The sequence below is a fragment of the Trachemys scripta genome, chromosome 10, assembly GCF_013100865.1.
Source record: "Trachemys scripta elegans isolate TJP31775 chromosome 10, CAS_Tse_1.0, whole genome shotgun sequence".
NCBI lineage: Eukaryota > Metazoa > Chordata > Testudines > Emydidae > Trachemys > Trachemys scripta.
The window spans coordinates 69,852,187-69,977,362 of record NC_048307.1 but is presented as its reverse complement, the minus strand read 5'-3'; the positions used below and the strand labels follow the sequence as shown (position 1 = coordinate 69,977,362).

The 125,176-nt window shown below is 43.0% G+C and overlaps 3 protein-coding genes across 7 annotated transcripts in view; 2 read left to right on the top strand and 1 right to left on the bottom strand.

Moving 5' to 3' along the window:
- The window catches only part of ZFAND6 (zinc finger AN1-type containing 6), a 57,184-nt gene extending 54,560 nt beyond the window's left edge, over positions 1 to 2,624 (top strand). For all 5 annotated transcript variants that reach the window (XM_034783948.1, XM_034783945.1, XM_034783950.1 and 2 more), the window contains 2 exons: positions 889 to 1,002; positions 1,676 to 2,624. In XM_034783948.1, coding sequence (XP_034639839.1) covers positions 889 to 1,002; positions 1,676 to 1,824 — 263 coding nt within the window. In that variant the 3' untranslated portion in view covers positions 1,825 to 2,624. The remainder of the gene's footprint in view (positions 1 to 888; positions 1,003 to 1,675) is intronic.
- A 3,873-nt stretch (positions 2,625 to 6,497) lies between these two features.
- On the top strand, positions 6,498 to 37,547 carry FAH (fumarylacetoacetate hydrolase). Its single transcript, XM_034783935.1, has 14 exons — positions 6,498 to 6,698; positions 10,282 to 10,392; positions 12,009 to 12,130; positions 13,842 to 13,891; positions 15,651 to 15,741; positions 16,256 to 16,353; positions 16,504 to 16,556; positions 17,572 to 17,671; positions 18,787 to 18,917; positions 19,706 to 19,781; positions 21,068 to 21,114; positions 24,203 to 24,304; positions 26,196 to 26,313; positions 37,268 to 37,547. Exons 1-14 carry the CDS (start codon positions 6,618 to 6,620, stop codon positions 37,345 to 37,347), a joined length of 1,260 nt encoding a protein of 419 aa, XP_034639826.1. The 5' UTR covers positions 6,498 to 6,617; the 3' UTR covers positions 37,348 to 37,547.
- A 15,435-nt stretch (positions 37,548 to 52,982) lies between these two features.
- CTXND1 (cortexin domain containing 1) lies at positions 52,983 to 83,555 on the bottom strand. The gene is made up of 5 exons (XM_034782746.1): positions 83,454 to 83,555; positions 68,588 to 68,762; positions 63,426 to 63,513; positions 57,356 to 57,432; positions 52,983 to 56,498 (listed from the first exon to the last, which is right to left on the bottom strand). The coding sequence occupies exon 5, from the start codon at positions 56,442 to 56,444 to the stop codon at positions 56,265 to 56,267; it is 180 nt and encodes a 59-aa protein (XP_034638637.1). The 5' UTR covers positions 56,445 to 56,498; positions 57,356 to 57,432; positions 63,426 to 63,513; positions 68,588 to 68,762; positions 83,454 to 83,555; the 3' UTR covers positions 52,983 to 56,264.
- Positions 83,556 to 125,176: the final 41,621 nt, after the last annotated feature.

Sequence of the window (125,176 nt, the reverse complement as noted above, 5' to 3'; positions counted from 1 at the left end):
GAGCGCTACCGGCTTCACGGTTTGCCAAGCAGCCCCCAGACCTCCAGACCCTGCGCCCCTAGCCAGGCGCTTCCCCAGCTCAGCTGGAGCCCGGGAGGGGAAGTGCCCGGCCAGCGGCGCAGGGTCTGGAGGTTTGGGGGCTGCCTGGCAAACTGTGAAGCCAGTAGCGCTCGGGCAGCTGTGTCGCGTGGCTGGGGGGGAGGAGGAGGGGGAATGTGGGGCGCTCAGGGGAGGGGGCGGAGTTGGGGCCGGGGCGGGGCCAGGGCCCCGTGGAGTGTCCTCTTTTTAAAAACCTTTAATATGGTAACCCTAGCATTGCGGAAGGGAGAAGTGCTTTGTTGAACTCTGGTAAATTATCTGTTCTTCTCACTTGACTTGAATCAGCTTTGAAAACTGCTAATTGTAACAATTTTATGGAACTGTTAAACCTTACACTTGCATCTTGCCAAACTTGGTAACTTCAGGCCCATTTTTAAATCTTGGTTTTTGAGATTTACAAGGAACAGTGTGTGTGTGTGTGTGTGTGTGTGTGTGTATTTAAACCTTGGTCTTTCTTTATCTTACTAGTCCTTATGTTGGTATGTTATAAATTGTATATAAAACATTCAGCACTGTCAACTGACTTCTCTCTTGGATGACTCAGATTGGATAATTAAATTTAGAAAAAGGGAGCTCAAGTGCACTTGTTGTGTGATGCAGAAATACTGCTAAAGCAGAGTTCCACCCACGATTAGATTGTAGATTATGGAAGGAAAAATTGATTACAACAAGGTTACAAGTCCCAGAGCTTGAATTTACAAAATAGGCTTCAAATTTCTCTTGTGGCTCAAACAAATCTCTTGCAATTTTTTCCACTCTTTTTTCAGTGTTTTATCTCTTTTATATTAGCTTTAGTGTCAGAGAGTGCAGAGTCTACATCTGAAGAACAAGACAAGTCACTTGACAAACCAAAACAGAAAAAGAATCGCTGTTTCATGTGCCGGAAGAAGGTGGGACTTACTGGTAAGAAATACTTCATTTTCTTTCTTAATCCAAGACTAAGTTATGCAATTAATATCAAAGGACCAAATTCTGCCTTCAGATTCATGTGTGGGTTAGTCTGTTGACTTCAATGTATTTGAAGTAAAACTTGGCCCTACGGTGTTTTCAACCAGTAGCTCTTATTAAAGAGGACTTTTCATATGTCCTTGTGTTTAACTGTTTCATTTATTAAGCAAAATGATCTTCATTACAAATGCTTCTGTTTGGGAGCTCTTATATAATGGCCTGGGGAGTTAAGGTAAATGTAATAGTCTGCTCATTAATCAGCCCTCATAATGAAGCGGCGTGATTCAGTTTTAAGTATTTGAAAATCACTTGAGTCATTCCACTGTGTGGTGACTGAAAAAATGTCTGCAGCAAGTCTTGAGGGAATGTATTTTTGTAGTGCTGTATAGTGATGCATAGTTGAAGTGAGGGCTCTTTATTATAATCACTACAACAAAGATTCATAACTTTGTTGCTTTATATGACAGCAATTTTGGCAGCAGAAACTGGCTTTGGCTGACTGACGCTGGTGATTGAGATTAGTTGGTACCAAATGTGAATGTAGTATTTAGGATATTAAAAAAGCCAAACCTGTAGAATTAAATTGTCTTTAATGTCTGTCTTAATAGGTCAATATTTCTGTTTACAGGGTTTGAATGCCGGTGTGGAAACGTTTACTGTGGTGTGCACCGTTATTCAGATGTACACAGTTGTTCTTACAATTACAAAGCTGATGCTGCTGAGAAAATCAGGAAAGAAAATCCTGTAGTTGTTGGGGAAAAGATTCAGAAGATCTGAACTGCTACTTCTGCTGGAATATAAAATCCCCTGACCATCTGCAGATTAAATTGACTTGAGCTTTTTCCTTAGTCATCAGGAATGTAGAGCAGTGTATCTTGCCTAGACCTTTTAATCATGCATGTCATCAGAAGAATAGATTTTTTTGTTTGTTTTTGTTTTGAAAATGACTCTGAACATTTATTTTCATTGCAGTTTTCTGTGGCTGAAGACTTAAGTAAACTTTACAAGTATTATCCTTTAAGATCATTTTAATTTTAGTTGAGTGCAGAGGGCTTTTATAACAAACATGGAGAAAACATGGGAGGGCTGTGCTTTTCCAGTACAAAACATGCATGCATTAACGTTGCAGTTTATTTTCTTGTTGTATATAGCTTTTCTCTGCAGCACGATTTCTTTTTTGGTAATGCCTCATGGCACAACTAGTTATCAGTAACTGAATGTATTTTAATCATTATAGCTGCTTCTGGTTTTCATTAACGAGACAGGTTAAACATGTTAGCATATTAGCTTGTTTGCACCCACTACCTATTTATGTATGAATCATTTGTAATGAGAGAGTGTGTGCTGAGATTATAAGTTTGTGTGGGGTTTTTTTTTTTTTTAAATAGATTTTGTTTTCGTGTGTGTGTGGGGGCGGGGTAGGCTAGTATGCACCTCATTGCTGACTGAAGGTTTCACTGGGATTACATTCATGAGTCTGTATGTACACAAATATGAAGAATGATCTGAAGTAACTGTGCTGTATTTATGTTTATCCACGTCTTAACTTTGATTAAATAAAATTTTAAAAAAATGGGGGTATTTTGTGTTGATCACTGGTATCTGTCACACTGATTGCTTTTCAGCCCTTGATTTTGATTTGGACCTCTTGTCTCTGGTTTCTCCAGGTACAGTGCATTCGGATATCCTTGTAGATCTGAATAGCAATTAAGTCAACTTTTATCTGAATTTATTTTACCTACTGTTACAAGTAACACCCACCTATTGAAAGACTGGAGGGAATAAAGTCATTGTCGTCATTCTTAACTTGTGTGTTTGAAAACACTTTGTATATAGTCAGTGCTTTTTTTTTTTTCTCCACACATGTCTTTTGTACAGCAGCAAGACATAAAAATGCACTTTAAAATAGGCAAATGTGATCATAAAAGTGACAGGGAACTCTGGGGCAAGTGAGGCACATGAAATTGTTTTTCATCTACCTTCTTGAAATTGACTGGATAAAAGGTTCCAACATTGCAGTTGGTGGGAGCCACTTCTGGCTTGGAGAACCAGGCAGTCACAGGATGATGGCTCCTCCTGATTTCAGTCTGCTAAATTGTGAATACATATATTGTCATTTTTCCATGTAAACAATTGCTCTAGCTGTTGTTAATTTGTGATGATTTAACCTAAGTTAGGGGATTTTGGTCTGTGCAGTTCTGATTGGGAGAGCTGGCCCTTGAAACAACTTCTCCATTAAGATGTGATCTACACTATACAAAGGTTAGAAAACCCTTAGGCAGTGTTTCAAATTTAGTGTCCATTTTCAGACCTGGTGGCTTGTGAATCAACTTCTCTGACTCGGGGTATGTCTCCACTAGCAACGTTAAAGCGCTGCCCGTGTCTGTGTAGTCACGGCACCACCCCCACGAGGGGAGTAGCTCCCAGTACTGGTGCACTGTCTACACTGCCACTTTACAGTGCTGAAATTTGCTGCGCTCAGGGGGGTGTTTTTTTCATTCACAAGCGAGAAAGTTGCAGCACTGTAAAGTGGCAGTGTAGACAAGGCTGTCTTGCAGTTGTTCTGTGACTCATAGCTGCCTTTCTTGTCAAGTCCTGGATAGTCACTCTGCCGACAGATGTTCACACCCACCTAATCACCAATGTCCATTTAAAGGCTATGTGCTATAACTATAAGAAAGTGTGACAGTTTTTGTAACTGCACATGTAAGCTCACCCTGCATTGGATTCTTTACAAAACTTACAAATACGCAGAAGTAGGACTCAAATTCCGCTCTGGATCTGATCCTCAGTTTAAATTTCTCTTGGTGACTCTTACTTCCGATTAAACAGCTTTCATATATTGTGGAACAAATGAGATTTTGTGTGCAGTTGCTCAGCCATTCAGGATTTTGACTTTATTTTAAAATAATGTTAATTTTCTTTAATCAATGCTGAATGCATCCTTTAAAATTCTGAACCCTGCAGGAAAAGTGGTTACTGACAATTACCAGATAAGTACCATACATTGCACTGCAAAAAGGGTCTTACTACATCAGGTGGCATGCGAGGTAATCCACAACGTCAGATGATGGAGAAAACCATTTTGTCCCTGCAGGAACATATCATGGAGGTTTTAACTTTGAAAATCAGATGTGGACTTTGAACCATGCACTCCTAAGCATTCCTTGGCTGTGGAACATAGGGAAAGGGCATGAATCAAGGTCTTGCAAATCAAGATATTTCAGTGGTCCCCCAGTCTTTTTGGGTTAAAGAAGATCCTCATTTATGATGTTTGTGAACAGTGCATCCAAGTGTCATGCAATGGCATAGCATGGTAGTCACATCTCCCTTGAGTCTTGTATTTTTCCTTGTCTTTTATGTTTTCCACAGGTTTTGCTTACCATTTTTACCCTCCCCCACTACCCTTTCACCCAGTTCCCTTCTTCTTTTCTAGATCTTCCTTCTCAAGTTTTTGACCCCTCTCCCTTATCTTCTTCCTCCCCCGCACTGTCAGTCCCTCCCTTCATTCCTCTTTTTATTTCTTTCCCCACAGCTTCCTTTCTCTTCCTTCATCTCTACTGTATATTTAACACAGCGACCCATTGGTGTGTTTGTGCTGCTGCAGGACTGACCAGAGAACAGGCACAATATGCATAAAGAGAAGCTGGTTGGCTTAAAAGGAACTGCTGCTTCTCTGCTCCATGGAGGAGGGAGGAGCAGGAGTAAGGCTGACATCCCTGACTGAGGAGGAGGGAAACAAGTGCAGGGAAAGCACTTGCCTTTGGAGTTCCCATGCTCCCTTTGCTACCTGGTTCTGCACTTATGACATGCAGCAGGAACAATTGTGCCCCCTACCTCACATATTGGGAACCACCACCCTCAAGCAGGAGGAAACTAGAACTTAAAATACTATCCAAAATCAGATGGGGATATTGACCAAGATTTAGAGTCCACCTTATCCAATTCCTCCTCTGTGCAAATCTATTTTGAACCAATGAAATAAGTATGCAATCTGGCTGTTGAGGGCATGGTGTCATCGTCTTCCAAGCTTGTATAAAATTCCTCTAGGAGTTAAGTGTATTGTATACAGTGAATAGACTTTGGACAACGTCCTTCACAATTTATTATTAATGCACTAAAATAGAAATAGCACACGACACTGGAGCTTGATTTGACTGTTGCTGCGCTTAATGACAGCGCTATGACATTGATGCTTCACATCCTAGTAGATGGTCTGCCTGATGCTAGCGGATGAGCATTTACTTCCCTTTATACCAGTGCATCTGTTGCATCATTAAATGTGATGCTATAAGAAATCCTAATTCTGGAGAGGTGTTAAGTGTGTTTCAATGAAACACATTCTCAAAACTTAATGCTTTAACTATAACTTTTGTTTTGGCGTAGATAAAATCAAATCCGCTGTGGAAATGTTTAGCAATATATGCTGGCTACCATAATAATGTAGGTATTCAAATGTCACAGTATACTGTGAGACTACTGCCGTTAAACATAGTATATAACTGCTTGAAAGCTAGTTTTTCCATGCAACGAACATTCCTAAAATTACATGGGCCAAGGCCTCAGCTGATGTAAACTAGCATAGCACCATTGAAGTCCATGAAGCTATGCCAGTTTAAAGTAGTTGAGAGTCTGGTTTTACGATTGCTACATTAAAGAGCAGAGCAAATCAGAATAAATCCAAGCAAATCTTTGTTCCTTTAACTAGTCTCATCCCCCACCAAAATCAATTTAGGATAATCAGCTTTGTGGTTTGATAACCAGGAGTCTTCATTCAAAAGGAATCTTCTCCCCCATCCGTTCTTTTTACTTCTTTTAAAAAGTCCTGCTTTTACATTCAGCCTTGTGTCCACATGTAGAACAGTGGTATTGGGTTTTTAATGTTGGGTCTAGGTTTTTCCCAAAAGGACCTAGGAGGGTTGGGAAGGATATGGGACAGAGGGAGGTTGTGTTTTCTGTCCTTTGCCACTGTTGGCAGATATTCACACCTCAGCAGCTGGAGTTTTATGGAAGGAATCAGCCAAATGGGGATCTTTTGGAACTTCTAAACTGCACAAATTCTAAATGAAAACTGTCTGCTCTCCCCATGGTATCTGAGCAGATAGCTGAGCTGCCCCTTTTGTGTCTAGGTTCTTGTAGGGTCATTTGATACTATCACTTTTATAGCCAAGTGCCCCCAACTTGGGAAATAAATGTATGGCTCCTGGCCCAGCAGGCACATATCTATAGATTCTCCCAGTAATCAAGGGTTCAGGAAGGGGGAACAGTCTTCCCCTCAGTAACCGTACAATATACTCCTCTCACAGAGGCTCTAGCCAGAAACAGTTAATGGTGCAGAGGCCCCTGCTGCTGAGTCATGCAGAACTCTGGTATTAATTAACCATCTAGCTCACAAGCACGAGCCGGGCTGAAGGGAGTGGGCTGGAGAGCAGCTTCTGGTTGGCTTGAGGCTGAAGAAAAGGGTGGGCCCAACAGATCCACGTTGTCTAATGCAACATGTGGAGGCTCTCTTGGCGTGGTTGTAGCCGAGCTGGGAGTGTGTTTGCACCACAGCTTGCCCTGAGCTCAAAATGTCTTTCATCCAGATAGAAGAGAACTCAAATTTCCCTCTTCAGAACCTTCCCTATGGGGTTTTCTCTACCGAGGAGAAGGTGAGTTATCTGCTGCTTTGTCTTTGTGTTGCAGAGTGCTGCTGCTGTGGGTGAATCTTTGCTCTGAAGTTCAGAGGCTATGAATGAGGAGGAGGTTTTTTGGTTGTTTGTTTGTTTTCCCAAATGCTGTGTGATGATCCCCAGATGCCAGGGACAGCTTGCCAGGCTGGGAATCTTAGGGGTTAGCAGATTGCACTTGAAAGCTTCAGTGTATATACAGTCTTTTCTTAATTTGATGATGACCTGAGGGCTATTTCTTTAAAGAACGTTAATATTTTCTATAAGTACTTTATATGTATGTAATATGGACTTAATATATTTTCTGCTTTTGAGTATAAAAGTCTATATTTCCTCATGTCTCTCTGTATGCTATAACGTTTTCACTTTTCTTTACCAGCACCATTTTTATTATCTCCTTTATGGCTGAATTTAACCCCTCCTTCCTCTTCCCTCTCAAAGCCCCATTTTAACTTTTATCCTATATACTACTAATCTTAGTTGTATTGTGGAATGTTCATTGTAAGCAATATGAATTGATGTATCTGAAAGCTAAATTTGATAAAAGAAATCTATGTAAAATATAATTAGGCTTTGACAGTAGATATTGAGAGACAGTTAAAGGTTTATAACCATTAAAACACAAATTGTCAATATCAGATGTCAATATACACCGTCAATATCCTTAAATAAAATTTTAATAAGCTCTCAAGCAGCATTTTTCTTACTTTGCATGTCAGTAAATTTCGACTATTATTGATGAAATATTTTTGTCACTTCCTGTATATACAGTGGAATTGATGTTTACCAACATTTACTGATTAAAAATCTAATCCTTCCAAGCTAAATATCTTTTCAAGAGAGGTTTGTTTTAAACATGATAGTGGTCTACAGGGCCACAATTATAATCCTATAAATTAAGGGTTTAACCTTCATTTTTTCCCTAATTAGGATTGGGAGTCAGGAGATTTGGGTTCTGTTCCTAACTCTGCAATTGACTAGCTGAGTGACTTTGGGCAAGTCAAGTCTCTTCTGTATCTTCTATATTAGTGGTTTTCAACCCGTGATCCATGAACTCCTAAAATTTCCAAAGGGGTCCACACATCCATTTGAAATTTTGTAGTGGTCTGCAAATGACTCAAGGCTGAAAACTATTATTCTATATATTTAATGTTCCATTCAATGCATATGTGCAGGGACCACACGGTGGGACTTACATTTTCTGAGACACGGTTGGTGAGGTCTTATCTTTTATTGAACCACCTTCTGTTGATGAAAGAGAAGTTTTCACGCTTACACGGAGCTTTTCTTCAGGTCTGAAGAAGTTGACCTGAAGAAGCTATGACCTCACCCACCCTTGTCTCTCTCATATCCTGGGTCCAACACAGCTACAACAACACTTATATTTTCTGGCCATACAAGAGAAACATGACACACGTTTTGAAAGAAGCCTAATTTGGGTTAATCTATGGGAACTGGGTCCCTAACAGCTGGTCTACACTGGGAGGGGGGGAGGGGGATCGATCTAAGATACGTCGACTTCAGCTACACTATTCTTGTAGCTGAAGTTGCATATCTTAGATCGACTTAGGATCACTTACTTCACGTCTTTGCGGCGCGGGATCGACAGCCGCCACTCCCCCGTCGACTTTGCTTCCGCCTCTCGCCGAGCTGGAGTTCAATCAGGGATCGATTGATCGCATCTACACTACACACGATAAATCGATCCCCGATAGATCGATCGCTACCCGCCGATCCGGTGGGTAGTGTAGACGTACCCCTAGACTCCTTTTGAAAATCACCACATACCTCCAATTTACTGTTCAATGCTACTGTTTGCAACAGATTACATTCACGTGCACATTTAGCCATGAAACACTGGCCCCACACAAACACACATCGTAAAAGAGAGAGCTGGCAAGCAGATACCTCTGGAAACAGAGAAGCTGGAGGATTATCAATGGTTAATGGACATTGCAGAGCCATCATAATGGTTCTCAGTTAGGCAAAAACAATGCTAGAAACTATCAGTAGTAGTTTAAAAATGAATTCCAGCATAGAAGAGCCTTGACACTAATTATCTGGTGTTTTGCAAAGATAAACGCTGGATGATGAAACCAAGGGCATTTCTACACTGCAATAAAACACTTGTAGCTGGCCCTTGTTAGCTGATTTGGGCTCAAGCTGAGTTTGGGTTCTGGGACCTCATGAGTGGGAAAGGTCCCAGAGCCCAGGCTTCAGCCCGACCCAGCTAACATGAGTCAGCTTAACCCTACGTTGCAAATTTATAGCCCCACAGCCCGAGCCAGTTAACATGGGCTAGCCATGGGTGTTTTACTGCAGTGCTGACGTGCCCTTAATCTGTTTCCAGATGCGTGTTTGTGTGTTACTGCCTAGTGCACTTTTTCCTTCCCTAGTAACTAATCTTTATTGTTCAAATGTCTCAAATTTTTTAAAAAATGATTAAGATGATTTTATATCTTTTGGAAATTAATGTCCTATCACAATATTATAATAATCGCTCAGTTAAAATAGCTAATTTTATTTAGGGCTACAGGTTACAAATTAACTTGTCCAGCCCTGAGATTTTTCTGGCAGGAATGCTTGCTGAATAAACATCTAGGATTATTTTCGTGCAAATCAGATTTGGGGTCTTGTTCAAAGAAGAGAGGCTAAAAGCAGTTGTTTTTTAATCTGTACTGGTTTTATTCTATTTTCAGTGAGACAAAATTGAATATCTGTACTTTTGTTTGGGATGAAACTGGTTACTGTGGTTATATTTCATTTAAATTCACTACCAGTTGGAACTTGTGTTTGTAATGCCAAAGCCTCTTTATGATTTCAGCACAGCTGTGGTAGGGAGGATGTGGTCTGTGCCACTGCAAAGGTAGCAGTGCAAGTTCTGAACAGAGTTTGTGTAGGTCCTGTAAAAACTGTCACAGATGAGCAGGTTTTTTGCTTTTGTTTGTTTTTATTTTCATTTCTTTACACATGGAGGGAACCTTCCACACCAGCCTTTCCTCTTTCTCGTGTGGAAGGATAGATCAGTGATAAGAGTACTAGCCTTGGTTAACTCAGATTCAGTCCCCTGATTCAGTCACAAGCTTCCTTTGTGACCTTGGGCAATCACTTAGCTTCTGTCTGCCTCATCTGTAAAATGGGGATAATAGCACTTCTCTACCTCATGGGGGTGAGGGGATAAACCCACAAAGATTGTGAGGCCCTCTGATACTATAGGGATTGGGGGGCAGGGGGGCATATGAGTACCATGGATAGACAGGCAGGGGGGAAGGGCAATATTTTCCCCTTACCCCACCCCTGGAAGGTTGGGGTGGAAGGATGTCCTTCCACCCTCAAAATCTGTGAGGAATTTACCAAAAAAATAGTGCAGCTTCCCCTGCCTTCCTCCTAGATTTTAAAATCAGCAGCTTTTGTCCGTTAATTATAACTATGGTAAGGTAGGCACCGATGTAGCTCCTCAACTCCTGCCCCACTTAAACTCCTTGTACTTCATTGGTTTTTTCCCCAGAACCCTCATAAGAGCATTATTGGCCACAGGTATAAACATTTTTTTTTCCCATTGTAGCCTAGGCACAGAATTGGGGTGGCAATTGGAGACCAGGTATTGGATCTGAGTGCTATTAAACATCTGTTCAGTGGACCAGCCCTTTCCAAGCATCAGGATGTCTTTGACCAGGTATTTATCATGCAGTTTGACAATGTCCATCTCCACAATGTTTTAAATGGAATGTCATATGAAATTTTAGTGACCCAGGCTCAGATCAAGAGCATTGTGGTAGCTTACATGGAGTTCCTGAGTTCCTGGTTTGCCTCTTTTTTTTAAGAAAGGAGGGAGGGAAGAGGGATTGGGACTGATTCACCATTGTGGTGATGGTGGTTTATGTCAGTGTAACTGCTGAATGGAATTACTGGCTTAAAACTGGAGTGTAACAGTGCTGGGTTGGCACTGTGTGCGCATTGCTGCCCAGATGATTCTGCAGCAATCCACAGAAGCAGTGTTAGATGGTCTAACTATGGCCCCAATTCAGCAAAGCACAGGCAGGCCTCTTCTTCCTGTGCAGAAGTGGCAGGTGTAGGGGGAGCGCGCACTTTGCTGAATTGGAACCTACATCGCTTAGGAATGGAGCCACTCACAAAGAGCACCCGCAATTAAAATTTAGAAAGTAGTAAAATAAATGAGCTCTCCTAAAGGTTTCTTTCATCTGATTAAGAAGTGCACTATGGAGTGAAATTAACCTAGTTCAGAGGGCCAGTACCAAGGTTTATACACCACTCCAGTTCCACTTAAACCCCTACATTTCTGGCATCTTCATGAGGAGGAATCTCCAAAAGGAAACAACTTGGATTAAGTGGGATTTAAGTGGTACATAGACCTTGCGGGCTCTCTGCATGGGTGTAAATATAATTTATATCTCCGAACACATCTAGTCTTGTCATTGCAAGCTTCCATGGTATTTGAAGATGTAGGTGGATGATGATTTTAATTATTATTATTAGATTTATTAATTTATTTGGTTTGCAAGAGCACCTAGGTGCCTCTCTCACAGACCAGGACCCTATAGTGATAAGTGCTGTAGAAAATCATAGTCCCTTCCCCAAAGAGATTGCAATCTAAGTATGAGACAACAGATGTATACTGACTGACAAGTGGGGGAGCACAAAGAAACAATGAGACCATAGTAATGATCGTGATAGGCAGGGTCTCTGTGCACGCAGCTGCCTGTTACTTCAGGAATTTTCCTCCAGGGTAGATTGGCAGAGGCCCTGGAGGTTTTTCGCCTTCCTCCGCAGCATGGGGCAGAGGTCGCTTGCTGGAGGATTCTCAGCAACTTGAAGTCTTTAAATCATGATTTGGGGACTTCAACAGCTGAGTCAAGGGAGAGAATTCTTCCAGGAGTGGGTGGGTCAGCTTTTGTGGCCCGCATCATGCGGGAGGTCAGACTAGATGATCATAATGGTCCCTTCTGACCTTAGAGTCTATGAGTCTGATTAGTACACCTCTACCTTGATATAAGGCTGTCCTCGGGAGCCAAAAAATATTACTGTGTTATAGGTGAAACCATGTTGTATTGAACTTGCTTTGATCCACCGGAGTGTGCAGCCCTGCCACCTGGGAGCACTGCTTTACCGCATTATATCTGAATTCGTGTTATATTGGGTGGCGTTATATAGGGGTAGTGGTGTAATTTAATCTCAGTACTGGTAACGTAGGAGATACCCCACATGTACAGCAAATGGAGCTGAGAAAACAAATGTTCTCTCACACATCTCTACCTTTATACTGTGTTTTAGCCAGCCCTTAATGACTTCATGGGGTTGGGCCATGAAGCTTGGAAGGAAGCTAGAATGTTTCTCCAAAAGCTACTGTCAGCCTGTGAGCCAACACTGAGAGACAACTCTGAGCTACGGAAAAGGTGAGGCATTCAGGAGCTGGAAGTGACTCAAGATCAACACTCGTGATTCCTCATCACATGTACAAAGCACTTTTGGCTCTTCAGCCTTCTCAGGGTCCTGGAGGAGATATTCCCGGAGAGTTGGAGGAGAGGAGCAGAGTGGTTGCTATTATTGTTGAGGCTTGGGAGCTATTGCACACTACTGTTAGAAGCTGCTGGAGTGTAAACAGAAGCAATCAGTGCATCACCTAAAGAGGTGTTCTAGCCTCGCTGGCAGAGCGTCCCGTTCCCTGGAGAAGGGTAGTTGAATGTCACTGCAGTTCCAGTCTTCTCTCCCTCCCTTGATGCTTCATTTAACAGTGGCCTTGTGTAAATATTTAACATAGCTCTGGAGAGATGGATCTGTTGTTGTGTAGCTCTCAAGGCCTTTTGTAAACTTAGAAGGCACAATACAGTATCAACCTGAGGTAAACTTTCACGCGGGTTCCTTGCTGTAATGAAATCGGAGCTGGCCGCATATATAGATATCAGTATAGTCCCATGCTGGGCCGACGTTAGGGAAAATGGTTCCCTGGGCAAACGCAGGGGCAGCTCCCTGTACAGTGACCCCTCCCCCCACAGCTGGGGAGTGATGGGGGCAGGAAGCGGGGGAGGAGGGCATGCAGAGCTTCATGTAGCTAGGGGAGGTTCCTAGTGGTGGGTCTGACTCTCAGCCCTGGGAATGGCCAGTGCAGGGGAGGAGGAAGTCCTGTCCCTCTCCACCCTGCCAGGACTAGCAAGTGGAGCCTGGTGCACCATAGAGCTCCCGGCCAGGGTGCCCCCAACCCTTCCCCTCCCCAGCTCCGGGCCCAGCTCTTGGGACTTAAAGGAGCCTTGGGCTAGCTTGCAGGGGGTGCGGTGGGAAGAGGGCGGTCGCCCATGTGTGAGGCCAGCCCCGGTCCCATAAATCCCACGCATGCAGCATGAAAGTCAGGGTATGTCTACACTGCAATAAAACACCTGCCACTGGCCAATGTCAGCTGACTCGAGATGGGGGAAGGGGGGGGGCGGTGCTATAAAATTGCAGTGTAGATCCTCCAGATCCCAGAGCTTGGGCACCAGCCTGAGCCCAAACATCGACACTATAATTCGATAGCCCCACAGCCTGAGCCCCGCGAACCTGAGTCAGCTGTGGGTGTTTTATTGCAGTGTAGACGTACCCCCAGAGTCCTGAAAGGTTTAGCACTTGTGAGGTCCGAAAACAAGAGGGTCTTAACACGTGTACTAAGGAGAGACCTTTTGAGCTTTACAGCTGTCAGTAGTATAAAGGCTGTTTGTAGGCCTCCTGCAGGAGGGCAACTGAGTCTAAAACAATTGCGATCACACCTTCCATCCAGTAGAGGGCAGTGAGGACACATACATACTCACCTGCCAGTGCATCCCAATGGATGCATTTCCTCCCATGTAGAAAAAGAGTGAGATCTCCCACTCATGCAGCCCTTCCTGTGCTCTATTGTACATTTCCTCACAGGAGCTTGTAGAATCAGTTAACCACTTCAGTGCAATAGCTGCTTGTACCCTCTGTGCACTTACTTTATACACCACGAGCTAGCACAGAATTGCAGCCAGGCAAGATTTTTTCAGAGCAGATGCCAGAACGTAGTTAGTGCAAAAAGAGACTGAACTTCCTCTAAGCCAGCCCAGGGTGACACCAGCTTTTTTGAGAGTTGTAATCTTTGTTTTGTATTTTTAGAGCATTTGTACCTCGGGCCTCTACTATAATGCACCTTCCAGCTAAAATCGGTAAGTCTCCTGAACTGATATCTACACGATTTGCTTGTATCCACTGAGACTCCCACATGCCCCAAATGTTCTAGATGGTCAGATTGTGGCTGTGATAAGGAATGGGTGTAAAGTAGATATTACAGATGATTAATTGCAGGCGCCATCTCTGATGTCACAGATAAAACATGTGTGCGCCATATTTTAACATAGATGTAAGGCCTCCGGAAGCAACTTTTACTAACTTAATCAAATCAAGGTTCCCTGGTGCCACATAATCCCTGAAGTCAGAACTATGTCTCCATAGGCCCATATGACCCCACTGGCTCAAAGCCCTTTTCTTTAGGCAGATGATTATCTTGACTGCAGAACACTGTGTCATGTAACTACAAATAACTTAAGGCTCAGTTGTGCCATTTAGATCCTCCCTACCAGAGCAGTGCCACGCTTGCCCTAAGAGTGAGCACTGGGCTGAATTTTGCATTGAGTTTGCAAGATGACTCCTGGAGGTCCTGGGTTTATGGAGGCTGGGTGCCATGGGACTTGTAGCTCTCATTAGATTAAATTTATTAAGTCTGACAATTCTGGAAAGCATCAGAGCAACCATTTCCTCCTATTTCTATAAGGTTGTCTGTCACTATGGTATGTGAGCACATATTATGACCTTCAGGTGAAGAAAGAGTCAAGACGTACATACGTGTGTGTGTGTGTTGTGTGTATGAGGGACTGCTTTTAACTGGGCTGATAAATACAAACCAAGGAAAGGGGAGAGAGTGAAATCAGCCTTGTTTCTAACCTGTGACCAGTTGAATTTCAAAAACTGTCTCTGCCACCGTGGCCTGCAAGTTCTTCTGCAGTACTACCAAGCGCAAACATTCAAACAGGTCAGGCACCAGCAATCATGAGTTAAAAAATAAATAAAATATTGGTCAGTTCTTTTTATTCGCCTTCTAGGTTTTGAGCCTTTATGGTACATGTGGGTCAAATTTTAAGCCTTTCTCTGCAACTATAAGGGGAAGCCTTTTTTCTTTAAATGAAAGCTGTGAGTCTCACATAATCACCTGATTCCAGGAGCTGGGGCTATAACAAAATAGAACGAGGCGTGTGATAAAATCACACGAATTGGCAACACTGTTTCTGTCAGTAACTTTGGAACTGGTGCTAGACTGGGGACCTGAAGCCATGTGTGGGCTCATCAAGTAAGGGTGGAGCCAGGAAGGGGAGGAAAGCTTCTTATAATCTTTGGTATTTGTCATTCCCACTTCATACATTTTGAGTTCCATCAGGGCCACCAAGGTAATTGAAGTGTGAGTCAAACCATTTCTCAAAAAGGGCACCAGGGGGCAGTAGATGCCCTGTTTACAAAATCCTTTCCTTTGTTAGCAGTACTGCATTCTCAATAGCATCAGCAAAATGAAAATGACAATAGAAAATGGTTAAACTGTACAAAGCATGTGGTTTGTTCATATATTTGTAGCTAATGGCTTGAAATGGTGTTTTTTCTTGCTGCTCTTCACTGCAAGTTTAAAAAAAAAATAAACAGTTTTGTAGTGTGTAACTTTTTTACCCTCCACATGCCGTTGGCAGCAGTCCCCTTTTATAGACTATCTGCATGATTACTACAGTCTTGTGACGGCATGTTTCCAAACTCCTCTACTTCTCTTTCCCTTTCTCCATCCTTTTCAGGGCAACAGAATGTGGAAAGTTTATGCTCCTTTGTTCTACCAGATAATGGTCTTTCATACAGTCGATCTATATTTTGTGCTTTTCTCTTTCCCAGGAGACTACACTGACTTCTATTCTTCAAGGGAACATGCTACAAATGTTGGGATCATGTTCAGAGGGAAAGAGAATGCTTTGATGCCTAACTGGTTCGTAGTTCAGTTATCTGTTTTCTCACATGTCGTGTTTTACACATTTTGCAAAGGCCTCTATAACCTTACAGGAAAATAAGTCCCTAGGGACAGATTTCTAGTTTAGTGTACATATAGCTCTGCTATGGAGCTATGACGATGTATACCAGCTGAGGATCTGTCCCCCAGTGTCTGAAAAGCCACATCTCCATTCTCCACTATGTCTGAGCTGTGTTTAGTTGTAGCAGAAAGGAGTGACTGTGAGGAGTCAGTTGCAGCTCCCTGATTCAGAGACAGTTTCATCTGAGACCTGGTTCTTCTCATATAGCAAGAAATCAATGATTGCGTGTCAGTAAATAAATCTGGATGCCTAAAAAGGTGGCACCATTCAGAGGAAAAATGTATTCAAAAGTGGTTAGATAACAGGGGAAACTTAGTAACTTACTGTAAAGTGCTTGGAGCTTCCACGGTACATGGTTCTGGTGATTGTAATACAGCATTTAACACACAATCAATGCTTTGTTTTAACAAGGTTGCACTTACCCGTTGGTTACCATGGCCGTGCATCTTCAGTTGTGGTGTCTGGGACACCAATTCAAAGACCAGTGGGGCAGATGCGACCTGACGATGGTGAGTTCCTGGTCATGCCATTGAAATGCACTGTTCTCCTTAGCGAGCAGCATGGCATTGGAATATGTTTGGCTGCCTCTTGTCTTTTCTAGCTTCATTGCTTGTTTATTTTAGCTTCATAATGCACCTTTCTGTCTGTTTAATTCACAGCTAAACCTCCAGTGTTTGGTGCTTGCAAACTTTTGGACATTGAGTTAGAAATGGTAGGATGTATTTATTGTATTACAACTTTCCCTTTAATAAAAGAGAGTAAAAAGCTCTCTATGAAAACATAACATGATATCGGTTATATACATTCTTCTAGAACCTCCCTCTGGGCGGTATATTGCCTGCTGTAGAACTTGCTTCAAAGGGGAGAATTCAATGCCTAAGAGTTGCATGGGAAAAAGAGCCAATTTTAGGCTAACTTCTCTCCAGTATCATTCCAGTTCAAGGGGTATGAAAGACAGTGGCTGCATGATGGGGACTGGTAGGGAGGGTGCATTTTAGTGAGACTCTTTTAGGAAATATATTCATTTTCTATGAGCCCATGGCATTGGCCTGCTAAACCCAGGGTTGTGAGTTCAATCCTTAAGGGGGCCATTTTGGGATCTGGAGCAAAAATCTGTCTGGGGATTGGTCCTGCGTTGAGCCGGGGGTTGGACTAGATGACCTCCTGAGGTCCCTTCCAGCCCTGACATTCTATGATTCATGCCCCTTAGCCAGTCTCTAAGCTGATAACCTAATCAGCTGTAGCTGCAAAGGTCTAAGCGGAGGTGGCAGAGGGATGTAGAGAAGGGAAGATTCCTTGGTTAGGCAAACCGGAAGCAGAGTTTGCTGCATAAGATTCTGTTACAGGAACTTAAAACCTCTGCACAGGGAGACTTGATCATATTTCTTAATGGACAAACTATAGCTCTGCGCATGTGGGAGCTGCAGTTTAAATGAGAGTCCCTTTTGGCAAATTCAGGCCCTGAGTTTAATGACTGACTCTTATCAGCTCACTGCTATTCGGGTGGTTTAACCCTGCTCTCTCCCATGGGGAAAGGAAAAAGCTATAACTCTTGTTTCATCTGCACAAGGAGATTCCAGTTAAAGTTAAGGCGGAAAGCAAATAAAATCGCATTCTACCCTATCTGTCTTGTCTTAGCACTATCTACGGGGGATTTGTCTTGGTGTAAACAAAGGTTTTATTTTCAAAACTTTGACTTGGTTAAAGCATTTTCTTCTCCATTTCAGGCGTTCTTTGTAGGCCCCGGAAACAAGTTGGGGGAGCCTATCCCAATCAACAAGGCTCATGAGCACATTTTTGGAATGGTCCTTATGAATGACTGGAGTGGTAATAAGTGTTACTCTGATTCCCTGGGGGGAATGCTTTTTGCTGTTACATGATATTCAAAATATTGACAGATATTGTATTTGTTTTAAATGATAGAAGTCTAAACTACTCAGGACACTGACGGGTTGAGGGTAGTGGGAGTGGAATACAGTCTACAACTTTCAGGCATTGGTTCAAATCCAGCTCAGGTCAGTAGTGACTAAGAGCTACTGCTAATGGAGGTCATCTAGCTATCTATGTGAAATGAGCTGATTTTAGGTCTAATTCCTGCTTATCAGGGACATGACATAAAACATCGCCACAGCTGGCGCTCTCAGCAGAGGGTAGCTGTATATTAGAGGGAAAAGAGTTAGCAATTACAACATATTCCCTAGTGTAGACACAGGTGAACACTTTTTAGCTCAATTTAGCTAATCAAGGTGGACCTTAAGATTGATTTCAACTAGTTAAATGGAAGTAAAAGAGTCATAGATTCTAGGACTGGAAGGGACCTCGAGAGGTCATTCAGTCCAGTACCCTGCCCTCATGGCAGGACCAAATACTGTGTAGACCATCCCTGATAGACATTTATCTAACCTACTCTTAAATATCTCCAGAGATGGGGATTCCACAACCTCCCTAGGCAATTTATTCCAGTGTTTAACCACCCTGACAGTTAGGAACTTTTTCCTAATGTCCAACCTAAACCTCCCTTGCTGCAGTTTAAGCCCATTGCTTCTTGTTCTATCCTTAGAGGCTAAGGTGAACAAGTTTTCTCCCTCCTCATGACACCCTTTTAGATACCTGTTAACCCGTGTCTAGGCTAGGGAAAAATATTGGCTGGGTTGGAGTTAGCTAACGTGTTAACTAAACCTGAACTAACATTGGCCTCTCTTTCTAAGCTAGACCTACCCAGAGGATTTTGAACTGTGCTTTTGAGCCCTTCAGATGACTGTTTTATATCATGGTTGAGCTATCCTGGGCAAGCGGGTGGTATTTCATTGCTTGTTCAGTGGATGGTGGTGGCTATTGGTGTGCAGAGCTCTTCATCTGTCTCTCTATCATTGGCCTGGAGTCCATGTGACTCTCTGAAAATTTCATTATATTGCGTTGATTTTCCTTTTTTTTTTTTTCAGCTCGAGACATTCAGAAGTGGGAATATGTTCCACTGGGTCCGTTTCTGGGCAAGAGCTTTGGCACAACCATCTCTCCTTGGGTTGTTACTATGGAAGCTCTCATGCCATTTGTGTTGCCAAACCCCGTCCAGGTTAGCAAGAGAACGGCTGGGTTGCTAGAAATGATTTGATTGAAAATAGAATGGGGGTCTCTAGGTTCTGAGAACAGAAACGCTTGGTTGTACCAGTACCTTTCTACTGATTTCAAGGCTTGATCCTGCCTCCAAGATGTGGGATGACATCCTGGCCCCATTGAAACCAATGGGAAAATGCCCATTGACTTCAGCCAGGCCAGATTTTCAGTCATGGTACATACAGCTGCATAGCTTTGAAAACCCAAGTGCTTACAATAAATGGTAGGGATGATGGACTCTAGCTAAATGTTCTGATCAAGAGTCAAACCTGCCCATAGTTTGAGGGTATTTGATTCTATGGTATGTAGCCATTTAATTAGACTTAATACAGTGAAGAGAGTTTACAAGTTGCTCTTCTCTGTGTGAACTAAACAGCTCAGGTCTGAAACTGCAAGCCTTGAGTACACACGGTGTGCCAAATCAGGACAAAGGTGCACTAAAATTCTATTTGGTTGGGTTTAACAACCATGTGAAAAATCAAGAGGACTTTTGGAGGCCAAGAGGAAAAAATGCATTTGATTAAATGAATATCTTGGTAGTGGCATAAACATTTGTGACATAATTATGTATGTGAAACAGTAGCTTAGGCAATTATTCATGAAGGCAAGGGGACTGGAAAAATGCATGCCCTGAGAAAGGGACACATGGTACTCAGCAGAGCCTCGTGAAGAGAGCTGTTACAAAATGTCCCGTCTTTTCTCTTTCCTTTTGGCCTTCAGGCTGTAATGCCTGTTGTATGCTTTTAGGTTCCCAAGCCACTGCCATACCTCTGTGATGAAGAGCCCTATGCTTTTGACATAAATCTCTTTGTCGCTATCAAAGGTACAGTAAATGATTTGTGGAGTTACAGTGATGTAGAATCTGCCATATGTTTCAGACATTTGTTCCATCAATTCTGCGATCCTGATTTCTGCGTAGGGCAATACTTGCTGAGTAAGAGGAAGGTAAAAAAGCTCATAATGTGCCTACTCGCTAGTGCAGGCCTGTGCTATGGAAAACAGTCCTCTTGCGGTGGCTGCATATGATCATTTTACAATCTAAAGAATTATTGTAGATTTTTTTTTTTTTTTTTTTTTTTTTAATGTTCTGATAGCTCTTAGACACCCAAGCGGGCTCAGCGCGCCACTGTGCTGGCGTTCTGTGGAAACAGAGTAAAAGACACAGTCCCAACTCCAATGACTTTGCAGTCTAATTTAAAACAAGATGTGGCAAGTGGGTGGTAACGAATAATCAGAAGGAACAGACAGAGGGAAGACCAGGGAAAGAGTACTAAGAATGTGTGCTTTACTAGAGGTGAAAGATGACTGACTTCATTGGGACTTGTAGAGGAAGGAATGTCCTGAAATGAGTATAGGGATCAGAACATGGCCCTCTGATGCTGTGCTTAATGTGTGGGACTATCATTAAGTCCTGCTGTTGAATGTGTGTCAGTAGAAGAGGAGCTCAGCACCCTAACACCCAGTTAGGCCAGCAAGGGGGTGCAGGAGATTGTGTATCTTTCAATCCCCAACACATCCCCTTCACAGCTGCAGTTCATGGCCTCTTGGGATGATGCAGCAAAAGATTGATACAGTGAATCAAAGAGAGAACTGGGTTGGACCAATGGTTAAGACACTACCCTGTGTCACTGTAAAATGGGAATGATATTCTACTGATGGGGTCCGTATGAGGACTTTACCTTCAACATGATTCTAGCTTAAGTATCATGCAAATGAAAATAGCAAAGGAGATTTTCCTTTTAATAATACTATGTATTTCTGTAGATCCTGCCATTAGTAAGAAATAAGCCTCGCAACTCCCCTATAAATAGGGAAATAATATCTCCATTTTATGGTGAGGGAAGCAGAGGTACAAGAGATCAAGTGGCTTAGTCATAGGGGAAGTCTGTGGCAGAGCAGGGGATAGAAACCAGATTTTGACTTGTATTTGGAATTGTACTTCCTCCCCTTGCAGCCCTTCATACCAGGACAGAGCATGTCATTGCTTATTTTCTCCTGAGCCTGACAATGGTAACGGAAGCCTCTGTCCAGCCATAAGATGAAAATGCCATAGACGTCTTCACCTAGTGCAATTTTCCCATTGTTTGCTTTTTCCCCCCCTTCCTTTAGGAGAAGGAATGAGCAACCCAGCCACGATATGCAAATCAAACTTTAAGGTAAGAGTATGGTTTGATTTCATTCATTTCAAATGATGCTGGCACACTGGGTCCCATACTCAGTTTGTGAAAATCAGCATACACTGATTTACACTAGCTGAGAATCAGGCCTGTTATGAGAGGAAAGCTGGTGATGACTGTTGTCTCAACTGATTTACAAACACCTGAGAGCTTCAGCTCTGAACAGAGACTGGCTTTTCCTGCAACTAGGGCTTAGCACCAACAAAGTTCTACATGTGCTAGAAGAGTTTTGCTGGAGATGGTGTGAGGGCAGAGTGGGAAAGCTGGGGGAAGGTGGATGGATGAAAACATCCCAATTCCACCTGATAGGTGTTTGCCTCCAGAATCACTGCTGTTACACAGAGGTGACTGCAGCATTTGCCCCAGTCCAAGTATGTTGGAGGACACCATTAAAATAAATGTGTACACGCCAGCTGAAGGACTTCATAGTGTTTTGTGTCCACTCTGGATTTTAGTTCCTGGCTTCTAAGCCAAAGAGTTTAAACAATTGCAAGACAAATTCTAGGCAGCTATTTTTTATAGCCAGTGTTTAACATTGGGCCTAAGCCTTGAGTTTTACTAAACTCCACTGGGTACCGAACCCGGAAGGGTGGGGGGAAAGTGGGCTCAATATAAATTAGGGCAGCCTAGTTCCTTAAGTATCCTAGGATGAATTTCCTCGGGCCCTGCCAACGTGAACACATCTAATATATCTAAATATTTTTTTAACCTGTTCTCTCTCTCTCTCTCTCTTTTCTCTTTTGCTCCTCCCCCTTGTTAATATTAATAGTGTTCAGCATCTGGTCACAATGTTTTTAGTGAAGCCGGAAGTAAAATAGACATTAAACACTTTGATTTCATTTATTATTAGCTCTTCATTCCTGCTAAGTAGTGGATTTACACTTTCCTTCATCTTTTTCTTGCTCCTAATGTATTTATAGAACCTGTTTTTATTGCCATTTATGTCCCTTGCTAGCTGTAACTCATTTTATGCCTTAGCCTTTACATTCTTGTGATATCCTTCCGTACTCAGTTTTAGCAATTTGTCCATCTTTCCACTTTTTGTAGGATTCTTTTTTGATTTTAGGTCATTAAAAGATCCTCATGTGGCCATATTGGTTTCTTGCTATTCTTCCTATATTTCTTTCGCATAGTTTGCTGTTCTGCCTTTAATATTGTCCCTCTGAGAAACTGCCACCTCTCCTGAACTCCTTTTTACCCTTAGGTTTTCTTCCCATCAGTGCTTTACCTACAAGTTATCTGAGTTGGCTAAAGTCTGCTTTTTTTTAAAAAAAAAAAGCCCATTGTCCTTATTCTGCGGTTCTCACTCCTTCTTTCCTTAGAATCATTAAATCTATCTTTTCATGATTACTTTCACCCAAATTGTCTCCCACTTTCAGATTCACAACCAATTTCTCCCTGTCAGAATTAAGTCTAAAATGGTTGCCTCCCTGGTTACTTCCTCCGCCTTCTGAAACAAGAAGCTGTCCTCAGTACATTCCAAGAATTTGAGATTTTATATTTTGCCATATTACGTTTCCATCAGATGTCTGGATAGTTAGTCTCCCATTGCTATCAGGTCTTGTGTTTTGGATATTTCTGTTGTTTGTTCCAGAAATGCCTCATCCACCTCCTCCTGATTGGGTGATCTATAGTAGACCCCTGACATGACATTACCCCTGGATTTTCCCCTTTCATCTTCACCCAGAGTCTTTGATCTGCCTCTCATCTCTTTCTGGACTTTGAAACAAGTGTGTATATTCTTGGTGTATAAAGCAACCCCTCCTCCTGTTCTTTTCCGTGCCTGTCCTTCCTGAACAAACTGTTCCCCCTCTATACCAATATTCCAGTCATGAGATTTATCCCACCAAGTCTGTTATGCTAATTAAGTCATAATTTCGCTTGGGTACTAAGCCTTCCAGTTCTTCCTGTGTGTTTCCCAAACTCCTTTCATTTGTGCATAGACATCTAAGATGTTGAGCAGATTTCCCCATTGTTTTCCCCCCTGTGTCCCTATTGTAATTTTCCATGCCCCGCCCCCAACATCTAGCCGCCTTAAGTTTTGTCTACACTGCAGTAAAAGACCTGTGGCTGGCCCGGGTCAGCTGACTTGGGCTGCGGGGCTATAAAATTGCAATGTAGACATTTGGGCTCAGGCTGGAGCCTGGGCTCAGAGACCCTGTGCGGGGGTGTGGTCACAGAGCCTGGGCTCCACCCCAAGACTGAACATCTGCATATAATTGTATAGCCCAAGTCAGCTGATCGGACCAACCGCAGGTCGTTTATTGCACGTAGAAGTACCCTTAAGGTCAACATCTGGAATTCTGTTAAGGTCAATTTTTATATATACTTCCCTGTGGGCTTTTCTCATCCGTCTCCTTTGAACTTCATTTAAAACCCTCCTCACTAGGTTAGCGAGTCAGTGTCCAAAGAGGCTCTTCCCCTTGAAAGTCATATTAGTAACATGACTGATGATGTCTGTGCTGTACTGCCAGGTACCTGCACTTCTGATGTCTCGCTACCCCCTTAACAATTATTAGGACTGGTTGACTTGTTACATTGCACAGAAATATCTGACTCTGGTAGCCACAAATTGCCATTAACCCCAACATTAATGCCACGCCTTCAGGTGCTAAAATCCTTCTACACAGGATTCCATTGACCTCTGTTTATTCCCGCCGAAGGGCCAAATACTCATAGAGAGAGGGCCTGATTGAAAGTCCGTTATGTCATTGGAAAGGGTCCAATTGATTCCACTCAGCTTTGGACCAGACCAGTTGCCTACAGAGCTGGGATATTAATATGCTGTAACCCTGCTTTCACAACATACAATAGTTGCTTCTCATCTCTTCAAACATAAACTATTTGTATTCAAGCCATACATCTGGAGACCAGTCAATGAGCCAGAGGATCAATTTAAAGTAATTACAAATGTTCCATTTAGGCTGCTGAAGGCTCCTGATTAGATAAGGATGTCGTTCTTGTGGGCTAATGTTTAACAGTATGATCCAGAAAGAATGAAATGCATTTTGTACAGACTAGTGACATCTGTGAGTTATGTTTGTCCTTCACTTCCCCCTTTTTCCAGTACATGTACTGGACCATGAAACAGCAGCTGGCTCATCACTCCATCAATGGATGCAACCTCAGACCTGGAGATCTCCTGGCATCTGGAACAATCAGTGGACCTGTAAGCATTTAACTAACAGCTGTCACTAATAACGAAGTACTCAGCAATTAGAAACTGATCAGATGTGACCCTGGCCTTAAATCCACTTTGTTTTACTATGGACATCTTTGTAGTTCTTCCTCAGTCTTTTTGGCATACATATTTTTTTAAGCCTTCCTACTGTCAGTATCCATAAAAGCCAGTTGTGGTATTTTAGAGGCAACAATATTCATGCACAAAAGTAGCCTAATCCTGCTGTGTGAGTTACAGGTACTGTCTCATTGTTAAAACAAACCCCACAGCAAGAGTATGTTGAGATCGATGGAGGACAACCTCTAGAGCAGTGGTTTTCAAACTGCAGGAATGGAAGGCACCAGGCCATTAAAAGTCCCATTGGCGGTACTGCCCAGCTAAGGCAAGGCTAGTCCCTACCTGTTCCATCACCGCACTGTGCCCCAGAAGCAGCCAGCAGCAGGTCTGGCTCCTAGGCGGGAGGGCCACGGGGCTCCGCGCTGCCCCTGCCCCAAGCACCGGTCTAGGAGCCAGACTTGCTACTGGCTGCTTCCGGGGCACAGTGCGGTCCGTGTGCCAGGACAGGCGGGAAGCCTGCTTCTGCACCCCGGCTGCACCGCTAACCGGGAACCACTGGAAGTAAGCCCATACCCTAGCCCTGAGCCCCCCCAAACCCAGAGCCCCCTCCTGCACCCCAAACCCCTCATCCCTGGCCCCATCCCAGAGCCTGCACACCCAGCCCAGAGCCCTGACCCCCTCCCACACCCCAACCGCCTGCCCCAGTCCAGAGCCCCCTCCTGGCCCCACCCCACAGTCCTCACCCCCACACATTAATCCTTTGCCCCAGCCCTGAGCCCCTCCCACACCCCAAACCCCTCATCCACAGCTCCATTGGGTCACAGGCATCAACAATTTTCTTAAACTGGCTCGCCAGAAAAAAAGTTTGAAAACCACTGCTCTAGATAATATAAGTGTTACTGTTATTCAAAGTGTTAACACTTCCAAGTCTCTCAATTCCGTATGACCCTAATTTCATAGTCCATTATTTTAATTTATACTGCGCTGGTGTAGCACTGTACTTAGAAAATGCAAACCCCACTTTCTCCAATGTATTTTTTGGGATTCACGGAGCTCTGTCTCCTGACCAGCACATTGCTGGACATTGTTCAGTGGTGGACCGAGGTGTGATGTGTTGTTTTTCTTTCCTCTTGCTGAAATAGAAAATAAGGACAGGTTAAGATTTTATACCCTGGTGTCCAATAGCCTGTAAAGTCATTGGGAGACTTTCCACTGGGAAACGTCAGTGGGGGTTGGATCTTGCTCCTAGTCACCTAGTGCATTGCCATCTGTCCTTCTATAAGGCTCCAGTAGCGTGTCAGCGTAATAAAGCACATACACCAACCTGCTAGGGTACACATGTACAAGTGAAGTGCTTTTTCTTCTCTCTAGCACATCATGCTGCAGATTTACATTAAAATCGTTTAAACATTTAACAACATATAGCATTCCTCTCCACAATGAAATGTGACTAGGACTCTGAAATGTAGCAACAGACAGATACTTGAGAGGCAGAAATAGTGCCCTAGATTTGTCTCCATACTTCCTTGAACAGGATCCAATTTTTCCGTATAGTGCCCACTACTAAAGATAATGATACCAAAGAGAAGATTGCTTTAGGCAGTTGTGGCCTCCAGCAAGTAAGGAGTTAAAAACCAAAGACAGGCGAGTAAGCTAGCACATCAATGAACCCGATCAATGACTGTTACTGGCAAGGTTCCATTGCACAGAATCCAACAATATATTTGTTTTCTCACTCCCAGCAGCAGGGGGGTCGGGGGTTAATTGTAGTACAGACATTTGGAATGACTTTACAATTCTGTTTCTAACTTATGCTTTGAAGGATCCAGAGAACTTTGGCTCCATGCTGGAGATGTCATGGAAGGGAACAAAAGTAATTGACCTTGGGAATGGACATTCTCGTAAATTTCTGCAGGATGGGGATGAAGTCATTATAACAGGTAACAACCAAATGATTATGGGTGTGTTCTCTTGGTACTGTGAGCTGGCTTAGTACCACGGTGTGTGGCCTGTAGTTGTTTTATATACGGGAACTCCTCACTTAGTCGTCCTAGTTAACGTTGTTTGGATGTTAAGTTGCTGATCAATTAGGGAACATGCTCGTTTAAAGTTGTGAAATGCTCCCTTCTAACGTCCTTTGGCAGCCGCCTTTTTGTCCACTGCTTGCAGGAAGAGCAGCCCGTTGCAGCTAGCTGGTGGATGGTTGGAACCAGGGTGGACCAGCAGCCCCCCCCATCAGCTCCTCCTATCAGCTCCCCACTCCCCTAAGTTCCCTGTGCAGCAGCTGTCCCTCCCCCTACTGCCATGTGCTGCTCCTGCCCTCTGCCTTGGAGCGGCTCCCAGAGACTCCTGCTTGCTGTATGGGGGAAGGGGGGAAAAGGGGGGCTAATGTCAGGGTGTCTCCCCCTCCCCCTTGCTCCTGTACCCCACTTACCCCATCTTCCATAGAGCAGGGGGGACACATGAGGGAGGGAGGGAGGGAGGGAGCTTCTAGGCAGTAGCTGCTGTCTCAGGTCTCAGCAAGTTGATTTAATTAACAGGGCAGTGTACTTAAGCCTGGGGTCAGCTACTTAAAGGGGAAATGCGCATTTTTTCTCTCTCACACACAGGGTGTGCGTCTCTGTCCGCCCTCCCTCCTTTCCTGCTGCTTTGTAGTGTTGTGAGAGTTAACCGTTGAGGGCTCAGTCAATTGTTAGTTCATTTAGCAGTAAGGCATTCCCTGGGAAATATCCCACCCTCTGACTCTTCCACCTCAACCAAGCTTCACAATCATCATCACTGTGTAGCAGTATTAAATTGTTTAAAACTTATACTGTGTGTGTGTGTGTGTGTGTGTGTAGATAGATATAGATATAGTCTGGTGAAAAACATTTCTCTGGAACCTAACCCCCTCATTTACATTAATTCTTATGGGGAAATTGGATTCACTTAACATAGTTTCGCTTAAAGTTGCATTTTTCAGGACCATAACTACAACGTTAAGTGAGGAGTTACTGTATAGCATTTCTAGTGGGAGTCAGGCTTCCTGTAAATTCCTAGCTGCACATGACCCCCTCCTGGTTCCTGGGAGGTAAAGGCAGGGGGATAAACTGTCCCCTGCTATATCTGCTTTATAGGTCTGTTTTGTTGTGTTAGCCTTTCAGTTACTGGGCTAAAGTAAAACTATCTCCTCATTGCTCCCAGAATAAGTAGTGGATTCTTGCAGCTCAGTTTGTAAGTGTCTGTCTATTTTTGGGTATTATACAGTGCCTGTTACCGCAGTATTGAAGCATATGGGTTCCCCGTTTCCCAGGTTCCTTTTGAGCATGATGCCAGGGTTCTGGTGTTCTGCTACTCTTCCCCCCCCCCCTCCCACCATGCCACCCCCCATTATAGCCTTTATATCAAACAAAGTTGCCAGCTATTTTTGAATGTACTGAAAATGTACCAGTGTACCAGAGCAGGAATGGTGATGCTTTTTACTAGCTTACCTTTCCCTTTAGTACATGCACACACACGCACCTAACTGTAGTCATATATAGTTTGCAACGCACAAAAATACTTTGGGGGCTAGTAGTTTGTTTTGATTTGGGGGTTTTCCAAACTACAAATAACACGTGATACGTTGTTACTCCTCTTTTGACACTTCCCTCTCCACAGAGATGTGTGATAGTGTTGTTCCTTTAGGTAGCATAAAAGATATTATAGAAAGCAAAGGAGTTTTTTTTTCATCATGACACTAAGGACTGGGATTTTGAAAGGAGCCTTAAAGAGTTAGGTGTGGTGGTGTCATTTAGATGGAATGTATGGACCCAAAGAGTCAAAGGTGTTAACATGCCCCTGACATGGTTTAACATTAAACAATTTCAAACAAGGGTTGGTATACCGAGACTTCAGCCTGCTTAGTACCATGGCAAACACCATTAAAAGTCCTTTTAACCTTTTATTAAAGATACAGAACAAGAAGGGGGAAATAGTTTAAGTATTTGGAATGTAAAGTATTAAGTACGGTTTTCATTTTAACAGCATCTCTTGTTCCATTTCCCCTTGAGCTGTAGAGTCTTTAGACAGAAACCCCCACTTGGTTAACAGTCTCTTAGGTGGTATTGAAGATTGTAATGATTGTCCTTTTTGGGGAAAAGAAAAAAATTGTTGAAATGAGTTGGTGCTGCTGTTGAAGAAGTTTGGTCCCGATTCCTAGAAAGCAAAACAAGACACACGCGCACACACAGCTTCTGTCTCTGGTGTTGATTCTCCCTTGCAACCTTGCTGCTGGAAAACCCAGGCACAGCACACAGTCATATCAGCCACTCCGAGTCCTGGCAAACTCATACCAGCATCAGGATGTTTTAGAGCATTGCTTTTATCTGCTTCTCTGGTCACAAGCTTACCGCGGTGTTGCAAAATATGCAATCCTGGCTGGCTAAGCCAGACTTCTCATAGACAGAAGGCAAAAGGAGAAGGATAGGAAAGAGAAGAAATAAGGTGGGGAAGGAAAAATACAGTGTGAATGTGAGAGAGAGACCGTCTCTACATACCTTGTGGTGTTCGGGATTTAGCTGAAACCAGTGGAGGTAGTGTCATCTCTGGCTCCCTCTCTTGGTTTGATCTAGTTGGGACATTTCTTGTGATCAGGACAATGAAGACCCAGTAATGTTACAGTGGATCCCAGGAGATAATGAGGGTGGCAGCCCTGATGGTGAAGCTCACTCCTTTCCCTTCTTTCAATCAGCAATTGTTCCATTTCATTTCCTCTCTACCAATTTTCCTCAAACACTTTTATTTTAAGGAGCCCTTAGGAGGAACGATGGGCAGAGTTGTTCACTCCTTCATTATTTTATCAGCCAATGGGCTAATTTTGGATCCACCAATTTTGGTTCATTTATTTCCAGTCTCCCACTGTTCTGGTTTACCAGATACGATCTTAATACAGTCTTTGAATTTTGTTGTAGGTTATTGTAACATTTTGTGAACTTTCACTCACTTTTCACGGTTAAGCTCAGATTTAGGGTAAATTGGTCGGCCCAATTATCACAACAGGTGCCAACTGAATTTCAATAGGATTTGAGTGCCTGCCTCCCTTAGGCTCCTCTGAAACTCCCAGCCAAAGCCTGCATGCACTTGAGCCATTTGTCCAGGCTGCAGGAGTCAAACCCAGAATCCTAGATCTAAACCGTTTTGAATATGGGAGAGGGGGTTCCAATTCAAATTCCTGCATCCAAACCCAACTCCTGTTTTTTAGTTCAAGGTCAGATTCAGAACCAGAAATTACTTTTTTCCTCCTGCTTCTGATATGGGGTAAAGCCATTCTTGTGAGATTTTTTTGGCCTAAGTTTGCAGACATCTCCTCAGTTCCTCTGCTGGCCATTTTAGAGAACTATTTGTGAAATGTTTCACATCAACAAATCTCACTAGCCAGAAACTAACCATGTTCTGAACAGCTTCTTCGATTCCTTGCCCACAACAGTTCTTACACATATATTAAGTGGAGTAGCCCACAGGATTTGAACAGACAATGAAGCTGCCAAAGTGATAGGAAGAATTTAATTAACGTGACTTGAACAAGAGAAAACAATTGTGACTAAGTCATGGAAGCTGGTACATATGTCTGGTGAGAGGAACATTGTTTGGGATTGGGAAACTTGCAAGGACTATCATAGAGGGGAAATACCTACAACACAGAGGCAAAACTAGGGTGCCTTACCCAGCTGGGTGTATCTGCAATTAAGGAATGAGCACAAGAAAATAATTCTAGCCAAGTGAAGGAGCATCAATGCAAGGTCTGAGTATGAAGCTAAGCAAACACTGCAGGGCACTTCAAAGAGAGCACTGAAATAAATGAGGTGGCAAAATCCAGCACACGGTGGTGCGTGCACATCAGTACAGCCCATTACCCCCTTCGAAAGCATCAATAAGATTAACAGCTCTGACCTCACAAGAGCGGGCCCTGTAATAGATCCCCTGAACTGAGAACGGGAATTGAAGATGTGTTACTGAAACTGACAACAGCTGCAATAAATGAGCTGAGATCTCCAGAGGGGTAATGGTGACAGTATGATGGACAAGAAGGCAATGAAGATTTCCATGCAGAGATGGACATGGAGCCTCACCATGTATTCACTTCTCTATGGGTTTGTTGGGAGAGCACATACATGACGGTGTAGAGGCTGTGGAATTTACTGTTGCACTGGGGTGACCTCTGCACGCAATTGGTGTAGTTAGATGAGGTGAATGGGCCCACCAGTGTGAATGAAGTGCAGATCCTATAGTAGTTACATTTCAGAACTGCCTCTTGCTTTTTAAATCACTGTTGCAGCTGCCCCCACTACCACTCCCCACCACCCGCTAATAGGCAGACTCCACTTGTCTGGAGTTACCATATGTCCTGGTTTTCCAGAACATTGCCTCCTTTTTTTGAGCCTCCGTCCTCTGTCCTGGCAGATTTTTCAAATAACAGGAAATGTCCTGGATTTTTGCAGAGCAGATACTGTAGCTCAGAAAGAGCCCCAGTTGGTCCGCTTCCTGATTGGTCCCTCCTCTGCATCTGCAGCTGATTGGTCCATTCTCCTGCAGCCACATCTGCCTTACTCCCAGCCCTGGGTAGGGGAGCAGGAGGCCCGGACTGATGGCTGTTGCTGCGTCCTGCTCTTGCGCCAACCTGCCATGCCTCCATGGCAGGGAGCGACACTGGCCCCCACCTCCAGTGAGTACCCCTGCTGCAGGTACCACCTCCAGCACCCCCAACTGTACTCCCCTTTCAGCCCCCCCGTGGCCCCCCCCCCCACACACACCTCTGTGTCCTCTTCTGGGGAACCTAAAATATGATGATCCTACACTTGTCTCCTCTTTCTGCAGGCCAGAGCTGAGCTAGCAATACATCACTCAAGGCACTGTCTGCTTCTAAGTAGAATGTGGAACAAAGGGGAGCATTTCCCCGTATCTTCCATCTCGATATGCACTGTGCATTTTCTGATGTAAAACAGCTACCACTTAATGAGATTATTCTTTATTGACACAGATTCTGCCACCTAGGACAGGTCAGCTAGATCATAAAAGTTGAAATTTCAGTGCGTGGACACTCAATCCACACTTAGGCACCGGAGTTAGTAGCCTAATTTTCAGATACTGAGAATCTCCGCTTGGTGCTCAAGTTCCCTAAAGGAATAAAAAGCACAGGCTGGATGGGTCTGGAGGGGTAATGTCTTCCTCACAGGATGCCAAGGCTGTCTGTATTGCTGTTTGTAAACTGCCTTGAGATCCTTGGATGAAAGCTGGTATAGAACTATTGGATTTTAATGAAATGTGTTAATAGATCATTGCAAATGGAGCTGGTCAAAAATTTGCTGTCAGTGGTTTTTTTGGGCGGGTTTTGGGCTACAAAACGTGTTTTTTTACAGAAAAAGATCTGTTTTTGTCAAGTTTTCATTTAAAAAAAAATAAAATACCACTCCACCCCTGCCTCCTCCCCCAAGTTAGGAAAATATTCAATGGAAACATTGTTCAACATTTTTGGCAGGAAAGGAAATTATTTCCCAACCAATGTAGTTTCCACCAATTTTGATAGAAGCCTTTTGGACACTCAATTGTAGCACTAACTGATGCTCTGAGAGCTTTAGGTTAAAAACTAAACCTCACAGGGGTTTTGATGCCTTGTGGAAGGTCACACAATACATCCGGAGCTAAGCTGTGAACAGAGCCCCAGCGTCCTGAATGTGTGTGACATACTCTAGCCCAGGTATTGGCAACCTTTGGCACACGGCCCATTAGGGTAAGCCCCTGGCGGGCCGGGCCGCTTTGTTTACCTGGCGTGTCCGCAGGTTTGGCCGATTGCAGCTCCCACTGGCCGTGGTTTGCCCTCCCAGGCCAATGGGGTCTGCAGGAAGGGCAGCCAGCACGTCCCTTGGCCCACGCCGCTTCCCTTGGCCCGTGATCTCTTTGGTGCTTAATAAGAACTTACCTTTTAGACGGCTGTTTTAAATCTCGAACATTGTTTATCAGCAGGATGTTTAAAATAATATAACATAACACTAACACAATGCAGAACATTGCATGTGCATTTAGCCAAGTTAGTGATGATAACACTCTGCTATTTTGAAATAAACAATGTTCCACAGCTACTATGGATAAAAAAAAATTTAAAGCCCAACTGATGATGTATGTAAAAGGACTGGCTCCTGAGCTTGTTTGGGATGCGCTCATATTTAGTGACTTATGGTAAGTTGAACCAAAGCCTTTACGGCACAGGTTAGAGTGTAGGCCTATTACAGCCTGTCCCAAGGCAGGACTAAGGAGTGTCTTGGCAAGTGTCCAGCCAGTGATTTATAGCCTCCTTTGTTTCAAATTTCCACTTGAATTAACCCCTCCCCCCTCCTCCTTGAGCTATTTCAGAGAAACCTAACATAAATAAACCAAGAGTAATGTATTGTTCCTAAGAAATGTTTCTCATGGGAGCCAGTATTACGAGATTTCTTTCGCTAAACTGCACTGTGGCACATTTTGAAATGTAGCGGTAGTTCCTTGACTCTTTCCTTAGGGCCCATGGTATTGGCTGACTGGTGCACAGAGCCTGCTCCGTTAAATGTGCTGCACCTTGTTACTGCTTTGAATTATATTGGACCGCAAGGAGAGCACATTGTGCTAAAAATCACCAGCAATGAAGCCTAACAAAGATTAATGGAAACTTGGTTGACTCCTCAAAGCGCTGTGACTGACTTAAGTCGTGTTTACTAGTGATGAGCCAACAGGCTGGTATTCGAATGTCATTCATATTTACACCTCCTGAGAAGTTAGCTCCTGGTCAGAGCAGCTAGTGGAGAGCCCAGAGAGAGAGAGAGAAGGGAGAAGACCAGCTCACTCTAAGTTGCTTTACTTTTGGGGGTTGAGGATGAGGGTGCCAGGAGCTTTTTACTGACACCCCCCCCACCACACACACACATACACACACACACACACAGACAGACCCAGCTGAGAGGGAAAAGGGCTCAGGGACTACATACACACCCAGTCTGCTGGGTTTGGTGGGAGAAGGGGCACTGCAAAGATCTTCTTCTTAGGACAAGGGTGAGGGTATCAATACGATGAGAACTTTCCCTCCTCCACCCTAGTGTGCCTGTAGGATGGGGACAGGGCTGGAGTTCATCTCCAGAGAAGGGGCAGGCTGGACCAGCTGGCCCTGCAGATAACTAGGTATATGTGTGCACTTGTAGCTGTGAGCTACTGGTGAGACTAGAAAAGAGCAAATATTTTGGGGGCATAGAGCACGTAGAGTCATGAGGTTCAGCAAATGGAACATTGCGTTTTCCTATCCTCGTTAAGGTTTCCTTGTGTATATTCGCCTGCTGCGTGAAATCTGAATTGGTTTCCAACCCCAAGAGTAAAGGTGTTAATTGTTAGTGCTTAGCAGGCCCTTCTGAATAACTCTGTTCAATATTCTGTAGAGGCCAACTCATTTAACCTCACTGACAGTCGTTGCAATAAGTCAGTTATTCCTGAGCAGGAATTTGGCCAGAGTGTGCATTTTCTTTTCCAAAGTCAGGGTTTCTTGGAGGTTTTTTGGCATGTAGGTGGCCGGTGTGATACTGTTCTCATTAAATATTATATCCAAGTGTCACTCCAATCTTAGCTAGTCAAAGATGGCTTTCTCCCTTTTAGTATCTATTCCTCTCTTTAGCCCTTGGCTACTTGAGTTTCAGACCTGATCACTTCTCTGCACTAAGTTTTTCAACATTTGGTCCTTGGAAAGAGACAATTTCCCTAGACCTCTTTGTTACCGCACAACCTGAGTTCTCGTAAGAAGTGAAATCTGCTCTCTCAAGGAAAACTCCACTGCTTTATCAGCATTACAAAGAATCTCTGGAATGAACAGAGCATAGATGCAGTCATTCTGTGATATGATTCAGAGACAACCCCTGAGTGTGAGTGGACTGAAGAGGGAATGAGACATTCTATTTCTTTAGGACTTGTTTCTCTGAAAAGCACTCCTTAGTCAAGTCAAGAGCTGAAAAATCTCCTTTAAGGTCCTATTGAAGCCTCTAATGTCAGGAAAGGGAGTGCAGGTACTGAATCTGCTTAAGTGAATAGTCACCTTCCATGTCGCCAACTGAATGATTTCAGTGCCTTGTAAAAAACAGCAATAACCCACTATACTTTGGAAGCAATCAACTAAGAGGACAGTCTCCACTACATATATAATTAGGAAGTAGGGACAATGTTGCTATGAATCACTGCAGTGGTATGCTGCAAAGCCTTTTTTTTCAGACATCATGAATGTGAGTCTCACTCCTTGGTTCAGTCTGTTTATGCTGCGTAAAAGGGCCAGAGCACAATAAAGGGGCCCTAAATACCCCATATTCAGCTGGGGGAGGATTTCCCTGATGCAGGCACTATGGCTGACAGCCAGAAGGCTGCCCTCGGATGATGTAGGGGAATGACTGGAGCAGAAGGGGCTGCAGCCTCTAGGATAGCCCAGGGAAGCTACAGAAACAGACCTGCAAAGGGGCCTCTCCAGTCCCCAGAGCAGCCCAAGATGCACAAACTGGAGAAATGGTCTGAAGTAAATAAGATGACATTCAATAAGGACAAATGCAAAGTACTTCACTTAGGAAGGAACAATCAGTTGTGCACATACAAAATGGGAAATGACTGCGTAGGAAGGAGTACTGCAGAAAGGGATCTGGGGGTCATAGTGGACCACAAGCTAAATGAGTCAACAGTGTAACACTGTTGCAAAAAAAAAAAAGCAAACATCCTTCTGGGACATCTTAAGAAGAGTGTTGTAAGCAAGACACAAGAAATAATTCTTCCGTTCTACTCTGTGCTGATTAGGCCTCAACCAGAGTGTTGTGTCCAGTTTGGGCACCACATTTCAGGAAGTATGTGGACAAATTGGAGAGAGTCCAGAGAATAGCGGGAAAAATGATTAAAGGTCTAGAAAACATGACCTATGAGGAAAGATTGAAAAAATTGGGTTTGTTTAGTCTGGAAAAGAGAAGACTGAGAGGGGACATAAGTTTTCAAGTACATAAAAGGTTGTTACAAGGAGGAGGGAGAAGAATTCTTCTTCTTAACCTCTGAGGATAGGACAAGAAACAATGGGCTTAAATTGCAGCAAGGGAGGTTTAGGTTGGACATTAAGAAAAACTTCCTGTCAGGGTAGTTAAGCACTGGAATAAATTGCCTAGGGAAGTTGTGCAATCTCCATCATTGGGGATTTTTAAGAGCAGGTTGGACAAACATCTGTCAGGCATGGTTTAGATAATATCTAGTCCTGCCACAAGTACAGGGGACTGGACTAGATGACCCCTCTCGGTCCCTTCCAGTCCTATGATTCTGTGAAGATTGGGAGAGCACAAAGGTGGCTTTTCCCATTGTCCCTCTGGGCTGCGAGTTCTGTGAGCCTAGCTCAAGGGAGAGTGGCCACATGACTAAACAACATTTGAACTACACAGGCTGGTTGATAGGTGTAGCAGCTGGTGAGTTGTAGCCTGTAGCTGCATTCCCACTGCATTGCTAGCTTAAATGTCAGCAGCACTCAAGCTTCAATCTACTCCCCATCACCCCAATGGACCAGCTAGTTCTCATTTTAAAGTATCACTTTACCTAGGCTAGACACACCAATTTGTGTGTAGACAGGAGTCAGGTTAGGGGTAACATTGAGTTATACCTTGAGCTAACACTGCAGTAAAGACAAGCCCTCAGTAAGAAGATACAAATTATCTGTATAACATTAACTCTTTCTCTGTTGATAGAAATTCAGGGACAGATGAATCACTGGAACTACTGTACCATTAATTACATGCAGGGAAGAATGTATCTTTCATCATTTTTGGAGAATCCATCTTTTGACAATGAAATTGCTCCTTAAAATAAACTGTTCACAGGACACGTTATATCTCTGTTGTCGTTCCCTTCACTAAACATTATCAGCTGAGGTCTACAGTAATTCTGTCTGTTGCTTCATCTCAGAATAACATTTTCAGATATGCCTGAAGTATACGGGATGAAACGCCTTCAGCTGAGTTTCCTTTCCTGCTCTCTGGAAGCTGAACTAATGGATTGCTCTTTCTGAATACATACAGTACGTGACAGAATGAACCAGTACTGAGGGGGGACTTGCAGCACCCACATACCTCAGGATTGTGGAATTAAAAAAAAAAAAAAAAAAAGTAGGATAGTAGGTCAGAATCAGGGGTAGCCGTGTTAGTCTGGATCAGTAAAAAGCAACAAAGAGTCCTGTGGCACCTTATAGACTAACAGATGTATTGGAGCATAAGCTTTCATGGGTGAATACCCACTTTGTCAGATGCAAGAATGTCAAGGTCAGAATGTCAACTCTCACAGCTTGCATGAATATTGAGGGGTCAAATCATTCCGTAGTTACAGATGTAATCAATGACCGGTAACATTGGCAGTAGTCATAGACTTTCATTTTCTGTTTATATAATTGAGCATAGCCGGACATCTTGGGCCAGATCTTCAGCTGGTGTCAATGGAGCTGTGCCAATACAGTTTAATGGATCTATTAGTTTTGGTTTTTTAATTGTAGCTGCCCCATTGATGGTCTGGAAAGATGAGGATTCTCCTAAGGCTGCTCTAAGCTATGCCAAGACCAGGCTGGCATAGAACCAGGACCCACAAATATTGCCTTACAGCCCCCTCCCCACAGTGGTATCCAGTGTGTATTGGCCTGATCAAAAGCCCCTCAATGTCAATGGGAAACTTTGGGTCAATGGGGTGTGGATCACCCCGACTGAGCACAGCTAAGAAGCTAGGCCTACATCAGTGTATTTACATTCATTTCATTCCCTTTCATGTTGGTACTGCACCTTGCACTATTTTTATTTCATTTTATTTTTTACTACTTGTAAAAATCCGCTAGGTGCCCCTCTGGTGACTCTCTTCCTCTCCCCATTCCAGGTCACTGCCAGGGAAATGGGTACCGCGTGGGGTTTGGCCAATGTTCAGGAAAAGTGCTTCCAGCCATCTCTGCTCCATGATTACCTGCACGAGGTGCCTTTCCAGGAAGGGAAGAAGCCTCGCCACGTTCCTGATGTAACTGTTCTCTGACGTAACGAAATTAAAATCCGTGTGCGTGCGTGCACGCATTCAGTTTTCAAATCAGTATTTTTGATAGAAATGGTTGGAATTTCCCGAGTATTTTAACTGTTATCAATAAATATCTTAATGATGGAGTTGCCTTCGGTGTCGTCCTCGTCTTCTTACGACTGTAATACTGTCCTGGTTAAGCCCCCATAGATGTACGTAGAGTCCTTATACGCAGTCCATTAGTAGTGGGCATTCTGAGCTGGGCAACCTGATTTTCTCCAAGTACCTTGATGCATGTAAACACCAATGAGTCAGAGGAGGGGCTTTGCATGGTACAAGACAGGAGTAGATGGATTACATTAGCAAAGAAAATGTAGCCTGAACATTTTGAACCATGAATGGGGCGGGGGAGGGTTCTTGTAGAATAACCTTCTGTGGGAAGTGGGGGACTCCTTATTGTTGAGACACTTAAAAGCACTCCAGCAAGCAAGGAGAATAAGGGAATCTTTGCATCAGTCTTCACCACAGAGAATAATTGGGAGATACCTGCCCCAGAGTTACTCTTTTGCAGGCAATACAGGGGAGACAGTACTAGGGACCGAGGTGTTGCCTAGATTGATAGCTTGAATGCCAAAGAGTCACCGGGATGGGATGGTTAACCCAGGAACTCTGAAAGAATTTAAGAATTAAGTGGATAAACTGCTGGTAGAAATACAGGGAGAGATTCTCCCCACCTCCATGCCTTATACACTGCTCTGGCACTGAATAGGGGCTGTACAGGTGCCCCAGGAGAGAATCCCTCTGGTGCAGGAGTGCAGAGTACCCTTTACTAGCCCTGGTGTAGGAGGTGAGCTGGGAGCAGTAGGGTACATATCCATACTGCCAGGGACACTGGGCTGCAGAGCAGTTCACAAGCAGCCTTCCTGAGGCTGCCATAAATGAAAACTGCCCGCAGGGCTGCTCTAATTTATGTTGGGGGCTGCTCCCAAAATCCAGACATAAAAGCGATCTTTGCCCTACTACCTTGGGCTGCACATCCCAGAAGCTCAGCGCAGAATCAGACCCACCTGATTTACCATTTAAATCAGCCGTTCTAGCAAAGACCTAGAGCTCAGCCAGTGTCATACTGATTATTTTTTTAATTGCTAAGATTGATTCTAGGAATTACAGACCAATAAGCTTTGCTTCAGTAGCAGGTAAATTAGCTGAAAAACAATTAAACTAGATTTAAAATCCCTAACTGAAGTCTGATATAATATGGCAATGAACCAGCCCAGCTTCTGTACTAGAAAAATATGCCTCTCTAGGCTGCTGGAATTCTTTATGGGAGTCAGAAGTAGATATAACTTTTCAAACTTTTCAAACCCCCTTCGTTCAAGTCCCTGGCATGAGGCTCTTCGGGAATCTAAGGCGTGATTGGGATGAGAGGTTTGTCCTGGGTAAGAAACTGGTTCAGGGGGAGAACAGATCTGTAATAAATGGTCTGTTTTCAGTAGAGGAGGTTTATAGCTGGGTGCCCTGAAAGTACACTATAGATATATTCTAGATCTGGGAAAGGTCAACAGTGAGGTGACAAAATTTGCATGTGACACTTGTGTCCCTGTCCTTTCTGCGGGACATGATCTGATAGATCAGGTAAAGCCAGAGCTAACTAAGTGACTAGACTCTGTAGTAACGTACACTGTGTTGCTGCAGATTTGAGGAAGTGGAGTTTGTCCGAGACCTCCTGCTCCTATTTCCTCTCCAGCCTTGTAGAGGGCTTCCAAAGGGTAAAGAAGAAGGAGAGAATGACATGCAAAGAGCAATCTCCAGCCACAGCAGAGTCCATCCACAGCAGGGATCCAGGGGTGCAGATCACGCTCTGCTGGAAGTAGGAGGGTCTTAGACAATTGTCAGGACATCAAAAGTTAATGCCTCAATTCCTGTGGAAAAGCCCACAGACTCATTAATGCCCACAAGCGGGGAAGGTCTCCGTTTTAGTCTCATGCTGTTACTCAAGAAAGGTTCCCTTTTACCACAAGTGTCTCCTATCAGCTCAGCCTGTGCTCAGAACTGTGTTCCAGTTTTCTCGAGTGTAGGGGTAATACCAACAGTGAACATAAGAACAACCATACTGGGTCAGACCAATGGTCCATCTAGCTCACATCCTATCTTCCGCCAGTGGCCAGTGCCAGATGCGTCAGAGGGAATTAACAGAACTGGACGATTTCGAGTGATCTATCCCCTGTCATCCAGTCCCAGCTTCTGGTAGTCAGAGATTTAAGGACACCCAGAGCATGTAGTTGCATCCCTGGCCATCTTGGCTAATAGCTGTTGGTGGACTTATTCTGTATGACCGTATCTAACTCTTTTTTTAAAAAGTTATATTTTTGGGCCTTCACAACATCCCCTGGCAACAAGTTCCACAGGTTGACCGTGTATTGGGTGAAGTACTCCCTTTTGTTTGTTTTAAACCTGCTGCCTATTAATTTCATTGAGTTGACCCCTGGTTCTTGTGTTATGCAAAGGGGTTGATAACACTTCCCTGTTCACTTTCTCAATTGTCCTTTGTGCTTTAAGACAGCAAAGTACATCCAGAAAACACCCACCATCTCATCTACATTGTGCTTAGGAATGTTGTCCCTGTTATCCTGCTCTGCAGGGTTCTCCGAACAATGGCTCATCTTACCCCAGCAGCTGCAATGGTGAGAAGCTGATGAAGGGCTCCATCCTGTATGGTGTGGAGTGCTCCTGTGAGATGCCCAGGTTCAGACTGAAATCTGAGTTTGATGCTGGAAATACTGACAGGATGTACCTGCACAACAGGTGCGACCTCCTGTTTTCTTTTGTTTGGGCTGTGGTTGTCGCCACACCCCACTGAGAAGCGACTCTTCTCCCCATTGCCCAGCCTGAATAACTCAGTGGGTCACCAAGGAACTTTGCAGCAGGTGGCTGAGGAGCTGCTCTGAAGAGGTGACACCTAGCCCAACTCCACTCCCAACCTCCTATGCCCGTGGTGCGCTCCTGGAAGCTCAGTGCCTGAACAGAGGAAATTGCTCACAGTGCTTCCTTAGGGACACCTAGCAACCTGCTCTCCTTGATAATCACCATCAACAAACACAGGATCCAGTATTACCAATTCAGATATTCTTGGTTAACCTCTCCCGCTAGTACTTATGTGTACCCCATCGGACAGCTGAGTGCCTTGCAGTCATTACAGAATTATCCTCCCAACCCCCCCTGGGCTGAGGAACATAGAGCGAATGACTGGCTCAAGGTCACGCAGGGAGTTGGTGCAGAGTGGGGAATAGCACACAGATCTCCTGAGCTCCGGTCCCGTGCCTCAACACACGACTTCCTCTCTATTCTAGTGCTAGCCTCCATCTCTTCTGCAGTCCCTTGCAATTAGTTCTTTATCAAGTATGGCTGAAATCCTGTCCCCGCTAAGTCAATGGAGCCAGGATTTCACCCTATAATGTTAAACATTGCTTAAGAGGTGGGGAATGTTTCATTGGCCTAAGAGCATTACTGTTGTATGGACACCATGATGCTATGGTCTCACTGGAGACAAAAAGGAGGAGTTTCTTGTATGCTGAAGAAAAGGTCTTTTCTGAAAAGGCAGGGTAAAATCTGTATTGACAACAGCTGCTGACGGCCAACCAGCATGGCACGTTGTTATTAATGGGCTCTGATCTTGATGTACACATACTAATTACTTTTTTCATTCGGGTAGTAGCATAGCTGCAGTGGTCTCAGAAGACAGATGTGTTTATTGGAAACCTATAAATCTTTTGTGTTGTGTTCTTATTTCTTGCCGAACTAAAGGCAGCCACCATTCCCAGGAGCTGAACTTCTTTTTAAAAGAGAAATCTCATCTGTGCAGTTGTCCCCAGCATGACAAATGGAAAGTGCGCTTTCTGCTTAAATAGTGAGAGAGAGAGAGCTGTGGGAAAGGTTAAGTGACAGTCAGTGCATGGAGGCTGGTGTTTTAATGTTTTAAACTGCTCCATTCTGTTGGTATAAGCCCTCAAGACCTGAACGCTCCCTAAAGTTTGAGAGGTTCTGTGAATGGAACATATGTAGGATCCAGGTCAACATGCCAGTGTCCTGCTCCTAGCATAGCCCTTATGGAAAACCAGCAGTACTGTCATGTATGACTTCTCCACTGGAGGGAGGAGGATGGCTTCAGATGTACAGGGTGAAATCCTTGTCCCATTGATGTCAAAGACAAAACTCCCACTGATTTCACTGGGGACAGGATTTCACCCACTATATAGAAGAACATTTTTAAAAATGCATCCACTATTCAGGCTTGCATCCAGTGCCATCTGAGCAAGGCTCCATTGGCCACATGGGGCCAGATTCTGATCTCATCTTCACAAGTGTAAAAATGGAGTAACATCCATGTAAATAAGATCCGAATCTGGCCCATAGAGTGCAGATTTCAAACACAGGCAAGAGAAAGTACTTGGCATCTCTGACAGCTCAGTGACATCATCTTCTCAATACACAGTGGAGGGCAAAAAACAAGATGCTGTTAAGTATTACTAAGAGAGAGAGGGTTTGTTTCTGTCAAGAGCTGTTTTACTGCACGCCCACAGGTTCGTATTATTGCTAGGAGAGCCTGGTCCAGTGGGAAAGAGACTAAGGAATCCTGGACTGCCCAGTGACCTGCTGTCACCTTGGACAATTTACTTCACCACTCTGCTCCTCCTCCCACCCTTTGTCTGTCTTGTCTGTATAGATGGTAAATCTCTTACGATGCATGCGTGCAAGTCCTAGCACAGTGGAGCCCTGATTTTGGTTGGGGTTTACAGGTGCTACTAGTACAACTAAATACAAATAGTTTAAAAATCACTAGAGACATTTTTAAATGAAAGGAATACTGCATAACACAAAAGGGTTAGAATGCCATGGTATACATCGATGGCACTTGCTGGTCTTGCCTGTGTCCAGTTTTGCTTTACTCATCTCATAAAGCAGTGTTTCCCAAACTTGGGATGCCGCTTGTGCAGGGAAAGCCCCTGGCGGGCCGGGCCACTTTGTTTACTGGCCGTGTCCGCAGATCCGGCTGATCGTGGCTCTCACTGGCCGCGGTTCGCTGCTCCAGGCCAATGGGAGCTGCTGGAAGCGGCAGCCAGTATGTCCCTCGGCCCGCACCGCTTCTAGCAGCTCCCATTGGCCTGGAGCAGCGAACCGCGGCCAGTGGGAGCCGCGATCGGCCGGACCTGCGGACGGGGCAGGTAAACAAACCGGCCCGGCCCGCCAGGGGCTTTCCCTACACAAACGGCGTCCCAAGTTTGGGAAACACTGTCATAAAGCAATGGTTCTGAACTGGGGGTACGCAGAGGTCGTGTAGATAGTTGCCTAGTTTTACAACAGGCTACCTAAAAAGCACTAGCGAAGTCAGTACAAACTAAAATTGCATACAGACAATAACTTGTTTCTACTGCTCCATATACTATACACTGAAATGTAAGTACAGTGTTTATATTCTAATTTATTTATTTTATAATTATACGGTAAAAATGAGAAATTAAGCCACTTTCCAGTAATAGTGTGGCTGTGACACTTCTGTAGTTTTATGTCTGGTTTTGTAAGCAAGTAGATTTTAAGTGAGGTGAAACTTGGGGGTACACAAGACACATCAGCCTCCTGAAAAGGGCACAGTCCTCTGGAAAGGTTGAGAGCCACTGTCATAAAGCCTATAGCAACAACAGAAAAGGTGCCCAAAGCTACAGTGTTTGGGCTGTAAAAACAGCAGGAGATTGTTTAAGCCACAAGACAAAGTTACAAAAGAGCGGTACCCAAGGCATCTGTCAAATATAATGGAGATCCCCGGGGCAAAAGAGAGTTTCAGCTCATGCACCAGTGTGTAAACTTATACAAACAATGATTAGAAGGTTTGATTTCCAAAGTTCTATCCCCCACTCCAGTGGCTCAATGGTTTGACCCTCCCTACCAAAGGATTTCCCTTTACCTGCAAAAGCTTTCCCTGGAATTAGATTCCTTAAACATTAAAGGGGGCTCACCAAAGCACAGTCTTCTACTCTCATGGGTCCCTTAGCCTAACCCAACAGAAGTCTATTTCTCCAGGCTTTGCTCAGATCCCCAGCTTACAGGAGAAAACAGACACAATAATAAAAATAAAATCAAAATGGAGCTCCCACATCCTCTTCTCTCCAGCAGCTCCACTCTTGTGGGCTTGCAAACTATTGAGCACAGAAAGGAATTATAACTCCAAGGGGAGGAAATGCTCCCTGAGAATCCTTTATCTTTTCCTGGATCCCCAAAAGCCCAGAAATGTGTCCTTATTCTCTGGCAAAATACCTGTTCTTATTTATTAGGTGTAAGAGGCGAGGGACAAGAGAGAGAGAAAATGCTTTGTGGACCAGTGAGGAAAAGATGTAAAGGAAACATGCATCAGCAAGGTAAATCCTCAGTCTTAATTCCTACCCTGAGCTGCTTTATGCTTCACAGTCAGGCTTTTAGAACTTGATGAGGTCTATGCTTCCAGGCCATGGATGCTCGTGGTTGTCAAGATCATGACAGAACTCTGATGTGCGTATTGTCACTTCATACAATTAAAGGTCTGAGAGGTTAAATATGGATTTCTGCTGAATCCATGAGCACAGAAGCATGTAAATCATTGCTGAACTCTGGAGAAATAAGTTAGATTTGCTTTCTTTGTTTGCTTATATATGGCCATGGTCTCTCTTTCCAGGGCTCACCCTGCAAACACCTCCATAAAACGTATGCACGTAGCTCATAATTCCTTAATTAGCCGAGCCCGCAATGTCTGGTCATAAAATGGTTTTCAATAATTGTTCAGAGCAGAATTAGTGACCTCATTAAATGGAACTTCAGGAGAAATTTACATTGACCCTGGCTTTCAATTCCAAGCCAGAAGTATATATGTTACTTTAGCCTAATTGTTCTGTTTAGGATGTTAGCTGCATTGCTGCTTGGTGGGAAGGGAGAATATATTTTGTAGTTTCACCAAGAAATACATAATGGTTTAAAGTTAACTTAAGAGTGCTCGTGCTGGGCTCTGGGCTGCCCTACCATTACTTTAAATGACAGATTGGATATAATCCATGCATACCACTCAGCTGCTCCTCCTTTCGAGGGACATCACTCATTTTAGTCTGAGTTCAACACAGTTTTGGTTTCCTGTCTACTTTTAATGCTGAGATGTAATTACATCAGAAACAAAGAACTATGAAGGTACCACTCTAGGAAGAGTTACTTAGGTGAAAAAAATGAGCCTCTCCACATTTTAAGTTTCCTGCCTGGTTCATTTTTTATCCATCTCATAGCCAATAAATGTAACTTCCCCCTTTAACAAAAACTGGAGTTCTTCAAATCCCAATAACCCACAATACCTTAGTGCTACTCCCTGCCTATCTGGTCCCAAGCCTTCCTGGAAGGCCCCAAACCAGACTGACAGCTTGGGGAAATGGACTGCTCTGGTAATCTACAGAAGAGACGGTTCTCCTCCCCCATTATTTTAGCTTAAATCTTACATAACTGATGTTAGTTTAGGAATATGTGTGTGAACATGCTTTCTCAAACGCCTCTGTACATATCCAAGTAGCACCATGCAATTAATTGATGAATAAGCTCTCTGGATATACCCAGCCACAAGCTGATGCTTATTGATTAAAATAGAGCTGCATTTTGCCATTCTGATGTTGCCTAAGATCACATGGCTTCCTTAGAAAGGAGATGATGATGAAGTACGCTGTCATGACTTGTTCCATTCCAACTGTCCCCAGTCAACCAGATTCTCGATTTTCAGTTGTCAGCACATTTTGGGAATGGAAATGCAGTCCTCTTCCTTCTATTTCTGCCTCTGTCATGCACTTCATAGTAATTGATTTGCTGTATAAGTAAAATGCCTTGCCAAAAACAAACAATATGAGCTAGTCCTCTAGTATATTATGTGAACTCAGATCCTGATTTCAGTGGGAGCTGGGCTCCTAAATCCCTTTGAGGACCTGGCCATGCTGTTTATAGGAGAAACACATTCACGGCTGCTGGTGGTGCTCAGCTGATGGTGTCAGGAGCTGTAGCAGAGCAGAGGAGCAAAATCTAGAGGGAGCAGAGAGAAGTAGTTGGGAGCATGGCTTCAAAATGGAGCTAGCGAGATCAGAGACGTTCATGTGATGCTGGCAGACCAGGTGCCAGCTCATACCAAGGCCCTCACCAAACACTCACAAATGTGTAGCTGGAAACCAGTCTTGCTTAGCTGTGTGTTATAGGGTTGCCTGCCCTCCAGGATTGTCCTGGAATCTCCAGGAATAATTAATTATGTCATGAGATGAAACCTCCAGGAATACATCCAACCAAAATTGGCAACCCTAGAATGTTAGCATTATCAAAATGGCTATTAGATGTTAAATTGATAAGAATGTCTTTAGTGTTTAGACCAGGGGTCGGCAACCTTTCAGAAGTGGTGTGCCGAGTCTTCATTTATTCACTCTAATTTAAGGTTTCGCGTGCCAGTAATACATTTTAACGTTTTTAGGTCTCTCTCTATAAGTCTATAAACTATTGTTGTATGTAAAGTAAACAAGTTTTTTTAAATGTTTAAGAAGCTTCATTTAAAATTAAATTAAAATGCAGATCTTAGTTTAGTGCAGTGGTTCTTAACCTGGGGTGCATGCACCCCCTGGGGAAGGGCCGGTGCAAGGATATTTTGGGCCCTAGGCAAAACTTCCACCTCCTCCCCCAGCCCTTGCACATCGGTTCATTGAGGGGCAAATCCCAACGAGCCTTTATAGACCCCAGGGGCCAGCCTGCCCAGGGGCTGCTCCCCAGACCAGGTTGTCCCCTCCCCGCCCCCTGAACTCCCCTGAAGGGTGCACAGCGCCCCCGCGAGTCCTCCCCTCCCCACCCCGGTGGCCCCCACCCCGAGTCCACTCACTGGCTTTGCCGGGCTTGGGCCGCTGCAGCAGCTCGGCAGGGAGAAGCCACCTTCCGGAGGCACCGGAGAGCCAGAGCGTTCCGCTTGCGGCGGCAGCAAGCCATAGCCATGGAGGAGCCAGCGCGGTGCAGGGGGGCAGCAGCACTGCAAAGGCGGCGACGCCGCTAGCGGGGAGCAGCCACGCCCCCCCTTGCCCCTCCTGCCCAGGCTGCGGCCCGGCGATCCCCCCCAGGGGCTCCTGCAGGCTGCAGCGGATGCATGCGGGTGCCAGCCCCCATGCGCCCCCTGGCTCCCCCCTCACCTAGGGTTATCATATTTCAACAATCAAAAGAGAGGATGGGGGGGAGAACCCCCCCATCCACTCCCTCCCACTTCCCACCCCCTGACTGCCCCCCTCAGAACCCCCAACCCCCCCTGCTCCTTGTCCCCTGACTGCCCCCTCCTGAGAACCCCCCACCCTAACTGCCCCCCAAGGACCCTACCCCCTACCTGTCCCCTGACTGCCCCGACCCTTATTCACACCCCCACCCCCAGACTCCCCTAGGACTCCCACGCCACATCTAACCATTCCCCGCCCTCTGACAGAGTGCTGGGGCAGCGGGAGGGGGGAGCTCCAGGAGGGGGAGCGGCAGCAGCGGCTCAGACTCCCGGGAGCCACAGAACCTGAGCGCAGTGAGTGGGGAGCCAGGGGGCGTGCCTGCCACTGGTCTGGGGTCCTGGCTGCCGGCCCCGCTCAGTCTCCTGCTGGCCTGGGGTTCCGTTCACTCAGCCGGCAGCGGGCCGAGCGGGGCCGGCGGCCGGGACCCTGGCCAGGCAAAGTCGGCTCACATGCTACCTTTGGCACGCGTGCCGTATGTTGCCGACCCCTGGTTTAGACTTTATGAAATGCTTGTAAGATGTTGCCTGTGTTGATCTCACTTTTAACCACTATAGCCCATGATATAATGTTATAGTTTGAGTGTTTGCACTGTAAACCTCTGTAATTGTGTAACTCACCAAACAGGGCAAGAAACATTAATTAAGGTAAAGTGCTCATCCTGCATACAGGATGGCCAGATGAGGAACTGTGTAGCATCAAAGGTCAGATGCCCTGCTGATTGCATTCCTAACTCCCTCCAGGAAGGAGAGATCTATGTGTGAACTCATTGTGACAGGGTCCCCCTGAGGTGCCACCTGGAACTGGGGTACCACTGAGCCTCTGACCCACCAGCCTGGGCTCCCACTCACATTGTGCTGCTGTGAAAAGCTGCAGACACGCTCCCGGTCTTACATTTCCACCAGCATACACGCAGGTAGGGACACACCCAGCTGCAGGTACATGCAGGTGCTCTTGCCAGCTACTACATGTGAACCAACAATAGAGAGGCTACAGCCAAAATAACCCCAAGATTTCCAGCCTAGGACTCCAGAGCGGTACCATCCTGCTCTGGTCCAAACCCCAACCAGTATGAATTTATTATCCAGTTCTCTTCCCCCTCAATGTGGAGAGGAATATGCAGCAGCCTCTCAGAGCTAAGATTCCCACGCACTTCACTCCAAACTCACTGGTTTAGATTAAAACATAAAATAAATTTATTAACTACAAAAGACAGATTTTAAGTGATAGCAAACAGATCAAAGCAGATTACCTAACAAATAAACAAAAATGCAAGCTAAGCTTAATATACTAGATAGGGTAAGAATCTGCTATTCATATCCAGACTGATGGTACAGGCAGACTTGTAGATTCTTAAGGCACAAGCTACATTTGCTTTGCAGCTTGGAATCCCCAGGTCTTTCATTCACAGGCACGAGATCCCTTTAGCCTGGGTCCAGCACTTCCCCCAGTTCAGTCTTTGTTCCTCAGGTGTTTCCAGGCATCTTCTTCTGTGGGGAGTGAAGAACAACAGATAATGTCACTCCCTGCCTTATATAGCTTTAGCATATGGCAGGAACCCTTTGTTTCAAAATTTGGTTCCCAGACCGGTTTGTGGAAAAATACTGACATCCCATGATGGAGTCCAGAATCAGGTGGCCTGGTCACATGTCCTTGTAGAGTCATAGCAGCCATTATTTACAGGCTGTCTGGAATGTTCACAGGAAGATTAAGTTCTTCCAGGATCCGTTGTCTTTGCTGATGGGCTGTCAGCACTGTCTGGCTTCTTCATTGTTGTACTAGTTGTGGGGTCACCCAGAGTAAGCACAAGTGAAATACAGCTACATAGTCAATATTCCTAACTTTAGATACAAAAATGATACCTGAATACAAATAGGATAATCATATTCAGAAAATCACAACTTGTCCAATGACACTTCACATAACCTGTCTTGCATAAAATACATCATAAGTGTGCTATCATCATATCATATATAATAATATCACTATGAAGAATATGGGGTGCAGTGTCACACTCATCCCATCAGTTTGGACTCTGGGGTGGAAGGGATAATAACCCCAGACAAGGAGAAACTGGATCTCTCTTTCTGGCTGTTTGGACTCTCACAGGGCTGGAGCTATGTAACAGAAGCAGAGATCCCCAGGGTCAACCTGGGTTAGCCCCAAAAGACATTGAGTGCTGACAGATTGCTACAACTCTGTCACCTTTCGGAACCATAGACTATAACTCATGTGTGGATATATGTTTGTCTGCTGTAACCTGTAAATAACACCTTTCGGAACCATAGACTATAACTCATGTGTGGATATATGTTTGTCTGCTGTAACCTGTAAATAACTCTCTTTACTTTATCCTAGTTAATAAATCCTTAGTTAGTTTACTATAGGATTGGCTACCAGCATTGTCTGTGGGGTGAAATGTGAGGTTCAAATTGACCTGGGGTAAGTGACTGGTCTCTTGGGTCTGGAAGCAACCTGAACCTGTTATGTTCTTTGGTGTAATACAGCAACCAACTATCACTAAATCCAGCTTGACTGGGTGGCAAGATAGACTGGAATGCCCAAGAGGACTGTGTGTAACTCCATCATAAGACTGTTACAGTGACCCAGGAGTTCACATTTGTTACATCTAATTATAGAACATACCACCAGTTTGGGGTGTTTGCCCTGCTGTTTTGACAGTCTGCCCTGAGGTCGGCACTCACAGTTGTGAACCACTCCAGACTGAGTGACAGAAAAATAGGATTGATTTAAATTCCAAAGTGTATGTGACCAGGATCTCCATACCAGAGAGAACTCTCCAGAAATCAGCTGAAATAGGGTTTTTTGTATAGGTAGCCAGCTTGATTTTGATTCAATGCATTGCTAAATCAGGAGTGAATTGAATTCAAGTCCGAGAAATTATGCCAGTGTAAAACTGGTGTAGGTGATGTCAGAATTGGGCCTAGCGCCTCCAAGGAAGCAGGACAGAGCTGTGAAAAGGTGTGTGAGGTTTAATCGATGTGTGATCAGCTCGAGCGCAAAGCTGTAGGGGCAGCCAGTCCTTCCGGGCCTAAGCCCCGCCAGTCACGTCACATCCATGTAGCGTGGCTGATGTATTGCAGGGTGCAGTAACAGCCTCTGCCACTGGAGGGCGCCTGGTGGAGCGGCTCCTGCTGCTGGAAGCTGTGCTACAACTGATTGATGACATGGACGGCAGGCATCAGAGGGAGGTGGCTCAGAGCCAGGAATACAGGCTTCTGTGGAGCTATTTCAGTTCTGCTCCACAAAGGCAAAGTAGAGGGTTACCTAGGACTGGAAGGGACCTCCTGGGCCATTGACTCCAGTCCCCTGCTATCGCAGGCAACCCCATCAGATAATCCTGCTCATAAACTTATCTGTCTCTTAAAACTAAAGCTAGGGCTGTCTTGCATGATCACTGGTGCCCTCTACCCCTCTTGCAGCCCCACCATTTTTAATGGGCATCAGAGGCCACTAAACAGATTAAATACGTTGTCCTGGCTCTGCAGCGCTTGCAAAGTCCATTTACCATGTTCATGTTAAAAGTCAGACCGATGTGAGATGCAACTGGACAGCTCCTCTCCTCCCCTTGCATTTATGTCATATGTAATACAGGTAGCCAGATGCTTCGATGCCACCTGCTTCATCTCCCTTTGTCAGGACGATAGAGACTCCAACCTACGCAGGCCACTAATGTGCACAAATCAAGATTCTCTTATGGCATCCGGGTAGCCAGAACGTAAGCACATATAGTTTCTCACCAAGGCTTGCAACTCCTGCGCTAGCCTTGCTCGTTGGCCTTAAGCAGTGGGGGACCGAGTTACCCTCTCAGACCCCCAGTGAATCAGCAGGAATGACATTTCTGGCTGTGCTGCTGTTGCAGTTTTCTAGCTGGCATCATGCACATCCCTCTGTTTCTTTCAGGACAATCTGTAAGCTAGCATTGGACGTGGTCTCGGTTCTGTAAATTCAGGGTTAATTACTTCTCTCATAAATGCAGTTAGAGTGACTCAGGTTGTTCACTCTATAGCGCTGAGCTAAAGATCAGAGCTTGAGCCTTCTAGGTGAACTCGGAGGATTCAAGCCTGTTTGTTGCTAGTATATGGTTATAAATCTTACTGTTTTTTCTCTTTAAGAGTCTTTGTTGCAAACTCAGCCACATATTTCCCACTCCAATTCCCTGCAGATTCACTGCTGGTATAAGCAAATATAATTCCATTGACTCTTTCGGAATAGGGTTCATTTACAATAGGAAAGAATTTAGCCGTTTGTCACCAAGCTGCAAGAAAGTACTTTCCAAGGGTTTCCTCTCCTGGGTGAAAATACCATGAAATCCTGTTATTGGGCAGGTCGCATGCAGCACATACCGGCTCAAACCGATGTGTTTCAGTGGATTTTAAACATGTATCAATATTTTTCCTCCCCAAATGTTCCTTGTTTTCAAATGTTACTCATTACAAATTCAGTCCAAAGTAAACAATTGCAGGAGCTTAGGCATCTATACCATAGTCCTGCAGAATAATCGTTAGAACAGGCTACATTACATAGTGCCCTGCGAGCCAAGGGTTAACCTCAGCACCCCTCTTACACAGTTGACCAGGGAAGGGACATCAGACTGGCTGCCTGGCAAAGGTTGGCCTCCAAACTTAGAGGTCATAGGACCTCTTGGGACAGAATTAGCTCCCTCATGATTTCCAGAGAGGGTTTACAGGGAACAGCGAGTGGCCAGTCCCCTGCTCTAACTCCAATCCCCCCTCTCCCCCCCACAGCTCCTTGTGTGTGAACCCCTGTACTGTCTAGGGAAAGGGGGATGGTACTAATTACTCCCACCCCAGCACAGGGAGGAGGAGCAGCTCTGCCTACAGCTGCGGCCTTCCATGTCCCTTTATGCAGGAACACTCCAGCCCATACTTATGAACACTTAGAGCCCATTATCTGTGAGATCTCCTCTACGTATCTGGTGAACAGACCATCTGGAAGTGGTTGTATAAAATGATGATCGTACCCCATCACTGCTGTTGTTTGAGAAAGACAGGTAGGCTTAGAAACGCCAGAGGTTCCACAGCTCACAAACATATTGTTTTATTCAATTGCTCTTGCACGTTGAAACGTTAAAGGCCCACCATTGGAATAGGTTCCCTGATCTTCTCCCCTTGTTAAGCCTGTGAAGCCAGACCATCGTGCAAACATTAATTTTTTTTTTTACCAAAGCTTTCAGGACTTCACACATTCTCGGTGGGACCATTTCAGAGGCAAGGATTTGTAGCTGCCCGTTATGTGTTGTGAAGCTTCTGTTTCTTTTACAGTTATTAAAGAGCAGACAGATTTACTCAGGGAATTCTAGAAGTCCTGCCGCCGTAATCCTGCTAGTGTAAAACAAAGTGGTCATAGCTGCAGGTTTTATTGGTGCCAAATTGATTTTGCTAAATGAAACTAGGGGAACAAAAAAGAATCTCTTTGTACCATGAAATTATTTTAGATGATGCATTAACTGAGTTGCACCTGCCTAGAATCCTTGTCCACATACCTCCCCCCTTATGCAATAGAGTTAAAATTGCAAAGGATCAAGGTACAAAGGGCCAGATCTTCAAAGATGGGTGCAGCAGTTGCACCAGGACAAGCACGTGCATGCAACTGGCCACTTGTTAGTGCAGACAAGGTGCTTACATGGGCGAGCTACATGCACAAAGGTGGATTTTGCAGGGGCAGCGAGAACAACTGTGCCCCAGTTCACCCCAGCTTTGAAAATCTGGCCCACAAAATACCATGTCCCTTGGAAATTGCCCCCATAATTCTACCATGGGGACACCTCTCTTTGGGCTAGATTGTCACAGCCCTTACTCACAAGTACAGGGGTTACAGGGGAATTAGTTCCCTCTGATTCCCCTAGCTTGGCCCTGCTCAGATTGTGACTCCAGAATGGTGAGGAGAGCACTGGCTACTTGTCTGACACACTGGGCTGTGAGCAAGCTGGAAGAGAAGGATGTAGACAACTGCGGGGACAGTGGGAGGGGCTCCCATTTGCCAGACATAGTAGCTGTGGGAAGTGAAGTTGCTCCATGAAAGGCGTGAAGTAACCTACTCTTCTCTTGGACCAAAGAGGCAGGGAATTGTGACTCAGTCTCTGGTCTACTTGCCACCTCTTACTCAGGGTAGAGGATAAAGTTAGAATCTAGTCCTTTATAGCCCAATGAACAATTCAGACAGTAGAGACCAGCAGAATTGATTGTGAAGACCAGAAGAGAACCAGAACTGCCTTATTTTTAAAAAACAACAAAAACAAGTTCTGTGTTGAGGCCATTTATTGTATTAGATAAACACATTCACTACAAGATGAGTAGGTTTTCTGATTGTAAGTAGAGAATAATTATTTAAAATACAATGAAGTAGCCGAGGCACTTGTTACATGCAGTTTAAATTGTTATCTATGCTCAACGCTGCAGCTGTTTCTAACACAAAACTTCCATTGACTTCAGGGAAGTTCCATGATGTTGGGATTGCAGGATCAGGATTATGTGTGCAATAGAGTAATGGGTGCTGATTAAAGGACAGGAGAGAAATTGCCAAGTGGACACTCAGAAAGCAAGAAATATGGAGTGTTTTTGCTTTTGGCACAGAAGTTAACATTGCCTTTTACTGATAGCCCCAAAGAAACCTGGGGGGTTATGCGAGTGAGGTGGCAGCAGACTGGGATGCAGAAATCAGGTCTTGTTTGCATGGTCAATGAAGAAATGAAATAGCCATGTGTAGATATGAACTTCAAATGGAAAGGTCTTAGATGACTGGGTAGATGCTTATGGAAATCCTAAGGAGCGTGAGGAATTCTCCTTTTACCAACAGAAGGATGAATCAAGAGAGGTTACAGCTGAAACAGAAATGCATTATTAGTAGAAAATAAAAATATCCATTGGTAGCTTCCCTTGTATTGAATTCCCAAACAGCAACTCTAAGGTGGTTACGTGTTTTGCTGGATTGGGGTCCTATTGATGACCCTACAGTAAGCCGAAGTGTCATGGGTGCAGATAAACATTCACTACTGTGTTCACGCTGAAAATGGCTATCACAAGCCTCATTTGCACTGTCGATTGGCCGAGCAGTTATGCGCGCAGATAACTCGCGAACAAAAAAGTGACTCTTGCCAATCCTGGGACTGATTCTGTTCCCCTTACTCCTGTTGGACTCTGCAAGTAATCCCAGTAAACTCAATGTAAGATACTATTCAACGTGACTACAGCTGACGAAATTGAGCCACCCAGTCAGGGAGCAGAAACAATACCATGTGACCTAGGCAATAATTCATATAGTGTAAAGAGATACTCATAGTGCCCTAGCCAGGAACAAAATAGACGACCATTTGTTTGCACACACTATGTTGAATAACGTTCCCATTGTAAAAATCCACAACCAGTTTGAGGATAACTGGCCAACAGAAACAAGAGCTAACTTGTCAGCTAAATTACTGGCAATGGGTAATTCAACCAGGTCAGGTAGCTGGGCAGAGAGCTGCACTATCCAGGTAGGTCCTAGCATTTATAGTAAACTCCTTTCTCCCAAACGAACACCAGAAATGAACTGAGGGTGAAATTCATCTCTGTGCAGAAGTTCTGCACAATGCTCTCCACACCTCTTAGAGCCAGATTTGGATGCCCTTAATCATGTGGAATAGCATCTTACTCCACAAAGAATCCCTCTGAAACCAATGGGATGATTAATGGAGCAAGGTGCTAACAACCAGGAGTAAGAACAGCAGAATCTGGTCCTTAAGGCAGGGGCTAAATGGTGCAGAGCACCTTATGGGGTTCCTCTGAAATGGGGGGAATTTAACCTACCCTATAATGAGTCTCCACCACTGCCTTTATTCCAACTTCACAATACTTTGTATCTCTATGTAGTGCTTCTTATTTACGGCTCTCCAAGTGCTTTGCTGATCTTGATTAAGCTTCAGAGCACAGTGGGAGGCAGGCAAATATTACTGTGGCTCAGTTTACAGAGGAGTAAAGTGAGGCATAGAGAAATGAAGCAATTTGTCTAGTCATGTAACACATCTGCGACAGAGCTGAGACTAGAAACCAAGGAACCTTGATTCCTAATTCCTTGCTCCAACCATTGGATATCCCCTTCCTATACAATGCACCCTACCACAACCTTATCAGGGAAAGGCATCTAGCAGCATGGTAACGGAGTTGGAAATATAGGGGGCAAATAGCTAAATACCCCCCTCTGTGTGTGGGTAGCTGGATACCTCCAAGTTTGGTGGAAACTGGTTCCTCACGGATGCACCCATGACAGCTCTAGTTGAAACCTAGCATCTGCAGCATGACTCTTGTAGGGTAAACGCCTTATTACTCCAGCAGTTCCTTGGACTTCCTTGAGCAAAACCTGTCGTCACTTCAGGAAGGCAGCTGTGGGTGAATTTTTGCAACAGAGACAGGATTGAAAGTCTTCAGGGAATAAAGAACCTGGGATTTATTTTTCAGAGGGAATTCCTTTCCCTCCAAACCTCAAAGCTGCACAATATAGTCTGGATGCTCTTTGAATCCCTTTCTCCTCCTTATCTGCAATAATTAGTGAATGGTTAAGGGGGGAAATTGGGAAGATATTTATATTACAATGTTGTGAAAAGTCCTTCTATTAAAGGTACTTAATTTCGCCACAGCAGAATGCATGTTATAAGTTGTTGCTAAATACTCTTCTTTCTTACTGACCATTAGAAAAATATAACCCCATCTTATCTAGAGTAGCTAGTTCTGAGTTACGTCTCTTCTTCTCTTGCCTTTTCCTTTAATCTTGTGCAACCCAGATGGGTAGGAGCAAGGCTGACTCTTAACTGTAAATAAAAGAGGGGAGCAATTGTACATCTGCTCATTTGAAAATCATCACAAGTTTTGTGTATTTCATAATCCTGACCCTTGGAAGTACATTTCCAAAATACTGCAGGGGAAAGCGTGTGCCTAGAACTCAGTTAGCCAAGAATAAGTTTGTGCACACCTCTCTACTCCACCATATGTGCCTTTTTAGTACTTACATTCACTGCCATCCCAGGGGCAGAAATTCCCAGGAGACTTTGCACACCAATAAGGTGTGGCATTTTTCATAGCCTTAGACGTTGCACACCTATAAGGTGTGGCATTTTCATAGCCTTAAGAACCACACAAAAATAACTGACAAACATATTGTAAGCAACCTGTTGTCAAAGAAAGATCAAATGCCCTTATTGCTTTTCCAAGTACTGATAGCTATCCATCCCCTTATTTATTGGAAACAATATAGACAATATTCCTTAAGGAAAAAGAATGCCAGGTTGAGGTTTATATTAGAAGCTTTAAGGGAGCCTTATTGCCTAGAAAGCTTTTGTGCTATTCAAGTTACAATCATAATTTCTCTTGTTAATATGTGAAGGTTATAACAGAAATAGGCTGTACCATCAGATAGGGACACCATGATGTCTACAACCTGCTATGCAAGAAAATTTAACCAATATGCTGTATTTGCACCCCTCTGTATCTCGGTTTAATATACATTCACCTTCTCTGAATGAAAAGGCCTTCCAGGTTGTGCTGTGAAAGCTTCCCGCAGTGTCCCTTTCAGTCATCCAGGTGCTGCTCCTCCCACGTGGAAGTTGGGATGGCACTGTAAGGGTCCATGATGACTTTTGCACAGCGAATAATCATCACAATCAAGAAAAGGCAAAGGAAGACGAAACATGCTAACGTTAGTCCTTTGTCCACATCAACATACACAGGCTCTGGTGTTGGTGCCTCCATTGTTTGTGTCTCTCCTCATCCGGGTTTGTGCTTACTGCTACCATCATCGTCCACCTGCAAAACAACCATGCTATCAAACAGCAGGACCATTGAGATGCATCACGAAGCATGGGGAAAATAGTATTTTGTTGTCAACGGCAAAACTCCCATTGACTTCAATGGGCAGGATTGCAACCTGGTGGGTAAGCGAGGCTGGAAATGTTATGGGACAGCAGGCAAAGAGGGAGATAGAACCCAGGTCTGGCTCTTCTGTGGCGATGCCCATGTTTGTTAATTTAGCTCATTACTGTTTGTTCCTGAGAGGCTAGTAAAGAGGGGCTGTTTTTATTGTTTTACAAGGAAAACAGTGTTAAAGGGGCACCATCAACTTGAAATCTAATCCATTGTTTGCTGTTAAAAAAATAAAAATCCAATTGCCACACCTGCCCCTACAGCCTCCTGTTTTTAAAATAGTTTATTCTTCACTGTTACTCTGTAAAAGACCCAGACAACTGTTAGGGAAACCGTCTATAGTCACAGTGCTATAGTCACACTCGCGCAAAGCAAACAAAGGGAAAAATAGTAAAAAACAAACATTTTTTCCTATACATTTCTCTTTCCGCTGCAGCAATTTTAGGAGTTACTGGCAGTGATGGCAGTAGTGCCAGTTCATACTTTCCAGGGGGGCAGTGTGACTTTTAAACTCAAGGTGCATCACCAGCCACGCTGCTCAGAACGGTGTGATTAGTGCAGGGTTGACGCACTCTCTCATCTAAGAGACTCTCCGCCCCCATTAGCTACATTTGTGAGGAAAGTGGGCTTGAGCACAGAACAGTGTTTGCTGGGCAGTTTCTGTAGCCTGCAAATTCTTTAGCTCTTAACACAATTGATTTATATTGGGTCCCTAAAGGAGGGAAACTGACTCGACTTACAGAATGAGCGGTGGGAGAGATTTCCCTTGACATCCACCCTTGGTCAGGCTGGTGGGTGAAGGAGGTGAGGGCCTCTGCTGGAAAAGAACAAGAACACTGAGTCATTCTTTAAACATCTTCTGCAACTTCAGAGCTAGTCATCGATTAGCCATAAACAGTTCCTTATTGTTCAATAACATTCAAACACACTTCTACTGGGGGAAAGAAATTGGGGCTAGAATAAGCGACATCAAAGGGGGGGGGTTGGGTGGGAACCAGGCACTAATGCAGTGAAGTATGCCTACAAACAGGCCCTGCTTACATTCAAAAGTTTTACCGCCGAAAGTTCTGCCAGAATACTCCTGCCAACACAGCTATTCACATTTGGCTGCTGTTAAAAAAGAAAGTACAAGGTGCTTTGGATGCAAGGTGCAGGTCAGTGTAGGTGTATTCAAAGCAGTCCTCCATATTGTCCGTTGGCTCTGAATGAAAGGGACATGGTTGCCTGGGGCTCTTCGTACTGACAGCCTCTTTGTAGCAATTGTTGTCAGACGCTACCGGTGTGGTGCTCTGCTCTGTTTAATGTTGATATCAATTGGCTGCGTGCGTGTGTTTCCTCTGTGTGCTGCCCCAGCTCTGCACAGAGAGCTGACACAGCAGACCCCGAGAGAACCCCCAATGACCACAGACTCTAGTAAGGTACGAAGGCACGTTGCCCAGGTTTATTGTCGAAGAGAAACACAGTCTCCAGCTCCCCGGCAAACGAAGTCCAAGGTGCTGCTAAGGTGCGGCTAGCCAGTACTTATGTGCTCCCTGACAATGGACTCAGCTCAGTCAGTGGCGTGACTTTCCACTGCCCCCTAGGCTGGACCAAGACACCGCCCCAGGGATGTATTCTTATACACAGGTACAACCAAGTTACACATCATTCCTGATGTATTGAGGTGCAACCCCTCTACATAACAAGGTACAACCCCTCTACGTAGCAAGGTGCCACCTCTCACCTTGTACATGTTGGTTCAAACAAAACAACTCTATCTATCATATTACCCTTTTGGCCCTGTCATTGGGATGGGTCAGCTTGTTCCTTGTTATCTGTGTGGAGTGTACAAGTATGTGAATGTTCTGATATCTGGTGTCCAGTACCTTTTAGGTATGTCTCTTTTTGCAGCATCAGCCCTTTCCTTGCCAGCTTCTGTGAGCAGGGCCTGCCTCTGGCTCACAGCTTAACTTTGCTTTATGTTAGCAAAGTCTTGACCATTACTTTAGTTCAGGCCTTAGGCCTCATACTGGGCCCCTGATAAGGGTTTATGTTTCAGGGCTTCATCTTACTACAGCAATGATCCCCTAAGAGGTCTGTACAGAGTGGTGGGGAAGGTTTCTCCTACCTGGCAGGAGAACTCCTGGCAGGTTTCTCCTACCGACCCCTTAACTAGGCTGTTCTGCCTTGAAATGTCTGAGCAAAGATCACATTCTCCTTGCGTGAAAAGTTCAGTGAAATTGTCCCAGAGGGCCAGAAAGCTGTGCGGGCACAGCTAAACGGGCACCTCCACAAGTGGCAGAAGGCCCCTATGACCAGAGGTGAAAGTAAGCCGGTACGCCGTACGCTCAAGAGCCGGTATGCAGCTACCGCCCCAGACCCTTTAAATCATCTCTGGAGCCCTGCTGGTGTGGCTTCAGCGGCTATTTAAAGGATCCAGGGCTGCGGCAGCTGCTACCATCCCAGCCCTTAAAATAGCTGCTGGAGACCCACCACCGCCTCCCCAGGGCTCTGGCAGCAGGGCTCCAGGGACTATTTAAAGAATCCGGGGCCCCACCCGCTACCGCCCCAGGCCCTTTAAATCATCCCCGGAGTCTGCCAGAGCCCTGGGGTAGTGGCGGCGGGGCTCCGGTGTGATTTAAAGGGCCAGGGGCTCGGCCACTGCTACCGCCCCAGGCCCTTTAACTTGCCACCAGAGCCCCGCCACCGCCACCTCAGGGCTCCGGCAGCAGGGCTCCAGAGATGATTTAAAGGGCCCGGGGTAGTAGTGACAGCTGGAGCCCTGGGCCCTTTAAATCATTGCCTGAGCCCTTGGCTGCTGCTGCTACTCTGGGGCTCCGGCAGCGTGGCTCGGGTGGCCATTTAAAGGGCTCGGGGCTTCCACTGCCGCTACCCTCTGGGACCCTTTAAATGGGCACCCAAGCCCTGCTGCTGGATCCCTGGGGTAGCAGCGGCGGCGGGGCTCTGGCGGTGATTTAAAGGGCCAGGGGCTCCCAGCTGTGGCTACTGCAGCGGAGCCCCGGGCCCTTTAAAGCTCCACCAGAGGTCGGGGCCCCGTCCGATGGTGATTTAAAGGGTCCAGGGCTCCGCTGCGGTAGCCCTTTAAATCACCCCCGGGGTTCCCAGCCGCCTCTGCAGCTGGTAGCTCCAGGGGTGATTTAAAGGGCCCGGGGCTCCCAGCTGCTGCTACCACAGTCCCAGCCCCGGGCCCTTTAAATCCTGATTTAAAGCGCCCGGGGATTTAAAGGCCCCGCCTCTTCTGGTAGAGGACACGCCTCTTCTGGTTGAGGCCCCTCCCCCTCCTAAGGACTCTGGAGTACCGGTAAGTCCTTTAAGTTACTTTCACCCCTGCCTATGACTGCCAGCTAGCAATGTGAGCCAGTCCAAGCCAGCTCCCCACCAGTTAACCATACATTATTTCTACCACTTTCCTGCATCTAATCACAGCCTGCAGGTAATGTGTTCTGGACTTGAAAACCTGCACCCAATCAGTTTACAAAGCATTTTCTTCAAAATCATGTCATTTGAATTGTCACTTATTGGTTTGCATGTAGCTTACAATCAATGCAAGTGAGTTTTTTTTCTATTGCAGTGCATATGATTTGGTTACCGGCAAGCATTGCCTGCAGAAGTATGTACTTTGAATGGCAGCAAAAGTACTGGCAAAAGTATGTCTTTTTCCTGTTTTCTGTCAGTTTTCCTTGTTACTTCCAGTTCATGCTCTTAAAATAAACCAGCTACTTGAAAACAGAAATCCTTTGTTCCCTGCAGAGTCCACTGCCACTTTGAGAGAGGGAGAGGAAAAAGGGAGGAGATTGAAGTTTTAAGAGCTCTGAAGAACGTATGTTGTGCATTACTGGGGGGGCAGTAAATTACACCTACCTTATGCCCCTTTCCCAGTGTTGAGTTCTCTCTTTGGGTTCAGCTGGGTCTCCAAGAGCCACTGGTTCTTGGTTGGGCCTGCATATTCCACATCCCTCTCCTCATTCCGCTTCTCCTCAGCCTGCAGGTCCAGGGTGCAATCCCGATTCAGTGTGGCATTGAACCCCTTATAATAGTGGCAGCTGTTGGGAGCAGTGCTAGACTTTCTGTTGTCCTCCTTTGCTCCTGGTAAACCTGCTACAGCTTCTTCCCCTTTGCCCAGCGTTGGTTCTTGTCCATGTTGTAACCCAGCTTCTGCATCTTCTTTGCAATATCAAGAGCTAGATCTTTGTTCCTGTAGGAATTCCACAGCTGTGCCTTCACAGCGCTTTCCCACGACAGGCCAAGGAACGCTAGCACCTCTTTGCTGGACCGGGCAGCAGCACGCGATTCAGCTGGAGCCATGCTTGTACAGCTGTGATTGTAAAGATGGCAGGCGGGTAAAGAGGTATTTCCAGAACATGCTTTACAGGGTGGGAAGATTTCAGTCACTGTGACCCCACGGCAGCAGAGTTAAAAACTTTGACCAGAGAGGTCATTGCTGCAGGGACTGTTGCATTGTGGGTTTGTTGCTGGAGGACTGTATCTGTCCGTACAGGTACTTCTGCGTCCACACAGGCATCCTGCCAGTAGAATCATACCGTCTGAAGACTGGTTTAATTTTGCCAGCAAAAGTTCAGGCATTTGTTCACAGGACTCAGATCTGAGTGTGGATGCAGGCAAGCCTGTGGCGATAGCAGTAACATTTTACTGGTAAAACTTTCTAATGTAGACCAAGCCACAGTGAAATGTTCTGAGATATGGAGCCTTATCACCTTCATGCTCCAGAAATCTGGAGTAGGACAGTAGTTCCAGAGCTGTGCTATTCAGACTTTCCAAGGCCGTATTAGTGGTGATAGACCAGTGTTTCCCAAACTTGGGACGCCGCTTATGTAGGGAAAGCCCCTGGCGGGCCGGGCTGGTTTGTTTACCTGCTGCAACCGCTGCTAGAGCTGCTGGAAGTGGCAGTCAGTATGTCCCTTGGCCTGCGCCGCTTCCAGCAACTCCCATTGGCCTGGAGCAGCGAACCGTGGCCAGTGGGAGCCGTGATCGGCCGGACCTGTGGACGCAGCAAGTAAACAAACCGGCCTGGCCCGCCACAGGCTTTCCCTACACAAGCGGCATCCCAAGTTTGGAAAACATTGTGATAGAAGATAGCTGAGCCTGGCTCTGCTCTTGAGCTAACATCCAAAGGCATCAGAATCGAGAGCAATTGAATTGGGACTAAGGGCCCAATTCGGAAAAGCATTTAAGCTCAAGTTGACAACCCTTTGACTTCAAGCAGGTAAAGTTAAGAGCTGTCCTGAATGGGGAAGCTGTCTGGAATCGGAGGTTTAAGTGAACAGCTAGCTTGGGCTTGATTTTTCTCTCCAATATTATCATCCTGTTACAGATTCCCATATACGGATTCTCAGCTAGTGCTGGTGGAAAATTATCAATTGAAACTGTTTTTTTGACAGAAAATTGTTTTTTTACTAAATGAAACTTCTCATAAAAAGTATAAAGATTACACAGAAAATGTTGATCTTTTATAAAAGACACATTCTATCGAAAAGGGTGCAGTAGTGTGTATGAAAGGAGTAATTGACAAGACAGGACCATTACATAGCTGCTGTACAAGGACAGTTGACTGATTTCTTCATCTAGTAGCACACAGTAAATACCCCTTCTGAACACCATGCCCAGGGATTTAGCTAAGATATTGCTGCCATAATCATAATTGTGATGGTCACCATAATCAGAGAGGAAGTGACCCAAATGGGGCCAATGAAAGTAAACAGCTGAAGGATCCAGATACAACAGGACCCTCCCCCCCTCACCCGTGCCCCCGCCCTTACATAAAAACACTCTTTGCGTCTGAACAGAACAGAAGGGTTAACTCAGCAGCATGAAATAAAATGTACATTGGAGTTGATGAGTACAGTTGCAAATACTGGCAGGTTTAAGACCAGGGCATGAAATACTCAATGATACTGATGTTGTCAAGTGCTGATGAGAAAGATTTGCGCCATGGTTCTCAAGTATGAAACACTGCTAAATATTCATGTGATCAAGACTAAACAGTACAAGTAGCATATACAATTTTTTTTTTTAAATGGAGATATCCTATCTCCTAGAGCTGGAAGGGACCTTGAAAGGTCATGAAGTCCAGCTCTCTGCCTTCACTAGCAGGACCAAGTACTGATTTTGCCCCAGATCCTTAAGTGGCCCCCTCAAGGATTGAGCTCACAACCCTGGGTTTAGCAGGCCAACGTGCAAACCACTGAGCTATCCCTTCCCCACAAGTATTGCTAGTTATTGAGTAACTAGCACACAGGCCAGTATCATTCACTTCCCTAATGGCTGGATTATCACCGCCTATTTTTGGTGTATTATTATATCTGGTATTGTGACAAGACAACCATCCATTTCTACAGGAAGATCTACGACACAATGCAGTGCTAGCACTGGAGATCTAAGGCTTGTACTCCAGGAGGTATGGGGGAAATGAGAAAATTATTTTAGGATTTGGAGGGGTTGAGGATTAAGGAGCACATTATGCTCGTATTCCACATGGGATATGTCCCTAAGACCTGATGCAAGTTTAGCAATAAGCTAAACAAAGTGTCTATTTTAGGACATGGCAAAATTCAGATGAAGTTAAGGGATGAGCAGAAGTAATTCAAATATCCTGCCGAGATGAAAAGACAAACTGCAATGATATCGAAGGACAGGATATATTTTCATGCAGCACTTCAGTATAATGGACAGTGATAGTTATGGTAAGAATTGCTATTAAGGTGGAAATTTGGACGTGCAATATATACTACAGCTCACGATTTTGAACCAGAGTCTTCAGTTGTTGCTATGCTTAAAAAAGAGGTTACTCACAGACTTGGTTGCACGCTTTAAATATAGCCCCCGATTTACATTCTCAGTGTTGCTGGGATGGGGTGGGGGTGTTCACTCCGCACTTCACCTGAAAGGGTTAAAATAGGTTAATTAGCCCCTTCCCAGCTAATAAGCTGCAGCCGTAGGAGAATTAGGCTGGCTAGGCGAGCCCTAATAGAAGATGAAGTTCAGATGAGCCAGTGTAGACTGGACTGCTACAAAGCCAGTAAGGGGCTGCAGGGGATGTGTTCTGTAGTCACTCCCTAGGTGAGCATATGGCCCTGGCAAGAACCCGAGTGGGGTGAATTAGCCACAGGGAGCTAGAGGAGAAGAGTAGGAAAGAACATAAGGAAATAACAACAGAGTCTGGGAATGTGCAGACTGTGGCCCCTGAAGAGAGGGTCCCTGTGTTGGAACCCAGAGTAGTGGGCAGGCCTGGGTCCTCCTATCTGCCATGGAGGAAAGTGGCAATAGTCTTCAGCTATAGGATAACCTAGAAAGGTAACTGCACAGTTGATTCAGAGATCCTTTGGTACCCTGGATGGGGTGGGGTGGGGGGAAAGACACATAATGACCTGGCAGGAGCACTAAGCCATGGAGAGAGAGCAGCTGAGTTATCAAGAGGGAGCACCCTGTTGCAGACAGAGGTTGCAGGGCTTGTGAATGAGCAGCAGAAGAGGGTATCAGACCTGGAAGGAGCTAATTCCCCAGAGCAGCCATGAGGCAGTGCCCTGGTGGTAAGTGAATCCTGTTGCAGTTGCCAGTCCTCACAATGTTATCACCAGTCTCATGATATTTGGAGGTTTGTGTGTGGGTGGGGTGGGGGGTTGTGTTTAATACACCAGCCCTTGGAATCCTCTGTCAGAAATCCAGCTTCCCTTTTATTTAAAAAAAAAAAAAAAAACTCCTAGCCCTCAGAGTTGCAGAGAAAAGCTTGAAACTGTGACCTGAATGCATCCTAAAGGTACAAAAACCAGAAGGCAAACTAAGAAAAAAAAATGTTTTGGGGTTTTTTAGTCTCCTGCTGTTAGGCCCCATAACTCATGAGACTGGCAGGACTAATTTTTAGTGATTTCTGTGCATTGGCAATACCGTTGCAGGATCAGGGCCTTAATAAGCTCATTTGTTCTACCATCTCTCACTTGCCTGTCTTGTATGGCTGACCTGGTACTGATGAACACTCGAGTCCATAAAATCAGTCTTGTCTCCTACTGTTCCTTAGCAGGAAACTAAGCTTTATATGACTGTTTGATGTTTTTTATTTCTCTGATCTCAGTTAATAGATTCTTATTCTATAATACAAACCTGGAAAAAGCAAAGTCTCATGACCAATGTATTTCACTGACTCCACGGTTCAAAGCATTCTGCAGATAGTTAATTGAAATCCTAAAAATTATACGAATGTTCAGTTCTTTTAATTCAGTTCCCTTGGTTGAGCTGTGTGCTGATGGAGACATCAGATTATCCTTGCTGCTATTGGTATCCTGCTGCTGCCACTGCTTTTTCATATTTGAATCAGACGGCCAATTTATAATACACCCTAACGGCCATCTTCTGTATCATAGCCTGGTGGGGAGGAGAGAGCAGTGGCATCAGCCCTTCCATTAATCCCAATTCAGCAAAGCACTTCAGCCCATGTTCAAATACTGTTCTGAATTGGGGCTTAATAACCATTGCAGGGATCAGTCAAGGAGTCTATTGTTGCAGATCCTGTATATGTACAGGATTAACTGAGACTTTAGTGAACTAAACATGTTTTCTGGGTTCTTCATGTGGGTCAACTCATGTCCAAAGTGAAACACCCCATAATCATGTTGTAGTAAAATGGCAGAAGTGTAATTAAACTCACGGTGAGCTTCCTTGGAACTGCGTTTGATGCCAATCCAAAGACTATGGCTAGTGTATTAATCCAGGAGAGGTTTCAGAGTAACAGCCGTGTTAGTCTGTATCCGCAAAAAGAAGAACAGGAGTACTTGTGGCACCTTAGAGACTAACAAATTTATTAGAGCATAAGCTTTCGTGGACTGAAGTGGGCTGTAGTCCACGAAAGCTTATGCTCTAATAAATTTGTTAATCCAGGAGAGGAGGTCTTGGCTTGCTTAGGGTAGACTTCACAGGCTGTGCTCTCAATTATAGCAGCAAAACGGATCTGCGTGTGAGCTATGCCAGGAAGAAAAGAACCGAACAAAACTTAATAAAAAAAGGCAAATGAAAACTCAGCAGTCTCCTAATTCATGAACATCAGAGTATCTTAAAAACTGGAAGATAAGCGAACAACTAGAGGGAATAGATCAACTTCAAAGTGTTTGGTATACAAATGTAAACACCAGAGTGTAGGATACAATTAACCTAGCGTAAAATTAATCACTTCTAAACAGCTGGATTTTTAAAGATTAACTACACTGTAGTGTAGAGAGCCTTGATTGAGGGCTTCAGTGATGAATGGGACTTGGTGTGGGCTCATTGCACTGGGGTGACTTTAAACCCCAGAGAATATAACTCTCCAGTTTCAAAACAGAACACGCCGTAGGCTGGGAGTAACAGTTAATGCGATTTGGGAATTCAGAAATGTACGAACTTGGATTGGTTCAAATTTGGGGCCAGTCATGGTTTTGTGCACTTGAGACAATCTGCTTCTTGCTTTCCCTCTGCTCCAGGGGGAAGATCCTTGTACCAGCCCTATATATGATAGACTACTTTCCCCAGCGCATAGGTCTGTGGGGAGAATGTCCCAACCGCTACATGCATGGAAAGGGATGTAGCAGCCCCATGGAGGCTGTTTTCTTTTCTCTACACTGTTCCCTGTGCTGGCTACCCATACTGCAGGTGATACAGGGATACCTTATGGGCCCCAGTCTGGCCCTCTGAAATCTGTCAGGCAAACTCACTGATATTGAGACTAGTCCTTTCCACTCTCTGTGGACAGTATACAAATTGAACCAGTGTTAGACAATCAGATTGGCTCTAATTTAGTGATACAGCCAATCGTCTAACAGTGTGCATGGGTGGGGGGGGGTCAGTAAAACAGTCTGCACTTCTATGATACACTAGCCTTTAAATTGCAGTAAATGACTATCCATAGTCATTGTCTGACTGTTTAATAATGGGTATGTATTTATTTCTTCAGATTAGCTGAAAACACCGAACAAATGAAAGGGAAATCTGGAGAACAAATGACTTCCTTTGGAATCAAATTCCATGAATTCCAATGGAACTCCTCACCCCATACAAAAAGACCTGCCCTCAAACCTGAGGATAGATGAGATTTGCAGACAGGTCCCCAGCTTTGACTGTGCCAAGGCCCTGGCTGTTATGCCAGGGGTTGGAGAGAGCAGCCCTGAATGGGGAGGGCATAGCTCTTGCCTATTGCAGCCTGGGCCTGGGAAGGTGATGGTGGCTTCAGGCTGCAAGTTCTGTGCAGTACCTTTTCAAGGTGCAACACTAAGCAATTGTCATGCTGCTGCGTCAGGCAAAATAAGGAGTCACAGAAATCATCTGGTCAAATGAAATTGTTGTCAAAGGGTATGGCAGTAGGAGCAAGATGTCGGGAGCAATGCTGACTTACACCAGGTGAGAATCTGGCCAAAACTACTTAGTTTTGCCTTTATTTTCATTGAAGGCAAGATATTCCCTGGCTTGCTCTTCCTTCGAGGACTGCCACAATTGAGATGGCATTTTTTGCATACTGACCTAATGCCTTCCAGTCAAACACACAGAGGAAACAGTATTAATGAAATTTCTCTATCAGCATTTAAACAGCCTCACCCCCACAGTGCGGCGAGAGTTGCATCCGGACGATGCTCATTCTCATCCAGGCAAGAAAAATTAATCATTCAAAATAAGCACTGCTTGAGGCCTAATAAAGTTGATATGGTAACGACCTACCCCAATAAGAATGCATTACAGGTGGATTGCATAAACATTAACAGTGCCTACTGTGGTTAATTAGTGTTTTCATATAAATCTAAACTTGAATTCCCATCTTGTTGGCAGCTGGAAGCACTGCGTGTGTGAGATTTATCAACTCCCAATGAGCTATTATGGGTTTCTTTCAGCTGTTTTATTTTTATTCTTAATTTCTTTCATTTATTAAATGACTCTTAAATAGCAGCAAGGAAGAAAATCTTCCATTTTCATCTGGCTGCCTGCTGGGCTTGCCTCACCCTCACGTCAAGTGAGGTGTATATAGAATTCTTCCTAGCTCTGCCTCCGTTTTCTTCTAGACTCTGCTCGCTGCTGAGAGCTGGCTGGCGAGTCTGCTGTGAGAGCAATTTGGGTGGATAATTTTCCATGTTGGCTAGGCTCAGGGAGATATCTGGACTGTGGCGTAGCCAGAACAGATGCTTGGGGCTGTAGCTGTATCTTTCCGGGCAGTCACCAAGCACATAAAACACCTATATTCTAATGAAGGAAGGAGAAGGGATGGGTGACAGGAGTCAAGCAAAAGACAAAGGTTGAGACTAGATACAAGGTCAGTTTATCTTCTCTCTCTCTCTCTACTGCTCTTACTCTGGTGTGTAGCTTTACTGACTCCAGTGGAGTTACTCTGAATACATGCTGGCCTCAGTGAGGGGAATAAGACCCACAGTATATTAACCTAAGATTCTATATTTACATGACTGGTAACCATATGTGAGTCTCCCTGTCTTTCTTGGAGAGCTTTTGGAGCCCTTAATTTGGCTTCATCCAAAACAGATCTACCAGAACATCCAAGAGTGTATGAAAACACTTGTACTTCAGAATGGCTTGTTTCTGGTTTTTGATGAAGATTAAGGGCCGTTCTTAATTTTATCCAAGATGGTTTGCTCAGCCCTCAGCTGGAAATGGGCTGTGTCACTTACACAGACTTTTGATGAGAAGTAACTCTGCTTAACGGAATGCCCAATTACATGCAAATCAAATTCAGGCCTGGGGAAAGACCCATTTTGCAACAATCCCGAAGCAACAGAAGCAATCTGCCCTAGTGTGTGCATGCACATCCCCTAAGCTCCCCGGTGTCATTAGGAATTTGTCCGATGGACTAACTAGCCTTTGTACACAGAGCTCCTTTCCTGTTTAACAGAAAATTTTCTCCCATTTCTCGTAATAAAATATAGGCAGCATACAGGGAGGGGAGGACAGAGAAACCACATTGGATTCCATAAATAACATTGCATCCATACCTTCCAGATGTGAGGCTTTCAGTCATATGTTAGCATTCCAGTAATGTAGGTCTAAGTCCCAGTTGTGACTGTACCTAAAGTTTCATTGGTGCTCAATGGCTTTACCTGCATACAGATGCTAATCAGATTCACTTCCACACAGACCTGGAAGCAGTTCTATTGTCACCTAGGTCACCTGCAAAAAAAAAAATCTCCTTTGCACATGCACAGTGAATGTTACCGATTTCCATTAAACTGCAGAGCCTGTAGCAAGAGACTGAGGGGACATTCGGTCTGGATCCCCCTGATTTAGAGGAGAAACTCAATTTTTATTCATATCCAACTTTTCCCCAAAAGAACATCCCTGGTACAAAAATGGGGATTTTATTTAAATCCAAAATTCTTGATGTATTGTTTACAAAAATACATCTCATCCATAGTGAAAGATAATTAAGTTATGAGTTAACTGGGTCTCTGAAATCTTCCCCGTTTCCTCAGCTGGCTTCTAGAGCTGTCTGGAAATCTTGGGGTGGGGGGGGGGTGTTTTTGTTTTTTCTTTTCAACAAAACATTTTTCATTGGAAAACACCAGTTTGTTGAAAATGAATTTCTTTGCAAAAAAGGGTCAGTTTCCATACATTTGGGCTCCATTTTTTAAAAAGAAGTTTGAAATTGTTCATGTTTCATTTCAATGTTTTCTCTAAACAAAAAATTCCAGTTCTCTGGTTTGAAATAACTGTTTCAAAATTGAAGCCAATTACAGTCAAAATAGGATGTCAAATTTTTTTAAAAAACCATTTTGATCTGAATAGATTTTTTTTTTTTCAGACTTTTTCTTTTTCTTTTGTGAAAATTGAGGTTTTTGACTTTGTCCCAGTTCAGGAAATGTTTTTTTTTTTTTTTCCCCCCCCATCTCTACTAATTTTCCCCCTCAAGGATCCCATGATATCAACCAAAGAGGATTAGATACAGCTTCTCCAGAGTGCATCAATGCCACCGTCCACTCAAAGGGGTTTCTCATATGTATCACAATTTGCTCCTGTGGCTAGGAACTCAGTGTGTTGCCTCCTTTAATGCTTCTAACCTCTACGGGGCCATAGAATTAGAGGCTGGACTTAACACTCAAATTCAGATTCTCAGATGATGCTAAACCACAGGGCCAGTCCTGACCCTGAACTTTTTAAGTAACTAATCTCATCAGCTAATATAAAAGTTGATCAAATAGTTCATCTCTTTTCCCAGTTTTGTCCCCAGATGCACATCAAATGAATTGAACACTGATTTAAACTTCAGATCTATAAAATAGGAGTCTGGACACTTAATCATACCATAATATTCCTAATAAGTCAACTTTATAATCAGAAATAGAAAGTATTTAATGAAAGTGAAATACTGTGGTTGGATCCAGACAGATTAACTTTTCTGTGTCTAGAAAGTAGGGCTGTTAAACAATTAAAAAAAGTGATTAATCATGCAATTAATTGCACTGTTAAACAATAATACAATATAATTTAAATATTTTTGGATGTTTTCTATGTTTTCAAATACTGTATATTGGTTTCAATTAAACACAGAATACAAAGTGTACAGTGCTCACTTTATTTGATTTCAAGTATTTGCACTGTAAAAAAACAAAAGAAATAATTTTAAATTCACCTAATACAAGTACTGTAGTGCAATATCTTTATCATGAAAGTTGAACTTACAAATGTAGAATTGTGTACAAAAAAACCCTGCATTCAAAAATAAAACAATGTAAAACTTTAGAGCCTACAAGTTCACTCAGTCCTACTTCTTGTTCAGCCAATCAAGTTTGTTTACATTTGCTGAAGATAATGCTGCCTGCTTCTTGTTTACGTCACCTGAAAGTGAAAACAAGCACTTGCATGGAACTGTTGTAGCTGGTGTTGCAAGATATTTATGTGCCAGATGCATTAAAGATTCATATGTCCCTTTATGCTTCAACCACCATTCCAGTCCATGCTGATTACGGGTTCTGATTGATAATGATCTAAAGCAGTGCAGGCCGACGCATGTTCGTTTTCACCATCTGAGTCAGTTGCCACCAGTAGAAGGTAGACTTTCTTTTTTGGTGGTTTAGGTTCTGTAGTTTCCTCATCAGAGTGTTGCTCTTCTAAGACTTCTCAGATTTTGGAAGGCACTTCAGATTCTTAAATCTTGCGTCGAGTGCTGTAGCTATCTTTAGAAATATTACATCTGTACCTTCTTTGCATTTTGTCAAATTTGCAGTGAGTGTTCTTAAAACGTACAACAATATGTGCTGGGTCACCATCAGAGACTGCTATAACATTAAATATATGGCAGAATGCAGGTAAAACAGAGCAGGAGACATAGAATTCTCCCGCCCAGGGAGTTCAGTCACAAATGTTATTAACACTTTTTTTTTTTTTTTTAATGAGCGTTATCAGCATGGAAGTTTGTCCTCTGGAACGATAGTCAAAGTATGAAGAGGCATATGAATCTTTAGCACATCTGGCACGCAAATATCTTGCGACACCAGCTACAACAGTGCCATGGAAATGCCTGGTCTCATTTTCAGGTGACATTGTAATTAAGTGGGCAGCATTATCTCCCATAAATATAAACAAACTTGTTTCTCTTCGCGATTGGCTGAACAAGAAGTAGGACTGAGTGGACTTGTAGGCTCTAAAGTTTTACATTGTTTTGTTTTTGAGTGCAGTTATGTAACACAAAACTACATTTGTAAGTTGCATTTTCATGATCAAGAGATTGCACTAAAGTACCTATATGGGGTGAATTAAAAAATACTTTCTTTTATCATTTTTACAGTGCAAATATTTGTAATAAAAAATGAGTGAGCACTGTACACTTTGTTTTCTATGTTGTAATTGAAAGATATATTTGAAATTGTAGAAAACCTCCAAAAATATGTAATAAATTTCAATTGGTATTGTTTTCCAGTGCAATTAATCGTGATTAATTTTTTGAGTTGAGTTAACTGCGATTAATCGACAGCCCCACTAGAAAGCAATTCTTTAATCGCTGACTCCGTTTAAAAAAACCTAATTTTCCTTTTATCCTTAAAATTCTTTCAGGAGGAAATCAATACTCTATTTTAGTAGCACAAACACCCTGTGATCCTGATTACTGTTATCTACCTGTAGCATAAAGTAAGGTGTTGTGTTTTTTTTTTTTTAATCTTATACTTAATTTTTCATCCATTGCTCCAGTCAGAACTAATTCATACACTGGTACTTCAAAAGGCTTAAGATCAGTTTGAGTAAACTAACTCATGAAAATTTATCTGCTTTTGAAATCATTTGTATATGAACAAAAGATAAATGTTCCTCAGTATATTTGTTTTAATAAATCTATGTAATAAATTACTAGCTGTTGATAGTTCCTTTGAGGATTAAAGAGATCATTTGTGGTTGCCCAAAAAATTGATGAACACACAAATCAATCTGGAGAAAGCATTTAAGGCTTGTATTGTACCAATGTGTTTCTCTGACTTTTAATGAGCAACTTGGGTCACATAATAATCTTTATTTGGAAGATGATTCAAGATAATATTTTAAAAATAATTTGGTTGTTGCAATTTAGTGAGTACCCTCCTTCCTCCCTTAAATGGATCAAATAGCTGATCCTTTTTCATTCACTTATGAAGCACTTGACACTATTAGCTAAATGCTTAGCCCAAAAACAGAACAAAGATTCCAGGACTTACTGGTAATTACATTAGATCTCAAACTACTCAAATGTTGCTGAGTTTGGAAGATCTATTGATTAGAGCTAAAGAGCTGATTGCTGGAATCTCAAACTCTGGAGAACAAGCCTCTCCCATCTTCCAAGCTTTCTTTCACTGCTAGATAATTCCTGGTGAAACTTCTGCTTCATGGTGAGCCTGAAAATGTCTAAAGCCTCACCAAGTAAAGCAAAAGAATAATGAAAATCATGGTTCAACAGTAATGTATGGCGTGGGATATGAGCACTCATGATTTACCCTCTTCCCCCACAAAAGACAATTTGGAAGGTATGTTGGTAAGGGGGGGGCGGGAGGTTGTAATGTGCATTTAGAGGGACAAAGACAGAGCAAACAGAGACTGAGTTTCAAAAAAATTTTTCTCAGGGTGCCCTACACTTATAAGGGAGCCCTAAATATTCCAATTTTTCAACTTAATTCCCTTAACATCACTGTCCTTCCAGCTGAGGAGGGCTGGCATGGAATTGTTAGATTGTCCTGAAGTGGCCAAAGGGCTCATTGATGAACAATGCTAGACACACCAGTCCCTCCCAGCCCAAGGAAGAAAAGACTAGTCTCCTGCATAGGTCAGACTGGGGGACCGTGCAGTGTATCTCTTTCCAGCATGAATGTGACAAGGTGTTTCTGCAGTGATATTGGCTATTTCTGGTGGCTTTTTTTTTTGTTAATGTTAATATGTGTAGGGCTTAACTCCTGTGTGTTTTGTAAAGGGCTTTGAGATCCTCTTGTGTGGCGCTATCAAAATGTAAAATCATAGAAATGATGCCTAGAGATTAGATGGATTTGAATAGCTATCCTCTAATGATGTCTAGACAACCCTTAATGCAGAATACATACGGTATTTTCAGGAAAGGAAGGCTGATAACCCTCAATGTACACTTAGCTTTTAAACATATTGAGTGGCAATATAGAAAGTCCTAGAGAAATAAATGGATTTGGCCTTTAAACCAAGGCTTGTAAATGCTATGTGGCTATTATGTGAACCCGAGCAGGTGTCTGCCAATGAGGCTGAAAACCACTGCTCCATGCTATTTAAACTTTACAGAATGAGGCAAGTATTGGTTGTCCTCATTTTGTGACGTTTTACCAATTAATCAGTGTTAGGAGAACTGTAAGCAGAACTATGTGGAAATTTCTCACTGCAGGCAAAGCTGTAAAAGGAGAAGGAAAAAAAAAAGCAAGATGTGTTTTCCTCTCACGCTTCAAATATTTTTACAGAAATGCAAGGTATGTTTTCTAGGCAGAGCACTCTTTTTCTTCCTGTGAAAAATCTGTCTGGGTGGATGAAAGCCCAAATTCTGACACACAGTGCATTTCTCACAGGAGGCAAATGTGTTGTATTTTTACATAAATGTAGCTTTTTAAGGAAGTATATGTATATAATGCTCTTAATCTGGAACAAAGCTGCAAGGATTTCACAGTGCAAAGTCACTATGGCTTTGTGGTGGCTGACCATCTAAGATACATAAGCATTAATACCATACTATATTTCAATACAGGCATGCTTGAGAATCAGGGCAATACTATACATTTAATCAATGTAAACTATATGCCACCCAGAACCAGTATCTAAGCACTGTGCAAAAATTCCAGTACAAAATAGCCAAGAAGCCCAGCTACACAGACAAGTGCTACAAACTTGGCACAAGGGCCAAACATCAGGCAAAACAATCTATTAGTCAAAGGTATAAATACTCCACTGGTTTAAAGAATGAGAAAGGGGGCATTGCAGAGTAGAAACAGAAGCAAGGGTCCCCCAAAATGGCTTGCAATGGGCTATCTGATCTAAATGGCTATTTTAGGAAGGTAGTAGAGAGCAGATATATTGCATCATGCAAACCCCCCTAGAGAATCGTCTAGCTGTTCTTTGTCCCCCTCTTCTATTGGGTGGTCATCTCTTAGCTGTTTGTTAGCTAAGTCTGATGGTGCTTTGGCAGTGGGAGACATAAGAATTTCATTACTAGTTCTTGTCTGGTATCTGTTCAGGCAAACACACTTTAAGTTGCCATGATAATGACTATGGTCTGAGATGCTCTGTTTCAGACATGCAGTCGGGGGACCTGCCCAAGTGCTCAGCACCACAGAAGATTGGGCCACCTCATTTCCAGACATCCCGTCTATACAGTTCCATACAGACTGCTGCACAAAAGCATCCTGTTGATGAGGATCCAGTTGGTATCTGGATAAACCATATTTTCAACCGTCTCCCAGTGGGATGGATTGCGTTCTCCTTCAGAGAGAAGCCAGATGACTTTGACAGGCTTTGGTCCATTTGTAGTAAAAGGGAAATGCATCGCATTTACTTGACGGTGCTGACTGGGGTGAAGGAACCTGATAAGTATTTGAGAATAAATGATCCCTGTGACTCTGCAGGTGTGTAACACATCAGATTGTAAATATTCTGTCTTGCATGTTAAGAAAGATCTGGTGAAAGACTGTATGAGCTAATGGTTAGAGTAGAGGGCTGAGTCAAGAAGGGTCCTGGGTTTGTGTAGACTTGTGATCTTTTTTTCTTTCAACAGCTACATTCCTAACCTTTTGGTCTGTTTCCCATCTGTTAAATCTGTACGTTTAAAGCCATGCTGTACTAAATAGCAATGTTCCTAGCCACACAATCTCCAAAAGGAAATCTCGGGCTAGTCAGGATACCCAAAACCACCATCTCTCCCCCACAAAACCAAACCACAAACCCAGCTCCATGGCGCAATGTCAGAAAGAGTAATAAAGGAGTGAGGGCCAAGCTTTTGGAAAGGCAAGTGTTTTTGTGTTTTTTTTTTGTTTGTTTGTTTTTTTTTAAAGGAAGCATGTAATGCTGCCACAACTGCAGTAATTTACAGTAATGACAACTACCTGTCTTACTGGGTCACTTTCTAAAGTGTTTGGAGATTTACTGATGAAAAGCACTATGTAAAAGCACCTGGCTGTGTGCAGTGTCACACTGTGCAAGGTAGGCATGCAGGTCTGCAGTCACAAATACATAGTGTGAAATGAGCTTTGATGCCATAGATTTGTATTGGATGCCTGTGCTTATGTATAAGGACCAGAAAAAAAACTTCAGCTCAATCTCTGAAATCTTCCACTGTGACTGATTTAAAATGTGGCATGAGTTTAAAAGGAAAGCTATGGGTACAACTCCCTGGAGCAACATCATTTTTCCATGTTAGCCCTTTAGGTAATGACAACATGGGCATGGGAGAAGGCAGCCTTGGGAGTGAAAGAACAGGGTTAGGAGACAGAGGATCTGGATTCTATTACCAGCTCTGCCACAAATTTCCTGTGTAACCTTGGACCAGTACTTTCATCTCTGTCTGCCTCCATTTTCCCAGCTATAAGATGGGATGCTGCTGCTATTAATCTAGTCACACAGAGACTGTTTTGATTAATGTGCGATTTCTCACCCTCCCCAAAAAATTGATGAACAGTGTTAAAGTGCAAGATCACATTACTATGCCAAAAAGAATAGAAGCCAAATTCTCTCTCTCTCATTCATATATAATATAAAGTGATTATACTATAGCAATGGTTTTCAGCCTGTGGTATGTGGACTCTTGAAGGTCTGCAGGATATACCTAAGATTCCCAAAGGGAAGTTGAAAACCACTGTACTATAGCATTGCAAAGGCTAATCTGGTGGCATTGTACTACTATTCTAGGACGTGCTGCTGCCTTTCAGAGGACACTGACTATGTCTTGTATCTAGTCAACTGATGGAGAGCAATCAAGAATTTCCTATGAAAACTGCCTAAGCAATAAAACATTGCTTTGTGCCACCAGAGCAAGGGCTAAGATCTGGCCCTCAGTCAATTCTTTGATTGCTTTCTGTAGGGACAGATTCAGCACCTTGCAGATTCCCCAGGCATTAAGGAATCTACGATTGGCATTGAGCCACCATATTGACTTATGCACCACTCCCCCTTCCTGCCCCTGGTGTGTGGGGCATAGCTTGGGAGAAAGGAGGAATGGCTGGGACATCTCTCCAAGATCCTTGGCTGCTAAAACAGCCTGGGGTGTGTGTGTGTGTGTGGCAAGTTGGAGTGAAGACAAGCAGCCTCAAACTGCTCTAATAGCTGCCAGCCCATTCCCTGGCATTTGTGCTGGGTGGGATGGGCACAAAGAAGGGTTAACACCACTCCGCTCTGCACCAATGGCAACAGGGCCTGGACTCTTGTCCACACTTGCAAGTTGTTTTCTTGCTGCTGAGGTACTCTGTGAACATGTACAGATATTCCATCATCTCATATGAGGATTATGCTGTAAGCACCTTGATTCTATATAAAATGTGCAGTTAGAACTACTGTTTAAGACTACTGAAAGGAGCTTTGATTCCAGACCTGTTTCAGACTGTCAGATTTTTTCTTTGTTACTTCAGCAGACTATTGAAAATGTGGTGCTTGATTAAAAAGATTAATTGTGTAATTACATTCTGTCTTCAAGTAGATTAGTAGCTTGTCAATGCACCATTGGGAATCAAAACTGTCAGAACACTGTTCATGTTCAGTTTGTAAAAAGGTTTGTTTTGGCACAACATCTAACAGTTCTAAACAGAGCATAGACAATAGCTGATTGATAGTGCATCATCTTGGCTAATAGTCTTTCACGTAAATAATGCACAGGGAGCAAAGGGCTCTCCACCTGAATGAGCATTGACATGTCTTATGTACAAAAAGCCCTTTACTTCTGGGGGAAAACCCCACTGATTGTCTGTCTAGATAAGGTCCAGCCCAAACTGTGAGTTTCACTTTAGTTGCCTTATTAGTCTGGTTTCCTTTGTGTTAGGATCATAGAATTAGAATAAAAAATTCAGTTTGGAGAAAAGTGTAAATTTTTAACAGCACAAGTAATTAACAATTGGAACAACTTTCCAAAGATTGGGAGAGAAAATCTGCCACTGGCAACTTTTAAATCAAGATTGGATCTTTTTTTCTAAGATTTGCTCTAGTTCAAACAGGAATTAATTCAGGAATGTCCCATGGCCTGTGTTATACCAGAGGTCAGACCAGATGACTGCAGTAGTCCCTTCTGGCCTTAGAATCTATGAATATAAAACCAATGGACTGAGTGACAAAGAAGTTCTTCAAATGTATCCAATCAATAGCTATCCCAGCTAGACTCCTGTAAGCCTTTCACTATGAATTATTTTTGTATTACAGTTTAAAAATAGGATTGGGTCATTTTACAAAATGTGTGGGTTTTTTTAAGTCTGTTAAAATGTCTTTTGCCTTAGTTTTAATTAATTTGATGCACTAATACGGGGCCTCCAGAACCTAATGATCTGCCTAAAGGAAAACCCAGAAGTCCTTGAGTAACCAACTGTACCAATTTAAAAGGCAACAATTCAAAAAAAAAAAAAAAAAAAAAAAGGGGGGGGGGGGGGGGGGTTTCTGGCTATAGCCCAGTCCCTACAGGGTAAGCATGTACAGTATTGTGCATTTAAAAGCTGGCGGTCTTACATTTCCCTTTCCCTGCCCCTTCATCAGTGATAAAACTTCATAAACCCTTTTGAAAAATCTTTAAATTACACAGGCTACAGTTCTGGGACAAGCACTAGCTTGATACCATTTATATGTCACTCTCACTCTTTCATGATTATCAGCTTTGGTCTTCCCTTGCATTATAACCTTCTTTATGCTAATTTCTAAAATGTGGTGTCTTTATCAAAAAATAAGGATTAGGGTAATGTTGAGCGTTAATTGACCAGATACATGAATCACTAGGGTCTTCTCCCTATCCCCATCAATATCATTGTTTGATTATTAGTTGTAATTGTTTGAGGATGGAATCCTTCCAAAGTATGTTTGGACATTATAGATGGTAAAGAAACTCTGATCAGTTTCCTTCTGTAAATCCCTTCCCCCATATCTAATTTAAAAACAAACAAACAAACAAAAAAACAGACATGACAGGCTATAAAAACCCAGAAATAAAACTTGGTCATCTCTTACTTGAAACTTTCCAACTCCTCCTGAGTATTTCATGCTTATTTGCATTACATTTTCCACTGACATCCAATGAGCCCCAATCCCATATTTTTCTACCAACAAATTGATCTTTAATAACACATTAAGTTAGCCTAGCTTGAATGAGAGAGCACACTGAGGCATAACACTCCAGCTACACAGAGCAGTCTTAGCAGCTGATGAGTTGTGCTGACTTGAGCTATAGCCTATATCAGTGGTTCTCAACCAGGGGTCTGGGCTTCAGGGGGTCCACCAAGCATGGCCGGTGTTAGACTTGCTATGGCCCAGGGCAGAAAGCCAAAGCCCTGCAGCGCAGGACTGCAGCCAGGGGCCCTGTGCCCCACCACCCAGGACTGAAGCCAAAGCCTAAGCAACTTAGCTTTGTGGTCTCCCCGTGGTGTGGGGCCTTGGGCAACTGCCCTGCTTGCTATCGCTTAACGCTGGCCCTGCCTTTTATATGCAGAAAAACAGTTGTGGCACAGCTCGGCCGTGGAGTTTTGATAGTATGTTGGGAAAGGCCTCGGAAAGCCAAAGGTTGAGAACCCCTGGCCTATATCATCTGACAGGCCAGCCAATTGGAATTAAAAACACCAATACGCTTCAGTTAAAGGTTTTGGGGTGTGAATGAGATTTGAGCTAGAGCAATACTCGCGTTAACTCTGCAGTATAGACAAACCTTTAAAATATTCAAGCAAAATTAGGTTCTTTACTCTGGGTCGTGAATAGATGAGTCACTTTTAGGGTCAGGTGGAAACAAATCAGGCACGGATGTGGGTACAGAGTTTAATCTCTTTTAATAGCAGAGCCCCCGGGAGCTTGCAGCGCACAGCATGTGAAGCAGACTGACCTCCAGCAATGTTATCATACGGTGCCTGTAGAGGATACATCATTTCAGGTCAGATTTTCAGTCCTGGCCTTCATTTTTCCTCCGACAACTGTCTGTACGTGCAAAATTCACTATTCAGATGTTCTACAGTTACAAAACTCATTTGTGTACCCGGAGCAGGTAGTTGGGTAACCAGGGCCGTCCCTAGTTATTTTGGTGCCTATAGAAAGACTTGTATGTGACTATTGCTGAAGGAAAAACTGAGGCTAGGTCTACACTACCTGCCTGAATCGGCAGGTAGAAATCGATCTCTCTGATCGAATTATCGCGACTCGTCGGGACACGACAATCGATCCCCGAATCAACGTGCTTACTACACCAGCGGAGGTGGGAGTAAGCGCCGTCGACGGGGAGCCGTGGAGGTCAATTTTTGCCACTGTCCTCGCAGCGGGGTAAGTCGGCTCCGATACGTCGAATTCAGCTACGCTATTCGCGTAGCTGAATTTGCGTATCTTAAATCGACTCCCACCCCCACCCCGTAGTGAAGACCTGCCCTGAGTGCGGCTAGCATGTCAGAAATTGCTCAATAACATAGGTCAGTTTGTTGATGCACACTAATTGTCATCTTGCCAGGGTCAGTAATCCCTGTGGTGATATGCAGAGTAGGTGGGTGATCGCTATAGCTGTTAATGCATAAATGATACAGGTGCATCATCCATCTTAACAGTCATGAGTCTTTTTAATGGTAACTTCCTTAATGGGAAAGAGGGGAGTACTGAGAATCTGGAAAAATAACTAAATGGGCTAGAAGGGCTGGCTTCAGAGGAAAGTAATGGGCTTAATTTGCAGCAAAAGAGATTCATGTTAGCTATTAAGAATTTTTCTAACAATAAGGATTGTTAAGCCCTAAAATAGGCTTCCGAGGGACAGTGTGGAATTACCATCACTGGAGGTTTTTAAGAACAGGTTTGTCAAACACCTGTCATGGATGGTCTAGGTTTACTTGGTCCTGCCTCAGTTCAGGGGGCTGGACTTGACTTCTTGAGGTCCCTTCCAGCCCTACATTTCTATGAAAGTTTTAAGGGTCATATTCGTCATTGTGACCATACCAAATGCATGTCCATTTAGATGTGAAATGAAACTAATTTGCACTTTCAGCTTAGCTAGTTGGATGTCTGGTTTGAAACTTTCCTACTTGAGCATTCAATATTTCCATTGTTCTTATTTAACATAAAGTAGACTTCTTTAAGAAGAAACGTTAATAATTTCAGGTGTGACAGCGTTGGGCAACAGCAGTTGTACCAGCACTCTGATTACTGGATCACCAAGTAAATATCCCCAGAACAAACCTGAGGAGAAAAGCTGTGCCCAGTTGATCTATTGGGTTGAGGAGAGCCCAAAATGCAAATTGGCCCAGAAAGTAGAAAAGGCACAGGAAGGAAGTGCTCAGGAGGCAAGGAGAGACTGGTAGGCTTTTGGGAGTCAGCGCCAGGAGTGACCTCCCACGGAGAAAGATACCATCTGTCTCCCCTCCTCCTTGGCTGATTGAGCAAAGGAGTGTGAGCTAAGGAGAGTATGCATATACAGAGCTGCACAAGTTTGTAAGGATGGTGGGAAGAACACTAAATAAATTGCACATGATGTTTGACCAGAAGGTGGTTTTGGAGCAGTTTGTGGCTAGAAAAGAGACCGGAGCGGGACAATGCCCTGTCACAAGGTGGCAATTGGTTTGGCTTTCAGGATTATTTTTATATGTTACAAAACAATAGCTAATTGTTAGAGATTTCCATCACTTTTTTTTTAAATATACAAATGTATAAACTGGAATCTGAGACCTCAAGTTTCAGATGTAGCAAGTATGAGGACAAACTCTAGAAAATGAGATGTAAATAGAACTGCTGACAAGTTTAACTAGGCTGTCTCAAATGTTGATATGGGAATTTACAAGCTGTGAGGTTTAAGCTTTGATTTATGGTCAGAGGTCAAACTTTTATTTTAACCAAGCAAAGGTGAATGGACACACAGTCCTTTCAAATTAGGCTAATAAGCAGAATGTGATTATATATTGTACTTCTGTGTTATGTACCAGTTTCAGGAAATCAGTACAGTTTAGGGGGAATGTCCTATTGTTTAGTGTTTATGTTCAATTGTGAAAATTGAAGTTCAAGTTCATAAAGACTAACAGCAGCTTTGTGAATGCTATCATATAAATGGTGTCCCTATTTCTGAGAAGCAGAATTATCTGGAGTTTGTCTATTGTGTGATTTATCAGTTGCTCTTTTGTAACTTTTAATGTCAGGAGACTTTTCCAGTTGCTCCTAAGGAATCCTTGATGCCTAAAGCACGGTCAGTTGCTCCATGGGAAATATACATCAAAATCCTTGTTGTGCTATTTTTGTTAATTGAGATCAGCACAGGCTTGGATATCCTCTAGTCGTCATGTTGTTCTGTGGCCCATTATTGGAGTGCCACAATAAATAGTAAATGTCAAGGGCCTAATTCAGAAGTGATGTAAATGGTGGCATAAATTACTGTAGACATTAATAAATCAGTGTAAATATGTATAACTTGTATATTGAGTGCAGGAAGTGGATGTAGCAATAATAGGGAGAATGTAAGGTAATGTTAAGCTGAGGGGATCTACTAGTTTCTTGTTTTTTTGCTTATGTTACTACACCTCCTTCTACCCTTCTTACCAACATGCAGCTATGCTGTCAATTAAGTGACCTCTGAATTTGGCCCCACGTGTCCAAACATGAATATGATTAGATTACACCACCAAACTGCCAGGAGAAAGTGCAGCCAAAGAAGGAAGAAATGCTAATCCCTGAGCAAATAAGCAAACGTGACTTTAACCATACAGTTTTAATTTCCCTGAATATCCCATTGTTACCGAATTACAATCTTGCCTACAGTGCCAATGTAATTTGCTTCTCTGCAGTTAATTGTGAGCAGCATTGGGCATTCACGCTTTGCTGATGCTTGCTTGCTTAAATTACAAATTGATGTCCATGTATACATAAGAGTATCTGTAAACCTGAGGCAATTTTCCTTGGTGCAAGGTGGAAATCTGCTGGGAAAATTCACCTACAAATGTATCAAAAATATTAGCAAAGCAATAGTGCACTTCCAACATCCTGAGGCCACATTCTGAGGTATGATGGCTAGCATTATTCCAGAACAATTCCCTTTTTAAACTGTTTTAATTTGCATAACCTAATAGCAGGCATAGTTGCTTCCTTTTCCGCACCTCCAAAGCTACCCATATTAACTTTCTGTACGCTATGTTGTTTGAAGTTTCATTAGCTTTGTTGGGTGGTAGTGGGGAATACGGAAGTCAGTCACAAAGCAACAACAAAAAATTATGGTTCAATAAACTGTCTACAAATATAGAGATAGCATCATGTGGTAACTTAGATCAAAGGCAATGCTATGAGTTACTCATCTACCCATGCATCTTCTGAGTGGGGGGAACCTTTCAAAGAATTCTTTAAGCTAGGTTGGCTGTGGGAACTTGGAGACTTAAGATTACTTCTTCGTAAGCCTTGCCATATCTCTGTCAATCTTCAATTTTAGCAAGGTGTTGACACAACAAAAACTTCCCCTTTAGCTGCCAAATCTGCTTGTTTAAATGGCTTTGCTACTGCCAGAATATGAACAGATTCTGCAGCAGCTTCCTGGAGAGTAAGCCAAGGCTTCAAAGTGTACTCGGAGGCCCCAGCTTCATTGGAAGGTGTATTACAAAGCTGGGCTTGGTATCTCATTCAGCACACAGTGGCCAATAGAGCCTTGTTAGAGTGATTTAGGGCAAAGGTAAGTATTTCCATCTATTGTACAGAGTAGATAAAGATACACATAATGTATTTGTGGATGTGAAGGAAAGTTTTTTTCCCCCAGAATAAGATATGTAGTCAGACTGTCAGTGCAGGAAGATCTCATGCACAGATTTTTTTTTTTTTTTTTTTTTGGGGGGGGGGGGGGGGGAGGAGAGGAGGAAGCTTTTCCTCTATTTGGCTGTTGATTTTAACCCGTAACCAACATGCATTTGAAGTAAAATGAAGCCCCAATCCTGCCTTCTGATATATTCTGAGCCCAGAGCACTGGAGTGAAATAACAATGTGTACCCATAGGTCACGTAGCTTCCCTTTCTATCTACACAGAGAGGCTCATAGTTAAGTTGTTAAAGGTGGTAAATAGGGCAACCAGACTTTGGCTTATGCACCTGTGACAGATCCAGATATTTCAAACACAGAAATACCATAGTCTTGGAATCCACTCTTTCATTAATGCCATGTTTTTTGTAAATCTAGTAGGAAACTAGTAACCTCAAAGAGGTACAAGCAAACAAGAGTGAGCTATACCTGTTAACGGGAAAAGAGAAAGATGTGGTGATAATTTCCGATTCCATTGGAACTCAGTCTGGGATAAGGCCAGGAGGAAGAGAGAATCTGAATTTCTTTCAAGACTGGAACAACACATGAAAAGGGTCAATGCACTGCAGCTTTTTCAAATATACGAGGGGAGGAGTGGAAAATGTGCTATAGTTAACTCCAGCTGAAGAAGGAATTGCCTGGTCTGCAGGGCATGGCATAAGAACAAAGAAATTAACCATGTTGATGGACTTATTTTATGCAGACCACAAAATTCACTGAACTGTCTGTATCTAGCAATGTGCATCTCAGGACCAAAGAACAAAAGACAGCTTGTGTATTTTGTCTGTTTGAGGACAACAGAAGGTCAAACTCTGCCCTCGGTTGTACAGTTGCAAATCCAGTTACGCCAATCCCCTTGATTTTTAACTCAGGACAGAAGCTTGCCCCAGTAAATTAAGTCGGAATTGTACCTGTATATCCGAGGGCAGAATTTAACCCTTCATGGTAAATATACTATGGAATAAGGAAAGGTATAAGGAAAGCTAGAGGAAAAAGTCTTACAGTTAGGTCAAGTGTCTTCACGCTGAACTGGTGGCCACCCAATTAAGTGTAATCTGAAAGCATAACATCAACACATGGCATAGAATCCTGACTCCATTGAAATCAATGGAAGTTTTTCTCTTGATTGGAGCTGTATGGAGGACAAATTTTACACAAGATTTCAGAATTAGCTTTTTCTGATTTGGAATGAAACCCCAAAAAAATTCTTCAGGAAAGAAAATCACCCCCTGAAATTTTGATTCGTTTTGACTTTTTTAATAGATCATACAATTTTGAATTGTAACAATCTTGAAAGGCTTAAAATGAGACATTGATAGTACTAATAACACTGGAAATTTAGGATGCCACACAACATCTTTGCCCACTATGACCTGTATTCTGCAAATGTTGCATTGCCTTGCAAATAGGGCCACCCATGTCAACAGAGATACTTGTGAATAAGGACTACTCCTATCTGTAAGGGTCTGCAAGCTCAAATTCTATACTAGATTCTATACCACCTCTGGCTTCCCAACTGGCTCAAGCCACAATCGGCATAATTTCTGCAGATGAAAATGGCTCCTAGTTGCTTAAGTTCTCAATATACTCTGACCTTAATGGGAATCTCTCCATTGCCTTCAGTGGACTTTGGAACAAGCCCTATGGTCGCACAATGCTGAGAATAAACTCCTTTATAGCAGCAATTAGTAAGAAACTTCTTAACCACAGGACTGTGCTTATTAATCTGTTGCTGTTCTCCGGACTTTTTTTTTTACTCTTTAAAAAGCTTGCTACACAAATTTCAGCATTGAATCCATGATTTGAAGCCAGGTGCTCTTTGCAAATGAGAGTCTGCTTCTTCCCAAAATCTATAGACACTGTCATACCCTGGGACTGATGCAGCTACAACTACACTAGATTAATGACTGTCACTGGGTACTAGAGAGACAAAGTGGGTGAGGTAATCTTCATTTTATTTAATATCACCAACAGAAGTTGGTCCAATAAAAGAACTACCTCACCCTCCTTGTCTCTCTCATCATTAATGCTGTAATATGTATGATCAGGGGTCGGCAACGTTTGGCAAGCGGCTCACCAGGGTAAGCGCCCTGGTGGGCCAGGCCAGTTTATTTACCTGCTGATGTGTCAGGTTCGGCCGATCGCGGCCCCCACTGCCCGCGGTTTGCGGTCCTGGGCCAACGGGGGCAGTGGGAAGCGGCGCAGGCGAGGGATGTGCTGGCCGTGGCTTCCCATTGGCCCGGGATGCGTCAGCAGGTAAATAAACTGGCCCGGGTGCTTACCCTGGCGAGCCGCGTGCTAAATGTTGCCAACCCCTGTGATAGAGGGCAAGTGGCCTGAGTAGATAACATAATGCAGAGGTAAGCCAAACAGCTGGTGATAATGTCTGGTCAGCACACTGAAGGAAAAACCTAAGTGGTTGGGGAAGGGAGGAGAGGAAAGAGTCCTTTTCAAAAGTAGCAAAAGAATCCTGTACCAAAATAGATTTTAGATAAGGACCAAATACCACCACTATCTGCTCTTTGTTGAGCAGGTCATTACAACTTTTGATCTGGTGAACTCAATAGCTGACTCCAATACTGATCCTGAAAACAGTATTAGCTGATGGCTCAAGAGAAGCCGAGAGGAAAATTCTATAGTTTCTTCTCACAGAAGACTCTTGCATTGCTAAAGGACTTGGAGGCAAAGCTGCAAAAGAGAGACTCTTTAAACTTTTGTAAATGTAGAGTGGGATGATCCCCATATTAAACAATTCACATTTCCAGCTTTCATAACTTTGAGTCTTGTGATAGTTGACTTTCTTAAAGCCCTAGCTTCTGGAGTCATGTTAGATAATTTGATTAAATTAAATTAAAAAAATAATAATTTTCTAGATTTCCTGGCTGTGGAGAAAAGCTTGAAAACCAATCCTACAGGTTCAAAAACCAGAAGGCAAAATAAAAAATGCAACAGCTTTTTAAAAATCATGAGATTAAGACAATCTGATTTGAGTTTGAATGCTTGGGGTTTGCAATTCTGTAACTTTTTCACTACGTGAGTTCAGCTCTCTTCCCAACCCAAAAATTATTAACCTGTTTGATTCCACACTATCCCTGTGGCAACTGTCACTTGGCAAACATGTACAAGTTAGTTGAAAAGGACTGCAATCAAAATGGGTTCCTCTCTCCAATATGCCTCTTATCTAGTAGTTTAGTTTCCTCTGCCCTGGTTGCTCCAGAGTATGTCATGGGGGAAGATCCTGACTCTGGTCCTGCTAGTATCATTTGACTCACTTCCAGTTGACAGCTAAGGTTCCTCTCCCCCAGGCTCCTTTTCTCTTGCAGTGCCCCTAGTGGAGGATGCAAGGCTTTTGCTGCCTCCTTCTTAACAGCTGCTTCTACAGGCACCCCAGAGCTTGTATACCTGGAGTCAAGAAGCAGACACCAGCTAATTCTTGAGTGCTCCACAGAGACCATTAAGGGGCATGGACCTCTGCACCCTGCTGACTTATGTTATTTCCCTCACATCCTTTTTCTTTTTGTTCTGGGGATGTAGAAACTGATAGATGTTTGCCCCTGCCAGGGCAGGATCCAGTGTAATGCTTCAAAATGAGCTGAGAAGTCAATCTCCTAATATACATAGTACCTGTCACGCGCTCTCAGCAGGGCTGCCCTCATACAGGGGCTAAAACTACACTAGTGAAAACCCAGAGCAATTTCACTGAAGTAGGTGTGGTGGATCCTGACTTATGCCAGGATGAAATTCACCTTTTGCAGAGGGGTAATGAAGCCTGAGGATCCTCAAAGCTGGGTGTAAGCAGGATTTCAGCACTGCACAGACCTTGTTGGGTTGTTGAACTCTGAGCAGAATTACTTGGCCCTATGACTAGAGTGCTTTTATCACAAGGATATTTTTGATATCTAATCTAGATAGATGTGAGTGACCGTAACGGGAGCGGGAGTGTGTGTGTGTGTGTGGGGGGGAATCTGTGGGACTGAATGGGAGCCAGGATTTGAAAGAAGAATGAAACGGCTGCAGAAACTGTGAGGAGCAAGGGAGAGAGATTGGTGGAATCAGCCTCCTTGTGATTCTTATAATATCTGAACCTGTGTTACTCAGCAGACAAATTCTCCCATAACCAGGCGATCAGCAGTGATGAAACCCATTCCTACAAACATATTTGGTTTGTACTCTCTCAGCCAAGCCTAGTTTTTATCAGCCCTGGACCGAAGCTCTGTGGCAAAATAGGAAAAGATTAGAATAATTAAGAGAAATCTATCTTTTGAAATAAAAGGGTTCTGCCTCTAGCCAGAGAAATGTGAGCATTTGCATTTTAGGTACTGTCCTTTTGTTCAGGGCAAAGGATGAGGAAACTGAGTGGTGGCTGGAGGTGGAGCTATAATACTCTTTCTTCGAATATTTCCCTCTTTCTAGTATTAATTCCACTGGCTTGCAGACTGGGCACCAAAAGGTTTTGAATCTTGGCAAAGCTGCATGGAGTGGATTTGAAATTTAAATATCTAATATAATATAATGCCAAGAGAGAATATCAATGTCCACTGTTTCAGTAGGCTCATGTTCGGTGCACAAGTTCTATCTTCTGGTTGAGTTCAAAGGGGATGGGGAAAAAATAATTGAAGATTCATTATTGAATATGCAGCACTTAGGGATTCCTCCAGATGTCACTGGAAAGATCAGGTACTTGGGGTGCACTATAGCACACTGATCCCCCAAATGTATTGAAATCCATGTTTTCACAGCTTTATTTACCCATGTTAACCTGACACTAAATTCCTGCCTTAAATATCTATAAACCTTTAGAGAACAGGGAACTAAGATTGAGGAAGTATAGGTTAGTTCTTCTGTAACCCTGAAGGTTAATTAAATTGCACTTGCATGACAATGAGGTAATTTGAAATAGCTCAGTGTACAGTATATACATTACATTATAGCCATGTTAATGCTTGAATTAGGAAGGAGGAGTAAATTTGTTTTTAAAAAACAAAACACTCCACAAACCAGCTCAGTCAGTTCCCTTCCTAAATGCTGCTGTCTTACCCCTTTAACCTCCTCAAACATAGTGCACTGCTCTTCATGCACTGTAGGTCTGGTGACTTTTTGTGTGTGTGTTGCAAGTCCAGCATTTCAGCTGTCTAAAAAGTATTGCCCATCAATGTGGGAGAGAGGAGCACATCTGTTGTGAACAGTAGCTAATGTGAAGTATCAAACAAGTACCTTTGATATTTAATTATATTTCTTCCTAAATGATACTTGAAGCACTAGCTCCATTATTTGAAGATGTTTTGCAAAATACACCGGAGGGCTCTGATTGAAACCACCCCTGGATCACAGCAGTCTAGAATAATGAAGGTTCCAAGTCATTTGCTTTCATAAATGAGAATAATTATACCTATTTAAGAGTATCTAGATAGTTCAATGATCCAGAAGCTTTGAATAACAGAATGGGGGGAATCTGTCACCTTCTTTTACTTTGTTGGAAAATGTGTGTTATGTTTTAGGGCATGTTATTGTCAAATATTTTTATCCTTGCAGGAATGAAGAATGACAGCTCTACTAAAAATGCTATGAAAAACTGTTAGAATATAGTCAAGTATGTCCCTTTACAATATGCTATTATATATTTTATTGCATTTTCTGTGCCATTGGCTTCCGTTGCAAATGGGACATGTCTCCTTTAAATTGCAGTTTGAAATTGAGTATATAGCTCCAACTGCTGTATGCTCTTTGATTTTTTTGTAGCAGAGGTTTTGGTTCAGGTATTTGGTTCACCAACCATAGGATGGTGCTGTCACATTTCATGTTGTATGTGAGCATCTATTTCAGTGCATCTGCAAATGAAACAAGTGGTAAAGGGATATAGCTATAGGAAAATACCCTTCAAAAAGTTATTGTGACTTGATTACCTTAAATGACAATGATTAGTGATTTAAATGATGCTGATCAATTACTCCAACTAACTTTCATAAAAGTTAAACCTGGGAAACGTTCCTTTGTATCTTTCTCCAATGTAAAAGTTGCAAATGGAATAAACTTAGCAAAAGCACTGACTCATAGGGCGAGTTAAGTTTGCCCTTAAAGTTTTGCTTAAAGGATGTAAAGCAGAAGTTAAAGCACTTACACTCACTTATTCTACACGGCAGATGAATTGGATTTCACATTTAACATGTCAATTAATTTATTTCCACTTTGAACAATCACAGCTGAAAAACTATTATAAAGTCACAGTTCAGGACACTTGAAAACTGCTGAGTCTTTATGCTTCCATGTAATTGTCACTTGAATCCAATGTCCTCCTGTGACTCTCACTACAAATATAGTATCTTCCCAATATCAGCTCTTATTTGCATTTTCTCGCCTTCCCACTCCCAAATTTTGTTTTTAGGGAAAACATTTGGAAAACTCTCACTTTCAGCAAAGTTCACCTCAGAATGAGTCTGGCAGTGTCAAGGCTGGCTGTACTTAAATGCATTCTCACTACAAATGAAATAACTACTGTTCATACGAGATAGTTAACCAATACTAAGCTTTTATAAGACACAGTCAAGGCCTTTGGATATTTAACCCTCTTATGCTCCAAATTCATTGCTGGGCAACTAAGCAGAGATTATGGACTCACTTGGAGATCCTGTTATAGAAAATAACAAAGGCCCTGATCCAAAACACATTAGTCAAAAGACACTGGTGGGCTTTGAATCAGGGCCTTATACAAGAGGGGCTGGAAGCACTGTCAAGTTCTGTAAGCAGAAGAGGGCAGGGAAGTGGGGATGTAGCTTTAGATGCAGTCCCTTCTAATTGCAGATTTGTCCCTCTTGACAATTCATTGTACTATTACTGAGGAATAACTTTAACTTATTAATTATTCATCTTAATGACTTTAGCCTGACTGTACCATATGTCACAGGCTGCCTAGACTGGAAGGAGAAAATTCTCTAGATTGCCTTCTCGGAGGGAGCAGATCTAAAAACCAGCTGTATGCCTACTTAAGTGGGGGGGAAAAAACAGTAAGATTTATGTACATTAGATCTGAGAAGAAAGGCCTTATACCCTTCAATTGTAATTTCAATGTATTTCTCAGTTTCTTCATTTTTGCCTAAGGCTAAAACATCTATGCTTAAAACAATATCCATGCACAAAATATTTCAACAAAAACTTTACTTCAGTCATGTCATTGGAACACTATAATTCCCAGTAAACATTGGTTTACACTGAAGTTTGTACAGAACTAACATGATGAAGTAAATGAACCGGATATCTTTCTTTTTTATAACGTGAGGAACTTCATTTTCCAATAGTTCAGACAATAACTCTTAGACTAAAGTTGAGTGTTTAAATGTAGTGGCTTTTTTAACAAGACCTCACAGCTGCTTAATGTTAACATTTGACTCAATGGTTGGGAGAATCTTTAACTTTATCGGTAACACTTTAACTCTTTAAAATAATGCCTTTTTATATTTTTTAAACTTTTTTTTCACAACCCAAAATGGCAGTGATGACCACAACAGCTAGATTCAAATGTATCGAAATCCAGAACCTCACAAAATACAGAACAAATCTGTAGCAAGAAAAATGCAGCTCAGAATTAGCCCTAAATTAACACATTTAAAGATGTGCAGTTGAATCTGCCTCTATTAACTGAGTTTCTAGTGAAGGCCTGTGATTATAACCCAAACTCCTCTTCCTCAAATACGTGCAAAATGAGACACACATTCTGTCTCATAAACTAAACTTCAAATCATGCCGTTACTCATCTACACGTTATAAATTATACAGTCTTACTGCAGAATGTGGGCTCAGAAGAACATCTGAATTTATAAAAACAAAGATGCAAGCAGTACTTAGTCATACTGTCAGTATTTACCAACAAAAATCAGCTGCTACCTAGACCCCATGATCTTAAGTATTTTATCACAAACTAGACCTATCCACTCAAGTTAAAATTGTTTAACAAGGTATGTGTCCATTCATATTGATAGTTGCAACAAACAGCTTAACACTTGCCAGTCAAAGTCCCTCTAAATCTAAACATTAAAGTGATAGCATGGAAAATAACCTGTACCCCAGCACATACATTTTAATTAGACATTGTAATTTAATATAGAGGTGTGCACCATCCTATTAAGTGACATCCCTCCATTAATCACTGTTAAAAATGACTATAGAAAAGCATGACAAACATAACAATACTAGTTCAGCACAGAACCATACAGCAAACACTCCTCCTCTGCAATATACACACACGCACAATGTGAGATGTATGCAGTAGCATCAGTGCGTATCAGTTACATTTGGTCGTCTTGGTTTGTGAATCAAGAGAACTATGAGACATTCGCAGGACTCTGCCGCTGCTCCTGGACTGTAGAGACTCGCTCAAAAAAAGCTGTGAATCTTCAATTCCTAACTAAGCGGAGGAAACCATCCGTGCCTGCTGCAATATCAGAGTCACTTACTGCATTGCTTTTTCAGCTGAGTGGCAGTGGCTGTTCTTCCCAGTCACGCATGGTTTTCTCACCTGGAGGGTTTCTCTCTCCGGCACAATTCAGCTCCAAAGTAGCTGCATATTGAGGGTAATTGCATTTGTTCTGTACTGGGGCTTTCTGGCTGCAGTGACTGCTCACCCTATCTATAGCCTCTGGTGTATGCTAAGTAAGCAATCCACTGGGTCTTCATAATGAAAGAAGGAAGAGGCACAGCTTTCGAGACCAGATAAGAGCGTTTTGTATCATAACCCACTGCAGCCATATAATTTTAAAGGCAAAAGGGTCTGTGGCAGCCTTCATGCTGTCTTGTTGTCCTTTACAGAGCAATTTGTATGCATCCTGTGTCACCATAGAAGGCATAAAGGAACATAACACAATGTTTCAGAGAGATTTGGGGTTTACATTTAAAATATATTAGCCCAGTTGTGTAGGATTTTGAGTGAGCATTAAGTTATTTCATTCCAACCTTTTTATTACTGGGAAGTAAAAGCCCAGGGGATTCCTAAATTTGACACTTTATAATATCTGTATATGGGAATGGGATATTTGGGGAGCAGGGAAGCAGGAATTTAAAACTTCTGGGATTAACATCCCAAATTAAACTTTCAGACATCATTTTACTTGCCTGAACAGTGTCTAGAGCAGTTGGATCTGATCTTTGAGTGGGGGTGGGATGTTCTACAATAATTAATAAGCTGGAGAAGTGAACAGGTGCTAGACTCAAAAAGCCTGTCCTTAAGGCAGTCTTGATTTCCTTCCAGTGAGAAAAATGTGGCTATGAAATGTTTGGGGAGCATCATGAGGGCAGTGCAACTGTTCATCTCCCTAGCCAACTGCAGCAAAAATTGTGGACTCTGGACTCTGTATCATTTTTCCTTGCATTGTTCTGCCAGCAACTTCAACTCTGACCTTTGAGGGAACCCCTTAGGGATAAAGAACCCATTTCATCTCTGCTCTGCTCATTAGCAGGGCCTCTTGGGACCTGCTTGAGCTAATTGTTCCTAACTGCTTGTGGTAATTTTGTGACCACAAATTGTAGTCCTTGTGGTGAAAGTGGGATGCTTTGTCCACTTAGCTGTCCCAATATTTAATAGCAGTGATGGTTTAAGAATAAACCTGTTAAAAGGAATCTCTTATTATTTCCAATCATGATTCAGAGTTCTGTGGATGTTGGAGAGTTGCTCAAGAAGTGACTGTAACACTAAGACCCCTTCAAAAACAGTAATGACTGTAAATTGTCGAGTCTCGGTTTTAACCGTCTCATTGCTGTCAGAGAATTCCCGGAGGTGAGCATCCTTTCAGTTAGCACCAGAAAAACCCACCCACTAAAACCAAGAGGATTAATAAACTTTACAGGCCTATTAACAGAATCCTTAAAGGGCAGTCAAGGACAGGCATTTAGCAGCAGCACAGTCTGTCTGTAAGGTAGTGTCACAGTATGTCAATCAGTGGCACTTAAGCTTTTTTCTGTCCTCCTGGGGGATTTTTGAGGCACTGTAGCTGGAATGTAGCTTTGCATCCTTCTCAAACACTTTGAGATTTTTAAAATATTGTTTACAATTCTTTGCATTCTCACCTATGTAAATACTAAAGATTGAGTCATCATCTTCTACATCAGAACCACCCCAGTATACTAATTTGCACACTCAAGCATTTTAGATGAGGAAATTCTGCATATGGTATATTTGTCATTGTTATTGGGTCTTTATAAAATGATGATGATGTGACACTACCCTAGTGTGGGATGGGGGACTCTTTTTTTTTTTTTTTTCTGCACTCAAATGGTTGGATGGGGTATGTGAAACATCACAGAAAGGTGTATCTTTTGAGCTGTATACAGAGAAGTATCAACACTGGGCCCTTACCTGAAACTTTTAAGTTTATTTAATAGAGTTGTGTTAAGCATGTAGGTGGACACGCTACCCTGTAGTGGTCCCTGTTGGCCAGGTGTGGTTCTGCAGCAGCCCAGCCTGTATCTCCCCTTTCATGAGGCTCCTTTAAACTCCACACAGGCTTTGATTTTGTCTAATCATGTCCCTTGTCCCAGTCTCTCTCTCTCATTGACCCACAATGCTCAGTCTCCCCGTCACAGTCTCATCCCTGCAACTCTTCTCTGCCTTGGCAGGCTCCACTCTCAGCCCTTCCTGGCTTGAGTCTTCCCTGGAGTCTATTTTCCTTGGTTTTCAAGCTCAAAGACCTTCCCTGGTCAAGGTCCTTGTAGGAGATCTAAGTAAATCCTGCTCATGGCAGATCTTCTAGCTACTTCCTTCGGGACTCTTTCAGCAACTCCTTAGATAATCCTTTCCCTTATTTCTCTGGGCAGAGAGAGGGGTCCACAGGAAACAGCTGTCTGCCCTTTGTCTGATTCCTGCTTTTATAAGGCCCAGGCACCTCCCCTTAAGACCATGCAGTAAGGAATCAGTCCAGGTGTGCTGGCCCCTGCTCCCTCCTAAAGGGACCATCATCCTGCGAGAGGGTATACCTACAGTGCTGGCTCGCTGCAGGTTATGCTGTGTGCCTTTGCCCAACCCTTCCTCTAATCCACACTCAAAGCCCTCAAACACACCTAGGTGAACACAATACCCAAACTGGCACGCTCCACTGGAGGTTAGACAAGCAAAACAGTTGACCAGATGGTCTAATCTCATTGAGATTAGACCATCTTTGGGTTTTGGTGGTGAAAATAACCCATTACTAAAAGCCAATGCCAGGTCTTTCAGGACTATTTGCAAAGATGTTCAGATTCCATTCCAGCTCCCCCAGCCACTTCTTCGCATCACATCCATGTCCCTGCAGCCCCCCACCCCGCTTCCCCTCCACATCCCTGGGCCAAGAGTTAGGTGAGAGTGGACTTTGGTGGAATGCTGGATAGTCTCAAAGAAGTGGGGTGTGATGTGACCCTCTGGATATGCATGTTCCTATGGCAGGCAGTGACATTATCCAGAGGTAGATATGCAGGTATTTTAACAAGTAGTAATCTAAGCCTATTAAGGGCAGGGGGGACTACAGATTTCAGAAGACCCCCTTTTCCTTAATTTTCTGGGCTCCTGCCTCAACATAATGGGGCACGATACATCATTGAGCTAACACATCAGGTTGTATTGCATTAAAAATGGTACATTTTGCCCAGGAAATAAAACAAATCCCTGAATAACTGGGTAGTGTACATACTGGGGAAAGGGGGCAGAAGAAGCAGTTTTTATTCAGTCTTTTTTAAAAGATGTTTTAAGCTTAAAAGGACAACTTCCCCCTCCCCCAAAATATTCATGACTGGGACAGTGAAAAATAAGTTATTGATCTGTCCCAAAATGTGATATTTATTGTATTACAGATTAAACACTTGACTGAGTGCAGCATTGCCAGGTAGGGAATTACCAGAGTCCCTAAGGAGCAACATTGTCCATGGTGATTTAGTTGAAGATCTCTTGCAATATACATTCCAGCTCATTTGTATTTGCAAACTGCAACAAACGTTTTTTTGTTGTTGTTGTTGTTGTTTTTTGGAATTTTAACCTGGATGTCAGGGAAGCAGGACAGGGCTATAAGTGACTCCAGCCATGAAATATGAAAGTACTCCTGTTTGACTAACTTTCAACTGGGGCTGCAGTCCGTTCTTCTCTTAGCCATTTAGAAAACCTGTGTTGGAAAAGAAATTCTTTAGTGTGTGTTTTATGAAAGGCTCCTAATTCCTAAAAAATCTGTCTGTCACTGTGTCCCAAAGGGAAGCCTACTACAGAAATGAAGTATTCTCCCCTTTGTGTGTGATCAGATTTGCATGTGTACAAAATGCAACAGTTAGCAGTCTGAAAACCCAATCCTGAAGAGGAATTACTTGGGGAAACGTTGGCTGCAGACCAAAGATTCACGTCTGGGCCAAGAAACTGATGTGAATTGCCATCTGTATTTTTTGTTTTCTGATTAAAATAACATCTGTGTGCTTCAAAACACTGAGTCTGACTACAAGGGGAAAGCAAAACAAATTAAAACCATCGGAATGGACGGGGGAGTGCATGGGTGGATCAAAGTGTTGAGGGCCTTTTTTTTTTTTTTTTTTTTTTAAGTGAGTGTTGTACTGGAATGATACTGTAACAGCTGACGTAGGTGTGGGTTGACTGAGTCGGGTGATTCAGGTTCCCACCAGCCCTAAGCCAAGTTATGATAGACCAGGAGCATTAGGCCTTTCCTTTGATACAGGCTACATGACTTTCTGAGTTCTTGAACCTGGATACAAAGGACAACAGAGGGGAAATTACTTTTTGTCAGGGATGCCCAGAGGATTCAGGGGGCCTGGGGCAAAGCAATTTTGGGGGCCCCTTCCATAAAAAAAGTTGCAATACGATAGAATACTATATTCTCGTGGGGGCCCCTGTGGGGCCCAGGGCCTGGGGCAAATTGCCCCACTTGTCCTCCCCACCCCCCCACGGGCGGCCCTGCTTTTTGTAGTGCTAACGAAGCCAATTCAATCATGGTGGATGAGTCCCATTCCCAACAGTTGACAAGCAAGTATGAGTATCAACAGAGAGAAAATTATTTTTTATAGTGACCCCGCCACTTCCAGTCTTTATTCAGGTCGAATTTGATGGTGTCAAGTTTGCAAATTAATTCCAGTTCTGTAGTTTCTCGCTGAAATCTGGTTTTGAAGTTTTTTGGTGAAGAAAGGCCACTTTTAAGTCTGTTATTGAGTATCCAGGGAGATTGAAGTGCTCTCCTACTGGTTTTTTGAATGTTACAATTCTTGATGTCTGATTTGTGTCCATTTATTCTTTTGCGTAGACTGTCCAGTTTGGCCAATGTACATGGATGGCAGAGGGGCATTGCTGGCAAAAAAAAAAAATATTCACCCCTTCTTGACAACTGTTGGAAATGGGCCACATCCACCCTAATTGAATTGGCCTCGTTAGCACTGACCCCCCACTTGGTAAGGCAACTCCCATCTTTTCATGTGCTGTATATTTATACCTGCCTACTGTAGTTTCCATTCTATGCATCTGAAAGCTTATACTCAAATAAATGTTAGTCTCTAAAGTGCCACAAAGACTCCTTGTTGTTTTTGCTGATACAGACTAACACGGCTACCCCTCTGAAACCAACCACCCACCTCTATGTATGAGTGGGGAGTTCAGCTTTCATGCCCCATTCGTTCTCTGCCAAGACTGATACTGTAGCCGATGGTTGTGATGGTAGTTTTGTGCTAAGGATGCCTTGGAAAATCTGCTATCAGGTACTTAAAAATAACCCTGGTGGGCTTCTCTTGATGGCTCAGTGTTCCTACAGGAGACAACTGGTTTGATTCTGGTCTTTATCATTCCAAAATGGCTGGGGCAGAGAGCAATACACAAGTCAAATTCAGTTCTCAAGGGAGGAAATGCTCTTGTTGCTATGCAACAACCCATGTAGTCAATTTAGCAGTAGCATTGTCACGCTCAAGAGGAAGTCAGTCATTTTCTGGAAGGTCGGTGGCTCTGGCAATTGCACAAAGTTCTAGTTAGAAGTGGAGAAGAAAGGAGGATCTTTCCTTTATTTCTAATGTGCTCTCAGAGGAGATCAAAGCTTGTTGACTTCTGTTTCTACCCGTTAGGAGGTGTGGCTGTTATTTATCAGCTGATGTCAGAATACATCACGGAGTTACTGGCTAGATGTGATTAGGGTTTTAATACTGCAAGTTAAATAAGTAGCTAGAAAGTTTTTTGTTTCAAGATGGCTGGGAAACAAGATCAGATAAGGAAACAGAACAAATTAGCCAGAATTTATTAAGATCTGGATTTGACCCCGTCCCAGGAAGGATCATAAAAAAGTGGCTAATGGGTGTGCATGGTTTAAAAAACATGCTTGCTTCGAAACATGCCACTGTGTTCCTTGGAACACCGCTCAAGTAAGAGTGCATAACTTGTGGTACGTGTAACTCTTGGAATGAGGGATAGCGGTTTTAAACCGGCTCATCTGTGTATAACCTCCAGATTGTTTGTTACTCAGCATCACAAGACACTTTATGACTGGGGAAAACCAAGATGAGAACTATGGGCCTGGAATGTGAATTGGGCCATCATGCCAGATGGGAGGGTTTATTGTGGAGGACACATGTTGCCTTCCTTCCCTGGATGCTCCTGGATTTCTGTATAGGAGGCAGATGCACTGTTTGTAATCCAGATAATGAAGGAAAAATAGCTTTGAAGAATACGTTCCTTTCAGCCTTTCCTGTTGTATAAAGAGGGTAGCTATGTCCTTTGGAGCAAGAGATGGTGTAAAGTGGCTATAAATAGGATAACAGGTGGGCTTTTATTTATTCTCATTTTAGTTTAGTTTAGTTCGGCATGAAGGAAACTAGATAGGCTGGGAATACTTGGTGAAAGAGGGTCTGAATCTAATTTGCACTAAAATCTATTTACACAGCCGCTAGACTGGTGTAAAGGAGCCTAGTGCAAATGAAAATGAGGACTGATGTCTCATGATCCTCCTTAAGATAATTACCTGGGCAAGCACCACAGGTGCATTCAGTCTGGGATTTAGAGGAAAAGAGAAAAAATAAGTACAATGATCTTCTAGCCATTCTAGACTATGGGGGAGGTTCTAGTTCCAGTGGACTTGAATTTGAGCTGGGGAACTGATCCTTACTTTGAGCCAGGGGTGAAAGTAACTTAAAGGACTTACCGGTACGCCAGAGTCCTGAGTGGGGGTGTGGTCTCAACCAGAAGAGGTGGGGCCTCAACTGGAAGAAGCGGGGCCTTTAAATCACCCCGGAACTACCAGCTTCAGAGGCGGCTGGGAGCCCTGGGGTGAATTAAAGGGCCTGGGGCTCTGGCCACTGTGGAGATCCGGGCCCTTTAACTCACCGTGGGAGCCCAGCTGCTGGAGCGCCGGCGAGGATTTAAAGGGCCCGGGGCTCCCCGCAGTGGCTGGAGCCCTTCTCCCTTTAAATCACCACTGCGGAAGCCGGTCCAGTCCAGCACAGCATACTGGCTCTTGCCAGTACGCCGTACCGGACTGTGCCGGCTTACTTTCACCTCTGCTTTGAGCCAATAAGCCTTGGGCTTTGGATTGGACTCCACAACATTTGTTACTTAACAGGTGTCTTCTTCCTATGCAAGCTGGCACTAAGTGGCATTGCAATATGGTGACAAGCGAGTGTTGAGAGAATGCAGAATTGATCAGCACTACCCTTGGCTAATGCGGCAACTCATGGTGTCAGACGCCATCAGGTGGTGAGGGACATCTACATACAACACATCACTGGACATTGGCAATACCATGAGGGATGAGTTGAAGTGCCGATGAGAAGCGCTATCGGGAAAGTAACTAAAATACTTTCCTCGTGGATTGTCCATTTGGAAAATACAATCTACCCTAAATGCTCAATTACTGAGGGACAATCTGCTCTCATTGCTATATTTGCTTTCTACAACCAACTCCCTGTATAGCTTTTCATGAGTGATGTACCTGAGTATTTGGATTCTAATATCTAAACTGTAGTGTTAACCCAAATTAAGGTGAATAAATTTATTGCTGATTATGCACTACCTATATCTTATGACTTTTAAAAACAAACTCTGTATTAGTGGGTAATCTAAGCACTATATCCAGATGTACAGACACTCTTTTCTCAACCTATGTATTACATACGTTTTTAACATTAGCTTTAAATAAAATAAATATATATAATACACCATAATTATGTCTACAATTTAGCCACAGGTATTTTTAGTAAAAGTCATAGACAGGTCACGGGCAATAAACAAATTCACGCCCCATGACCTGTCCATGACCTTTACTAAAAATACCTATGATTAAATCTTGGGGTGGGGGAGGGCATGGGGGGGCTGCTGCTGGAGGGGGGCCCACTTCCAGGGGCTGTTGACTGCGGCTGCTCCGGTTGGCCAGCCGGGGACCACCTGAGCAGCTCACCCCTGAGCCTGCTGCTTGAGCAGCTCTGGGGTCAGCCACATCGGGCCCTCCAGAAGTCATGGAGGTTGGGGAAAGTCATGGAATCTGACTTCCATGACCGACATGGAGCCCTAAGCATAATTAAAAGAATTCCTTTAGATATCAATCATTGACAAAGATTGTCCTCCAAGATTTCCAGTAGATATCAAAGGAGAGTAGGTGATGCCCTGATCTAGCCCAGAACCTGTTATCTCTACAAGCCTCTATCTGTCTAGATACTTAAATTGCTCCAATTTCCTTGGTATCTGAGCACTTCACAAACATCATTAGCCCTAGGATCAAATTGTGAATAGGGTGTTTTTTGGTTTCTTTTGGGTCCCTATTTGTTTGTGCCGTGAAATCAATGCACAATGTGGCATGATTGACCATCTCTGATAGAACTAGACTGAGGAGCGCTGGCACAGATACTGACCTATGCCTGGATTTACCCAGTGCAAATAGCTTCTCACTTATAAACATCAAAATCACTTAAACATAACAGGTGACAGAGGGAGAAAAACCATAGACAACGCAGTCCTACAGGAGACTGCCCAGTTTATTGCCCATCAGGATTTCACAGATACTGATTTTATAGATGTAGGAAAATGTCAAGACATATTTCCATTTCTAGATCTTAATAAGATCACTCCTGCCTAGAGATAAAGTAAATCAACTTAAGGCATCCACCATAACTAAACATTTCTGCCAACATATCCATTGCTCCCAAGGAAATCATCACGTAATAGGCAAAGATCAGAAGCACCAGTACATATGGGTAGAGAACTCATCACATTACAACTGCAAAAAAAATCCATATGCCCAATACATTTTGTTAATGAAAATCATTGAATGGACTTTTAAGGAAGAGAAGGGATTGAAAAGAGTAACAGAATGTATATTTTCCAAAGAGAAGAATCTTGGGTTGTCACAGTCATTTGCTACATGGTATGAAGATTTCTCAAATACTAAGCCTCATAATAAATTTTGATTTCTCATCTCTAGAAAAGTTACACACCAGCAAAGCTGAGTTCAATTATAACACTTCATTACAACAAACAAAAAGCTCCATTCCCTAGAGAAGAATAACATTTTAGGATGACTAGTTGTTTATGTTGTTATATTCCCAAGTGATCGAGACTGGTCCAGCATTGAACTAATCTTTATTAATTTTTACTCATGAGGATTCATCTGTCAAAGAGTCATTTTTTTTAAAATCACTTTAAAAGCCTTGCCACAGATGGAAAACACACACAAGTTCCCACTAGGCTTCAGACATGTCATCATGTAACTGTTAATAAATGCAGCTATTTAAGATCTCATTTGTACTATAACCCAAAACAGCCTTTCATGGAAAGCAGAACGTGGTGTTAATGTTGTCATTTATTTAACACTGCTTAGTGTTCTAAAAACATGGGGGGGAACCCAGCCCCCTGCCTCCGTGAGCTTACCATCTAAGAGGCCTGGGCCTGCTCCTGCTGAAGTCAATGGCTATTCCAGCATAAGGGACAGAGGATCCAATCAGTTTCCTATTCATTATTCAAGAAGTTAGGGGATCAGAGCTTGCCTTCTCTTACCCCAAGGAAGAACAGTCATAATCTGATACAAGGGACAGCCACACCACACTGCTTGGTCAGTTGCAGTTAGCATCATGTCAGCTATCTCAGCTCTTCATAATCATGTTCAAATGTGATACAATTTTCTAGTTAAGACTTCATCTTACTGAGACACTAGCAGTAAGTACAGGCACATAGTATGTAGGGTGACAGTTTGTTTGGAGTGATGCATGTATCTTTGAAGCAGCAAAACCCTTTTATAAATAAGCATTTTGGAACCTACTCTCCTGATTAACTAAGAATTGCACATGTCCTATTTTTGCTACCCCACTTTCCACCCTGTTCCCCTTGTTTGTCTCATCTGTCTGTAAGGTCTTCGGGACGGGGACCATTTGTACAGTGCCCAGCACGGTGCGCCAGCTAGTTGGCCTCTCGGTGCTATATAAATGTTAATAACAATAACCTTATCAAATGGGACTGAGTTGAGCAGTCAATTATTGCTTTTGGAGTTTTGCATTTCTAACCCATTTTCAGGAAAATGTAAAGTTTTCTGAAAGGAAACACCCTCCTCAATGCATAAGGCAGAACAGAGGTAATTCAAAAGACACTTTAGCATTGGATTCTGTATAGGTGGAACAATATGCTCTAAATATGGTTCTCTAGTTTAACACATGGCAAAAGGTCATCACCCCAAATGGAATATTTGGAGAACATTGGAATAAAAATGACATTTGTATGGATGCCTTGAGTTCTCCCAAGGGACGTTTATTGTAATTCAGTTTGCCGAGCATTAGCTATTAGACTCTTATCTTGTAGTTGAATCCTTTCCCACTCTCCTCATCAAAATGAATGTGTGCTTACTGTACTGTGGGCATACTCTCAGCCCTAGTCTGTATCAACTCACATTCCAACCATCCAAATCCATTCTCAAATTCATCTTAACTTTGCGTATCACCCAACACGACAATCAGTAACTCCCCCCCCCCCATTATAATAGAGGAAACTGTCTGATTATGCTCTGTGTATGGGTATATATTAAACATACCTCTAAGCACCAGTGTAATTTATAGATTTGTGTATCAGACATGTTGGCAAATGGATGCAACAGAGGTTTAAAAATTCCAGCAGAGCCTCTCTTCCCCCGCAATGGTAAATTTCAAAATGATATATACCCTTTTTCCACTTCAAGTTTAACATCACTGATGCAGTTCTCTGATTCTTTAAGTGCCAGCAACATTCTTAGCCCTGTGCAGAACAGAGGAAAACCCAATCCCTGCCCGAAGGAGTTTACAATCTAAACAGACAGCACAGATCAGACACTGTGACTGCACTGAGAGACCCAGAGGAAGGTTAGATCTTAGAGCTCTGATGCCAATTCCAAGTAATGATGACATCCTTACTGGCAGTGATTTGTGGACTTCTTGGAAGAAGTGAGTCTTCAAGGGGGATGTGAAAGATGAAATTAGTGATCTTGGCACTGCACAATACCCCCTGAGGGGCTGCTCTGAAAACCCTTTACATATGTTCAGTGTGTGGGTAGGGATTGGAGACTGGATCACGATCTTTGTGTTTTAGTGCTTTAATTCACTGACCCAGCCATAGTCCTAAATACCACTATACCTTGGAAATGTCTGCTCCGGGAAAAAATAATCTGCATAGAGGATGGAGGGGCTGTGTATGGATCATACCAGCCAGACCACAGAATTAATACTGGTTTTGCAGCACTAGTGTATACCAGTTGAAATGGGTGAGATCTTAAGAGCACTGTGATTTGTTCTGATAAAGTTAATTCATACTCCTTCATTTGTGACTTTTAAGTTTCCTGTTGTCTTGGTTTTTGACCCATCTCATGATTTCTCTTTGTTTTTCTCCTTCTGTTTATTCTCCATGTCACAGAATGGTGCATAGGTTTTGGTTTTCAAACCTAATGAATAGTTTGAGCCCACCACAAAAGAAACTATCTCCCGAGGAAACAAGCAACTAAAAATAAACACATTCAACATTTTCAACAAAGGCTCAACTCACTGAAGTCAAAGGGAGTCTTTGCATTGACTCCCTTGGGAGTTGCATCCAGCCCACGGCCAGTCAAATAAGTATGTGAGTAAAATACGTAGTTTGCCATGTTTTCACTGTCAGTAAGATTTAAACAATCTTAGAAATATTCAGATCATAAAGTGATGCGGGCTATAGAAGTACCTGGTTGGATGGACTGATAGATAGTTAAATAGATTTATCGGGTACAGTGAATTTCACATCTCCGCCCCACCAGATGGTATTTAAGATGCCCTACCTACCTAGGAAATGAAGTTTATTCAATAGGGATGATACACTCTCCACTGTCAGGGGATTCAGCAGAGGTAGCCTATGGTTTTGATTTTGCAAAATATCATTGATTGTACCTAGAACCCCAATTCTTACAAAATATGGGGAGGATTTATGAAAGTTTCCAGTTTTGGCCAATAACTTTTAGTATCCAGCTATTGCTGAGGCTAAAACAGCTATATATATATTTGTTGATCTCCTGTAATTCTTTGAAAATGTATTTTTACCAGACCTAGCTCTTACTACCAGCACCGTCTGAATAACAAACCCTAAATGTATTTTGTACTGCTACTGACACCCCTTAAAAATGTGACCCATAGCGAAATAAATCAATTCCAGCTGCTTGCAGCATTTTCATAATCCAGACTCTCATTTTACTTATCCCAACCTCTCTAATAACCCCCAGGAAAGGAAAACAATGTCTGTGTCTTCTTTCATTGTTTTCTTGTCTCCAAACATGTAACCCTACAGTAACATCTGAATCATACCTGGTCTAATAAAATAAATAAGATATATACTTTATCTTTGTGTTTTGCTTCTGCCATCCAGCATTATTTCATAACCCACTGAGTTTATTAGTTTAGTTTTGTTTTTAAATGGCATTTCTGGAAATTCTGATCAGATATAATTCCACTGGTCTTAAAGAGCAGTACAAAGTCAACAAATATCCCTACATCCAAGCCAAATTCTTGTCTAAGCAGATATGTTCTATTTTTGCCAAATACAATAATATAACGTTTCCACTGTCTTTGCATTCCTCATACTTGGGGAGCTCTGGCTTACAAAATTCTTCATAACAAACTTCATTATTTATCCACTGTAAGTGTTTGGGATATGGATGGCAAAGCCAAAACTCAAGATTTAATTGTACTCTAGATGCTGATTGTTTGGAGGTTCTTTCTTTCACATTTCACTGCAATACATTTTAAATTAAATAAATTCTATCAACACCATCAAATTTAACTGTAGTGTAACTTTAATGATTTGCACCTGCTTTTCACCAGAGCTGAATTCGCCCCATAGGATTGATCTCCAAATTGATGCTCAGATCCTTTATAGAAAATTTTGTCCCTGAAATATATTCAGTTGTGTGACATGTTTTGGGGCTCTTTCCAAGACCCCAGTTTAACAGTCTGCTCTTGAAAGTCTTTATCATATACAAGTAGTATCAAATACTGCCCTCAGTCCATGGACACAACTTGCCTTTGATTTCAGTGAGAGTTGCATTGATAGATTGTGTAATATGGGCCTAAATATGTTCCTGATAAGTCATGCAATTATTGCTTTTTTTCATTTCAAACTACCTACATCAGTAACTCTTTCACTCTAGAGGGTGTTGCATTTCCCTGATAAATGAAGAAATCCTTCTTCATAGTATCTATATACACTTTCAGATGTACACTTTGGGATCTCTCTGGGTGAAAGACGTCAAATATTCTATAATTACTACCAATCAATCTGTATCTTATGCTATACAGCATGCTGCATTTTTTTCCTGATAACTTAAGGCCTATAAGAAGCCCACTCTTTAGTAATAAATAGAACAGGCTTCAAAAGAAAATGAGTATCATTAATTTATTGTATGAATGTAGTGCTTAGGGGTAGGGGTGTGTGTGTGTGTGAGAGAGAGAGAGTCCCCTTCCCTGAAGTGTAAGCTCTAAATAGACAACACAAAGATGGTAGGGGCAGGCCCGGCTCCAGGTACCAGCTTAACAAGCAGGTGCTTGGGGCGGCCAAGGGAGAGGGGCGGCAATTCGGGGGCGGCAGGTCCCTCACTCCCTCTAGGAACAAAGGACCTGCAGCTGAACTGCCGCCACCGATCGCGGCTTTTTGTTGTTGTTGTTGCTTGGGGTGGCAGAAATGCTGGAGCCGGCCCTGGGTAGGGGGTTGGTCCTGCATGGAGCAGGGGGTTGGACTAGATGACCTCCTGAAGTCCCTTCCAACCCTGATAGGTTGTCGACCCCTGTCATAGACTTTCAGAAGTGGTGTGCCGAGTCTTCATTTATTCACTCTAATTTAAGGTTTCACGTGCCAGTCATACATTTTAGCATTTTTAGAAGGTCTCTTTCTATAAGTCTATAATATATAACTAAACTATTGTTGTATGTAAAGTAAATAAGGTTTTTAAAATGCTTAAGATGCTTCATTTAAAATTAAAATGCAGAGCCCCCCAGACTGGTGGCCAGGACCCAGGCAGTGTGAGTGCCACTGAAAATCAGCTCGTGTGCTGCCTTCGGCACACATGCCATAGGTTGCCTACCCCTGGTCTATGATTCTATATAAGGGAGGCGGAAGGTGAAGTGACCTGCCCCAGGTCACATGACTTGTCCGTGGCAGAACCAGGACTAGAATGTTGGTCTCTCAAATCCATCTCTAGTGCCCCAGCACTTGACCACCCACCCTCCCACTCGATGTAAGGTAAAACTCTCTAGGGGCTGATTCTGCAGGCCCTTCTCATGTGAGAAATCCCATTGAAGCTGATGGGACTATTCACAAAACTAAGAATTACTCGTGCAAGTAATAGTTTCAGGATCAGGCCCCTAGTTCATCCTCATTTCATTTTCAATGAGGAGGACCTCAATATGCATTGAAATAATAGGACTTCACTGATGACTAGAGTACTGCATGACCATTTAAGCACCTATCAAAATAGGAATGCTGATGATATGGGAAGTAAGATGAAAATATATTTAAGGAAGGAAGGAACAGATTTTACACAATGTAGTAGCACAGTTGGTATTTCTTTTGGTTCAACTCCCCTTGCAATTTTGGCACTTATATCTGTAGTTTATACAATATTTAGTCATTCCCTGTGTTTTAATTTATATTTCAGTATGCTAATTCTAATTTTCATTAAATTCATACTTATTCCTCCTATGGAGGATTTGCTTCAAAATCATAATTCTGAAAGTCTTAGCACTTGCTCACCATTTAGGAAATACAGACTTTCCTTTTTTCCCCACATAGTATTATCATGAACCACACCAAGCATTTATTATAAGCAGTGCAAACCATATCCCTCCTTTCAGAATAGAAACCAAAATGGCAGTTTTCAGAATGAATTGGAGCGCCGTCCTATGCATGTTAGACACTTATAATTCATTTGTCCTTTAAAATCACCGCGTTGAAAAAGTTAGTGCCTGAAACTGAAAAAGGAGCAACAGGATTTTCAAGGAATGAAAATATTATCTTCCTATTATTATTGCTGTTCTAGCATATCAGTATGTTTTTCACAGACAATTTAATGTCTGTTTGCTACTCTCTGCATTCTTCGGTCTATTCTGTGCCTAGATACACAGAATGCATTGCCATACATTTGGATGTTTCAAGGTAAGTTGTCCAAGACTGCAACTTAAATCATCTTTCATTCTTGTCAAGAGCTTGGGTCTACCTGCTGAGAGGTAGGAGTATAGCAGGTGGACATGCAGCTGCCCTCATCTTCCCATCACTAAATGCACTGACCCTCTAGGGGTGAAACCCTGGCCTCATTATACTCAGTGGAAGTTTGCCATTGACTTTTGTAGGCAGCAAATTTCCCCCTGGGACTCCATCACTGCATATTTTAATTCAATGACCTGGTAGTGTTTAAAGCAGGGTTTCTCAAACAGGGGTTGCATCTTGTGTAGGGAAAGCCCCTGGTGGGCCGGGCAGGTTTGTTTACCTGCCTCATCCGCAGGTCCGGCTGATCACGGCTCCCACTGGCCGCGGATCGCTGCTCTGGGAAGCAGCGACCAGTAAGTCCCTCGGCCCGCGCCGCTTCCAGCAGCTCCCATTGGCCCGGAGCAGCGATCTGCGGCCAGTGGGAGCCGCGATCGGCTGGACCTGCGGATGGGGCAGGTCAATAAACTGGCCCGGCCCGCCAGGGGCTTTCCCTACATAAGCGGCGACCCCTGTTTTGAGAAACCCTGGTTTAAAGCCTACGGGCACTCTCCAGTCAAAGGCACACAACGCTTTTCAAGTCATGCAGCCATGGAAGTCTAAAAGCAAATTATGTGTCTGATCCTGCAACCTTTACTAGTGAGTCATCCTTATTCACAGAAATAATCCCATTACAATGAATGAGACTACTCACATGGGTACAGACTACTTTCATAATTAAAAGATTACATCCTCTGTATGCCAGTCACCTCCAAACACCCAGGTATGATGATGCAAGAAAGTGGACTCTGGCCTGTTGAATTCCTGAGGCAAGAGCTATCAGCAAAAATGAACAAAAAACAGAGAATGAAACGGGCTGTCTGATGCCCTGTCCTTTCATTGCTCCCTCTTTTGATATACAAATCCACAAACTAATCTGGTGTTGTGGGCTCTGCACCGGCAGTAGGATATGCCTCTGGAGTAGGAAGGATAATGCAATTCCTTGATATAATGATTTAGAGGACAGAGACCCCACTTTGGTTTTCTGAGAACTTCTGTTGATCTTAAGGGACTGATCCTGTAGCCCTTTCTTGTATGAGCAGTCTTATTGATTTCACGTGAAGAAGGGGTTTGGGCTCTATACGTTTGCCTAGGTTTGTTTGTTTATTTGATTTTTATACTGTGGTGTGAAATCTGTGAGTGACAGTCCTCAGGTAGCAATGGTATAATTTGGCACATCACACCCCTTTGCAATTTATTTTTAATAGAATTTTTTTGTGTTACATGAGCTGTAGAAGTTCACGTAAACTGCTATGAGACCTGTCTGTGAGGACTAGTACCAAATACTCTTGAAATAGTATTTAATGATGCACTCTAGATTCTGTGGGTCAGATTCTGATAGATGTTGAGTAGAATCTTTCTTCCTGAGTAGTTGATTTCAGTGGGTCAGCTCAGAGTAAATTACAACTCAGAATGAGTAATGGTGGCAGAATCTGGCTCACTGTATGTCTGTAATTTATGATTAAACTAACTTCCAATGCCCCTAGTCTGAATACTGCTGTCTGTGTAATTATGTACAAAAGTGATCCTGCCCATAAACTATACATAGACAATGAGTTCCATAAGATCACCTCCTGTTTTTGATGAATGAAAGCCACGGGATCAAATGGATTATTCACATTTTATTGCTCTGCGTTGTAGGGCACGGATTTAAAAACTGAAACTAACCCCTGGAATTAGAGAGCAGCATCTTGAAATATAATTAAGATAAAAAAGAATATAAAACACAGAAGGACTGATTCTTGCCAGAACAGGTTGATTCATTGAATTCAACTTAGATTTTTAATTTACAACAAGCTTGCCTAACCTCAGCCTCCGTACCATCCACTAAAATATTAAATAAAATTATATCAAATGTATTCCTTGTGACATTAAAGAAAATTGGCTCCCACACTGTGGCATACAGTTTAATAAACATAATTTAAAGAATAATAGAACAATGGCATTTATGTTTTAATTATGCCAAATGAAAGCTGGGGTGTACTCTTTTAGAGAAACCATTTTTCTTGTGAAAATGGACCTTTCTGATAAGGTGCCATATGTAATGTGCTGCTTTTAATTACATGGTCCTAAGTAGCATACTCTCTTTGGAAACTGAAAAACTAATGTTCAAGATCAGGAACATTGTAAGAACCAAACAGGCCGTTAATGCTGTTTTAAAACAAAAGATCTAACTTTCCCAGGAAAACACTGTTGTTTATTTCTATTCAAAGAGAGTGCATAAAAGAGGGCCAGATATCTTCCAAAAATAACAGTAACAAAATAAGAGAATAATAAATGTTATTTTAATGATCCCTATCTGCCCTGTTGTTCCAGTCACTGCACAAACAACAACATTAAAACCAGAAAACGTTAAAACATACAACCAAAGAAACAGCTGAAACGAGATAAAAATCCCATAAATAATTGCAGCTAACAACCAGAATACATCAAAAGCTTTTTAAAGATATTCATATACTCTTAAAAAACAGACTGGACAAAAGGGACTTGGATGATAACATTTTGCCATATGCTTTTTAAGGAGTCACTGCTACATTCCTTATTCAGGGAAATTGCCTGTTGATTTCAGTTGGGGCATTACAAGTGTAAAGACTGGATGAGTGGTCCAAAGCTTGGAAATGGGAAGTGCTATATATAGTCAGGGTTCCCTGTTCTCTGCTGAACCTAAATTCTGTAGCAGTTCTGTGGCAACCTTGTGTAACAGACAGGAAATTCTATGGCAGCTTAATTTAAATTTTAAAAGGAAGACCCTTAGTAAATGCAGATGAGTTGCACAATACATTAAATAATGGCTGTATTTAGTTTGATTTTATTTTTGTTTTTTTTACACTAACTCTGCTCTTTCAATTTTTACTGAGTTAATTTTTTTTTGTAATGGTAACAGATAAGTGTATTGCAAAGTTGTCCCATGGAAGCTGGAGCTTTGGGCAAATGGTTATGCTATTTGAGATTGTGAGATAAGCATATGCGCTGGTTGCATTTGCTAAAATAATAAGCTGTGATGTAGTTAACTCTGAAACCTAATAATTACAAATCAAATGTCAACATTGTTAACCCAGTGAGATTACTGGAGCAGCTCACACCTATTGGAGTAGAGTTGGTCAGAAAATAGAATTTTTGTACCATGGGAAATTCTGACATTTCAAAATGTGTTTTTGTTTTGAATCAGAGTAAGCCAAAAACTTGTAATTTCCTACAGAACAAATTCTACAAAAATTCAGTTTGTAAAACCACATATTTCATGTGTATTTTGTTCTGAAGGTTGGGAGTGAACATAAGCTAATGCTACAGTTAGAGCTGAATAAAAAATTAAGTGTTTGGTTAATGGCCAAACTGAAAAATCAGGAAAAAATTGCTTATTTTAAACTGAAAATAATTTTTGTTCTCACCTAAACAAAAAGACATTTTGTCTGCACTGAATGAAAAATGACATTTCTAAATGAATGTCAATTGGCAATGACATTTTGAAATGTTTGTTTTTAAATGAAATGTCAAAATGGCTTGTTTTTGAAAATGTTGAAACAGTTTAAATTTTTTCAAAAAAATTCCTTTTTTTTTTTTTAATTCAGCTGAAACTACTTGCTGAATTCAACTCTAATTTATGAATAGTTTCAGTTGCCTCCAAACTGCCTTTTTGGCAAATTTATTATTCACTGAAAAAATTTCACACAACTCTTAGAATTTTTCTCCTTTACTCTTATTCCATGGCAAGATGGGAAGGCTCTCACTTAAGAAGTGGACCTTAAAAACATTGAATTGTGTTATTAAATCCTGGTCCCATTGACTTCAAAGGGACCAAAATTTGGTGCTTAGTCCATGATCCAAGAAATCAGGAAATTCAGATTTATGCTATGCTTACAGTCATTAGAGCAGGGGTCGACAACGTTCGGCACGTGGCTCGCCAGGGTAAGCACCCTGGCGGGCCGAGTCAGTTTTATTTACCTGCTGACGCGGCAGGTTTGGCCGATCGCGGCCCCCACTGGCCGTGGGTCGCCGTCCCAGGCCAATGGGGGCGGCGAGAAGCCGCGGCCAGTACATCCCTCACCCGCGCCGCTTCCCACCACCCCCATTGGGCCGGGATGGCGACCCGTGGCCAGTGGGGGCCGCGATTGGCCGAACCTGCCACGTCAGCAGGTAAATAAACTGGCCCGGCCCGCTAGGGTGCTGACCCTGGCGAGTCGCATGCCGAACATTGCCAACCCCTGCTCTAGAGATAACATTGGTACTTTAAGAAATGCGTGTTTATTATTATTTTTTAAATAATAGTCTAATGGTAGTATTACCTGCTGCAGGGATTGTTGGTGTATGGTTTTGCATCTGGCCGTATGGTGCCAGGCAATGATTGACCTGACCCAAACAATATGACCAGGAGTTGTCATCAACAAGCTGCTAATTGCACAGATAGTGGCTATTCTGCTTTTATTTTGGGTAGAAGAAGATAAGGGTAAGTTGCCTCCCATTTGGCATTTCACTAGCATATGTCTCTGAATTCATATCATATTAATACAGGACCATATTCTCACCAGCCCTTCTTAATATTTAATGCTGGCCATAGATGACATCTCTTATTGTGTCAAAATATTTTTCTTGAAAATATGGTAATGAGAATCTTCCCCCCTCTCCTCCGCCCCGCCAGACACTAATCTTCTGAGTGGTCTTTTTGTTACCGTGTAACCAGGGCTGCTCTGGGAAGGGGAAGCGATTGGCCTATCAAAAGATTTCTAGGGGTGTTCATTTTTCTTCACTGATTCACTGGGGAAATGTATTGTGCAGTGGCATTTGTTAGCTGCCCAACTCTCATTTCAGGATGGGATTTTCAATGAGTTAAGTACCTAACTCCCGTATTCCCCTGGGAGAATCCCGGTGGTTGTGTTTAGTACAGCAGTTCCCAAACCTTTTGCCTGCCTGTCCCCATTTTCTGTTTTATTGCTTCCTGCAACCCCAGACAGCATGAAGGATGCTATTTTTAAATGGTGTCCTCCGCATAGCACGGTCTCACATGCACCATACATGTGAGGTCACATTGCATGGAATACACCATTTTGTTCTACAAAATGGCATCCTCTGCACAGCATGACTTTGCATGCACCATGTATGAAGTCATGCTGTTTGGAGTGCACGATTTTGTAAAAGGCATCCTCCACATGCTTTGTATTGCTACAACCCATCCTTGATGGTGCAACTCCACTTGGGGTTGCGACCCATAATTTGGGAACTCTTGGCATAGTGGGAATGAGAAGGGTACACTGGTTATTATAGCAGTGCTGACTATAATAGTAATACCTAGCGCTAATAGAGCATTTTTTTATCAGTTGATCTCAAAGCACATTACAAATAGTCAAGTATCATTAGCCCCATTTTAGAGATGGGGAAACCAAGGTAAAGAGGTGAAGTGACTTGCTCAAAGTCACCCAGCAAGCCAGTGGCAGAATTGAGAAGAGACCCTAATAAAGTACTTTTTTGTATGGTTTAGTACCCCTCTGGTGCTTCTGCCATTGCCTATGAATTTTAGAGCTATGTGAATTTTTTGTGACGAAAGCTGAAACTATGTGGAAACTTGATGGTTTTCAGGTTGCATTACAAGCCCAAAGGTGTGTCCAGGTTTGTCTGAAAGATTTCATGAACCTTTTCAATCTGGAACAATTATAATTTTAGTTCAAAAAATCAAGCAAAATTGTCAAATCCTTGTCTTCTCTGGGGACGCTACCTGTTGCAGACAAGAGGTGTCAACAACGGATGCCCTAAACTAGAGCTGGATGTGATTTAACTGCAAGTGTAGAAAGGGATGAAGTGCGTATAGAACCATTTCAGAAACTTCTCCGTGGTGCTGTGCTGTTTAAGCACTGCATGGCAATATTTCATGCATCTCCTAGTGGCATTTATACAATCCTGGAGTCTGCAATCTTTCATCACCTGTCTCCACTGACAGACAGCGGTCGTTGGCACAAATACTAGGGCTGTAATTCCAGCACGGGAGTACGTGACACAGGTTTGCTCTCTGGCAGGTATATTACATCTGGTCCGACCATTTTCTCAATATTATACCGAAGCGGGTCATGTGTGGGCTCTGCTCACTGAAATGGTCATTTTGAGATGTTTGTCTGAGCAATAGTTTATGAAATATCTAAAAGCTAGAACATTAGGTTGCCAAGTTGTTGAAATGAGACTTGTCACCAGAGGCGAGGTGGGGTTTCAGGGCTAACAATCAATGCTGAGAACAATGGACATCCATGGAGACAGCACTTTGTTTACTGTCAGTCCAGGTTGAGCTTTAAAAAGACACACAAACCCCAGGAGGGTTCTCTGAAGGAGTGTGTGTGTGTGTGTGTGGGGGGGCTCTGAACTAAAACAACAATAGCTTGTTGTTTTAAAAGCAGAAGAAATGGCTCATGTTGTTGTTCATTACAGGAGGAGACTCTCCACCAGTGGGGGGCGGGGGAGGTCTCATGAAAAGTGGATCTTGGGTGACCAGATGTCCCAATTTTATAGGGACAGTACCGATTTTTCGATCATTTTCTTATATAGGCTCCTATTACACCCACCCCCACCCCCTGTCCCGATTTTTCACACTTGCTGTCTGGTCACCCTAAGTGGATCCCTGCTCTTTGGTTTAGACAACTGCTTCAAGAAAGAATCTTTTGGTGAGAGATACCTTAATAGACAGGAAAGTAACTTGTTAATAAGTATAGACTGTAGTTTGTGTCTTGTTTTTCTTTTATCTGTAACCTTATATTTCCAAACCCTTATACTTGCTTGTATTTGAATCTCTATCTCAAGCTCTGTTTTAATAATCTTCAATTTGAATTTACTATAAGACTGTCTAGTGCCTTGTGCTAAAGAATGATTCATCCTGGACACCTCAGGTAACCCAGAAAAGAGTCATGGAGTATATGAGACAAGGTGGGTGAGGTAACATCTTTTATTGGTGAACGATACAAGCTTACACAGAGCGCTTCTTCACGTCACGCTGTTCTAGTGCAGAAGGGCTCAGTTGCCTAGCCAGAATACTGAGCTCCAATTTTCTCTCTCACACCATTCAGCATGTCAACTGATACATGGCAATTGTGACAGGAATGCACATGTTTTCCAGGCTGGGAGGAGCACAACTGAATCCTCATAGCTGTCTCCTTTCATGGCTTTGGCCCGGGGAATTATGCACCACTTTTCTACTGTTCTTTTTGTAGCTGCTTTCACCAGTCATCAACACACAAAGGGTGAAATGCATTGCTGTGAAGAGGTTCTACAAAAAGCCTATGCACCACTCAAATCCCAACTTGAGGGTTTCATTGGGACTTAAACAGCAAATAGGCCTTCTACGAGCTCCCTGCTCAGAGGTGGTTTTCACTCACAGTGAGGAAGAGATGCAGCAGTGGAGGAAGAGTGGGATCGTCCAAAAAGACTCTACTTGTCCCATGTGCCAATAGTAGCAAGGGAGAGCACTAAACTGCACAGCTTCATTGTCACTCATCACCACCTGGCAATTCTTTACCTATGGTAGAAGACCATAGTAATCATCTGTGCAAAGAAGCAACAGTCTTTTGGAGGGGAAAAGAGAGAAGCCTATTACTACTACTTCCACCCAAAACAAATTTGGTCACATAATTTTGCCTATGGGCCTCATATTCTTTTTCCACAGAGATCTGTATGAACAAACCTTTTGTATCTATGAACGCTCTCAACAAGCACATTCAAAATGTGTGAACGTGGTGAATCAAATTCCATGTCTAAATCACCAGAATGGCCTTGGATAACTCTGAGAGCAGGGCATTTTTTGTAGTGATTTCTCACCCTTTCTCTGTCATGCAGATTCATTCTGATATGTCATTCACGGGATCTTTCTCTTATTCCCAAAGGTAATGGTACAAACCAGCAAACTCTAGAGAGATTGTCAATCAACACACTAAGAGCTTTAAAATCATTATGCTGAGTTGTGCATTCCAGTAAGAGCAATGCATGATCTAATATAGGTCAAAGTTAGTTTAATTAGTGTGAGATTGGACTAATACAGAGAAGGTTTTAGATTTGAACTTAGCTAACACGATTTGTGTACGTGGCCATGTATACAAATGAAAAAAAATTGTCTGGAGGCTATCTGGAGATCTAAAGAAAGAAGAAAAAATTATCTATGACCATATGTCCAGCTATTAAAATATTCAAGATGGTGGTTCTTATTTTGTAAATGGAGATGAAAAAATCATAAAACATATGACTGGAGATAGTTCATAGTTTTTAAAGCACATAGAAACAAATTATAAAATGAAATTCCACATTTAGAGATTATATTTTTGAACATAATTAAACATGTACTATATGGTCATTAAGCCATGGTTGCATGTGCACATTTTGTCAACTTCAGAAATAAAACTGGCAAAGAAGCAATTAAAATATTGTGTGCAAGCACATAAATGTAAGGGTCTGCTAAGAATCTGCATAGCCTTTTAATCATTGCCTGTAGAATCAACCACAAACTTATCAACAATTATTAGACAATCAAGTGGATGTGTTCTGTTCTGTTTTAGGATTCTTTTGAAATCATTACCTTGTGGAACTGTCTGTTTTAAAAAAAAGAAAGAGTGCACATATTTGATTAAAAGATAGGTTATCAGACAGCCACTTTCTTCCCATACTTGCTCTTTTATAATCTGCTCTGTGTTTAACTGAATGGTGTAGCATGACTCAGAATCATCATAACTTCTTCCCTTTTTAAAGAGAGAATTTCCTTTCACATCACCTAGGATTGTGGTTGTTTCAGTACATTTAAATCATTATTCATTAAATCCAAGAGATTTTTCAATCATTTTAGTCTTATTGCAGTTATGATCCCCAGCAAATCTCTCTGAAGAGATAAAGAAAACTATGCAAAGGAAAGAAAATGTTGTCTATAAAATTTATTAAAATGTTCTTCATAAATTCTCATTTCAACAGAGCAAAATCCTTCTGTACCTTGGCAGTGGTATTTTTAAAATCTATCATAATAAAATATTGCTTTTCAAATGGCAATGCCATAAATGTAAAATTGTTCCAGTCTCTGGTTAGTTTTATTATGTCAAATAAAAATCAGCTTTTTGTGGGTTACAGACCGATCGACTTACGGAAATATTCTTGTAAGCCAAGAAAACAAGAACTAGTAAATAAAATAATTTTCTCAAGATGTGGAGATGTTACAAGTATGTAAATCTTTACATTTTGCTATAGTCACAGTCTGCGAAAAAGCAGACATGACACCGGCAGAACTGGTGCCAGCTCTTGCCAAGGCTTTAGTCTTCAGACGAGCACAGACAAACTCATTGCTGCAAACCAGTCTGTTTCACTTGTGTGTTAATAAGGTTAAGATGGGTATTGGACTTACAACATGTTTTAGTGTTTAGAATGACTTGTAAGTTGCTGCATACATTAATTTCACTTATATCTTTATTACATTTTTGCTCTGTAATTGTAAAAAATTTTTGTTCTGAGACCATGAACCAGGGGTCGGCAATGTTCGGCATGCGGCTCGCCAGGGTAAGCACCCTGGCAGGCTGGGCCAGTTTTATTTACCTGCTGACGCAGCAGGTTTGGCCAATCGTGGCCCCCACTGGTCGCGGTTTGCCATCCTGGGCCAATGGGGGCGGCGAGAAGCCGCGGCCAGCACATCGCTTGCCCGCGCCACTTCTCGCCTCCCCCGTTGGCCCGGGACGGTGAACCGTGGCCAGTGGAGGCTGCGATCGGCCGAACCTGCCACATCAGCAGTTAAATAAACTGGCCCGGCCCGTGGCGAGCCGCGTGCCAAACGTTGCCGACCCCTTCCATGAACCCAGTCAGGAGGGATCATCTCCTGCCTATCATGAAGGCCTATCAAACTAAATGGGCCATTGTGGGACATCACAATACAAAGACTTTAATTGTCCCTTCACATCCATGAAGAGGCTACATGCAAAAGGGCTCATCCCATCAGCTTGAATTCTGGAAGAAGGAAATGAAAATTTTTCATCAGCTATTTTTATCTTTTTTGCAGTTTGGACTCTCATAGGGCTGTAGCTATGAAATGGAAGGATTGATCCCCTGAGTTAGCCCTAAAAGACATTCAGAGCGAACAGATTACTACAACTCTGTCACCTTTTGAAACCACAAATGAGTTAGTCTGTTTGCCTGCTTTAACCTTGTAATCACTCTCATTTCTCCTCTTCTTAGTTAATAAATCCTTAGGTAATTTACTATGCAATTGGCTACAAGTGGCAGAGGCAGAGCAATCAGTTGCTGCCTGGAGCTTGAGGAGGGAGGACTGGGTGTCTGACTGACTAGAAGAGCAGCAGAACCATGGACAGGTCAGTGCAGGCTGCCTGAGCCCAGAACCTAACCAGACTGAGCGAGGATACGGTGATGGGCCCTGCTGGTCTGGCTGAAGACTGAACCCAAGGAGGGCTAACGAAAGGACACTCACTAACTGAGGGTACCCAGATGGGCCCCTGTTGGGTTGTTAAAGAAGGCAGTGTCTCCAGGAGGGAAGCCTTGATGCTATGGCCCCATGCCAGGGCCATGAGAAGGAACTAGAAACTGTATACCTGGAAGGGGGGACAGTGTGTGAGACTCGGCCGGAGGGCTGAGTCGCTAAAGACCTGCCAAACAACCATTGGCCGGGGGGGAACCCACAAGAGGTGGGTGCTGCCGCTGTTTAAAACGGAATGATTGCAGGCACATATTGGCCAGAGAGGCGGGTGCCAATGCCGTTATGGTCAATTTCACTATACAAACACAAACTGATGAAAAAATATTTCCATTGATGCTACCCGTTAAGGCGGGGGTGGAGGGGGGGAGAAAACAAATCTAATGAGAGAATTGGGTGCCTAATCTCCTTAAACAGAACTAGGTTCCCACTAAGATATGGTTTTAGAAGTCCTGCAATCAAGATGCTCTAAAGTTGCAACTAAATATTTTTCTATCATTCCCCATAATTAAGCTGTATGAAGATATGCCATCCTCACATAATTCACTACACTAATTAGCAAAAAACCCCATTTTTGAATTTAAGTAAATTAAATCCAGTTCATCTTTACTTTCAGTGGAGTGAGACATTTACAACTTAGGAATTTCTGCAGTGCAACCTTAGCTCTATGGCAGGAAGTGACATCCACTGTATAAAGCAATATTTAAAAAAAAAAAAAAAACCTCTCAAGTAAAATCTTAATAAACCATCAGTAGACTGAAATTTCTACTGGAAGCTCTTTCTCAGGCTGGAACATTTTAATGTCTCCCTGACAAAACTATCTACAGGAAATGAGGAAACATAGTCTCCATGCCTTCTCATCTTTATGCCAATTTGCATCTTAATGGCTGAACTGTTTCAGACTACTCACTCAGCAAAGGACTGATCCTGCAGCCTTTGATTGTGAGTAGTTCCAGTCAACAGGACTGCTCCCATGAGTAAGGGCCTGAAGCTAGTGTAGTTGTTTTGTATCATGTGACAACTGAATGTTGCGATTTGAAGGAGTTTAAATCACTTTTGGGGACTGGAAGGCTGGTTTAAAGACTCTTTGATAGAATTATTATTTCATGTGTTGCTAATACAGTTACTGTGCTAGTCAGTGTTGTCAACTCTTGTGATTTATGACTGCTCTTGTAATATTTGGTATTTTATTTAAAGCCCCAGCTCCTGGAGCTGTGTGATTACATGAGACCCTCAGACTTCCATTTTTAAAAACAAACAAACCAAGTTTGTAGCCTTCACGTTTGCAAAGAAAATCTTGAAAAAAGCTTGATCTGCATACACCCTAAAGGACCAGAAAGGAAATATTCCCCCCCCCACCCCCCCCCACCAAATGTGTATAATTTTTCAAAACTCTTATATTTTGGGGGCTCCCACGCTGAAAAGTTTAAAAAAAAAAAAAAAAAAAAAAAAGATGCGAATGGGGTGCACGGCTGCAAGTGAATGCAGTAATTCACAACACTTGGCCTAATCATTCTTTCTCTTCTTTCTCTTTCCAGTATGAGATTTACATGTGTGAGCAGATTTTCCAACGTGCTCAACACCCAGCTCTTCCCATGGAGAACCACCACACCCCTCTCCATCATCATTCTCTGGGAGCTGAGCATTTAGGAAAATCTGGCACAGCTATCAGGGCAACAAGCACAACGGAGGGCGCACTTATAAGGGTGACAGCCTTGCCTTTATTTGTGCCTATGGCATCTTGGGCAGCTTTGCCCAGAGAGCCTGAGTGGTAAGGCCAGGTTATGGGACAAGAGGGATACAAGCATTTGGAGGCAGCTGCAAGGGAGAAAAGGTAAAAAAAAATGGAAGAATTTGGAGATGGGACAGAGGCGTTTTGGGAAAGAGAATCAGGGTGAGTTTGGGGTTAGAGAGAGAGGAGAGACCAGAAGCAGAGTAAAGGAGGGAAGGGATTATTGGGATAAGACAGGAATTGACTAAAGAGGAAAACTGGGAGAGGAAAGGGGGATGGTTGTTCAAGAAGGAGACATTGGAGGAGCCTATGGAAAATAAGGGAGGCTGAGAAGACTTTATACGGAGAGAAGTCAGAAGGAGAAAGGACTAGTGGGTTTCAGAGGCCGTTGGATGATTGCTGCAGTGCAGGAGAGAAGACAGTCTAAAGCCGGATCTACACTACTACTTACTTCGGTATAACTTATGTCATTCAGGGTGGAAATAAGCCGAGCAATGTAGTTACATTGAACTAAGTGCTGGTGTGGAGCTTCTCCTGCCGACCTAGCTACCATCTTTTGCAGAGGTGGATTTATTATGCTGTCAGGAGAGCGCTCTCAAGAAGAGGCCAAAGTAAGTATTGAGGTTCTTTTCTCAAGGGAGTTAGAAGAAAGGAACTTGTATTGGGATACTTCAGGAATAGGTGAAAATCATAGAAGACTAGGGTTGGGAGAGACCTCACTCTTCTCTTCTGCAGACTAAATAAGCCCAGCAGATCGAGGAACGTGATCGTTCCCCTTTATTCGACATTGGTTAGGCCTCATCTGGAATACTGTGTCCAGTTTTGGGCCCCACACTACAAGAAGGATGTGGAAAAATTGGAAGGAGTCCAGCGGAGGGCAACAAAAATGATTAGGGGTCTGGAGCACATGACTTATGAGGAGAAGCTGAGGGAACTGGGATTGTTTAGTCTCCAGAAGAGAAGAATGGCGGGGGGGGGGGGGGGGGGATTTGATAGCAGCCTTCAACTACCTGAAGCGGGATTCCAAAGAGGATGGAGCTCGGCTGTTCTCAGTGGTGGTAGATGACAGAACAAGGAGCAATGGTCTCAAGTTGCAGTGGGGGAGGTCCAGGTTGGATATTAGGAAACACTATTTCACTAGGAGGGTGGTGAAGCACTAGAATGCGTTACCTAGGGAGGTGGTGGAGTCTCCTTCCTTGGAGGTTTTTAAGGCCCGGTTTGACAAAGCCCTGGCTGGGATGATTTACTTGGGGATTGGTCCTGCTTTGAGCAGGGGGTTGGACTAGATGACCTCCTGAGGTCCCTTCCAACCCTGATATTCTATGATTCAGTTCCCCCAGCCTCTCCTCATAAATCATGTGCCCCAGTCCTCTAATCATTTTCATTGCCCTCCACTGGACTCTCTCCAATTTGTCCACATCCTTTCTGTAGTGGTGGGCCAAAACTGGACTCAATACTCCAGATGTGGCTTCACCAGTGCCGAATAGAGGGGAATAATCACTTCACTCGATCTGCTGGCAATGCTCCTACTAATGCAGCCCAATATGCCGTTAGCCTTTTTGGCAACAAGGGCACACGGTTCACTCATATCCAGCTTCTCGTCCACTGTAATCCCCCCGGTCTTTTTCTGCAGAACTGCCGCTTGGTCAGTTGGTCCCCAGCCTGTAGCAGTGCATGGGATTCTTCCGTCTTAAGTGCAGGACTCTGCATTTGTCCTTATTGAACCTCATCAGATTTCTTTTAGCCCAATCCTCCAATTTGTCTAGGTCACTCTGGACCCTATCCCTACTCTCCAGTGTGTCTACCTCTCCCCCAGCTTAGTGTCATCCCTGAACTTGCTGAGGGTGCAATCCATCCCATCATCCAGATCTTTAATGAAGATGTTGAACAAAACTGGCCCCAGGACAGACCCCTGGGGCATTCCACTTGATTCCGGCTGCCAACTAGACATCGAGCTGTTGATTACTACCCGTTGAGCATGACTATCTAGCCAGCTTTCAATCCACCTCATAGTCCATTCATCCAATCCATACCTTTTTAACTTGCTGGCAAGAATACTGTAGGAGACCATATCAAAAGCTTTGCTAAAGTCAAGATATATCATGTCCACGGCTTTCCGCATATCCACAGAGCCAGTTATCTCATCATAAAAGGCAATCAGGTTGGTCAGGCATGACTTTCCCTTGGCGAATCTGTTGACTGACTGTTCCTGATCACCTTCATCTCCTCCAAGTGCTTCAAAATGGATTCCTTGAGGACCTGGTCCATGATTTTTCCAGGGACTGAGGTGAGGCTGACCGGTGTGTAGTTCCCCGGATTCTCCTTCTTCCCTTTTTAAAAGATGGGCACTATAGTTGATTTTTTTTCCAATCGTCCGGAACCTCCCCCAATCACCAAGAATTTTCAAAGATAATGGCCAATGGCTCTGCAATCACATCAGCCCTTCAACACCCTCGGATGCATTAGATCTGGCCCCATGGACTTGTGCATGTCCAGCTTTTCTAAATAGTCCTTAACCTGTTCTTTCACCACTGAGGGTTGCTCACCTCCTCCACATACTGTGCTGCCCAGTGCAGCAGTCTGGGAGCTGACCTTGTCTGTGAAGACCGAGGCAAAAAAAAGCATTGAGTACTTCAGCTTTTTCCACATCATCTGTCACTAGGTTGCCTCTCCCATTCAGTAAGGGGCCCACACTTTCCCTGACCTTTTTGTTGCTAACATACCTGTAGAAACCCTACTTGTTACCCTTCATATCCCTTGCTATCTGCAACTCCAATTGTGCTTTGGCCTTCCCGATTACACCCCTGCATGCTCGAGCAATATTTTTATACTCCTCCCTAGTCATCTGTCCAAGTTTCCAATTCTTCTAAGCTTCCTTTTTGGTTTTTGGCTCACTGAAGATTTCTCTGTTAAGCCAAGCTGGTTGCCTGCCATATTTGCTATTCTTTCTGCACATCGGGATGGTTTGTTCCTGCGCCCTCAATAAGGCTTCTTTAAAATACAGCCAGCTCTCCTGGACTCCTTTCCTCCCCCTATTAGCCTCCCAGGGGATCCTGCCCATTAGTTCCCTGAGGGAGTCAAAGTCTGCTTTTCTGAAGTCCAGGGTCCATATTCTGCTGCTCTCCTTTCTTCCTTTTGTCAGGATCCTGAACTCAACCATCTCATGTTCACTGCTGCCCAGGTTGCCACCCACTTCTATTTCCCCTACCAATTCTTCCCTGTTTGTGAGCAGCAGGTCAAGAGAAGCAGAGATCCTAGTTGGTTCCTCCAGCATTTGCACCAGGAAGTTGTCCCCAGTATTCTCCAAAAACTTCCTAGATTGTCTGTGCACTGCAGAGAAGGAAGGTGGTCTCACAGAACTGCAGGAGAATGTCTGTTGCCCCCTTCAACCTCCCCCCCCCCCAAAAAAAAGAACCTCTCCAGGCAAAATTACTCCACTAGTAACAACAGCAGAAAGAACTGAGCCTTTAGTGATCACCTTAAAAACTCATTTAGAACTGCACAGGGGAGGATGTACACCACTAATAGGATCAGCAGTTCTTATAGGTTGTACAAGGAACAAATGTGAAAATAAAACTGTGTCAGACTATGGAACTAGGAAAAAATGGTGTAGGCTACCTTTATGTGTTGGATAGCTATTGCTTTCCCATCATTCTTTTCTTGAAAAGTCAAGAATTTCTTTGTTCTCCATAATAAAACTCATACTATGGGAAGAATAAAAGCAAAGACTGGCCAAGATTTTCGAAAGTGACTAATGGATTTGGATGCCTCATTTTTTGAGTGCCCAATTTGAGACACCACTCTGTGAAAACCAGGCTGCTCTAAGGCATCTCAAGCTGGGGGCCCAAAATCACTACTCACTTTTGAAATTCTTGGACAAAACTCATCCCATTGTACCTGGATATTGCACATTCCATAAGCACAACAGAATGAGTTAAAGCCTGAGTTTTGGTGTCTACTCTGAATTTCTTTGCTTTTGTGGGCTTATATGTTCACAACAGGGTCTGAATATACTCCTGCTTTATCTCGCAATAATATTAAATACATTTTTTAAAATTGCAGGGATACTTGCCAATTTTTTAAAACTAAATTTGTATTTGAGTCCTTGTCACTGTTTGTTTCAGTTTTTGGCAAAAGGTTCTTATCCATTTTTTCAAGCATGCACTACCGAACCTCCGTTTTCTTTGTTCATTTCCCTTCTGTTCTGACTGGCTTTCTGTGTTTAAGATTAAACCAAGAAATATTTGAACAACTGCTGTACAACCCTGGAAACAATGGGTCTGATTAAAAATAAAAATCCAGCAAAAGGGTCACATTTCAGCCTCTGACCATACAGCTGATTTTAAAACTGAAAACACAGAGGAAAATTAACAATCTGAAAAAGATTCATACCCTTCAACTGCATACAAGCTTCTTACTCTGATTACTATCAATAGGAACAAATATAATATATGCCAATCTTCTTGAATGATGAACCATGATAGTAGAAACAGTTATAAATTTGAACATTACTGAGGAAATCACAGATGTGTTTTGGATATTAGGGCATGCATGCGTTGTACTCTGTAAGGTACAGAAAGCTACAATCTTGCTAGAACCTCTGAACCAATTATTTTAATGTGATTTTGCTTACTAAGAGTGCTAAGCACATTTTGGCAGTTTTACTAGATATATCCTTTGTTATGCAAATGTTTGACATAGGCTATAGGATAACAGATGATATGGCACCTTTTAAAACTTGAAAAACAACAAAGGAAATTGCGATACATCAATATGCTGAATGATATTTTCTTTGATCTTGTGCATTTAACTAAGAGCTAAGGCTGTCTAATGTTCCTGGAACCACCTATTTATGCTTGAGAATGTGGGTAGTGTGTAAGACTGGTTCTGGCAGAGTAGTATATAATTCCTGTGAATGTTCTGTTTAGACTACGGAATGGCAGATTCAGCTTCTGAATTCCTAAAGCTTTTGTGGGTTTAAATATGATCCTTAAAGTTACTTTTAAGGCAGATTTTTGAATTTTATCTATTTCCATTCAAGGCACCGTCTCCTCCACCTTAATCCACAAAATCAAAATAATGGAGCTAGCACCTGGAAGCAATGCTATTGCTTTTAGAGTACCTCTTTACAAGGTATATTGCTCCTTTTAAACTCTATGTATTGAACATTTAAAACAAACCTACTTCTATCTCACTATTAAATCCTGTAAATTATTGAAACAGAAAGCTTGAACCTGGGATTAAAGAAACCTTTAGATATGTGTTAAAGAAATGAAGCCAAAAACAACTCCTGCTTCTTTACTTTGCAGTAAACTAAAACTAAATATAGATCCTCCTTCTTACCCCCCCCCCCAGTGAAAAAGGCTAGTAGAGATGTATCTTTATGGGGTAATACCTCCAGTTAGGGAAACTTTTAAAACCATCACCCTCTTTTTGCAGAAGGATTGTGAAGTGTATATTTTAATGAGACAATAAAAATCTTCCTCCTCATTTAAAAACAAAAACACCACCACCTTCCCTATCTCTGCCTTTCACTCTCATACAGGCCACTGAGAATCTTTCTCTCTGTTTTACACAGGCCAGCCAGCATCTCTTGCACAAGTTAGATACCAGCTCTCTTTCTCCACAGCCCCAAACACCTCCTCTGCACACCTCCCCTCACGTCCCTCTTCCATACCTCTCATTTTCTCAGTCAGCACTATGGCATTTAAGAGAGCAGAACTAGAATAACACAGGAAGCAAAGGGACGCTTTCAAGAATCAGGAAATCATGTGGCTCAGCTAACATACTGAATAATATATAAAGTTATGCTAACCTTTTAAAGTTATTCAAGCACATGGGCTATGTCTTTACTAACAAAAATAGTGTGTTTTTACCATGGGATAAATAACATGCAAAAGCTATCCTACTGTAAAAACACAGTGGAGACAAGGCACTCTAGTTGTACTAGGTAAACTAGGTGTGGTCAACCATGGGCATGGGAGGGTGGGGGGTTAGTGCTGACCGAGTCTAACTGCCTCAAAATAAAAACTACATCTGCCTTCTCTCCACTTGAGAAGTTTAAATCTTATGGGGGCGGGGGGGGAGGGGGAAACCAACTGCCATTGTGTCAGTGAATACAACCCCCTTCGTCCTCAAATCTGGACACTTCCTTGAGAAATAGTAACCAATTCACAAAAAAATGGGGTTGCTCTAAACCAGGGGTCGGCAACGTTCGGCACGCAGCTCGCCAGGGTAAGCACCCTGGCGGGCCGGGCCAGTTTTATTTACCTGCTGACATGGCAGGTTCGGCCGATCGCGGCCCCTACTGG

Excerpts from the sequence above, each read along its gene's own strand:
- FAH (XM_034783935.1), top strand. The coding sequence starts at position 6,618 with ATGTCTTTCATCCAGATAGAAGAGAACTCAAATTTCCCTCTTCAGAAC. Across the intron at positions 16,354-16,503 it reads GCAGATGCGACCTGACGATG|CTAAACCTCCAGTGTTTGGT; the intron begins GTGAGTTCCTGG and ends TTTAATTCACAG. Across the intron at positions 26,314-37,267 it reads GGATGAAGTCATTATAACAG|GTCACTGCCAGGGAAATGGG; the intron begins GTAACAACCAAA and ends TCCCCATTCCAG.
- CTXND1 (XM_034782746.1), bottom strand. The coding sequence starts at position 56,444 with ATGGAGGCACCAACACCAGAGCCTGTGTATGTTGATGTGGACAAAGGA.